We start from the raw sequence: 110452 nt of genomic DNA, 5'->3' as shown, positions 1-110452 counted from the left end.
TAGATGTTTGTGTGTCCAGCATGGGGTCTGGGCTTCATGTGGTGGTTGTTCTTGCTGCTGCTGCTGCACAATAAATACACATTACAGTTGCATAATATGATTATAGGTCATCAGCTACTGTACAAATAAATTAAGGATGGGAAAAGTACTTTGCAAGTTTCGCTCCTTCGCTGTGGACAACATAAGAGGAAAAAAGGTGAACAAGCATGAGAGTAGCTAGAGAGAAAAGTCTGGAGGATGTCCTATTCAAGTCAGTATAAACATGTGGATTAGCTTATATGAGATAAAACAGACATTAAGATTCAAATTTAGAAAAGCAATTACAAGTGGAAGAGCAGGTACTTAACTACTAAACTCTTTTAAAATCTTCAAGTGAGATGAGAGTTAAATTTCTTTGCAGCTCATTCTTTCTGTAGGAAGCATGGTGTCAACTATTGCAGACAAATATGGGCGAAGTAGTGTTGGTGAATACATTTTGACCAATTCAAATGCAAGAGTGTAAGGGCATGGGTGGGTTTAGTCACACAGACCAACACAATGAGTGCCAAAATGTTAAGACAATAACAGGAAAGTGGCTGAATATAAATTTAGACAACTCTCAGGTTGGGTTATTCAGCACCAAGCACACTATCCTGTGATGAAAACTGCATAGAGAAAATGCTCAGAAGCACACACTCACAAACACAACTACAAGCAATGTGTCATCTATACATGAGAGGTGAGAATCTCTTTGTCTTCATGTTGTTGAACTGTTGAAAAGGGCAGGATGTAAGAAGTAAGATCATTTTAGCCAGTGTTAACGTATGCAGCTGAATTCTAGTGCACCCGTTGTATCTGTGAGGTATTTATGTGCTTTATTACCACAATCTCATCATTTTGAGTTAGTATCTGCAGGTTGATCAACCTTCCACTACTGTAACACATCTGGAAACAAGAAGAACAGAAGTGTTTTCCTTGTACCTTGCACTTGTTAAGATTATTACTAAAGCTAACAAGCATCATCTTATCAGGATTACTTTGATAAAGTTTCTCAGACCAGAGGCACAAAATCAGCTTCATGTTTTACATAGTAAATACCTTGAAATTACACTGTTCCTACGCACAATGCTGCAAGTCAGAGATGAACATAGTGGCTTTCAGGACACAATAGGTTACGAGTGTCACCAGTCAGTCCTCTGGCAGTCCCCAGCCTTCTCTTTGGTGAGGCTGCCACCATGTGGTACCCAGTAAGAATTCACTTCAACAAATTCTTCCTCTTTAAGTGGTGTATAAATATAAAACTTTTATTTTCAATATCTAAAAGACAGAATAAAGCATCAAACATTTGTAAATTCAAACAGAAAAGACATCAAAGAATGTAATCTATCTAAAACAGTTATTATTCTGAGATCAAGAAATTCGCCACTCAGGACAGGATTACTACAAACAGTACAACTCCAACTGATGCTTAACCCACTTTAAAAAGCCAGATATTAGAACTTAAACATAAAAAGGCAACCTGGGATCATTTGGCAGAGTACAGAAACAATACGAAGGCTTTCTGCATTTTTATCAGCTCAGAAGAATTCATATAGCCTACTGCCCATAAACTCAAGTAAAAAACACAAACGTTGTGGTGAGCTCCAGCTTATTTCAATGGAATCCAAAAAGATGCTGTACGATTTCATGTAATCCATTAAAGTGTCAGCGCATCTTTTTTGTTCACAATGTGTATCCAGTGCAGCATCATCTTTTAGGCATCAGGTCCAGGTACTGTGTTGCTGGCAGTGGGACCAGCTGGTAGAGAGGCACCCCGCAGAAACACCTTCCCTCCATCATCACTGCTGTTCATGAAGTGGGACACCAAGCCATACAGAAGAGGTCTGGAAAGTAAAATGTTAAAAAAAACAAACAGACTTGTGATTAACGCTTTTTTGTTTTTTTTGTATGTTTGTTTTTTCCCCAGAAGAGACTGGGAGAAAAACTGGGTTGACTGATAAAGTCCTTTAGCCAGAATAAATCTGACATTATGTTAACATTGGTACATGCTCTGTCTAGATAACTCAGCGGTAATTATTTTAATTATGTGTTTTTCTGTTTTGTCTGATAGTATACAAAGATAACTGATCGGGAAAAAAATAAGACCCCCCAGAGAAATGCAGGCTTATTGAAAATCTCTAGTTATTTCAAAATGAAACTATAATGGTGACTCATAGAGCTTGTGAAATTACTTTGCCCGAAACTATTACACCACCAGAGAGTTCAGTAGATTTTTGAACACTGAGTTGGATAATAGACTGTACTGCTGTTTCACAAATCCTGGCTTACACACTTACACAGACTTGGAGCTTGTATCCTCTGTGACTCTCAGCTCGTTCGCCAGGAACTGTCTGTCCAAGGGAACTTCTGGTTGGCCTGACTCTAGGAAAACAAACAGTGCTGAGTTTAGAAGTAGTGCCCTTTGCTCTACACTAGTGATTGCTTCATCAAAAACAAAACCTGGAATCTGAAATCAAAATAAATCATTATCATGAGTAATATTGCTGCTTTCAAATCCAATACAACTTTATTGTCAGTTTACACTGAAATTCATTTTGCATCCTTGGGCAGTTCCATACAGATTAAACATACAGTTACACATATGACACTTTTCATAGACATACAAAACACATCAAGCAGTCATGACAATCATACATATCACGTGTTCTGCCCATTGCATTTAAATTGAGGGACTCTAAATTGCCTATTAAAGGGCAGAAGTTGGTATTCTCCATTTGAAACATGGGAGATAATGTTGAGGCTACGAAGAAAGTAAATGATCTGCTGAATCTTACATATAAATTCTACATGAGGAGTCCATGAGAGGGTGGCATCTATCATAACACTCAAGTATTTGTATGAAGAGAGTTGTTTAATTTCTACATTGTGGATTGTCACTGGAGGCAGCTGACAATCAGGAGGAAAGCCAAAAATAATGTCCTTTGTCTTTTTAGTATCAACAATAAGAGCTTTTTGTCACACCGTTCAAATAACCAATCAACGTTACACTAGTACAGTATAATGTAGTGGAAAAAAGGCCTTGCTTTTACTTATTGAGCATAAAATAATCAACCCAATAGGCTTAACGATCTCAAATCAAAACCATTTAAGACACAGTTAGAGTTGTACATCTGCTGTATAACGTGGTGTGGTAATGTCACCCATAGACTTTTATCTTTTCACCCACCTGCTGTCAGTACTGACGCAGTGTACCTGTACTTGTTGAACTCCAGGTACTCCCGGATGAGCTCGTTGATGAGCAGGTTTTCGTGGGACAGCGGCGGACGAGGTTCACGCTGGTCATCCAGGGCGCTGAACACCTCTGCCCGGATACGAGCCTTCAGCTGGCCCAGCACACCGCGGGACTCCAGCGTTTCCCTCACGGCTAAAACAACATAATATTTAAATGGATTCAAGAGTCCCAAAAACAATGAAAGGTTTTTATTACATCGCTGTTTTAAATCAAGAGTCAGGTATTATGTCTGGGAGCTTGCTGTGTTTTATAGGCCAGTAAATTCTCTAACATTTCCCGAATAATCTGCTGATTGAATGTTCCCCTACTTATTGACACAAATATAATTTTCTTCAAATATAGCTCAATAGCGAATCCAAACAATTAGGAAGCATTCCTAAAATTGTAATATTTATATTTAGTGTTCTTTATTATACTTACAATCTTTGGCCAAAAGTACAGAAGTCCGGAACGGTAAATTATTTAGTCATCATGAGAAAATAAAATGTCGTTTCCTATTATTAGTAATAATGTTTATCAGAGATTAGGAGTGTCATGCCAGCATTTACGATGGGAGAAACGAGGCTTTCTGAGGCAGTGAATCAAATGAAGCAATTGTGTTGAAAATGGTTCACTGTTTCGAAGAATCTGATACAGTCAAAATGGCGACACCTGCTGGGCAACTCTGACATTGCTTTTATATGTAAGAATTCAAGACTTGGCCTTGGAATTGGCCTTGCAGTAATTATCCAATAGGAGGCTCTTACCTATTTGTTTAGTTAAATACAGGTGGCAACTTTTTTTTGGCCAGGCAGCGTATATGTAATATTAGACTCACCGCTGTCATCTGTTTGATGCTTTCTGACAAATTTTAATCAATAAAGGTCATTTACCAAAAATTGTCTCAGTGCGTAGATGTTCAAATATATATGAAGATAAATAGTAATTTGTTAATAAGGCTTATAGTAACCTCTCTCTACTATTACAAACTCTTTTAGGGTTGAATCCTCTGACGGTCATGACAGTTATCTCGAGGGCTGAAATCAGGTGTGATCAAATGAACCAGACACTCATTTTTGAGCTCTCCATAATTATCCCATGATCTCGAGAAAACTATCTCGGCCTTTTGTTTTCCCGAGATAACGAGATATATTAACCCGTTATCACCATGGATGTATACATCACAAAGAAACACCAAGGCAAGTTGAAATGGATGTATACATCCATGGTGATAACGGGTTAATATACATGGATGTATACATCCATGGTGATAACGGGTTAATATATCTCACGAGAAAACGCGCTTAACGGCCGTTCTCGGCTTCCGTACAAAAGTGCCCTAGCTAACTTTAGCTAACTGCCGTTAGCAGCGTGAAACACATAAAAACCTATAATTATGTGGCTTACGGATCACATTAATATATGCCGAATTGAAGAGTGGATTTTAACAAAACAGAAAAACTTAATTTCTTTAAGACTCAAACCTCCTGACAACTAGGACCACTCAGCTGGCTTAATTGTCAGTTTTTTGAATGGAGGTTCATACAGGCAAGAGTATCGCATTATTGAAGTTAACCTGACGTTAGTTAGGCTGTGTTATTAGCAAGCAGACAAAGGTGTTCAGCGCAAAGGCCAATCTTTACTCGTATAGTATTTAATTTGAGAATGAAAAAGCAACAAAATCACGAATGAAACGTAGCGCTTACCACACTTCAGCTCAGTAATGGTCGCCATTGCAACAAGTGTAAACAAACGTTCATCGTGCATATAGCCAATGGGAATGACTGCACGTCTGCTGCCATCTAGTGGCTGAGTTTTTGAGAGCCCAAACATCCCCACAGTGCTGCTACTTTCCCCCCTACAGACCTTATTCCATATATCTTTCTCAGTTTAATATTTTAACTTCACCATTCAACGGTTTGGCATCCCTTAAAATGTGTATCAACGCTGTTCACTCTTAATTGTGCTTGATTATAAAGAAGATAATTCAGCATCAAAATATGGCCATCCATGCATCTAATTACCCTTTGAACTGAACTGTTAAAATCTTATTAAATCTATTTTTATACAGTCTGTGGTTAAAATCCAGTAATGCACTGCGTCACACATTGAGTATTTATTTGGCATAGCCATTGACACTGAGACTTACCCTGAAATTCTCAAGAATTGCTCTGACAGACTAAGACTTAATATTGATCTCTGATGTTAATACTTAGGGCTAAACCATTACTACAATGTCATTTCAACTTGCCTTGGTGTTTCTTTGTGATAAATCTATATCATAATTTACATTTGTTTTTTAAGAGCTGCCCAGAAACGTTTTTTAATTAATTTTTTCCTGATACACACTCCCTTTAACATATATGAATTCAAGCATAACCATAATGTAGATTCAAATACATTTTATTGTCCAGCATGATGTATGGAACAAGACAGTACATCAACAGTAAATGGTCAGTGAAAAATGAACAAGCTTGTTATAAAAAGTATAAATATAATACAATCCTCAGAATTTTAAGGACACTTAATACATTTTGTCATATGACATAAATAAACTATAGGGTTTCTCTTTGAATATATTGTCTAAACCAGTAAGACAAAAACAGTAAATGCCTCTTCTCTTTGAAAAGTTCAGTTCTTTGGGTTCTTTGAATCAAGACTAAAGTGTCAATTTGGTAGTCAAAGTAAAAAGAACAATACTGACTTCTTTCTTTTTTCTCTGCACATATATGCATGGCCTGAGTTGTGTGGTGGAGGCAGAGAGACAATCACACACAGAGATTTATCACCACTGTTTTGAAGAGGCATTCTCTTCATTCATGGTGGTTTTCACTACCGGCTTCAGGTTAAATCTGACCAGAAAGGTCTCTATTGACTTTTTATGTGTTTACTTTGACAGAAATAAACAACAGCCACAACATAGTTGGACGGATGCTAATGTCTTGGCTCACTTAATGTTTTCCTCTTTTCCCCTGACATATAAAAACTCTAAATTTGCAGCTTCAAGCTCAGATTTTGAAGGCTATGAAAACCTCACTTCCCCTATGTTTTCCAGGGTGAACCTTCTGAAGGTTAGTGTGTCAGAGTATTTCCTGTCCCAGTTCCTGGGACAAGAAGACAAAATAGATTTCAATCAATTTACATTTACAAAAGTGCCTCTTTTTTGTTACACAAGGCTAAAAAAAGTGAGTAAACATCATCATTTAAGCCTGAGACAACATCAAAAAAATATGTCATGTGCTTTATAACACTTACAAAAACTACAAAAATAATATAATTCCCATTCAAAAAGAGAATGAAAATCCTTAAGATTTGTGGTGTTTTATTCCAGCCTTTGGCTTAACTCTTCCCTGGAATAAACAGACTCCACTATTCTATATACAATATTTATAGCTTGCAGACTCTCAACAATCCATTGTAGCTTTCTGTTGAATGTTCATTATCTGAGGTTAACAATGTCTTTTCCTGATTTAGGACAGTATGTCCGTGTGTGTTATAAACCTACAAATAGGGACTGGGTCAGCACCTTCTCTTGAGATTCATCGACAATGCCCTTGTGGGGAGGCGTTTTGAGCTGCCACAAAGCTTGGAATGGCTGATTCAACATGTGTTGGAGATCCACACAACTACAGTGCCACATGTGTACACCAGGTAAACAGCTCCATGGTACGAGGCCCTGCCTAGACCAGCCCAGCTTCCCGGCACATTCGGTAGAACTGTCCCCGCTGTGCAATGAGGTTGGCTGGAGAGTCCATCTCAGTGATGTGGCCTCTGTCCATAACAATGACTCTGTAAAGCAGAAAGAGGAGGACGAACACAGGTTTTAGATTCAACATTTCTCTGGTGTAACATGTATGTGAAGGATAATGCTGGACATGTGATTAGCATGTGGTTAGATGTAATTAGTGGATTGTAGGGCTGCAATTAAGAATTGATTTTTTAAAAGGAAGATAATCCATTTTTTATGAATTGTTTTGTTTATAAAATGTCAAAAATATGTCCAGACAGATAAAACAGATACAAGCAGCAAATCCTCCCATTTGAGAAGCCGCAACAATTAAATATTTCATATTTTTACTTGACTTCAATAAACAATTCATTATCTAAACTGTCATTGATTACATTGCTGCCAGTTGAGCTAAATACTTTATTGACTGCGTAGTGTAGTAAGTAGTATCGTACTTAGTGTAGTCCATGATAGTGTTAAGGCGGTGAGCGATGGTCAGGACAGTGCAGTCTTCAAACTGTGTGCGGATTGTTGACTGGATGAGTGTGTCTGTCTCCAGGTCCACAGCAGCTGTTGCCTCATCCAAAACCAGGATCTTGGTTTTCCTCAGCAAGGCTCTGGCAAGGCACACTAGCTGGCGCTGACCCAGACTAAACAGACAAGGAGGAGTTGGAGAAGGAAGGATAGAATCATATCTTAGTTATGGACAGTATGTGTGCTGCAACTCTGTGCAGATATCTGTAATACTCTTGTGACTGACTGGGCTGGACAGGTGGTGGTTTATGTTCATTTCAATGTGTAATATCAGTGTACTCATCTGTACCTGAGGTTTTCTCCTCCCTCTGAGCATTCATGGTTGAGTTTGTCAGGCAGATTAGAGACAAAGTTCTTGAGATGAGCGAGCTCCAATGAACTCCAAATTTCTTCATCGGTGTAGGTATCAAAGGGGTCAAGGTTCATTCGGAGGGAGCCAGAGAACAGAACAGGGTCCTGGGAAAGTGGACAACAGATGTTATTCATCATAAAATTGACCACATTGGCAACAGGACAATTCAGTATGACTTGTATATTGGCCACGGGTTGCAACTACTGCAAACAGTTTATGTGAGAAAAGCCAGGGCTCAGTCTTTGTTAGTACTACTGTCGTACCTGAGGAATGATAGTAATTCGTGATCGGAGGTCATGGAGTCCAATGTCTGCGATGTTGACTCCATCTATAAAGATCTTTCCCTTTGCTGCCTCTAAGATCCTGAAGATCCCCAGGGCAAGTGAGGACTTCCCAGCTCCAGTCCTACCCACAATACCGACCTAGGAAAGGTTTGTTTTAAAGTCAGAATTTATGTGACAGAGTTCTGTGAAAGCCACAGTGAACAGAGCAATTTAAGAAATCCAGGGTTAAGACTGGTGAACATGTTTTATAACACAAGAAGACTCACCCTTTCTCTTTCGTGAATGTTCAAAGTAATGCCCTTCAGTGCCAACTCAAGGCCTTTACGGTACTGCAGCCCATAGTCGTGGAACTCTATAGTTCCTGTCTGGGGCCAGGCCTGAGGCAAGGAGCTGCCCTCTATACTCCAACTAGCCTGTATGAGACGACAACAAAGAGTGAGTATAGAACATAAAAGCCCTCTGGTTGTATGGTGTTGGATTGGTGTCTTGAGCAGCATAAAGTCTAACATGTAGTTGGAACACTGACCTCTTTAGCAGTTTCCGCATACTCATTTACTCTTTCCACAGACACAATATTGTTTTCCACATCGGTCCAGGCTCTCACAATCCAGCTTAGGATTCCAGTAACCTGCAAAATCCAGTGCAATGAGGTTTATTTTTTTCTCTTTTGCTCATAATACATTTACTTATTGTGGAAAAATACATTAATATTTCACATTGATCACCTCATGCTTCATGCAACTGGAGCGAATTCCCACAACGGTGTGTAATTTATAAAAAATGACTGTCTTTGTTGCTACATAGTTGGGTATTGGGACTCCTCCAGTACTACTGTATGACTGTGTGTGTGTGTTTGCGGGCACAACCTCTTACCTGGAGGGAGTGTGAAACAGCCAAACCAACTATGCCTGGGCTCAGGGTGTTTTTTCCCATCACAGAGAGAATGGCAGCTGCTAATACCACACCATTACCAATGAACTCCAGATTGACTGCCAGCCACCTGTGGATGTAACATTGATTTAGCTGTGGGCAGGCAAGTTCCAAAATGTTCAACACTTTCACAGTTGTCCTCACTATTAAAGCCTGAAGTCATTTTGCTTAACCAAGTAAGCAATCATTGGTAATTGTTGCTTCTATGAACCATCGCCTTTCTTCATGAATTGTCAACTGAGCAAATAAATGAGTAAATTAAGTTAAAGCCTTTTATAATCATCACATATGATCTCACCGGGTGGCCACAAATCGGGGGAAGTACGATGTCTGATTGAAGTCTACCCTGTCATTGGCTTGCACAATGAACCTGGACTGCTCTCCAAAGGCCCGAATGACGCTGGCACCCTGCACCGTCTCATTGAAGTGGGTATATATGGGTGAGCGGCTCACAGCCTCCAGCCTCCGCAGCTGACAGGATGTGGCAACGTAGAAGCTCTGTAGACCACAGTGGAAAAGTAAAACACCGGCTTTAATGAGTGAAACCAAAGAGGGAGCGCTCAGGGTTTTCCCATAATTCATAGTGAATGTGTGTAACATCTATGTCAGCAGGTAGGGAACAAAACACAGAAGTGAATGGCTAAATCAGCATGGTTGGTTTTGGAGCCGGGAGCTTTCCAATAACACTCTGTAATGGAACCCGGCTGTTGCTAAGCCACCTTTAACATAACGCTGTGTGAAAGAAAAAATGAAAGGTCATTGTCATCAGTGGTGAGTTTAAATGTTGAGTAGAAAATGTACCTGGACAAAGGCATAGAGGAAGGCAAGAGGCAGGATGATCACGGCTGCAAAGGGCGTCGCCATCAGCACAATGATGCAGACCTCCATGAGTTTAAAGACGTAGCTCAGCATCATCTTCAAGCCATCGGGCACCATGCAGTCAATGGCATCAATCTCTTTGGCAAAGCGGTTGAGTAGGTTGCCACTGGGTGTGCACTCGAAGAAAGACATGGGAGAGCGTAGCACGTTGATCAGCAGGTCCATGTGCAGGTGGCGAGAGGCTATGATGCCACAGATGGAGATAGCAACAGTCGTACCAAAGATAGCGACACCTGAAGAGAGATGGGAAAGATGTTTGATTAAACCAGAGCCAAGGATGATTCTATACTCTTCCATTTTCCCATATTGTAGAAAACAACTGCAGAAAAAAATTTCGTAGAGATACCTAAATCCATTTTCCATTCTTTTTTAATTCTATGATGGTAACTAACCTTGCGCAAAGCCCAGTGCCCCAAAGACAGTCAGTTTCAGGTCTGTATCAATCTGGGTGCCGTTAACAACTGGGTCGTCAGCCCACATGCTGAGCCAGTAGTTGTAGGCCAGTGAGGCGCCCTGCTGAAAGGCGTACAGGAAGACGATGGGAACGATGATGGCCAAGCCAATGGTCTTAAAGTACTTTTTGTACATCTCCAACCTCACCTGTTGTTGAAAACATGAAAAATATCATTCAGTTCGCGAAACTTACAAGATAACTGGATTTATCTTTTCAGTTGTGTTTATTAGAAGCGGACTGTCACTGGAGCCTCACTTAAAATCTTTAGAATCAATCTTACCCTTCCAGTGCGGGCCTTGTCAACCTCCATCAGCTTGCCCAAGTCCTCGGGGACCTGTTCCTGGTCTGTTTCAGACACAGGCTCCATATTCTGCAGGTTAGTATTAGTGGTGTCACCCCTGGAGGATATGGAGAGGCCAGATGTCAGTTTAATTAGAAAGATACTTGGGATGCCAAATATCTTAATGACGTTTTTGCTGTTCACAGGGTTGTTTACATACCCAATGAGCTGCTCCTGTGACAAGTCTCTGGAGAACGGCATGAAATCGACCATGCTGAGACGAGCATTGGACTTCCTGGAACCAGCTACAAGACGGAGATTTCTTTTTTTATTATTATAAGTTATAAATGCTTGTTTGTTTTTTAAGTGATGTTTATGACATATAATGTACAATAGAAATAATTAAACTAACTGACAAAAACTGAAATAAACAGAACTGTGTGTTTTGGATTTACAGCTGAAATGACTCCTCACCTCTCTGTATGGCACTCTCTTTTCGCTCTGTGTTGGCAAAGGTGTGGATGAAGTCAGCAAAGGCGCCATGGCGACTTAGGAGTTCCTGGTAGGAGCCACTCTCTGTGATTTCTCCATCTACCAGGACAAGGATGAGGTCAGCTTGCGGCAGGAAGCTCATGCCATGGGTCACCAGGACGCGGGTCTGTATAGCAAGTGACATGAGTCAGAAAAACAGGATGTATGCACAATCCAACACTAAATTGAGCCTTTTCTAAAAACAAAGTTGTCAGCAAAGTGTTGGTTTCTATATTATGATAACAATAATGCGGGTCATGTTCTTGGAAAGGGTTTAGGTATTGTGAAACTGTGTTTTGAGTCTTTGCAGCTGAATTGAACAGGCTGAATTACAGGTTTTGTTACGTGTATTACCTTGTCTCTGAGCACTCCTTTTGGTCCAATAACTTTGTCAAAGATGTGTTGACCAACATGTGCATCAACAGCAGACAGTGGATCATCCAGCAGGTATACATCAGCCTTCCTGTAGACAGCCCTGGCCAGGCTCACCCTCTGCTTCTGTCCACCTGAGAGATTCAGTCCCTACATGGACAAAGTTATTAGAAAACTTTGAGACATAACTCATAACAGGATTTAGAGACAAGACAACATCTCACATAATTTATTTTAAAAGTACAACAACTTTTATACCTTCTCTCCAATTTCTGTAGAATCTCCAGCAGGTAGGATGTCGAGGTCGGGCAGCAGGGCGCAAGCCTCCAGCACACGTTGGTACCATGTCTTTAGCTTCTCGCGGCCAAAAATTATGTTGTCCTGAACTGTGGCGTTCTGGATCCAGGCCTGCTGGGGCACATACGCCACAGAGCCCTGTGAAGACAGATGTCAAAAGAGAAACTGTCAGTATTTATTAAATTAAGCTATGAATAGACGTTGCACATGGAACGCAAGCTCAGTACCTTCACAGTGACTTGGCCGCTTCTCTTCTCTGTTTCCCCAAGCATGGCTGACAACAATGAGGACTTTCCACTGCCCACATGTCCAACCACAGCAACGAGGGAACCCCGTGGCACATGGATGCTGATCCTGTGAACAAAGACATGAATTGTCCAGTAAGTCTCTCTTGATTTTATTGGGGATTGAGTGTTTTTCTATTCTTTTTTTAGTCATACCTTTTGAGACATGGAGGGCCCTCTGCAGACCAGCTGAAAGTGCCATTTTCTATCACCACATCCTCCCCGTCTAAGTAAGAAAAGAAAGTAAGGTTAGATGAACAAAAGCTGCAATGAAAACTGAAGACAGGACACGTTCTTTCAACCTGAGAGACAAACAAAACTTTCAAAACAAAATTCCCCCTTGAAGTTACTCGTCAGAGTGTGGCCTGGGCACAATTACAAGTGAATTTGCTTAATCATACAAATTACAGAGCTGTTGCTTTCTCACAAACTGTCTTAGGAAGTGTTGACAGATTACAGACGGAAGAGTGCAGTACTTTTTGTTTAATTTCTCTATGAATCATATGTCTGAATTCATGCTGTGATTTATGTTCAACCACTAAATGGGAACAAACTATAATTACCCTGACTACCATCCAGCCCGGGACCCAGGAAGTGACAGTGCACATGATCCATACAAGGCTGTGGTACTCCACAGATATAAACAACAAAATCTTGTGGGCTGCTTATATTGATTATGACAGCCTATGATTTCACGCAGTATGGGAACCAAGTTCTGGAAATTGTTGAAGTTAAACAGCTTGGTAAAATAGTTTATTCATTCAATGCAATAGTTTATACATGGGTGGAGCTCTTACCAGAACTAAGTGGAGCCTTTGACACATTGTCCACTTTCAACTCCTCTGAGCACAGGTACTTTCCCAGACGTTTCAGTGAAACCACAGCCTGAAACAGAGTCAGTGGTTAATTCTCTGACCTTTGTCCATCACATGGGAACATAAGAATATTCCTCATCGGGCACCATAGGTAGAGAAAACAAATCAAATTTAAACTAAAATGCCACCTACCTGCATGGTTGTGCTTATTGCGAATGGAAGCTGACTAAGTGGGGTCTTCAGAATGTTGATCAGCGCCATTGAGACAAAAACTTTCTGTGCATCCAGGACGTTCCTGTCATCGAGCATTACGTAGACTCCAAACATGGAAAAGGCAATCTAGGTGGAGACATAAAATGTTACCTCTGCAGGCAGAAACTTGTGTGATGGATTAGCTGGTGTTATCCTATATTTCTCTTATTGTCAACAAATCCCACGAAAAAGATCAAAAGCAACAATGGCTTAGTCTGTCTCTCATTACTGTCTATCTTTCCTACGTAATCTTTAAAAACGGGCCAGAACAGTATGGTTTCATTTTTTTAAATGGCTGAGTAATTTCCTAAAACAGCTGAGCACTGTAGTTTTTAGCAAATGTTACTCAAACAGGAGTAAATAGTTAATTTGTTGGGGACTATTTTTAGCTGCGGAGTAATATACATTTGGTGCTTGAGTTGAGAATCTATGGCCGCAAAATGGTGTATGTGGGTTTGATCCAAAATAAACTTCAGTGCCCATATTCATGGTAATGAAGGGGAATGTCAGCCAGTGTAATGGTTCAGCTCACTGATGTGTTTTGATAGTTTTGGACAACACAGACATTACTTTTCAGTATGATCAGTGTATTGTTGATTTTGGTCTTTTCATGGGATTTGTTGACAACAAGAGAAATAAGGAATATTACCAGCATGTTCAATTCAATGCTCTTACCAGGAATGAAGAGGAGTTAAAGGATGCAATGGAGATGGAATAAAGTATCTGAGACTTCTTCAGGGCCTTGAGCTCCTTTTCTCTGTATCCCAAAACCTGCTCCAGGAAGGCCTTCTCCCAGGCATAGAACTTCAAGATCTTTATTCCATTCAGGATCTCATTCATCAGTCTGATGCGGCCATCCATGAACTTCATCTGGATCTCCTGTTGACCAGACAAAGAGGTTTTTATGTTTTATTATCTGAAGAACAAGCTATCTTGAGCTGAAACTGGGGCACAGTGGAAAGACAATTACCAGACCAAAGCAAATACATGCATTTGTGAACATGGCTTTGTCTGCTCTCATTACAGCTGTAGTAGTTTTCCTGAACATAATAGAACTTGTTTAATTCAATAAGAGTTTATTGCTCGTTACATTTTAGTGATTTTTATGACAAGGAAACAACAAAGGACCAGGAATGCGGTCACTGCATTCAAGACCGAGTTCGATTAAATTGGCATCCAAATTTAAAGAACCGTTTGTTGTTTCTCCAAAGAAATGAAAAATTATGTCTTCCTACTGCCCACCCTTTCCTGTCATTGTTTTTCAAACACATTATATGGGGCAGACATCAAAAGGACAAGAGAGAATGTACCATTCAGGCCAAACACCCACACGGCTCTTCAGCCACTATCTAAACCAGCTGTGGCATCCCTGACCCAACATGCCAGATGTCAGGGCTATGGAGTAAAAGTGTGAAGAATTCCTTTAACAGCTTTTACCTGCAGCTTGCTTCTTTTCTTTGCTATGAATCCGTTCAGTGGAAAAATGAGAATGACCGTGGCAATTCCTGCCAAAGCAGATGGTCCAAGATGCTAAAAATTAAAAAAAGAAGAGAAAAAAAAAGATAAAGTGGTGTCAAGGGCTTTTCAGTTAAAATGCAGCTGTGCATGAATGGGAGGCATTGTGAAAACACTACATTTCGACATACCTGCCAGAGGAAGAAGAGACAAAGGACAATTTCAATAGGAGCCAGCCATACAGCGTTGAAGTACACCACAAAGTCCATGAGCTTCTGAGTGTCTGCTGAAACCAGATTCACAATCTCGCCCACAGTACAAGTCCTCCTGGCAGCACTGTTTATCACTAAAGACTGAATTGACAACAAAAGAGACAAAGACATTTTAGCCTTCAGTGCACTGTGTGTGTACAATATAATTTTAAACCCTCATAAAGATTTCAGATGATCGTTCATCTTAGGTAAAAGCTGTTAATCATACACTGTGTACTGTTTTCCAGTCTGGAAAGAGGGAAAGCTTTTGTTTTTGCCATTTAGGACATAATTTATTGTGTCTAGAGGTTAGCGGCTACATGTCCGCGGATACAAATTTACCCACCTTCCTGTAAACCAAGCCCATAACAGCTGTCTTCACCCTCATTCCCACTGTGAAGCAAGTGTACATGTACTGATGGTTGAAGAGGGACTGGAGACAGGAGAGGAGGAACATAAGAGTGGCGTAGAAATAGCCTTTCCACAATGGAGCGTCCTCATCTCTCATGAAACCCAAAAGAAGACTGTGGATGGAGAAAAGAAGAAGATTGAGACATAATCAGGATCTTTGGTTGTTTGCAAGTGTTCAGTTTTATATGTAATATATCAAAACCTTTTTTCTATGTATGATTTTTCCTGGAAAGTAGTGAAACACACAATTCAAAGCAGACACAGCTAGGTTTTTACTCTGTCAACACGTTTTTTTACTCTGTTTTTTCATTCAATCTTTTTTATTTTACTTTCATTGTGTGCCTTAAACCAATGGCATGGCCTTGAGCGCTGCTGTGGCTGCTGGCCGACTGGTCCACACAAAGTAGCTCGGGTTGCACAACAGTGCTCAGCTTGTGGCCAGGCTGCCCTCACACTTGGCCAGTGGCTTCCTTATTGTGGTCCGCCAGCATTTCTGCCATTTAGAGCCTCCTCTCCCTCTCTGCGTGTTGCCTTGCAGCGCCTCACTGTCCCCCATACTGGAGCACCGAGGACTGTGGTCTCGTCTACTTTTCTTGCTCACAGCTCTATGACCGTAATTAACACTTGCACTGATTCTGTGTTGTGCATCAACAACAACATTCCAGTCTGGCGGGTGGAATGGTGTGGCGGTTGGCGGTTCGCCATGACCTGCTTTCACTGCTGCCAGCTTCTGTTGTTGTTTGGTTGTCGATGTCACAAATCATTAAAGATAGATAGATGACATGTTTCTTTGAATGATCATACCAAGAAAATAAAATCTCTTTCACTTAAATCTCCAAATTGAATTTGACAGTTCATCTCCAAAAAACACAATAAAACCTATTTTTATTCTAGCCTGGATTGCTGTCCATCCAGGTGATTTCGGTGTGACTTGAGGTTTGGAAATACTGGCTGCAGCTTTCCTTAATACAGTGCATCCAATGCCATTTGGTTTGTGGGACTCAGAACACTGAAAAAGTTATATTTGACAAACTCAACAACAACATCTCTTTCCAAATATAATGACACGGTTACTTGTGATAATCCGCAGACCTCCTTATGAACACTTTTATTGAGAACTTCTTGTTATCAAAGCACAACTGTCTGATTTCTATCTTCATACAGAGTGAGCAAACTAGTCACAACAACATCTGTAGATTATCTTCGAAACAAAAATGTTAATGTTGGGGCTTTGGGCACCACAAACCAAATATCCCTGAGCTCCATGGTACTGGGTTGAGATACACGTAATAATTCCCAACAGTGGCAAATCACACCGCAGCTATTTATTGCCAGATGGCCCTGATGGTAAGAGCAAATTTAGGTTGTGGTGCTTTGTCCCTTTAAGTCTTACCTCAGCACCTGGGGGATGGCGAACATGAAGGCATCATGGAATATGATACACAGGGTACCAGTCAGGAAGTATGGACCGAACTTGCGTGCCAGTGTCCTGAGCAGGAAGAACCCAGAGCTCTGCTCCTTCTGCAGCTTCCTGAGGAGCTGAGCTTGGTCTGGCAGTCTGCTCCCCAGCGCCACACCCGACGCCAAGGCCTTCTCCTGCCTGCCAGAGGGAGAGAAGCGCATATGGTTACAGACAAGACATCTGTGTCAGAGATGCTCCAACATGACGCTGGCGCCTTTCAAGTCGTTAATGTAAAACAGACTATAAAAACAAATGTTGTTATTCGTGCCATCACTGATTGACTCAAGAATTCGCCAGGGGCCATAAAAAGCATTATTCCCTGACATAGTTATTAGACTTAATGACAAATCTTCAAAGCAAAGAATCATGTTAACAAGCCTTGAAAATGACACAGGGCTCTTGTCTTGACATTATGGTACTGGATGTCCTTAAGGGACTCTTTTGGACCTATTTTTGGCCCTGAATGCCTCTGGTGATGAGACATCCAGAATTTCAATTAACCGCAATCATAGCTAAGTAAAGCTCTGCTTGAAACATTAAATCAAACAGCACCATGCTGTCATTTGACCATAGTGCAATAAAATGGAATTGATTTCTTGGCTGTTAGCTATGACAATAGTAAAAACAGTACAGTGGATGACAGGCCTGTGTTAAAATAGCAGACCATATGAGCCAGAGGAAACATCAAACAACGACATGTGCACGTGCTGCACATGTCGTTGTTTCCCTGTGAAAATTGGTCCACTGCAGTGCATTCAAGCTAGCTACTGGCTAATACACATAGAAAGAATGAATGAATATAATGTCCTTTTTGGTTCTAGATGGAGCTTTCTAAAGTCTGAAAAAATAACCTTGATGATGTCATCAGGGTTATGATGTCATCAGGGTTATCAGTTATCAGTTTGGGCTTGACTACAAATACAGAACATTTGTGTTATAAACTGGGGGCAAGGAGTTGTTCATCAGGCAAGAGGAGCCAATGAAATTATGCTATTGGTTGCATTATGGGAAATGTAGTGTTTTTGGAATTTGACGCATGCTGGACACTAAAAGTCACAATGTCTCGGCCTCTGTTTCTTCGATTCTGATCATTCTTTAGGTAGTATGTCTCTTGTGAGTCCCTCAATATTATGGAAGCACCACACTAAATCACTGGGGTTCCCCTTTAAATTACCAGACATCAATCATCAGGAAGTCTCACTTTTGAATTTTGGCACATTCAGCTGTCCAGTCCTCTTGCAGCTCAGAGATGATCTTGTGTGACGTGTCTTCCTCTCTCAGGGTCCACAGGTCCTCTGCTGCCAGTGGAGTGCGGTATCCTTTCACAACAAGCCTTAGGAGAGAGCACGGAGATGATTCACACTGATGATCATCGATAAAACACACATCATTATTGTAAACAAGTACAAGCTGTTCCTGTAGTGAGTCAACTGAAGGCTAAATATGAGGGGGTTTTTAAACAACCATCTTACCCAGTGAACCACCAGAAGAGGATCTTTGACAGGAAAGAGGCATCTTTTACGGGACAGGGATTCTGCAACAGATTAAAAACCAGACTCACTGTTGTTTTCCCAGTAAATCTCTCACCACTTAAAGGCTTTCGAAGCATACATAGCCTCACTTAGACGGTTGATTGGTGGTTGAATGGCGCACTTGTGAGGAGTGTATTTAACGCAAATGTGTGTAAACAGCATGATACAGTCAGGTGGTCCATTATAGTGAGCAGAGAACTCCCACAGGACAGAATAAATAGAGTTCAGTGTTAGCGCATGGTTAGATGACGTTTTGAGTTCTAGTACTGACTGAGCGGAAATATCTCATCACAAACTCTCCACCAGTGGATACAAACACGCAGACACACAAAAAAGTTTGTTCTCTCACGCATCCACCCTGCCACCCCCTCACCAGGGTGTTTGCTCTCTTCATTACCCGCACTCTTGCTCCTTATCCTCCCCTCGCTTCCTCTCTTCCTGTGAGTAACTCTAACCAGAGCGTGGGGCAGAGAGGCGGAGGAGGTGGGGGAAGAAGAGGACACACCAGGGAGCAACCAATGGGTGTGTCCACCACACCAGACTGTGGCTTATGTATCCTCAGCCTCCTTGCCACCGGCCAAGAATTCGTAAGGGACTTTTCCAGCTATTTTGATTGTTTATCACCAAGGAAATATGACATCACATGGCGGTTTGATTGATTAGAAGCTCATTTTCATTCACCTGTCAGCTGCTCTGTATCCGCTTGCTATTTTGAGCTTGAAAATGTTTTGTCAGCCTCATGATTGATGAGACAGTGAGATGTGGATTTGTATTAAGTAATAGCTTTGCTGTTGTGTGGTCACAGACACTAAGCAGTGGTTATTATGTTATCCAACACTGAAGTGAGTGACTCGTGTTCACGGTATGCAGGGAAAACAACAGCAAGCACACACAGGCTCATTCACACTCTCCTCATAGGAAGCCAAAGCGGTAAAGTGAGAGTGGGAGAGGAAGGAGGGAGGAGGTGAATCACATCATTTCCTCCAAAAGGGAGAGTGCCCTTACAACAAAAGTTGAAAACCACAAGATAACTGGTCAGGCATTTTCTTTCCTGGGTATTGGATTGGAGTGGACGTTTTGACGGAAGTGGGATACATTCTCCTTTGCTTACCTTTTCCAAGACGGGTTTTCCCTCTGGAGGTTGGTCAGCAAAACAGCACAGGAAGAGCTGAGCCAGTTGGATGGTGAAGTAAGAGAAGAAGGCGAGGTATCGAACAATATCAGAGGTGATGCCCTGTGGAAAAAGAAAACACAGACTAAAGAGACTGCTAAAAGGCTAAAAAAGTGACAGAGTTGTTTGAGTTTATTCGATTTAATCTATTCCAGACAAGTTTTGCAAGTCAGTCTTTTATTTTAAACCGGTGACAAAATTAATTGGCTTTGTGGTCAAGCGCGTGTCACAGAAAAATAACATTGTTCTTACATCACGACATAAGGTTTTTCAATAGGATCAAAACGTCTTTTAGTTGCTTCATTTCTTTCAGCATTGCTTAACAAATCACTCAACATCCTGTGGTATACAGTGCCATTCATCTGCACTGTGGCTTTGTGTGCAGTTTCACAACAGTCACAGCACTCAAATCATTATGTTATGTTTCCCATGCTTACACATTGTATAGCAGAGGATATGGTTTATACACTAAGATCACAGACACAATAAAGTGTATTTTGGACCTTTAAGCCACATTGGGGTGAAAACCCAAAGTCTTTAATGGTGTACTTTATATAAATGAAACGATAGTTAAAAACTGCCTCTCAGTCACGCTAAGAGCCCGTATCTGTAAATAGGGAGATTGTGGTTTTACAAACCAGCACGCTTACTTTCAATCAAGGGAGCAGCTGCGATATTAACCACTCAGAGTCGACTTTTGTGAAATGTGGGACTTGCATGTTATTCTTGACATACAGAAATTGTGGGTTTTGGCAGAGGTATTGTTTACTACTGGGTCAACACCACTGCCATAGCCAGTCCGTTGTGCAGCAGTACGGGTATGCTTGAAAGTCAGAGCCATGGTAAACAGTAAAACAATTTTCTCTGAAAAGTGCGGTGTTGTGCCCAGAAAGGCGATATGAAGGGGCCAAATGGATCCGGCCACACAGTGAAAAACAGGGTCAGGATGGTCGGAGAGTGGGTGAGAAAAATGTAGGTCAAGCAACTAAGAATGGCCAAGGGTCCACAAACATGAACTCTGTCAACTCAAGCCTTCAACACTGTGATGCGAATTAGACACTTTCTTTATAAATATTTAGAAAATGTTTCAGTACGATATGTAAATGTGAGCTGTCACACTAGTCACAGGAAAACTATTGAGCTGCGCTGTGTAACTTTTGTTCTTTTACCTGGTTTGTCTATTATAAGGGGTCACTGAATTTGTTAATGCTTCCAAAGAAGAAAACTTTTATATTAGTAAAACATTATACAACACATACTGTAATATGAACACATAAGCAAAAACACCTGTCAAATATACTGAAAATCATTAAAATTTGAAGTTCAAAAAAATTATTCTGGTTGGGACATATGGGGAAAGGATGAGATGGGGAATGGAAAGTTTTAGAGTTAGAGAAAGAGAGCTTGAACAATACCAGCCTAGAAATCATAAATTGATATAATGTATGTATGGATGTAATATATGTTTATTGGGAGGAGGTATATTTGTCTTCGGTGTATCCTCATAAATTTTTCTTGTGCATGTGAGTTCCATTTCAGTTTTAAACTGATGATGGGACCCAGGTACATAATCATGAACTGTTTGTATTGCAACTGTATAGATATTAAAGAAATAGTTTGACATTTTGGGAAATACACTTTGCTTTCTTGTCAAGGGTTAGATGTTATGTCTGTACAGTAAATATGAAGCCACCGCTATTAGCACACTAGCTTAGTTAAGCATAAAGACAGAAAACAGAAAAGTTAGCCTGGCTCTGTCCAAAGGTACAGATTTATGTACAGGTGAAGCAAATGAGTGTTAATTTGTGAGCTTTAGAGGTGCTGGTAGGCAGATTTTGATACTTTTGTACAGAGCCAGACTAACTGTTCTCCCTACTGGGCTATAAGATGGACGAGCTCAGCATGCTGATCAAGACCCAGAGGGAATACTGTGAGTGCAGCATTTTGTATTTCTTTTTTTCGTCTTAATTAGAAGAAGAAAGCCTTCAGGTCTGGGGACTGGGGAAAACTGAGGAGTTTACAACACAAATCTTCTACCAGTCTGTTCTGACCAGTGCACTGTACTTCTCTGTAGTCTGCTGGGGGAGCAGCATTGGAGCCGGCCACACCAACAGACTTAAACTGATTAAGAAAGCCGGCTCCATATTTAGCTGTAAACCAGACACATTTGAAGTTGTGCTGGAGAAGAGGACACTGAACAAACTGTTATCCATTATGGATAATCCTGACCACCCTCTCCAACACCTACTGGACAGACAGCGGAGCACTTTCTCTAACAGGTTTGTTCAGCTTCGCTGTCACAAGGACCATTGCAGGAAATCCTTCCTGCCCAAAGCAATAACACTGTACAACACCTCACCTCTGTCTAACAGAGAACTCTCAGCTTTATAGTTTCTGTCTGAACCAAACTCCACTCTGTTTTGCTCCGTCAATAACTGTGATCATAATGAATTTGAACATCTTTACACACTTTGCACACTTGTCTGATGTATATACTATGTTATCTTATCTTTATATTTAATATTTAATATAGTGTATTAGTGTATATTATTTATATTGTGTTTATGTTGTTTATTTGTTGTGTTTTTCTCTCTATAGGTATACATTTCTCTACTCTAGTGTTGATATGTATATTTACTGAGTATTTACTGTCCTGTGCAATGCCTGGACAACAGAAGAATTTCATAATTTGGGATCAATAAAGTACATCTTCTTATCTATCCAGTTTCCAGTCTTTGTGCTAAGCTAAGCTAACTGGTTGCTAGTAGTAGCTTTGTATTTACTGTACAGACATAAGAGTGGTATCGACCCTCTCACCAAACACTCAGCAAGAAAGCAAATGAGTGTATTTCCCAAAATATCAAACTATTCCTTCAACAGGTGTTGCATCAGTAGTTTTTGAGTGACTTCCTTTTTATTATTGGTTTTAGGATGCAGTGAGTAGTGCTTGTTCCATCTCATGAACTTCATAGTTATCTTAATCATCTCCAGAAGTTCAATTAAAACCTGATGTGTTGACTTCCATGACGAGGCATGGTCCGGGCATATGAATTAAGTTCATCAATATGTAGAGAAACAATGTGGGGAAGAAATATATCTGTGGTCACGTGTGCATCCTATGAGCATGTGTGCGGTTGTATGAAATGAAAACATCTGTGTCTAAATTCCAAATGGCCTCGCATTATGTGTGGATGCATAGATTTCCATCTGGCTGTGTTTACAGCAGTGTAGGCCCATAAACACAGCGCTGACGTTCCTCTGGTCTGACCCTGGGCTGCCATGTCTCACCAGCATTTATCCCAGGGCCATCATTATTCTCCCCCAAGCAGTGTGGGAATGTCACGCTGAGGACGATAAAACAGAAATATGGATGTGTGCGTGTTTGTGTGTTTTTATAGAAATGCAAACGCAACGGCCCCACGGCTACATGCGCTTAAATAGAAACTTACCCCATACAACAATGATTGCAGTGTCTGACAGAAGACACAGGAAGAAAAGGAAAACTTATACACACACAGGCTTGACCAGAATTGGCAGTGTCATCCTCCAACACTTGGTTAACTTTAGGTTACCTTGGTTAAAATTTGGAGATGAAATAGAAACTCTTTGCTGACACAGGGTATATCTCAAGCTGTGCTGCTGGAGTCGTGTGTCTAGACTATGGGTAGGACTAGACCTGATTAGATATCCCTGCATGGTGTTTTGACACTGTAGGTTCACTGAGTTCATGCCTGACAAACACATTCATTTTCGCTGTGACTTGATTTTCATGAAGAGGATGGTTGCGCTTTTGGAATCTTGGAAGATATGGCATCATACATTAACATGTAGGATAGGGTAAAAATATTCATATTAAACGGTATGATATTAATATTCCTTATTAATTAGTAGGATAAGCATACCTCATCCATGGCCAGCTGGATCTTCGCTCTGAGAGGCACCAGGGAGCAAACAACAGCCAAGACCCAGAACAGGAAGAGGAATATAGAGGAACGGCAGCCTCTGATTCTTTCCAACTGGATGATGCATAAGGTCAGGATCTAGACAGAAACAGAAGAAAGACTTAATTTAAGAATTCACTTGTGAGTAGCAGAAACCATTCTGTCCCAGAAAGCAGAGAGCCAAAACTCCAATCTCTGGCGCCACAATTATGAACAGCTTGGAGCAACTCCTTTGACAACAAAGACAGAAAGAAAAGAATTTGAAGCATGAACTTCTTTTTGAACTCAAATCTTATTTATATATCAATGAGCTTTACATTATAGTTACAATCAGTTCTAAACCAACCAAAACAAACTGCAAGCCAAGCGTTTTTCTTTTTATGGAAGACTGATGATTTTATATAAGCTGCTGTGGGAAAAACTTCATTCCAAGTAGCCACTTAGTGCTACATCATTTTAATTCAATTGAAGAAAATAAAGCGCTATTTCTCCTGTATTAGCTGCAGATGTCACTGCCAATGTTTTCAACAGAGCATAGAAGATTTAGTCAGATCTAATGCAGCCGATGGTGGTTTCGAGAAAAGAACTTGGGTTTCTGGGATTTCCCTGGCTGCAGACACAGATGGGATCTGGCTGACTTCCTATTCCTATAAAAAGTGACATATGTACAGTATGCTGCAAGCCCTCCTCATATTGCTATTGCTTAATTTCATTTTATACTTTTCTCAAAGAAACCTCTATACTGTGAAGTTTTCTCAAAAATAGGACTGATTCAGTATTTGGACATGGCTGCCTGTTCGTCCTCAGAGGAGTCATGTATCTGCCATTGAACCATTATAAGAAAGATTTTCACATCAACAACCTGATATACTTTATGGGCAGATGTGTGCAGAGGGTGAACATCTTTATCTGCCCTGTTGATATTAACAACATCCAGAATTCTCATACATTTTGTGTGTTGACACAATGATTATTTATTCTTTTCATTTCTTCTTTTTCCCTGAAAACCTGATACTTTTCAAGGGAGTTGTCACGTATCTACGCAGACATCAAGAAGAAGTCTGGGGAACAGCTTGCCAGTCCATCAAGGAATGAATGTAGATAGACACTTTTTCATACCCATGGGGAATTTAGATTCTCCAGTCCACCTGAATTGAATGTCACTGAGTTTATTAGAGCTTTTTCTGCAAACAGCTGTCTGCTGCTGCTGGAAATTAGCTTGATGAAAGCAGAGATACTGAACCAAAACAGTAAATTTGGGGCAAATAAAAAACAATGAGCTGAAAGATGCTAAAAAGCTCTTTGGAGCTGAGGAAAACTGCAGTCGGCAGATAATTGTCTGCGACTTCTTTATTACGAGGGAGTCCTTTCTACTACTATATTTCTATACTGCACATAGATTTTTTCTCAAGGTGAACTCTATGGAAAGCACTGAATACTGTATACTAGTACTATAGGCAAGAACTTTATGTTCCTGACTGCTGGTACTTTGATTGAGGCTGCATCAGCCTCAGTCCGCATCTTAATATAAGTGAAGGAAATGTAAAGCTGACCTCAGGTCAGTATCTGAGGGCAAGGTCCCTCCTATTATAGCCTTCCGCTCTGACCCTGCCATATTGCTGTAAACCATCAGCCCATCTGTTTGTACAAGTCAGTGGGTGGAACTAAGTCATCACTAAGCCCCAAATCAAAACCCTACCTTATAATTACATGGGAAGTGTGCAGTGCCAGGGAAGGAATAGGAGATTTACGTCATGGTATTGCTGATTATAGTCAGTGTCATGTGTGGACTTTTCATCAATAGTGACCACGATTCATTCGTGGGCTGAGTGACTTGAGCAAAAGGGTTCCCATACATTAGCTTGAGTTGAAGGCCAACACAACAAGTTGGTTGGAGCAACAAGAGCACAGTGTTCCAGGCCTGCATTCAGGGAACGGGTGGTGGTGGGTGGCTACAATCAACATCTAGAAAATTATATCCTTTAATATAGATATGTCTGGCAAGTATATTTTAAAGATTGTGACATTCCCTTATATCGTTCAGTAGATGTTTGTTGTCTGCCCTGCTGCTGTGATAGATGATCCTCAAAATAAATAATCTTTTTTGAAATGTATCCCTAGATACAAGAGACGTCTCAGTGTATTTTTACCCAAACACGTGCCAGTATGGTATTTACTCAGGAGTCTGAAAAGACCACAGGTGGGCAAGGCTGTCTGACCTATAGAGAGTGAGACTATGCAGGAGCTGTATAAGGCTGCAGAGAGAGGAAGCTTTGTGAGTAAAGCTATACGGCTCTGCGGGCACACAAGCAAGCCTTCCTATCTGGGCTCTGCACTGTTGTGCTGCATTGTAAATCTTACATCACTCCTGCTCGGGATAAACAGCATTTTATACTTGCTGTGCCACCCATGTCGTGAGCTGCACCCCTCTTCTATTTGCTCCTACTCATCAGTTAAAATCTACAGAAAATGAGTGGGATCAATGTCTTGAGAAACGTTCAAGGCCATTATCCATCAACACAGATCACAGAAAAACATTTCTCTGATTGCACACCAGCCCTTATCTTCTCTAAATAATGTTCTGTAACCCACCCTACCCACCCTGATCCAGGTAGGGTGGCGATTATAGTTTGATTCAAGATGTTTGAAGGGAGAAGAGACAAACAACATTTGTAAAAATTATAGATCTCATCTAGACTGCATAAGTCTGCACTAGTCTTGCGCTGATTTGGATCTAAACACTTGAGTTGTTTAAACTGTTTCTTCAGACTCTGACATACGATCTCCATTCTACTGATTTTGGGTATGGTTTCATTGTTACACTTGTTTATTGAGAGCTGCAGGTTCTTGTTCCAAGTTAAATTGCATGGTCATTTTTTCTCCTTTTTTTCTTCCTTTCTGCAGAGGCCTTACAATTAAATATGTTGCACCTTAAAGAGGACCTATTATGCTCATTTCCAGCATATTTTTATTTTTGGACTCCACAAGAGTAGCTTTTCATAATTCACAGTTCCTTATTTATCTTATACTGGCCCTTTATGCAGCCTGTCAGTTCAGCCTCTGTCTCTAACAGGCATTCTTAGCTCATGTCTCTTTAAGGCCCAGAAAGAGCCACAATGATGATGATGTTTGATGAAGAGCTGCAAACGACCGGCACACCTCCAACAGGTAAACAACTTATTTTACTTTGCTGTGCATTTGCTCGTCTACCCCAAAACAATGGAAAAACTCCATAATGTTAGCGGAGCAGAGTAGTGAACTTGCACGCTGTGTGCGGAGCAGATGAACATATAAAGAAATCTGTCATGAATTGATGTCAGCTCGGGCTGAAAGTAGAAAAAAATGTTGGAAACTGAGCTTTCAGAGCAGTCTGAAGCTGGTGCTTTTTGCTCACAAGGATTACTTCTACATACGTTTACCAGATTATTTGACATGTTGGTCACTTTTCACATGAACATTCAACATTTTAACATTATATATATGATTGAAGATGAGGAAAAGCGTAATAGGTCCCCTTTAAATACAGTTTTGGTCAGAGCAATGGCACTCAAAAAAGGAGTTGGTGTCACACCTTCCAGTTCAATAGCATACCTGTAGACTACAGTATGTACTGTATAGGCTCAGCCTCTCTATGTAATTAAGTTTTTCATCGGCTACATTTCTGTGTCATTACCTTGTATTTGGCGGTTTTGTGTTTTTCATCAACTATAACTTGCAAGCTCTTGACTGGACAAACACTGACCGTCCACTGGATGTTCCTGAGTGAGTCAATGCTCACAGCTTATTACAGCTGGTTGGTGAATGAAATCTGCAAAATATACTTCTGAAAGGCTATTCTGAATATTAGCCAACAGAAAAAATAAGCGTCATATAAGAAAAAACATTTCTTTATGACATTGCAGCACCTAACCATCACATTTTTCATTGCATTTAAACTTTGCTCATACTGACTCCACATCAAATAGTAATTGATGTCAGTACATAAGTGCTCTGCGCACTGATGAGTGATGGTCAAATACAGGCTGTGTTTACAGGCTACTGTGATATTTGCATTGCCTGCAACATGATAAATCTATCCCTGGTTGTGCAGCTTTGCACCTCAGTGTCTGGCCAACATACGGTGCATACACTATATATTCTTTCATGTGTCTGCACATCGACATGTGAGCCAGCAGGACGTAGGCTGAAATATTCCCAAAACCTTCCTGTTGCCTGGAGCAATGCTGGAAGAATGTCAGATGTGTGATTTGGGCTATGAATCAGTGGCATAGCTCAATAGTTAAAGCTTTTTCCATACAAAAACTCTGCACATTTGTGTGGAATAATTCTCTATTTGGATGGAAAGCGCCTAACAAACAAATGAGGGAGAATTAAGTAAGGAAAGGAAAGATCCTCAATATTTACCACAGTCATGCTGCGTATGATGGGGCTGAGTAGGAAGACCATGTGATGCTCAATCTCCTGGCTCCTCTCTAGCAGGATGTAGAAGAACTCCACAAAGCCAAAGGAGGCCAGCAGGAAACCCAGCACCTGAGCAAGACAGGCAGATAACAGGAGACTGCATTCAGATTTGCAAGTATATTTGAGTTCATATTAAGAGATGTACTGCCTTTGTGTCTGCTTTCAGTCAAAGATCAGTCAAACAGTGTGAAGTCTCACCATCTTGGTGGTGCAGAGGCAGGACATTTGAATGCGTCCGCGGTCATGGCAGTAGAGGTGAAGGCAGTAGAAGGGAGCCAGCAACCAGAGATAGACACATGGGACCCACACCAGGATTGTGTTCTGAAAACACTGGGTCAGGTCTGGGTTAGCTGTGTACCACGTACGGTTCCAGTCCTGCAATAGAGAGAAAATAAGAAAGTTCAGGTCAAGAGAATATACCTAAAAGTCAAAAATGTAGATTAAACTGTGAGATTATATTCATCATCTGACAGTCTGTGCACGTGCAGGTCATACGTTTCATCTGTCAAGGCAGTGGAGAGTGAAACCACAGCGAGTCAACAGAATATGTGTGTGTGCCGATGCCTGACAGTGTGACTTGGAAGAAGCCTTCTGTTTCTAAAAAGCTGGGTCAGCCTTTGGATTTTTTTTCTGACCATGTCTCTGGTTTATTTCCTAATTGGAGTAGGACAAAGTAAACTGTCAACACATTAAATTGCAAGGTCAAAAATTATACTAATAATGAACGCCTATAAACAATAAAAGTCAGTTCAGATGAGGTGTGTCGGAGAAATGCAGCCAAATGTTTTGAGATTATGTAATAGCAGCAGAACCAGGATAGGTTGTTTGTGTAAAAAAATAGCTAAATGGCTTGTTGTTGTCTTGCTTCCCTTGTTTATCACCTCACTAGTCTAATGAGGGGCAGGGTGTCTGGCTTCGCTTACGAGACTGCCCTGCGGAGTCACCACACAGGAAGTGGTTTAAAGCTTCTAGCAGTCTAACCCTGCTGGTAGACTCCCAACTGGGATAAGGGAAAGTGGCCACAATTGGTGGCAGCTGCAGAATCATTACGTAATGATTGTACAGCCACAGTCTTGCCAGTGAACTGGAGCAGGTGAGACTCACTCAGACTTTCACAGGTAGATGCTGCAGCACGGAGAGGCATGTCCCAACATGGATAGTGATTAATTCAAGTTTACCATCAATCGCTACAGTTTATCGCCTCCGGAGCCACCAGTGTCTGAATCACGCTCTGACTGTAGGCTACCTGTTCCAGTTTAAATCAAAGCTGGTACGCATCTTTGACTACCTCACCTCAGAGTCACAAAAGTAATATTCTCACATAAATCCTCATAACATAAGTGGTTAGGGTTATGTAATGAAAGCACCTTTCTGCACGTACTGTTTACTAGTGGTCTCTGTGCACACTGATGTACCAGAGTCCATTTAAGTGATAAATCTCTTCAGAGTCAGTGAGTGGGAGGCTGCTTTCACAGACCCTTCTGACTCCTGTGGTCAATGGCAGCCAGATAAACAGAGCGCTTTTATGTATGAAATCCAACTTGTCAAACACACTCTAAGCTTTTTCTTGTGCATTTGCTCAGTATTTATCCCGTGTGTCACCCTTGGCTGAAGTGGTTACAGTAAACTAGTAGATGCCAAAAGCTTGGATCTATTTTTATCTGACAAACACAGTGATGTGAAACCAGAGAATAGAGACTTTTACTGTACTGCAAATCTGCTTAATGTCCTTTTTACATCCTGTTGATTTGATAGACCAATTCAGTGCCCAAAACCCCCTTGTAATGCAATTCATGAGCTAATAATTGGCTGAAATGATCAAATCTTGCACTGGATTGTGAGCCAACACAGATTTTTATGTCAGGTTTTGAAAACTGCATTATCTGAGTATGTGGCATCGATAAACTAAGGTAACTGTAATTTTAGGGTGCGTCGACCACTGTCCTACCAGTTTCATCCAGGCTTTGTTCTGTTTTTCAAATTACAGGATGGGTTTATTTAAAGAGAAATGAAACTAAACACAATGCTAGCTCCTAAATTGGCCCCTTTCAAATTTGTCCATCCTAAAGAGCTTGCAAGCTAGGTGTTTCTGGATCAGACCTCTGCTGCTGAGCTGGATTGTGCATGTTCAGTTTAGCACATAAACCCCCATCGCTACCCCGGGGCTGTGACCAATGCGTTGCCAATGAGGCAATTTCAGAAGTATTTGGAAGGTTGATTACTACAGTTAATAACTGAAGGGTACTTTGCAGCCAGTATGAGACAAAAACATCTGTTAAAACATCCTCCATTCTTTATGATGGATGTTCTCTAGCTAAGAACATTAGGCCTTATATCTTTACTTTGAACTTTCACTGCAAAGAGGGCTGCATGAAGTGACACACACTTTACTTTGTCAACAAAGTTTCATGGCTGTTGTTCTTTTTGAGGGTTTGCAGGAGCAAAAACTGAGAAAGAGCTGTAATGAGAAACAGAGACAGAGAGTGAGAGAGGGGAAGAGTGGGAATAAAGGCTAGTGGGGACTGAGCACATTCAATAATATTGGCATGCCAGCTGGATTGCAGCCATTCTTCTTCTTTCGAGCTAAGATACAGAATGTGGAGGTTTGCTAATATACAAGACGAGAGCCTTTCCAACAACAGCAGCTCACTCAGTGTGACACATCTTAGCATCTTATTGTGCTGAATCACAGAGCAGAGTGACGGTAAATGCAACTCTGACACTCATCAAAAGGTCATTCTCTCACTAAGACTCGCATTAGATTGGATTTCAAAGGCACTCACGTATATACAGGCTGCAAACTGAGAAGGTCAGTGTGTGCTTCAGTGTTTTCCTTCCTGAGCTGCTGAGTGCTAACTTTTTAAGTAGCCACATGGCTCACCTCTTTCTCCTATATGCACAATCACACATGCTTGTTATTTCTCATTCTATTATTTAGTCAAAATCTGGGTCTGATCTTCAAAAAATGTTTTTAATGCTAATGAACCGCATAGTTAATGGCTAGTGTGACTAAAGCTAATGACATTAATTATTTTCTGGATTAAACCGTTTAATAAGTGCAAGTAAGCGAAAGATCAAAATGATCTTATTGTGTTATGCGTCTAAATTTCCATAAACAACAGTGGATGCTCATCATTCAGCCTCAGAAAGACAAAAACATGATTATTTAGTAACTGATAGACATGACTACTGTGTTGGCCTATCAAATGAACATGTATTATGCAACATTAAAAACAGACTCAGTCAGTCTGAGTCTGTTTTTAATCCAACTCTTTATATCTGATCTGGAGATGGTTTTAGATCAAGAAATGAGAGTTCAGGGTCAGTGAACGCATCTCAAACTCACCCACAGAGGGTCCAGGCCACTGAGTCTGCAAAAGGCATCCATCCACTCGCTTGCTCCTTCCTCCCTGATGCTCCACTTGTTGGGGTTGAACTCCTCACACTGGGCAGCACACTCAGGACCAGTGTGTTCTCTGTGTATGTGTGAGTTGGGATAAAGAGTGCAGCGTGTGTCCTTCTCAGACTTTTCCTCTCTAGCTAATGGTAGTATTTCTTGGATTTAGCCTGTTCCTGCTTGTCTGTCTGGGTGGCACACTCTGTGTTTATTAGTGCGCGAGTGTTTGAGTATCTCTGTGTGACTTTTCCTCCCCTTTAATAAAACATCTTCTCTCAATGAAACTCTGTTTCTGTCTGCCTTGCTGTGTGAACGGCTGCTGCCCTGAGATCCTATGTCTTTCTGACTCTCTCTCCGTCTGCCTGCTGTTTATGAGTGTGTCTCCTTGTTGGGTGGGTGGAAATATTTCTCTCTCTCTCTCTCTCTCTTTCTCTCTCTCACTCACACCCCTCTTCTTCTCTCCCACATCTGCTGGATCTCGATCAAAACACCACAGCTACTCCCCTCAATGGGATGACAGTCCCACACCCAGACACACTCCTCCCACTTTCACTCACTGCCCCTTACCTCCTTTTTAGCTCGTTCTTTCCCCCCTGATTTTCCCCACATCCCAAACCACCAGTCGTCTGACCACATGGTGTCTGTTTGTGCAAACTGAGACTAGCAACGCTCAGATAATTGCCATGATTTCAAGATCTTCACTAAACTCAAATCCAAGGTATTAGAAACTCAAGTCACTGTAGTAGTGTGGAAACCCCTTTGAACACTATAACACACTGGATTGAATTATGTTTTTCAGTCCCGACACATTCAGATTTATTTGATTATTTGCTGTTGTAGAACTGTAAAAAGCCTAAATTGTCATTGTGTTGTAGAAACAATGAAATTAGGAGTGCTACTCCTGGTTGGTGTATCAAAAAACACAGTAAAATTGTGTGGAAAATGTAAAGCCACCTCAATGGCGTAAAGCATCACATGTATTGCTAAAAACAACTTGCTGATATGGGAAGAAAAAGAGTTTATTTGGTTGATTAGTCATCTATGTCGGACTGAGAATTGCACTGTAAGTGGAAAATATGAAGTAATCAAGGAAACTTTGTCAGAAAGTGACATACTGAATTAGAGAGGGGGTTAAGTTTTAAACTCTGTGGCCCTTTTGTCAGTGAAGGAACACTAAGGGAAACGAGGGACTTGATTAATGATAGAAACATTAACAAGAAGTTATTAGTGCTGTTTATGTGTTGAAAGCCATGTGTGCAAATATATGAGTATCTCTGACATACCGACACACAAAGACTGACTGGGCTTTAAAAAATAATTATTAAATGAAAAATACCTCTAAATCTTTCTCCAGATATATTAGTCTACCCCCTATATGCACATAAACAAGTGTATTTAAAGCTCTTTGTAGTCTACTGAGAAGCATCATCAAGTGGTGTGATGATGGTCACTCTGGTCAAGACGCAGGGGAAAACTTCAGCACAGCAGCTGCGCAGGAAAATATGACACTGTCTTGACTGGGACTAACATCACCGCTGCCATCATCACCACCGCAAGAGAAGAAACATGGAAAGTTTGGCAGAGAGGCAGACCACCACCAGGTCCTGTGTCTCGCCATGTGCAAATATGAGATTATTATTCTTTTAAAAATGAGTCATCATTTTATGTTTCTCCTCCATGCTGCTGAGTGCTTTTATTCGACACTTCAGATCCTGTTGCAAAATGATGAAAATTATGTAATATGACACATGTGAATTCATTTGAATGTGAAATTAAAAACAAAAAAAAAGTTGAAGCTGTTGTTTTATGGTTCAACTGGAGGTGACATAAACATGAAAAACTGGAGCTATAATTGTGGTTAAAAATATTGGGTAGAAATAAATATTTTTGAAGTGACGTGAGTTAGGTTTGCTTTGTTATGAGGTGTGGTCAGAAGGTCAGAAAGTTTGAAATGACAGTTTGCTGTCCCCAAAGTTTACTTTGCTGGCTTCAACGTTAACCAAATGAGATTCAAGAGTAAATAAAATGGAGATTGAAGAGTGAAAAAATTAGTGTAACTAAGTCTAATGTAGCTGTCAGACAGATCTAAACAAAAGAACATCCATGGTCTAACTGACTGTTGTGTTATGTCTCAGTCCCAGAGGCTGAGTGTTGCTGCTGCTGAGAAATGGTCCGAAACACCTCAGGCAGTGTACCACAACCAGTAGGGTGGGCGGTATGTGTGTGTGTGTGTATATATGGTCTGTCATAGGCTACCTTTGGGGACAAATTTCAGACTTAGGACCAGTTAACTGGGGACAGCTTGTCAAATTGGGGGCAACAGCCATGTGCCCAATTGGGAAAAAGCTGATTTTTGGGTCAGTGGCTAAGGTTAGGGTTAGGGTTAGGGTTAGGGGTTAGGGTAAGTCTCCAGAAAATGAATATAAGTCTATGCAATGTCCCTAGAAGTGACCATGGTCTGATATATGTGTGTGTGTGTGTGTGTGTGTGTGTGTGTGTGTGTGTGTGTGTGTGTGTGTGTGTGTGTATGTGACTGTAACACTGGCTCCAGTGTTTACAGTCCACCAAATAATACTCAGGGTCCAAACACTGAGAGACTTTTGGCATGGGTTCCCTTTCTGTTTAAACTCACGTAACTGACATGCTTGAATCTCTGTGGCCGAGTGTGTTTGTGTTTTCTAATCAACACGAGACGAATGACAACATCTGGTGCTTGGCTGTAGGAGGACATTTTTAGGGGTGTGTGAGAAAACTATTCTCAAAAAAGGGGCCCTGTGCTCTGCGGTGACCAAGTTTACACGTGCTGTCTTGTGTGCGCTCAGAAATCGCTGTGTTGTCTATTTGTAAATGTTGTACATTAATGTTGTCAGTAAATGTGCATATAGATTCTATGGTTTTCTGATTGGAGGAGAGCTAGTTTAATATTTCTCCTGCTGTTTGTAGAATAAAATTCATTGCAGCCTCTGAGCCAAGACTCCTCAGCTGATCGGTCCCAGACAGGAGCTTGAGGTTTTAGTGAAGTGTTGCAATTCATGAAGAAAAAGTAACAAAAACAACACAGATCTGTGCACATGCAATGAAGAGCAAGAGCTGTGCAAACTGCTGGTACAGGCCCAAGACGGGTTAATGTACACAAACATACACACGTCTGGCCTGTAAATACGACCCGAATGAGGTCCATGCCAGCCGATGGCTAGACTGCAGACTGTTTACACCAATAGGGTGAGAGGGAGAAAGCACCCAGCGTGGACCCAATGGGAGGCTGGTACTGGAGCTGGGCTACTTGTGGTCATGGCGTGTAGTAGTAGTAATGTGGACCTGGCAGTTGGTGGATGGAGAGGGTGCTGTGGGGGTGGCAGTTCCCCAGCCAACCCGTGGTCAAGCAGTGGTTAACCAGCCTAGGTCACCTACACTTCCTCTGGCCTCTCTCCCTGGGAGGAAAAACAGTCTAGTCAAAATAATGGTGTCATTTTGGCTTCTTACGTTTGAGTTAGGGGAGACAAATTTAGCAACAGCAAAGCAAAGGGAGGGGCCTACATCAGATTAAAAAACAAGTGAACAAAATATCTCCTCTGTGTTTTTTTTTCTCTCTCTTAACTCTTAAATAAGCAGTCTGAAATGAGTGGCGCAGCTCCAGTGTAGCCTGTAAATTCAGATGTGTCAGCCTACGCAGCAAGCAATTATAACTGGGCTCTGTCTTCCGCTTTTCTCCCTCCCGCTTTTACCCAAAGTGCCATCTTAATCTGTCCTCACTGCCTTGCTCTTTAGTTGAGACAAAGCTTGGACTCTGATCTGCTTCCTGTCTTTCAGCGGGACTGCCGCGCTGTGCTTGACAAGATGAGGAAGATGTGTTATATCAGACCTATTTCCTCTCAGCCTGCAGACTCCAGACCTGTCTCACATACCTCCGTGAGTGATATGAGACTTAAAGTATTTGCCACCCTGCTGCCCTGGCATCCATTTAGGAGCCACTCATTCACAAGAAGTCCAAAATTCACAGCTTGATTACTCACATACTGTTAAAGGAATAGTTGGACATTTGGGAAACACACTTATTCACCGTCTTGCCAGAAGTTACAGGAGAAGACTCATATTTGTCTGATAAATTTATGGCTATAACCAGCAGCCCATTAACAAAGTAGTCAAGTCTATTTCAAGTCAAGTCAAATTTATTTATACAGCACCAAATCACAATAGAAGTTACCTCAGGGCACTTTTCACATAGAGCAAGTCAAGAATGTACTCTTTAATTTACAGAGACCCAACATTCCCACATGAGCAAGCACTTGGCGACAGTGGAAAGGAAAAACTCCCCTTTAACGGGAAGAAGCCTCAAGCGGAACCGAGCTCTAGGTGGGCGGACATCTGCCTTGACCGGTTGGGTTGAGAGAGAAACAGTGAGGGGGAGAGAGGAGAGAGTAACAGAGAAGCACAGCAACAACAATAATAACAATAACAACAACAATAACAATGGATATATGACTAATAATAATTGTAGTAGCAGTGCGTGCCAAGCTGGACCAAGGGGGGCAGCAGGCGGTCCGCAACTGAAGATCACCTGCAAGACGAGAAAGCACAAAACTCCAGGGAAGATGCCAAGTTAGTAACATGCATTAATGGGGCATGAATGCATACAGATGGAGAGGGAGAGGAGGAGAGAGGAGCGCAGTGCATCATGGGAAGTCCCTCCCGGCACTCAAGGCCTATAGTAGCATAAATAGGAGCTGATCTGAGGCAAGCCTGAGCTGGCCCTAACTATAAGCTTTATCAAAAAGCAAAGTTTTAAGCCTACTCTTAAACGTAGAGAGGGTGTCTGCCTCCCTGACTGAAACTGGAAGATGGTTCCACAGGAGAGGAGCCTAATAGCTGAAGGCTCTGCCTCCCATTCTACTTTTGGAGACTCTAGGAACCACAAGTAAGCCTGCATTCTGGGAGCACAGTGCTCTAGTGGGGTAGTAGCATAAGACTGGAAAAAGACTGGAAAAAGGGGGAAACAACTAGCCTGGCTCTGTCTAAGGGTAACAAAATCTGACTACCATCACCTCTGAAACGAATTAACACGATCTTGTTTGTTTAATCTGTATAAAAACTGAAAAGCTTGCATCACCTTTACATGGGGTTAGCCAGACTATTTCTTGGCCGGGAGTCGTAACTTCTTTAATGATTACACAAACAAGGTATAATGTTTAATTCGTGAGCTTGAAAGGTGATGGCAGGCAGATTTTGTTACCTCGGGACAGAGCTAGATAGCCAGCTGTTAACCTCAGTTTTCAGTCTGTTGGCTTTACAGTAGATGGTAGTTGCCAGACAAAAATGAAAGTGGTATTTATCTTCCCATGCAACGCTTAACAGGAAAGCAAATAGTATTTCCCCAAATGTGAAACTATTGCTTTAACACCACATAGAGCGCCATGAATTTAGGATCATCAGAAAAGGCCTTCAAATGCTTCTTCTCTATACAAATGATATTTACTCTGAATTTTTGTTATCATGCATGCACATTACGCAACTCATCAGTTGCGCAACCAATTTAGAATTAGCAAGGTAATTGCTGGGCTGCAGTCTCTTTTTTTAGCGCATCTAATCTCAACCTGACATCTCAAACCTCAGACACACAGTAAAGATGCTCTTTTTCTCCTCAGACAGCAGATGGCTTGCCATCACTTTCCCAACTGCCCTGAAACCAGAAGGTGTCTGAATAAGACTGAGCTGTGATTACCCTTCAGAGGAAAACCACGCGGGATGACAGCCAGCCTGAGGAGGAGAGGTGGAGCACTCTCTCTCATACAAACAGTGTAAATAAATGTCAGTAATATTTTGTATTTATTGCTTTAATGCATACCGTATATAGGTAGGATTGTATAGTTACACATAGTTTTAAATTCCTAATAAAAGAGTTTAAACAAGGTCTCAAAGATGAACGGGTGCACAAACGGTAATTCTGAGTCTAATGGCTGCTTATGACATGACGCAAAGAAACCCATCTCTGGAATTGTGGATGCAGCTCAAAAATAATGTGTTTTCCAGTTTCTCTTGAGCAACATCACAGATTCTCGGACTGACAGACCTGTATCAGCCATGTGTAATGTGTTTCTCTAAGTTTGTAGTTCAAATCTACAGGAATATTCAAGTTTCTACAGGTGTGAAATAAAGATAACTATCAACGTGTTTCGCAATCAGTCAACTGTCAACATTTACTCCTTGAATAAAATCAAAACAGACGATGCACCAAAACAATTCTAAAAGGACACTGTTTTATAAGGAGAGCCTGTGTTTTTAAGGACCAAAATTTAAGCCACATGCACAACTTTGGATAGTTGTGCTTTATGTGTCAGCCAGTGGTGAGTTTTGGTCAGGTCTGACCTGGCTGTGCCTCACATCTGACCCAGCCGCAGTCCAGCCGGGTTTAGACAGCTTTTAAACAAAGTGGAGACGCTGGCTGTGAGCCAAGAGGCCACAGAATGGCTGAACTCTTGCAGCTGCAGGCAAAGAATCAGGCTTATACTGCTCCATTTCAGATGCAATTGAATTTTTGCCCTCTAATTTAAATATAAAATGTATAAAGCACAGATTACGATACAGTCACTAATCCATGCATCCACAGCCAGTAACTTTGATTAGTCTCAAACAGCATCTGCAGAGACTCAGGAGCCTCGGTTTAACCACCTCTTAGTAAACACTGCTCAATTACTTTAACAATACTTAATAGGATATTGTGGCTTCTCTCTAAACTCAAAACAGACCTGCTGTTACCCTAAAATAGCAGCGAGTGGAAATCCACGGGACGGTCCCCCGTCACTATTTGCCCAATAACCTTAGTGACTGGCTCCCCCCTTAATAGAGCACGGAGCCTGACTCCCACTCAATCTGGCCTCTTGTGACGTATAGAGGCACCAGCTCATCACAAGTCACCACACTGAAGTGGTAAGACGAGCATCTACAAAAACAATTCCTCGCCTTCTCACTTGTGGATTGTTGACCGTGCCCCTCTAAAAATATCACCAAGAAAAACTGAGGGGGAGGACAGGATTGTGGTTGTGACATTTATTAGGGAATCATCCACTCCCATGCGCTCTGTAAAAACATTGTCTTTTTCAGACTGGAAAACAAATGGGATGAGTACAATGTGGTAAAACTATGAAGTGATTTTCTCCCACTGGCTTTTGTTGTTTTAATATAATATTTCTGTGTACTAGATTCCGCAGAATTCAGCCACAGTCTTCATTTTGGGCTGTTTCGCTTCTTGTTTTATGTCTTTTGGATTGCTGCCAGTTGTTTGACATTCATTCATTCAGTCATTTGAGTCATGGCTGTTACACAATAATAGTAGCAAAGATACTTAACATGTGTTTGTCAGTCAGCAGCACCTAAGTGACGAAATGACATTGAAATATAATAATTGGCTTTATCTTGATGTTTTCGTGCTTGAACTTAGAGCTCCCTCCTGGAAACCAATAAAGTAGTAAACATAATCCCCAAGGATTCAGAAACATAAACCAATATTTCCATGAATTCATACTATCCATGATCATGTTCCTTCATTTAAATTCAGTCATAAAAGTGCTGGAAAAATGAGAAACATACGCTAGAGTAAGTCATGTTTCTGCCCGTATGGCGGATCCAAAATTCGACAACAGCACGCATCACTCAGCTTCCTATTCCAAGGCCATTTGTACTACAGTATGTACTCATACATTGGCAACCCGCAGTTTGCACTCTATAAATCAGAGACTACAAACATAACTTCCGGAAAACCATATAGGAAAGCAAAGGCAGGGAAGGCAAAGAGAGCCACATCCTGTGGCCAACAGGAAATGCTGTTTAAATGACAGGTTTCATAAATAAAGGGCTGCTTTGGTCGCCATCACACCCTGTAAATGGATTGTTTCCCTAAATTTATCTGCCGCTGTGTTAGAAAGAAAATATGTAAATGTGAAAACTGTGATGACGCTGTGCTGAGCTGCTGTTCGTGCCTTTTAAAGACATGCAGGATGATCCTGTTATTCATAAATAAACACAGTTTCTCCTCACAATGCAACGCCTCTCCCGAATAATTCTCATACTACACACATCTTTATATAAACTAGCTGATCTGCCTGAGCTTGCCAGCGAGGTAGATCTAGTTCCTGCTGACTGGGCTGTACTTTTGACTCATTTTCCCAAGCTTGCTTACATGCTTCCTTTAAACAGTCATGTGTCAGGTGGCCATTCCTATCTGAAATGGTAGTTATTATCTGACTGGTTCATTCAGAAATCACTTTAAGTGTCTTGACAAGGACTGCCTGAACACGCATGAGTTTTCAATTCCCCCACAATAAGTAACATTATCTTTTATCCCTTTAGTGTAAAAACAATATCACTGAAGGAATAGTGCCAGACAGACAAGGGCCATTTAACGTCTACCAGACGAGGGTAAATACACTCTCCAGTATCCATGAAAACAGGCGGTTTAGAGTTTGATTTAACTACTCTGTATGGTGCACAAGATAGATTTCTGAGTGTAAACAATTCAATAGTGGAAGAGAAATCACTTTCCTCTTGTTTTAATCTCGTACAGCCTTCTATAAAAATGGTTAGGTGGCTTTTTAGGAGACATGGTAAATTTAAATCAGAAAATGAATCTCTTTTTTGTGCTATTTTATGAGACATCTTGCCTTTTCCAGAGGGATACCACCAAACCATAAAATTGTTGGCTTTTTTAAACAATGTTGCATAACTTTAATTTCTTTCTCAACCTAGTTTTGTAACAATTTGAGATGAATAACAACGTTGTAGTAAACAACAACTGGGGAATACCATGCAGTTAAAGAATTTTTATCACCATGGACAGCCCAACCAATGTATCTAAATATCAACAAAGGTCATAAATGAAACCAAGATGCCATAATATGAGAGCGATAGTGACTTAACTGGAAAGTCCGTATACAAATAAACATTTGCTCTGCTGAAATGCATATAAAACAACAACCACCACCTCTGAGGGTATTTTCCTGTAGCTGATTTTGCACTTTGACCTTCCAGTAGAGAAACCAAAACTGAAAACCAAGTAACAATGACTAAGAGATCAACCCACATTTTTCCTTCGCTCTCAGTAATGAGTAGCTGCAAATAAAGGAGACTGCGCAAAACACATAAAGGGCAGAGGCATGATATTTAAACACAATAAGCCACTGTTGTTCCTATGTTCGTATGCACTTCCCGTGGGTGCTCCAGTGTCCAGGTGTGAGAATGAATATGTTTTTCTCTCCCAGCCATGAGCCTGAATTAAAACTGCAGAATATAGAAATCTGATGAATGGAACATTTAACTTCACTCATGTACAGGGCTGGTCCACAGCATGTATTAGGTGAGCAACAACTGCTACAGGGTCCTGCCCTTTCCTGATGGCCCTCAACCATCAACAAAAACATTTGTTCATTCTAAATGGTTATGATTTCAAGGCTCATTGGCTCAGTGTGTTTGTGTATTTTACGGTTCTTAATTTTTTTTTGTGCTTATATTGTAAATATATATAGTATGTGGACCTTTTACGCAGGTTTTGGACACTTTTGTCACTCTTGAATGGGCACGGAAATGCTTTTTTTCTCTTTAAATTACATACCAATATCTCGGGGTTCAAAATTCAAAACAACAGTTTCATTGTTGTTTTAAAGATACGTGCTGATGTTGAAAGTGGGAGCACAGTGTGTCTGTTTATCCAGTGGATAATGAATCCTACTTATGTGTCTAATAACCAACACCTGAAGTTTGACCTTATTTTCATCCATAGTTTACCGAATCTACTTTAAAGGGGCATTCCATCGATTTTACACATCAAGTTCAGTTTACTCGTCATTAGGAGTAATACTAAACCTATGAAAACAGTTGAATGATGTCTTCTGTGGCTTTGCAGGGAGTGCTGCAAAACCTGAAAAAATAATTAGATGAAAATACACAGTTTTAACAAAAAGCCAGGGTTACAAAACAGGTGTGTGAGGTTTGAAAGAAGTGGCCATTTACCAGACTGGGAAGATGAAAGATGCACCATGGGAAATGTAAGATACAGCACTTGTGGAGCTTGACCACAAGGGAGGAAATATTTACCCCTGCTCCTTCAAATTTGAATATTCTTTAAGGACTCCTTCTGTCTCTAATCCCCCAACTTTATGGTAGTGTAATGCTGTATTGCTGGTGTACCACTTTAAAGAATCAATTTCCACCCTGGGTCTTTTATTTTCAACAGTTTTGGCCATCATGACAGTTTAATATGTCATTGCTTTCTTCACTGTAGGGCTTTACGTAACTCATCCTGGGCCCAAAAAACCTGAGGTAGGCCCTTCGTATAAAGCTTCTAACAAAATAATCATTTCCTGTGTTTGGGGAGGGGATTGTCAAGAACCAATGTGACGTGTGGAAGCGCAGACGCTGACGCATGCCGCTGTCATATATATTCTACATCTGGGTAAATAACAAATTTTACTTAAAATCATGCGCATCACACACACACACACACACGCACACACACATACACACACACACGCACACATGCACAGACACACACACAAGCTGTGGGTGTCCCACCACACCAGTCAGGGACCAAACGAGACAAGACCTATCATGTCTCCTCTCGGTGAGAGCAGACATTGTTGACTCACTGTAGTCTAGAAGCGCTTAGCCTGCGTCCCACCACAGCTATGCACTGTCTGACCAGAGCCTCGGAGCAAGGGTGTGCAGACTCACACACGTCCATGGATGCATGCAAACATTACACAAACACAGTCAGACACACATACATACACATACAAAGACACATGTATAAGCTGGTCTCGTTCTTTTCTCCAGTTCTGTGGTTTGCTCTTTAATCCACTCATCAGTCACAACACACAAGAGCAAGAAAACATGTACTTTCTTTTGGTCTTTCCTAACTTCATTTGCTCTACTGAATTTCAGACCTAACCGCTGCTTACCTCATATATCCGTTATAATCTGAGAGACTGTTTGCGCTTTGGGGATAGACGGTACACCTGTCAGCTTTTCCTGAAGCCTCTTGTGTTAAAAGCTTCGGTTTTCTCTCCACAAATCCTCCAAAACATGTAGCCCGAGTGTGTCAGACACACTCCAGCATGGAACACTCAGGCTGCATAAAAGGCCCACTGGATCTGACATCATAGTGAACCAAGTGATGTCTTAAACCTGACTCTTCGCATGGATAGTTGGATTGACCTGTCAGAGGGATAATTTTCAGTTGAGCCCCCCCCCCAACCTGTGCACGTACTCTTGTGCTACTCAAGTTCCCCTTACGTACAGCACACCAGCTTTTTTCCATATCACATATCATCACTCTGTATATAGGAATTAGTCAGTCAGTTTTATCCCACCTGCAGCTGCTTCAAAATGCAGCAGCGCGACTCCTCACTGGTACCAAAAAGAGAGACCACATTGCTCCTGTACTGGCCTCTCTTCACTGGTTACCAGTGAAATGCAGAATTGATTTTAAAATTCTTTCATTTGTTTTTAAAGCTCTCCATGGATTGGCACCAGCGTGTCTTTCAGATCTTCTCATTCCCTTTTCTAACGCTAGACCCCTCAGATGTGCCGGACAGCTTGTCATTCCACGCTCCCAGTTAAGATCCAGAGGTGATCGGATGTTTTCCATTGTTGTTTCCTGAACAGTTTGCCACACATTATTAGATCCTCTCCCTCAACTGATATTTTTAAAACCTGTCATCTCTTTTCCTCAGCCTATTAACAGTCATCATGAAGACATGAATGGTCACACTCTGTTTTTATTTAATTTATTTATTTATTCTCTCCATAACTTATTTCTTCTCTGTGCAATGCTATTGTGTTTTTAGGATTTAAATCCCATTTTTATGTATTTTGTTCCACATTTTTATAAATTTTCCCCTTTATGTCTGTGTTTTCATTTGATTGTATTTCCAAGTCTCTGTAAAGCACTTTGGTCAGCTTTTGTTGTTTTTAAATGTGCTCTATAAATAAATTGACTTGACTTGATTTCATTATAAGTTCAGACACCCAGAAATAAACTAGTACCCCTATGCTGGATAGGCTGGCCGCAGGTTTTCTGTGTGTTCATCACAATTGAATTTGGAAATAAGCACCCTGTGAGCACATAATAAACTAAAATAATTAAGCCCTTTAAACTACATTGTGACATAGGGCCTCTTTACAACACATGGCCACAAAAGCTAGATCCGTCTTTGTAAATTTGTGGTGCAAATTCCCTAACAAATGTGCAGTTCATTAAATGACCAAAAACCAAATGACGCACAGTGAATTCAGGGTGTTTGGGACCCTTAGGGTTCTGGATCCTTGGCGGTAGTTACCCACTTTGCCCTGTTGTTAATCCAGCCTTACTCACACCTGTGACAAAAGCGTTCACCCACATGTGCTGATATACAGCCACACATGCGTAGCCATCCACAGTCAGACAGACAGATAAGGAAACACATAACCGACGTCTCACCACAAACACACAAACACACACATACAGACAAAACCGACATGCCCCGCCATTCACAGCCCTGGCCCTGTTTACTCATGACCATCACAGCTTTGCAGCACTCAACCCCATCATTCCACAGATTCCTGTGTCCCAGCACTATTTTATCTGCTTTGCAGCAGTTGTGTGTTTATGTTTTAATGTCTACTCATCAAAGGCGGGGGTCATACAGACATTACTAAATAATGCTGACTAATATAATGACAGTGATTGATGGTGACAGATGATTCAGAGGCTTCAAGCAAATACAGGAACTATTGCTAAAGCTAAGATTTCCTCTTTTTTTTCTCATTTGAAGAAGTGAAATATAATTGGTCTGCTTGCGGTCTTGTTGGGACACTACAATGACACATATTCTACTGAAACTCAAATAATACTCCAAACTAGGACCAACTTGAGATGACAAAGAAAAACTTGCCCCAGACAGCCTTTATCTGTGCAACACTGCCACCTGTAGACCATCAACAATAACTCTTAGCTCCCTCCGTCGTCGTTGACATGTTCTCTGAATACACACCAGACAGACCCCTGAGATCATCAAATAAAGGTCTCCACACAATATCAAGAATAAACTCTAAATCAGCTCATGGTGCCTTCAGGCATTATGGTCCTAATTCTCTACCACATTAACTAATCTGCTACAACAGTGTCTTCTTTTAAAAAACATATCTTTTTTCACAAGCAGTTAGTTTAACAGGTAAAACCTTCATTTTAGAATCAGTAGTATTATAATTGTTATTCCTTTTTATTATTATTATTATTATTATTATTATTATTATTATTATTATTATTATTATTATTATCATTATTGTTATTATTATTATTATTATTAATAATAATAATAATAATAATAATAATAATAATACCTTCTTACCCTACTCTCTTTATTGTAATACCTTCTTACCCTCTAATTTTATATGTTGTCTTATATGTTTTTATATATGTAATGTCTCCTTATTTTATATTTTATCTTATGTGTTTTATATATGTAATGTTAATGTAATATTATATGTTTTTGTCACGTATGACCTTTACCTATTTTTTTTGCTTTTGTTTTTAAGCACATTGAGTTTATGCCTGTTGTATGAAATGTGCTATATAAATAAATTTGACTTTGACTTTGACCTTGATTGCTCCACAAACTTAAAAAAACAAAACAAAACAAAACAAAAATCACCCATTTTCTTTGCTCCATTGCCTTGTTGTCAGGTTTGGTGTGTCTGGAGACTGTCTGGCCAAAAGGTAATTTTCTGTGTTTACTTTATTCGCTTAAATGCTTGGTTTCTTCCCACAGGCCAAAGATATAAGCCAGGTGAACTAAGTGAACTCTAAACTGGCAGCTAAGTGTGGATTTGTTTGTGTTAAGGGTTAGCCCTGCGACAAACCAGTGACCTGTCCAGGGCCCTGTGACAGACCAGAGTCCCTGTCACCCTGCATAAGCAGCTATAGACAGGATGTTTATACAGTATATCCCACTGGGTCCCCTGATTGATACAATCCATATTAAAAGAAAACACTGAAAACACTAAAAACATTTTGAGCAGAACAATGCTAAAAAGTCAAAAATATCCCTACCTTACTTATTGACCTCATAACTTTTAAAATGTCAGTTTAACTATTCTTCTTGCACCCTGCATGTGCCTTCATGCTGAATAGTTAGGACCTGATTCATCACTGACCTGTAACTTCTACTGACTAATATTACACATCTCAGTTTATTTTTAATTTGAGCAAATTTATTTTTTACGCTAAATATCTTTATGGTCATGCCATCTAGGAACAAACCCTGGAGCTGCACAAGCTGTTGAAATGTGAAAAATTATGATTTTATGGGCAATTTCATTCGCAGCTTTAAGCCTTCAACATCTCAAAGAAAACCTCACCCAGCAGAGTAACCATATACACTCAATCTGAAGGAAGCAGAAGCTGTTTATAGTGTTAATTAGGGTACATTGTTTATTATTAGGTTAAATAAAGGGTTGTCAAAGGTTGGCATATCAGAGATACTTTGACATATATAGAAAAAAAGGGACTTACAATTCCAACACACACTTGTTTTGATTAACAAAAACTATAGGTGCCATAATTTCCTTGTTGACTTTTTTTTACTTTATTGAGTAGGCTATAATAAAGAACAAGGTACATTCTACTGACCAAAATGCCAGAGATAATCACAAATAACACATAAGAAACAGAATGGAAAAAAGGGAAAAAATACATAAAATAAATAAAACAGAATAGTTAAATAAAGACGTTTGAAAAATGCACTTATTTACAGTTTTTACAGCCGTTTTTTATTAGTGCAAGATTTAATAGTCTGTAAGTACTACTCACATTATTTAACAAAAACTGAGAAGAGGGGTTTTTTTGTTGGCGAACTTACATTTATGAATATGAAACTTTGCTAAAATAATAATAAGATTGATGACGTACACTTGTCTCTCATTCTCTCTGTTGTAACTTAAAAACCCAAACAGAACTACAATAAAGCAAAATCAGCCATAAATGTAACATTAATAAAATTAGAAACCTTTTGCCAGTCTTTTAGTGTAGTAACCATAGTAACAACGCCAATGACGGGGGATGGCCTGTGTGCGAGACGTAACGCGGTTACGTCACACGTCTGCGTGACATCCACCCCCTGACACCTTCAATGACAGTTTGCACACATTTTTCGGAGTTTCTTTGACAACAAAACGTAGTTAAACCCTAAATCCTCTACCATGCAAAGAGCCGCACATACAGCATTGTATGACTGGTCTCAGACAGTCAGTCCAATGATCCGACAGTGTTTGAAAAGCAGAGGTAAGCAGCGTGTTTGTAGCTTACAAAGGCAGCTACGAGCTAAAATGCTAAATATGCTAAAAACACACCGTGTCCTATTTATTGGAGACTGTTAGCTTACATATAGTTATGTTTTAATTTTATGACTTTATGACTTCTGTGCTCTTCTCTTTTTTCTGTAATGTATTTTTTATTAGTGTTGCATGCTGTAAGTCTTGTCTCAGGGAAAGAGGAGCTTCACTGGACGTTTCATAACTGACTTGTTAGCTAACTGACTCCTTGGGACTGTAACGTTACCTTTAGTCAGACTTTTTGGTATGACGTTAGTCTTTTTTAAACAGAAAATTAGGTACTCAACTTAAACTCCAAATTGTATTTATTTTATTTGTTTTTTTTCTGATAAAAGGCCTGTCATGAAAATGTATCTTATTAATCTTATTTCTTTATTAGCAAAAATCCATATTCAAGCCAGCAAATTTTTAAAACAGAAATACAACCTTACTGTCTTCATTTCTTACTTAAAATCCTACCTGGACACACTGACATACTGCATAAACTCTAAAGCTGTGAAAACTAGAGCCTTATGTAATGAATATGACTTGTAATTGATTCAATTAAATTTTGTTTATGTTTGCTTTTTATTTTTATTTCTATATTGATGTATTATGACCCGTGCACTACCTCAAGCATACATTGCCTTGCTACTGTTGTTGGAATGGTAAACTTGTTGTAAGTCACTCCCTGCTGAGGTTTTTGTCTGTTGCACATAAATATCTTAACAGAAGAACATAAAGCCTCAGCAGTGTGGTTACAGCGCGCACTACAATTTTCTCCGAATGCTTGTGACATTTTGTTCATTTTAGTCTAAACTATCTAAGCTTGAAACTCAAGACAAATGTTTGAGGTTGCAGAAGGGACAAACCTTTAGAACTTGAAGTCCTTGAAATAGTCATATACTCGCTCTTTGTGTCACTGTGTTGTAGCAGGGCCCCTGCAGCTGAGCTCACGTGCTTACAGTGTGGTCCCGCCCCCACGCGACAGTGAGGAGAAGGAGATGTTGGACCGAATCCTGCGTGTGGACCATGCAGGTGAATATGGTGCCAACCGCATCTACGCTGGCCAGATGGCAGTGTTGGGTAGAACTAGGACGGGACCTCTCATCCAGGTATGAACAGAGTGAGACACATGGCTTTAAGTAGGACAACATGCCTGCTTTCTTTCTACACAGTTTAATTATTACTGTTCTTCAAGCTGTGCACGCTGATGGTGTCAACAACAATGACAAATTGTTTGAAAACTGCAGTGTCAAGAAGTTGTGCTACATACAGAGCAATGCTCTGTTTTCCCTTGGAGAGGAATTCCACCACTGTAAATATGATTATTTCTTAAAACTAGGTCACCTATGTAGTAAAAATGTCCAATTATTTTCAAAATTGGTGCCCTATGATAAGAAAAAACTGAGAAAAGGCTGTAGATTTTCCTATCGCTCTAAAGATGGAAAACCTATGACAACCAGAATGCACTGTCTGCGTTCCTCTCCAAAGCTATTGGTGGTGTGTTTACGAAACGCAGGTGGCAAATACTATTCCCAGCAGAGTGGCCAGTTAGCAGGAGACAACGTTAGTAGTGATCAGCATTGTATCTCTTTACTGAGACTTATTTTCATTTACAAAACATTTTTCCTCATTGAGTCTGTGCATATCATACCAGTATGCAAGATTTATAAAAACCAACAGCGTGCTGGAGTTAGTTATGGATCGTTGCAAACTTACCGAACACTGCACACAAGTCAAAATGCTGCCAGAGTGCATCAGTGCCGTTGGACAGTCAAAAAAAGTCTGAGTCTGTATTCTCCATTTCAACTTGGTTTGGGAAACAATCATGGATGAAGGGGTGAAAAGTGCAACCAAATGCTGTTTCTTTTGCACTTTTGCAGCTGGATGAAGAGGGATATTTTAATACAGAGAAGACAGAGGAAAGTTCATCATTCATATATAGGTACTACCCACTTTAGAACCACAGGAATCAACTTGATTCAGTTTAGGGATGCCACAGTGAGGAAATTTTCCCACCGGTGCTACCAGTTACACCGCACATTTGACAAGATGAGATATTTGTCGATGATACTCAGTTTCAAAGAGCACTTACTTTCACCTTCAGGAGATCTTAAGATCTTCCCCTTACTTAAGAGTTAGTGACGATGAGCTTCAGGCTGTTTTAGTTGGTTGCAATCTGCAATCTCACCACTAGATACCACTAAATCCTACACACTGCACCTTTAAATTTATTATGATCCAAAAGGATCTGTAGTTTGTCTGGTTGCTGTATTGTGATTAAAAATAAAAAGTTCTGCATGAGTGTAATTGCCTAATATTTGACACTCTGTATTCATTTTGTTTTCTGTAGCACATGTGGGATCAAGAAAAGAAACACCTTGAGAAATTCAATGAAATTCTAGCAGAGAACAGAGTTCGGCCCACTGCCCTGTTACCCCTCTGGAACATCGCTGGGTTTTTATTAGGTTGGTACAACTTGTTAACATACAGTGGAGTTCATAAAGTTATATAATATTTAGCTTTGAAGAACACAATAAAGATGCATAAAAAGTACAATGGTTTTTGACGCTTTTAAAATGGTGCCTCTGCTCTAATCCTTGGATTCCTTGTAATGTAGCTTAGCTTGGTTTGGCTTATCATTCTTCATTTAATGTATCTAAAGTTAAAGTTGTATATGAAAATGCTAAAATGTCTTTGTCATCATGTTGCATTTGTCCACCCACATATCAGAACTTGTTGTATGAGTTGACAAGTGTATAAACAAGGTTGCTGAGCTTGGCGATATGTAGTCAGGTGTTACTTTATTGAATCTTTATGTTATTTCTCTTGTTTCAAATCTCCTATAGGGGCATCCACTGCGATGCTGGGAAAGGAGGGGGCCATGGCCTGCACTGTGGCAGTAGAGGAGAGCATCTCAGAGCACTACAACAGCCAGATAAGAGCTCTGATGGAGAAGGACCCAGAGAGATACACCGAACTCTTACAAGTGAGTCAACTACTTATTTCTCTGTAGCTCTGTCACCTCCATTGGCAAAGTCCTCTCTGTGGTGACACATCAAATAAATCTTTGGTGTAATTTTGTCACAGACTGGATAGATCCTGAATTAGTTGGCAACCAAATGTTGGAAGGAACAGTAAAAAAATAATATTTCCTGAGGAAGACATAAATAAGATAGATGAGATTGTATGTTTAAAGAGATGACCTGAAGGCTGGCAGTATTCACTGGACCAAATACTAATTGCTGTATTTGCACCACATTAAGCTTTGATTGCTGCAGTGTGTGTGGCCAGACTTCTCAAGATTTTTTGCACAACATTGTTCACTTTCCAGTATACTGTTCAAATGGTCAGCAGTGTTGTGGTAGTGTTTGGTGGTTTCCATTTACTTCCAAAGAGCGTTTTTTTCCCCTCCATTTTACATCCAAAGACAGCTATTGGCTATTTGTCGCAGGTCACAGTTTGTCTTTTCTAGTTTGGACACATTCCAAGCCACAGTAATGTCTTTGGCCTTGTTTACACCTGGCATTAACATGCGTCTCAGATGATCCAATCACAAGTGGACAGCTCCAAGTACAGGTGTGAACACAGCCAAGACGCATTGAGATCAGATCACTCAGACCACATTTGGAGGTGGTCTGGGCTACATGTGGCCACATTCTTTTACCAGTGTAAACGCAATGTGTTCTGGACCACATTGAAGGACCACCTACTCAACTGACGCCCTCTATTTTCCGGCAGACTAGGCACAGGAATTGAATTGCTGCTTCCTGTGTTCAACTTGTTTGATAACAGGATAAAGAAATGCATTATTTTGTTTTTCCATTTTTCATGTGAATTAAAAAAAATGTAATCCACCTCCCATTTTTTCCTGTTTTCTCTGTTCACCTAACCTGTTTTCCTCATCAAATCAACAATCAGAATAACTTGTTTTTCGTTTTTCTGTCTAAAAAGAAATTCAGAAGCTAAACGTTGCTGGATAGTTTCATCTGTCCTGTCAAGTTGATGACTACAGTTTTTAGTTTTGCTGCGCTGCTCGACATAATGGAGCTCAGGATTTATCAGAAGGAAGGCTGCAGGGAAATCACTGCATATACATGTATATATATGTATGTATGTATGTATGTATGTAAATATATATATATGTGTGTGTGTGTGTGTGACCGAATCACTCATGACTCATGTTAATGCCAGGTGTAAACAGGGCCTTTGATTTGTACACATACCAACACATGACTGATTCCCTGTTAAATCATGTATTTTTCATTTTATTCACACTGTCAGAGCTCAAGTCTCAGGTCCTGCCAGCACAGCAGCTTGGAACGCCATTTACAGCTGATCTGTATCAATAAATATGACTTACGGAGATACCATACAATTCAAAAATCTTGTGCTCTTATACACACACATACACACACACACACACACACATTTGGTCATTGTTGGCCTTTTACAATCAGTTCTGTCAGAATAATTTGAGACTTTTGTCTGGTTAAAGTTGATTTACGTAACGAATGATCTTTGTGCATATTTTAATAGGTAATAAAGGAATTCAGAGATGATGAGATGGAACATCATGATACCGGATTGGAGCATGAGGCTGAATCAGTAAGTGTATTTTTTATAACATTCTGTTTTAACAATAAACATATTCATAACAATATCATATTCCATCAAACTTGTAGTGTGTAGATCTATGAGGAGATAATCTCTGATCGAGCAGTAGATTTAAAATATTGATATAGTTCTATATTGATATAGAATCTTGGTTGGATATTTATGTTTGTGTTGTTGTGGTGTCATTCATTCATACTGGGTTTAGTTTATTGCAGTCTGTTATGTATTTTCTTACCCTGCACCTGCACAATCCACACAAATACTTTGGATTTCACAAAAACCTGATCAAAGAACACCTTATGATTTCAAAGTACACTGAAATAAAACCAAAACACATACATATCAATAGTTATATAAAGCAATAGTGTGTTGTCTCTTGCTTTGTTTTTACTGAATATCATGTAAACCACTGTGATCTAAGTTTGTTTATCTTTTCTTTTGTTTTAGCTACCTGGATACTGGCTACTAAAAAATGCTATACAGCTGGGCTGCAAAGCTGCGATATATGTCTCTCAACGTGTCTGACTGTATTTAAAATAATTAAACTTTTCATTTATGTGTTTTGATACCTTGACTTGAATTTGAATTGATGTTCAGATTCTTCTCCACTATAAAGGAAGCACTTTGTTGTACCTTTGTCAGATTGAAAGTGTTATACAAACTTTCACTTTCATACACATACATTTGATTGCTTGTACAGTGTTTAATACATGAACTCTGTTTTAAGAAGGTGGAGGTGACCCCTCCTGATTAAATTGCAGACCTCAACACTGTTTGTCATGTTTGTTGCGCTGCTGGACTGAAAAGTGATATTTGTGAGAAAACCAGTGGAATAACTACTTTTAAATCAAGAAATTCTGATTCCACAAAAAATACACTTACAGTTACCTTCTCGAACATTTTTTTTTTTTTAATACTCTTTTTCTGCATGAAGACTCCTGAGTATGCCTTTACCTACCAGTGCAGCTGTGGACAATGTTTACCTGCACATGAAGATCTTACACTTGCATTCGCTAAAAGATAAATACCTAAAATACATGTAATAAGGACATTGATACTGACATACTCATGCCATCATACCCTTCAGCAAACTCTCCCCTTTCACATGTAATCGTTCATATATCAAGCTGAGCAATGACTTGTCATCCTGGCCTAACTGCTGAGCACCCTCACAGCTGTTCTGGGTACATTAGGTCACTGAAGAAGAAGGATGACAAGAGGCTTGTCCAGGGGCCCCTAATCTATTAGGCCTTTCAGCAGGTTGAGCAAAGTGTTCATTCCCCTCCTACTCAATATCAGTTTGTCCTCACTGTACATTGAGTACTGACCCAAGGCCCCTTTAGCCATGCTTTAGCCTTTTCATGCACCGGGGACATGATGATGCAGTGATTTATGGCTAGTGGCTGATAGGACTTCAGTGAAATCCTTCGATGGAAATTTGTCTCTAGCAGGCAGTAATGCCTGTTAAATGGAAAACTGTACGATATATGTATAATATGGATGGGTGACAAATTAAATGAGAAAACAACATACTGTATATTGTCTTATTAAGGTGTTTGGCCACCACAAAACACCAGAACGGCTTCAATCTCCAAGAACCTGGAACTCAGTCTGGGTCACGGTCTTACATGTTGGTCCAAAGTCTCCCAATAGGTGTTCAGTTGGGATGTGGTGGCTGCGAAGGCCATACCTAATGATTTACATCATTTCATGCTTATCAATCTACAGCTTAACTGGTTAATCAATTAGTGAGTCAACAGAAAATTATTTGTCAACTATTTTGGTAATCAGTAAATGATTAGTACTTTTTCAATCAAAAATGCTGAAACATTCCATAAATATTCTTCCTTATTTGTGAGGACTTGCTGCTTTTCTTCCTCTTTTTCATTTTTAAGACATCAACTTGTGCTTTAGGAATTTGTTATGGACATTTTTCACTATTTTCCGACATTTTAGAAATCGAACAATGAATCAACCAAGTAAGAAAATAATAGTTAGTTGCAGCCCTTTATCAAACCGTTTGTTGGCTTTTCCCCCACTATTTTATTTAGGTTTTTCCTTTAATTTCTCACCCGTCTTGGAGGTGAGCCGTTACCCAGGTGCGGAGGCTATTTTGCCGAGCATGAGGTCAGAGGAGTTATTTTAGCTGGGGTGGGTTTACATATCAGACTTGACCTTAAGGGTTAATGTGCCGTATGGCCTCCATTCCTTAAAAATAGGTTCTTCTACAAGTAAAACAACTCCCTGCTCGCCATGTTTGTTATGATGATGGACATTAAGAGAGTTTTTTTTAAAAGTGCATCTTGTTATGGGTAAATAACCTAAAACCTGAAATAAAACATGATTTGCAGTTTTAGTTCAGTGATCACAAGCACCGTCGTTACTTTTCTTCACACATCTGCACCCTATAAAATGACATTAGTTGTGATCAGTTAATCACAATTAATCAATACAACTCTATAAGGAGTGGCTACCCTATCATTACTGTAAGCAATTTCCCAGCCCATCATTAACCTTTATACTGCTAATAATGTATGTTTTATTATATAAACATACTATAAATAGATTAGCTGTTTATGATGAGACCTGATTATGAGCCAGATGTGCTGCAACAATTATCTCTACGTTATGTAAATTATAAAAACTATCTGTCCTGTACTAAATTAACAAGATGACTATTTGTTTTGATATGACCTGCACAAAAAGTCATAAAAGTCACTTTACTGGTTGTAGGAGGTCACCTACTATACATGAGCAACATGAGACACTGGGCAGCTTTGCAAATCAAAGGTAGATCATCATACATTAACTCTGCCAATGATTAACAGTGCTGACAGGTTTATAGCGAGGTGCACCTGCTTAAATAAGGCAACAAATGTACAGCTCCATTTGTGGCACCATCTTGGGTGACGAAATCACCGGTAAATAAAAACAGGGGTGATGACTCAGTCACAATGTAGGTGTTAATAACTATAAACCATTAACTCTACATCTAAATTAACTGCCATATGTATCTGTATATATAGTACATTTTAAAGTAGTAGGTTACATAACACCTTTATATAATACACTCTGACTACATAATTAAAGGTACACTGTGCAGCCATCTATGTCCGTCAGGAGTTCATGTGAATTGTTTAGGTTCTTTTCTCAGAATCACGTCCAAAGGAATCTGCTGAAACACTGAGTGAGAAATTGGCAACAAGAAATTGAAAAGGGCAATAAAACTCAACTAAACTGGGACTGTTTTGCTATCCGTGAATAATTGTGGTTGTAAATTTTGAGCAGCACGAATAATACAAATCGCTATCAGTCATAAAAGTTTTCGGATACAGATTGTATTGCCTCCTGGCTTGGATTTATGCAGACTGTCAGTCAGCAGGCCTTTCTGGAGTTTATGGTAGCTAATAGGTAGCATAAGGTCCATCTGTAGCACTGAGGAGCCATGAGGGATTAGATATTGTTTCACGATATGTCTGACAACTTTAAACGCTAACATACAGGATTTCATCTCACATTAGTCCCTTTAAAATGATGGAATATACAGAATCGACCTTTAAACAAAGATCTGTTCTGTGATGAGATTTGAAAGCCAGATGTACTTTGAATTTTTATCTGAATTCTCAGAGTTTTTATCAAACTTAGTCCTTAGTACAGATAAAGTAATTATAGTAGGTGATTTAATATTCATGTGGATGTTGACAATGATAGCCTTAGCACTGCATTTATCTCATTATTAGACTCAACTGGCTCTCAGTGTAAATAAACCCACTCACTGTTTTAACCGCATCCTCGACCTCATTCTGACATATGGCATCAAAATTGAAGATTTAATAGTTTTTCCACAAAATCCTATTTTATTAGACCATTACTAAATAACTTTTGAATTCCTATTACTGGACCACAAGCCATTAGACAAAAATGTTTTCACTAGATGTCTGTCTGATAGTGCTGTAGCTAAATTTAAGGAAGCAATTCCATCAGTATTGAATTCAATCACATGTCTCAATACAACAGAGGACTCTTATGCTAATTTCAGTCCCTCCCAAATTGATCATCTTGTTGACAGTGCTGCAGGCTCACTGTGAATGACACTTGACTCCATCGCCCCTGTAAAAAAGAAGATAATATAACAAAAGAGGTTAGCTCCATGGTATAACTCCCAAAACCGCAAATTTAAGCAAACATCATGAAAATTTGAAAGGACATGGCATTCCAGCAAACTGGAAGAATCTTGCTTAGTCTGCCAAGATAGTCTTAAAACATATAGGAAGGCCTTATGTAATGCCAGAGTCGCCGATTACTCACCATTAATAGAGGAGAATAAAAACAGCCCTCGGATCCTTTTCAGCACTTTGACCATGTATTCCTATAACTCTCAATAGTAACAAATTCATGAGCTTCTTTATCGATGAAATTCTAACTATTAGAGACAAACTTCATCACCTCCTGCCCTCAACAGGCACAAATTAATCCCCCATATTATGTTTTTCTTATGAGCCCAGTTGACCGCCTGGGGTAATAAAGGTAACACAGATGCTGACTGTCATTTCACCAATAATTTCAGCGTAGGAATCATGTATGCACTGCCTTGAACCTTTAACAAGGGGTTCCCAGAAGTGAGGGGCCGTTAGCTTGAACTGACTCAGTTGAGCTTTTCATGTACTTGTGGTTATCCAGGTCAACTATTCACATACAGCACACAGGCAACTCTATAAATAGTCAACGGTAAACATTTTTACTGTTCTGTGGTACTGTATGTCTATACATATAAATACCTGTAGAGTGATGTCACTGTGCTACACGGAGCGGCTAAGTTAAGATATCATATGGAATTTTTCCTGCTTTTTTGCTACTAAGTGAATATATGTTAACCTGCTGTGCTGAAAGATATACTATGCACTTCACCTGCATCTGACTACTTACACCCGTGATAAATCTTTTGGGGTGATTGAGGCGTGTGTGGCCTGAAAAGAGCTGTGACCACGTGTGCACATGTCTTCACAGTGTGAAGCAACAACACATGATGCAAAGGGCTGACATCACTTCAGCTGGAATCTCTGATTTACGGCCTGTCACACGCTGCCATCTACTAACCACTTTGGAGAAAGAAAATACACACAAGGTCAGTTTTCAAGGAAGGATCATCAATGTAAAATTATAAAATTTCATCTTATAATGAAACACTGTGTTGCACTATTTTCATCATATCGCCATATGTTGATTTTAATGAATCAACAGGCACACAGAAAACAATAACCACAACCACAGTGGTGGTTAAGGAACCCTGATCATGTTGTAGGTATTTGAAGAGTGCATGTATAATTGATTTCTTTTAACAGTTAACATATGTAAAACATAGATGTACAGCAGACAGACCTTTAGGCTTCATGTGAGGTTACACTGTCATCATGCAGGCCTGTACATATGCTTGTGTATATAAACATATCATTGCCAAATCAATTTGAAAACTAATTTCTGGAGCATCTACACTACTAAAAATGTTTTTAGGGTGTCGATTTTATTTTTCTAATAACCCAAGTTATATTTAATAAAATAATGATCAAACCAAACCGCATTTCCTGCCTTAAACCCCTGATTATGTTGTAGATATTTTATGAGTGTAGCTTCTTTTTAGCATTTAAGTATATATGCAGACCTATGTACTGTACATGGTACTTGCAAGTAAAAAAAAACATAGTCACACTACCAAACTAAACTGATTTCTGGAGCATATGCAGTAAATTTTTAGGTTGTGTATTTAATTTGTATAAAGATCTAAGGTATATTTAATTAAACCATGACATTTAAGGGACATCAGGGTGACATTTACATGTATCTCCCCTTATCAGATGGGGCTTGCGCAGCTGTCTGGTGTTGTATGATTGTTGTATTGTCGATCAGGTGGGGGGACTTATGTGAAGGACCTATTGTCGAGTGCCGGTGTTGAGCATGGCATGACCCCTCCGCTGGTATCCATCACTGCACTGACAGGCCTGGTGGTTCATCCAGCATGACTCCAAGGCCACGTTGCTGCTCCACTCTGTCATGAGCCCCAAAGACACTTAAAGCTGTAAAGCTGTTCACTGAAGCACATTATGCCCCCCCCGCCCCACTCCTCACCCCACTTCAGAACCAGTAGCCCATTTAGGCAAAGGCTGTGGCCTTTGATTGGCCTTTGAATTAAGGCCTGCAGACTACATGTAAAGTGAGGAATGTAGACTCTCTGGTGTGAGGAGAACAATAGGTCACTTAACCCCCATTTTCCAATATATATTTTTAATTTTTTTTTTTTTAATGTAAACTTTATTTAATCAGGTAGTCTCACTGAGATTGAGATCTTTTTTTCAAGAGAGACCTGACAGCAAAAAAACATTCATAATCAGACAGGCACACAACCAGCATACAATAACAACACAAGGCCAGACAGCCTGAATCAACAAATAATAAAAACAGTTACAAGAGTCATAAAAACATTAGATAATAAAATTTTCAAATCTCCAAGGGCAATGAAAGAATCTATTTAGAAGTAGTTATTATTTGGTTTAATGTATTCTCATTTCCAGCAGTACATTTCGAAGCAACAAAGAGCAATGAGGTGCGAACCTGCAAAGGCATAAAAATGCAAGTCCATTAGAACAAGTAAATGTCAGGTTGCACAAATTTTCTCCCACATGCTCTATTTATTTCCAAATGTTGCCTCCACTCTGATGGAGAAGGCCACAAGTATGCATATGCAAGTTACGTGACCTGATGAGAATTACAATTTTACATGTTATTTTTTTATGCAATGCTTGTCGTTCCCTAATTTCATGTGTCCTTTACACATCTTTGATTGTGGTTGTGGCATTCATACTTGGGGCTGAACATATTTTGCCTGGATGAAGGTGCGTCTGGCACGCCAAAAAGGTGGACAGCACGCATAGTTGGTTGCGAGGGGTTCAGCAGAATGAGCTGCAGCTTCTTGCAGCACACTAAACCTTTTCACTTGTCAGCTATCCTTTTCTACGCCTGTTACATCACCCACCTCCACCCCTCCTGAATCCAACACCTTGTATCCTTGCCATCGACCCCCCCTCCATCTATCACACTGATGCATTGGCAGTTTGCAGAAGGTTAACACGCTAGGCCTCTTAACACCTGGTTTTAGGGATAGCTTTGCCCACCCCACCTGCTTGCCTCCTGTAGTGGCTCAGCACTTTACACCGATCCCGCTAAGACCCCGGCTTTCGTCCTCACTGATTGAATGGAGAGCTCTAGCAGTGTTACTCTGGCCAGGTCTCATATCTCTCGCCTGAGGCTCGTTTTCATGTAGCTTGTAAAGATGCCACTCTTATCTCCTATTAATCATGGGCCTCTTTCCCCAGCTATGCCCTCCACTCCTGGTGACAACATAGATTCAGAGTGATGCTGTTGCAGATTGTCAAATTACACGCAACGCGGCAAAGGTAGCTGCAAGGCATGGTTGCAGTGTGGATCACAACCTTGCACACGGTTTTATGTTTCATCCAACATTGTTGTTTCAGTTTGTATTAAAAGAAGAGTTCATTACTGGACCACTCTTTGCTTTGAATCCATTGCTCATGTAGTTGTTACCTGTGAGTCGCAACCTTTCTGCACCGTGCTGCGGACACAATAATCCAGCATATGATTGCTGTCTCTGGCTCGTTGTTCTTTGAAGCTATCAGCCGACAAATATTCTCGCTCGCGGCTGGGCCCTCAGCTCTAGAGGCTGGTGATGACACACATGCTCAGCAGACAAAGTGCCCGGACCACCCGGGCTTTAGGTGTCCTGACCTTGGAGGTTGGCTGTGAAAAATAACAACACAAGGGGAGAAAGAATGCCTCCTATGCTGCACAAGGGGTCAAGCTGCTGCCCCTGTCAGGGTGAAGTTCAACACGTCTCATGAGCCCCTTGCGCATTCTGTGGCAGGTTATACAAAATGTTTGTTTTTAAAAGGTGAAGAGACAAATGTAATGGACTACAGGAGTGTGTCAGGTCTCACTTTTTGTGTTTAGTGGTGTGTTTGTGTGTGTGTGTGTGTGTGTGTGGGCGGGGGGGTTGTAGATGCTTTAAGGGACAATGTTTGACCCGTGACAGATTCTGGGAGTTGAGCCGGTTGGTCTTTGCTTTAATCCATTGATCTGAGTCCTGCTCTGAAAAACGTATCATTCTGTCCAATCTCATATCAAAGAAAAACAAAATAGCAGCAATGCCATCTCTCTGTTCGTGACGTTCTGGCGAAACGGTGATAGATTTACAGCAACTTCTTTCGTTTTTCAGCTATTTGAGGTATCTGTTAAACAGATTGTTGCATTGATTTCTGGGAAGACAGATGGTGGTGTGCATGCTTCAAGACAACTGAAGGAATGAAGAATTGTTCAGCTCGGTAGATCAAATTCCGTATAGTGATGTCTTTAGGGTACAGTTTTATTGCGCGTAGGTGCATACGATCTCACAGACATATTTTTGAGTAGCTTTGTTTTCTTTCTGGCCATAGTTGAAAGTAACTAAAATAGCATGAAATGCTTGACAATGAGACAAAAATACCATTTTTAGTCTGCCAAAGCAATAAGACAAACCTTGATAAATCTGTCTGCCTTGTTTATACTGTAAGTCTTAAAATGGTTTGGTGATTATTGCAGACAACATACTGAATGCTCTTGATGCTCACTCGCCAGAAGAGATAGATAATCCTCAACACACCCAGAATAAAGACAGACATTCTGCTACCGTTTTATAGTAGCACCTTTGACTTAATAATAATGTTTTTACATGTGCCTATAAAAGTGAAGTCATTGTAAAACCCTTCATCTGTCTAATATTTCAGATTTTTGAATGTCGAGTGAGTCTGCTGTTGTCAGTGTGTCTAGGGGGATAAGGACTGAATGTTTATTGCCTTTTTCTAATATATTTATTCTCAGTTTTTGTGCCTCACTCGCACAGACGTCCTGCCACCCTACAGCCCCTTCAGCCCCGGCAGCCCCTGTGCAGCCTCTGCAGCCCTGGCCTTCTAAAAGATCATTATTTGCCATGATTGACACGTCGGGATGGTGTGCATTTCATTGATGAGAATTTTAGAGCCCTGAGGCTCGTGATCCTTCAACGATCGGTGGTACGTCACCCTACAGCCATCCCAGAGGTACAGCCACAGATCAGTTTCAAATACTCTGTCTCTTTCTTCACCAAAGGCAAACTAACCTAACGTGCCACCCAGGAGAGCCTGCAGAGGCCAACCTGGACGGGGACACAGCCACAGGTAAACACCATATCACACACTGCACGAAACCTTTCAATCTGCAGAATGGAAATGTTTTAACTTTACTGTCATCTAATCTATCTGAACTATTGAGTTAATATTGCAGCTCACTGTTCGTGAGTTCTTTTATTGATTGATTTATATTCAGTGATGAACTTAAGAAAAGAATGGGAAACTGCATTTAAGAGCCTGAAGTAGCAGCATGAATTTAGCTTTATTTGCATCAGGTTTAAAGTTAATTAACATTAAGTCCTATATGTGTCCTATATGCATTAATGGAGAGTTGTAATTTTTGTCTCAGGTTTTTTAGATGATTTTTAAATTAGCCATCTAACCATTTAGCCATCTAGAATAAACTGTATAAACAGTATAAACTGCATAAAGATGTATTTGACAATCAAGTATAGATACTTCAAAATCTGGATACAGCTACCTGGTCACGATACAGCTAAATAAAACTGTATTCACTGCAGTCATATGCAGTCCTATTTCCTTATCATTAAACACACACAAATACACACATATATATATTTACACAAACTCACTTATGTGACAGGAATTTTTTTAAATCATTTTTTTAATGTGACCTCAAAAATCAACACTTTCTATGTAATTACCATTTTCAGATGAGGCCTGTTAAGGAAAAACTGAAAAATTAAGGAGAAAAATTGTTTAAGAAAATCAGGGAGAATGATTTTCTTGATGCCACAGCCAACCAGGGTGTCCACCACCTGTGCATTGAGAGTGTCCACTAAATTGTTGACGATGCGGGAACCTTACGGTACCATTCATTCCTGTGTCGGAAAGTGTTTGAGGTGTGTGCTCCAATGACCTCGGGGTCACATACCACGCAAAGGGGCTATGCAGTTATGCCGACCATGTAGATGTTTAAATCAAAACACTGGCAATCAGAGGCGGACGGTGGGAGGGAGAAGAAAAGAGAGGATGGGGGGAAGGAGAGCTTGTTCTTGAGCCACGGTCAGATGGCAAAATGCTTGGTGGTGGGTGTGTGCAAAGACTTGAAATATGTTGAGGAGAAGCGTGTGTTATCTTTTCTCCTCGCCACTGGTCATCCAGTACCTCCCCTCGCTCTGTGTCGTCAGCAGCTTATCTCAGGGCCTGGCAGGAGCTGCGAGAGAAATGGGAGGAAATTTGATCCATATGGTAGCACTATAAAGCTCACCGCTGATTTGCAGGCTTCATCAAAACCTGGTCAAGGCTTCATCACTACTCATGACTGGCATCCTCCTCCTCTCACACCTGGTTGATGTGCTCTGAACTTCTCACTCTCTCCTCAGCAGCACCAGCTATCTGCCTGACCTCTGGGGTGCCTAAGCAACAGTCTTCAGAGCGGATTTTTAAACAGGTAAGATTTCAAGTTTTCAAGATTTTGGACAATTTAAAAGATGAAAAAGATCAGGTTTTAGTAACAATGTTTTTTGTATATATATATATATATATATATACATATACGAAGCCAGATCATGAATGAGTATTAATAAATTAACCTCTTGCCTTGCATGTTGTGCAGATATGAAGGTACTGGGCCAGGTTGCTTTCCTGCTTTTGCTCGGGGGAATCTGGTGTCAGAACAACCGTAATGCTAAAGCTAGCAGCAAGTCCACCAAGAAGGCTGGTGGAAACCAAGGAGGTGATGTTGGTCAGTCTCCCCCTGAGGCTGATCACACTCCTGGAAGCACTGGAGGCACTGGGAACAATCGAGGCACTGGAGGCACAGCCGAATCAGGACGGGAGGGCGCCGCAGGAGCTCGAGCAGCTGGACAGCAGACAGATGACATGAGGCTGCTCTTCCTCAAGAACACCCAAGTCACATGTAATGATGGAACAGCAGCTGGGTGAGATGTTCTTGCACAACCTTTCTTGCACTTCTCTTACTGAAACTCTTAGCAAGAAATTAAATTACTCAATTTTCACCATTTGCTGTCTGTTGGCTTGTGATTTGAGAAGCTACTGGAGTGGGCGTGTCCATACATGGCTGCTTTGTCTTCACTCACTCCTATTTATTTGTGGTTCTATAGGTTTTACCTAAAGGAGTTCAGAGGAAGCCGCCGATGGCTGTTATTTCTGGAAGGTGAGTCTTTAAAAACCCAACTGGTTAATTTGGTCCCCAAAGGTCAGCTTGTTTTGGCGTGACGCCCCCATTGGAATTTTGATGGGGATGTCATCTTGTTCCGTCATCTTCTGTTTTTCTCCTTTTTTGGTTGCTGCCTGTCACTTTGATGGACTTAGCATAGGGTAAATTTATGTGGATTGGGCTTTGGCTTGACCGAGCAGTAGAACCGAATAAATTGCCTGTAGAAAATGTTAAATCCGATCCAACCAGCTTCCTTATGACATACTGTATTCAGAGCAAAAACACATCACACACACTGGAAGTCAATTAATGAATAATGTACTGACAGTTTGCAAATTAAAGGACTCATTCGTCTTTTTTGCCTTCTCTGAGTGTGCATTCTCATTAGTAGACCAGGCCACACAGGTGCATTCCTTTCCCTCTTCATTCCTCACAGGCCTCTATAATGAGCTAACGAGGGTCTCCTGTGCTGTGCCGGATGTGAATGTCTAATATTAGTCTCTATTATTTTTAGGTGGCTGGTGCTGCTACAGCAAAGAGACCTGTGATTCCAGGTACCAAAATATCCCTCGACTAATGAGCTCATCGGGGTGGCCCCAAACAAAAAGAGGTAGGTCAGCTGGCCGTGTTTTAGAATGCATGTCAACATGTTGCCATTGTGTTACTTGTTTTACGTAATGTTCAGTGAGAAGGACATCTGTCTAATCTCTGATTGCTTGATTTGCAGGAACTGGAATTTTGTCTTCTCAAGCAGAGGAAAACCCACACTGGCATAATGCAAACATTGTGTAAGTACCAGTATATCTTCACTGTGTCTTATTGTGGCTACTAGTGGTGTCACCTGTCCTTATTTGTAAAGGTTTGTTAGACCTGGACACATTCAAGTTGAAGATAAAGTTAAACAAACAGTTCTGTAGATAGTATGATTGAAATTTTCTGGCAACTTGGGAGCAGCAATACAAACTGTAAATACAACACTTATGTCGCCTTATAAAGCTGTTGTGGTGAATGTGTTAGCAAAGAGTTGCAAATTCAGACATCCAGCAGACACAGAGAGACAACAGCATTCATTTAGAATCATGTTTCTGACCATCTGATAAATGTACATCTAATATTCCCTCTCCTTGTAACTCTGTTTTGTCCGTCATCAACACTTGGAGGAAATGACTGGCTCTTAAGTTGCTAAATGCTCCACAATGTCCACTAGCTAGTTGTTAACTTTGTCTGCTGTTTGGTGCTGGGCAGGTAGTGAACAATGGGTTTATTGGAACCTTTTGATGTGGGCTGAAAAACAAAACAATGACAAGGAGACAGACATGAAAATAGTCCATCGAGAGGAATTGCAGAATCCAAGAATAATTCTCTTTTAGTTCATCATTTCAAACCATTTCGTATTATACTCAGTCATGATCCATTGTTAATAATTATAACACATCTTACACATTAAAAGTTGAATTAATACACAGGGGTTTGTAGCCTTGCTTGTTCTTGTGTGATCTTTAACTTTGGTGGCTAACATTAGAAACTTTCTCATTTTTTTTTATCCTGACTTAGTGTGTATAGTTTCTTTAGTGATATATTGATGGTTAGTCTAGTTGACATTGTGGGTGTATGTGATGTGCTATTGTGTGTGGCTTTGTATTTTGTATAATGTGTTCTGTGTGTTTTTTTTTTTGCTTTGTACTGTTTGTTATTGTGCTGTTATCTGTTTTAATTGTAAGGGACTGCAGATGAAAATTAGCTTGAAGCTAAATCTGGTACAGTGCATCATTTATGTTAAAAACCGTACACCGTCCCGATAAATAAATAAATACAATTAATATATGACAAGAAGAAGCCAGCTGCAGCCTAAGTAGATTTTAATGAATGAGAGAAGGAATTGTCTTGATAGCATCAAACTGTGTGCATGCACACGCTTTAGACCAACAACTGTGAGTGTCTCCTTTTTTTGCAGATTCATCCCATACTGTTCCAGTGACGTATGGAGTGGCACTGGGCCTGCACCAACCCCTCCTCCAAGACCAAGACAAGGCAGAGAGAGAGAAAGAGACAGAACCGCAAACACAAGTAAGTTTCTTCAGATAGTTTTGAAATCCTTCAGCACATCAATAGCTCACTTGGCCTTCTCCTTCATTCAATGTCTGTTATCTACATACATCTATATATTTGTTATCAGCTGAGTACACCTTCATGGGATCCCTGATCATCCGTGAGGTCATCAAAGACCTCATCCCTAAAGGAATCAAGCAGGCCAAAGTTGTCATGTTGTCTGGAACAAGGTAAGCTCCTTTTACCGCTTGTGCTCTGATGCTGACCACAGCTTCTGGACAAGCGCCTGCACCCTCTGTACACAAATACATATTTGGCTCAGTCCCAGGCCACTTCTGACCATCTCCATGTCTAATATGCCCTATTTTTGGTGCTTCCTCTTGTCAACAATAAAGATCTTTACAGTCAAATGTGAACAATGACATAATATCTATTAAAGGGCCTTGCACTGTAAGGACTAGAACAGAATCCACTGTTAGTCTGAATGTAAAGCTGCTAAATTTGAACTTACCCACTGTTAACTGGCATGTACCATCACTTTGATACCCCTAATTAAAACGTTGCTCTCAAAGCCAAATTATTCAGTGGGTTTCTCGGCTCCCCTGCAGTGCTGGGGGGACAGGTGTTTTGCTGAACATCGAGAGGGTGGCCAGTCAGCTGGAGCAGCTCGGTGCAGAGGCACAGGTCCGCGGTCTAGTGGATTCTGGCTGGTTTCTTGAAAGTAAGCAGCCGAGATCACCAAACTGCCCTGAGACTGTTTCCTGCTCACCTGAAGATGCTATCAAGATAGGACTCAGGTAAAGACTTGCATTCTTATATTGACCTCTATAGTTTTTCTTAAGATTTGATTTCATAGCCTAGATGTAGAACATAAAACAAACTATTCTTTACTATACAGTGCTATTTCAATTTGTGTTATAGTAATTAGTTTACGTGGCCAAGCAGTAGTTTTGTGTGTATTGTTTTCCCAGGCTGTGGAATGGGGTTGTGCCTGATAGGTGTCGACAGCTCTACAGGAGAGGAGAGGAGTGGCAGTGCTTCTTTGGCCACAGACTGTACTCCACCTTGACCTGTGAGTGTCTGTCAACTAAGTTTACCATCATATCGGATTTGACTTGAAGTGCTAAATATGGGACTTAAGGTGTTCAACAGTAATGTGCACTGAAATATGAAAGTCACTTGTTGTTAATTTACTCAGGAGCTTAAAAGTAAATTGATTCTGCAGATATGCAAAGTCCAGTGTTGGTTATTTTATCCTTTAAATTCCGTGGAAGAAGTATATGATCCTCTACAAAAAACCTCTGCAACTCTTGGGCTCATAAAAGACTTCCAAAATTCCCTGGATAAACTACAAAAATTATTCATGGCAAACTAAAAATCAATACCTGGACAGCTTATATGTTGTAGGTCTGTGTAGCTACCTTAAAGACCGTATATATAGGACCGTCTCATTTTTCTTCATACAAAAACATATGCCATCAGAGTTATTTGAAAGATGATATAATCACATAAAAATTCTCCACATGGGCTCTTTAAACCTGCAATAATTTTTTTTTTTTCAAATATTTTTGGGGGCATTTCATGCCATTATTACATAGAGACAGTAGCAAGAGGAACTGAGTGTAGAGAGTTAGGAAATGACATGCAACAAAAGTCTGCTGAATCGAACTGTGGAGATAGCAGTTATGTGGTGTTCGTCTTAAACTGTAGACATATGATTTCTTTCTTTGGCCACTTGGGGCCAGTGCAACAAGCTGTACTATAAACACTATTGACATATGACACCTTATGAAGTTAATGTGATGAATATGTTTGCAGACATGAAGCAACATTAGTATTTATTTGAAACTGTGAGCCCAATATTCACTCTCCTTTTAGCTTTTTTTGGTCTCCATGAACTCCTGCAGGAAATTTCTGGCTCTTTAGCTGCTAAATGCTTCATGGTGTTCACCAGCTGGTCGCTAACTTGCTTGATTACTGGGCAGGTATTTTACACTGAATTTAACAGAGGTTTTTTTTTGTTTGCTAAAAACAGCTGCCTGCTACAACTGTAAATTATGCTAATGAGAGAACCAACACAGTAGGTTGCTGGCAGAGAAACCAAAACAAAACAATGAGCTTAAATGTGTTAGAAAGCTCCGTAGAGCTGAGAGGAACTGCAGAGTTGTGTGTTAATTCTCTGTGGGTTCATCACTACGAGTGACTGCGTTCATATTACACAATACCATCTTAACCATTGTCAATATAAAAACATTGATTTGAGCAGCTTTGATAATGAACTCTTTTCCTTGTCCCTGTAGCCCCTCTGTTTGTCGTGCAGTGGCTGTTTGACGAGGAGCAGCTGAGGGTGGAGAACATTTACATGGGAGGACAAAGTCTGTCCCAGGAGCAGTGGCAGTACATACAGAACCTAGGCAGGGAGCTCAAGAACTCCCTGAGAGATGTCACGTATGTTACCAACAAATATTGACCAGGCCAAATGATGACAAAACATCTAATATGCACCAGGTGATTAAAAAATGAAGATGGACTAAAGCCTAGAAATGACTGTCTTCTGTTGTTTGCGTGTTTTTCAGAGCTGTATTTGCTCCCTCCTGCCTCTCCCATACAGTGATCACCAAAAGGTAAGAATGGATATTTGACTCCTGTGGTGGTGATATACTTTTACGCTTTTCAGCCCTCTTTTTATTCTCGCCTCTCCCAATTGCCATCTCTACCTAGTGAGCTCATGCAGCTGTTTCTGCTCGCTCGTTCATCATGCCACATTCTTTGTGTCACCGAATGCCATTTCACACTTTCGCTAACCCCATGGTACCCCTCGAACATATTCATTCTTTTGCAGCACAGATGGACATTGATGGGTCAGTGCAGTCTAAGCTAGGTTTACAGAGTCAGGCTAAGTTAGGTATGTTTACTGAGGGTTATGTTTCTTGAAGGTCTAAGGTTGTTGTAGGTAATTTTGCAGTTGCAGTTCTGTGATGTAGCACCCTTGCAACAAGATAATGAGCCAAAAGTGGTCAAAGTGAATTACAAACCTTGTGATCAGACATAGAGCTCATGATAGAACTGACTGATTACACTTTCCTGGTCCTATTTACTAATCCCATTATCTCACCTGTTCTTGACTTTCTGCCAACTTTTTCCCTCCACTTTTCTTTCTCTAACTTTGCCTCTCTGTCTATTTACTGCTCGCTCTTCTTTTAGCAACTGGATGAGTTTCCAAGTGAAAGGCACCTCTCTGCCGCGGGCTCTGCACTGCTGGGACAGGAGTCTGGAGGCAACCCGTAACAACAGGACCCCTGCCAAAGGTTGTCCATTCCACCTGGTGGACACCTGCCAGCGGCCCCAGTGTAACCCCACCTGCCCGGCCTTGGTGGACCGGGCCACCCAGCAGGAGCTCACCCTGCTCCAGATGCTGGTAGCCATGGGCCTTGACCTTCAGAAGCTGGGCCTGGATCCCCAGGGAGATGCAGATTCCCTGGCCAGCATGGTCAGCAATGGTGGCTAAGTTTAAAAGTGGAGAGCAGCTTAAGAGCTAGGCATACAAAGGCATACTAGAGGAAAAATAATGTGTTGAAATTTTAATGTAACCATAGAAATAGTAAAGAAATCTGGTTACTACGTCTAGTGCTGCTCAGCATTCCATTATGCTCCATGTGTCTGTTAAATTGATGACTTGGCTGGTGGGTATGTCACTGCGTCTGGGTCTAAATGGTTTGGCTCTCCCTCTACTGGACACCAGAGGAAAGATCTTTAGGTCTAAACCGAAGGTGTTTTAAATCGTACTGGTTGAGGAGCTTTGAGTTTAAGCAGATGGCCAGACATACCTCCTACAGTTCTCTTTTTTAACCTGATCAATCTACATCAAAATTCAACTTCAGAGCATGGTAGTCAAGTCAAACACTTTTAATGAATAGAAGATCCCGCAAAATGTTACTTTGACAGGACAGAAAAAAGTCTAAATTTTCGCTCCATTCACAGTAATTGTTTAAATAAATGTTTATTAATGTTATTTCTACCCAACAGTCATCTGTTACTGTTAATGGGACAGTTTGGCAATTTACCACAGATTTTAGAATTCAGATTATATTTTGATGATATCCCATATTTAATTCTAACATAATAAAACACAATTCAACTACCTGTTCACCCAATCCTGGAAAAAACAAGCCCAAAAACTGCACTCACACTGACTCGATCATTTTTTTGCACACATAGTTCCAAAGACACTGATTGTGATTTAATCTTTTTTGTGAGTTACTTTTTGTCTCTAGCTCCCGATGCTATGCTGACTTATATATTACATAATAAACTGTATATACATATTTTATTTTATGCGCATGTAAGACAAGTGTGTGATTAGTTATTGATATTCTGTGTAGGCCAGCGAGCGATGATCACAGTCCTGCTACTCTCACTTGTTCTCATGTAGAGTGGCAGATCTATTGCAAAAACATGTTTCTCATTTAGCTATTTGACTTATAAAGTCTGCAAACAACGCTGTGGTTATTCACCACTCAGCTGTTAAAATAATCTATATCTAGTGACGTACAAAGACATGATACAGACTATGTATTGCAATTCTTCATTGTTTTCCACTTTTAAGAGGCATGCTTTCTTTCATAATGTCGTGACAGTTTTGCAAAGCTATATGTTACTGTCACTGTATGTTTTCTTTTCATCTAGGTACTGTGATAACTATGTAAACTGATAAAGATTGGACAAAAAGTGTACCTACAGGTAATAAGTATCAGACTGAGTTGTTGCACATGTTGAAATGGGGAATAAAAATATTAATTGGCTCTGACAATGTGGATCCTGTATTCTGTGCTTCATCTGATTCTGTTTGTTCATTCTATTGACATATTTATTATAACATAATCATAATCTATATATGAGAAGGTGCAATGAGAAGACGCATTAGGGATGTCAGATTGAAATACATGTAGTTACTCAACACCAATAACATGGTATAAATAAAGTGACACAATCTAGAAATATTTTGGTCAAATCTCTGTTTGTCTTGAAGAGAAAAGTGAGATTTTCCTTCATTTGTTTAAATGGAAACAACCTACCAAGAGAAAGAAACAAATTTGATTCCTGCTTGATCTTGATATTTAATTTTAGAACTCTAATTTTTAATTTTTAGATTTGATTACATGTTAATCTCAGTGAGTGGTGAGAAATGCACATTCTCTTGAAGGGTATGTAAGTGCCACTGTTTAGCAGAAATTGAAAAAGTAGATTTTGTAAATTAACTCCTTGCATAATCATGCCTGCAAGCAAATCTGGGGCTGAGCAATAATGTTAACTCAGAACAGCAATACCCTAATCTATGATTATATCCAACAAATCATCTTTTAAAATACAATTTGTTCAACTTCATTTGCACCCAAATTACTTTGGTCATATTCTTCCTTTCTTTCACTGAAAATATGTTGTGCATAAACAGACAAATCTTGGCCTCCTTGTTTATTACGCAGAAAACTATACTGATTGATTAAACTTTGATAACAATGATTGTGAAACCCATTATGCCTGTATGGCACACAAAAAAATCCCTCTGGCTTCCAATATGCCTACCAAAAGGTTATTTCCCAACCATACACTGTATGCATCAGTAAGAATAGAGATATGAATGACTGTAATTATTCATCCCCAACACCGGGTGGCGCTGCTTTAAATTTGACACATATTTACAAAGGATCCCGTAACCAATAGCAACACCTGATTGTAAAATTGAGATTTCTCTTATTTGTCCTAATAAAGCCTATTCAGGGAGCTCTTTTTTTATAAACTAAACTGAACTCAATGCTGTAAATGTATTGAAATATATGCAATAAAACCTTTCATATTAATTGAATGTAACCAGGTCATAAGAATTTGAAGCCACAGCGCATATTAATTTACCGAAAAGTTGGTAAATATTAAAACACTTTCTGTGTAGCTTTATTGATGCAGATGGAGTTCAGTTCATATCAAAGATATTAAATATCGGGATTTCGCGGTGGTGTGGGTCATCTCGCTTTATAAAACCTCTTGGGGTTTTTTCCCATATTGCATTGCGAAAGTTTTCTACTTCCTCTTTCCGCCATATTGCAGAACCGGTAAGATGTCTTTTCATACCTTCGCCTTCAATCTCTACAGTATCTAAAGCATCTAAGTATTAATTATAACATTTATAAGATCATCTTGAAGTTAAATGACATAGTAATGATTTGGGATGAGTATGGTCTCGAACAATAACACGAAATAAGCACATTTGGGCTTCAAAAGTCACCCTGAGGTCCCTCTGCTTGGGCCGGGCAGTCGGTGCGTTCGCGGCGCCCTGATAGCCGTTAGCTTTACGACCACTGACTGTAGAAATATATGTCCACTTTAAACAAATAAGATCTGTGAACTGTCTGTTAAGAATGTATTTAACACATTTTATACGCGGTCGACACTCGACGGGTGTTGGTTGTGTCTGTTGGTGTTAACGAGCTGCTTTGCTAACTTGATGCTACCGTGGCTGTAGTCGATGTGTCGTTAGATGGACCATGCTTTGTCTTTATCTCTATTTTATTCAAACCAAAGCGAAATTAACGTTACCTGCTGCGAGTAAAATTGTGTTTGTGAAAGAATTAACTCTTACTCACCGCGGTAATGTTAGAAAAGTTGCTAACTGGTAACAAATAAATGAACGGATCTTGACGTAATGGTGCTAATTGAATTATTCACATTTTCACACCCTTACTTTATGTATTTGCAGATAATAGTTGTGAAACGTGTGTCCCAGTCAGAATGTGCCGCCAGTTTTAAGATTAAGCTTTCAAGTGTTGAGTTGAATGGGGTCATGATTTGGTGATGGGAGTCTCAAAGTGTGGACTGTGATGACATGGGTTTTGGGACAGTAGAAAATGAGAGCTGGAACAGGATGATATGTGGTATTTTAAACTTTATTCTCAACATTTGATGGTTTTATTGTCTTTGTGTGTCTTTGCAGGCATCATGGTGCGCATGAACGTTCTCGCGGATGCTCTTAAATGCATCAACAATGCTGAGAAGCGTGGGAAACGCCAGGTCCTCATCAGGCCCTGCTCCAAGGTCATTGTGCGCTTCCTAACCGTCATGATGAAGCACGGTGAGTGGAAGTTGTGTTTTCCAGATTGAGGGAATGACAAAGATCTGAGATGCTGAAATATAGTTGTAGAGTTTCCTTTGAGCTCATAAAGGGACAAAACAGTCTGTGTGTTGTACTTAAATAACATACCTGCATTGTGTTTTATGCTTCCAGGTTACATTGGTGAGTTTGAGATCATTGACGACCACAGAGCGGGGAAAATTGTCGTCAATCTCACAGGCAGGCTGAACAAGGTAAAGTTCTTCAAACTTGACCCACTTCTCCAGTTACCACTATACCACCTCATGTAAGACGCTTTCAAAAGATGCCTCAGACATGCTGGCTATTTGTTTTGAGTTAGCAGTGGTGACTAACTAGATATATGAATTTCAGACCTTTATCACAGCTGTAGCAATGCTTCCCTCATGGTCTGTAAAAATTGGTTTTCTTCTTCTGAAAAGCTGCCTGATCGGAAATATTAATTTGGCTAAACATTAACTAGAATTTCACTGAATACTTCTGATTTCTTTATAAATGATGCGCCTTTGCATGTTTGCATAATGAGTTGCAGCCTTCCTTATACTGATCTTAATTTCTTTTGAGACTAACACAGATGGTGTATCATACTATATACAACCTGCAGCTTTCTGTTCCTGCTTGTTTCCTTGTGTGTATATCAATGATTTGAGTGTAAACCAGTGTTGTTGTTTTTCTTGCAGTGTGGTGTGATCAGTCCACGTTTTGACCTCCAGCTCAAGGACCTGGAGAAGTGGCAGAACAACCTGCTGCCCTCAAGACAGTTTGGGTGAGAATCACTTACACGACTCTGCAGTACACAGCTTTGAATTGCTCGGTGTCATTCATGTTGATTTCAACCAGAAATCAGACTTTTGCAAGAGTGAAGCTCACTGATATCTAAAGTTCTGATGCTCTTGATCAGGTTGTTACTGCAGTGGCCTGATTTTGTGCTCAGCTTGTCTGCTGTGATACTTGCTTTTAATCGGCCCTGCAGTCTAGTTGCTGTGGAAAATTGTTTTGTAATTGGTGAAGTTGATATTAGGCTGAGCATCCCAATAGACCCTATATCTGTAACAATTTCTTGCAATGTTACTATACTTGAGTGTGTAAGGGGAAAAAATTATTTGCCCCTTTTCCTACAGTTGTCAGTGGTGTCTCCAATAAAGTTATTGCTAATTATTTTGATCAGCAGTTGTCAGACGAAGCCACTGAGTCGTTAGGTGCCAGTAAGAGACTGGAAGTAGGTATGAATGGTGAATCTTATCAGAAGTTGTGCACTAATTAAGACGATATGAGATAAAACCTAAGCAGGGATTTTCCCTTCCCAAATAACTACCTTTCACTGGTGACAAATGACCCTCTGTAGACCTCCCTGCTCTACAGCACCGCGTCTTTCCTTTCACTGTTGGTTGTTCATTTGTCTGCAGAGAATAGTTGTTCATGCAATGTTTATACCTGCTGTAATGCAACAAGGCTGATCTTTGTGTAGTCTCTACCATAGAGCGGCTTGAAAAGTTGGTCTAGTATGTTAATCGTGGAATTGCCATAAGTATGGGCATGATTGCATGTTAATAGTGGGGAGTTCAGATTATGAAGCTTTGGCCCTTTTCATTAACATGCATCTTGAGTGACCACATGTGATCAGATCTCACCTTCTCCACTCTATATGCAAATAAACGTGTACATCATTTCCTTTTGCAAAGACCAAATCCCTTTTTGTTTTTAACTGGCAGGATACAGCAATGCCCTTCCCATGCCTAGTCTGCTAGGTATTAAAAGAAGTTCGCAAAGACCATGGCGCGCCAGCAAAATTAAAACTTATTGCCCAAATGAAAATCAGGCAGCGTGTTTTGTGTGAACTCTATCCACGAGAATCCATTTTGCCTGATGTGGCGGCTTCTTGTTTTGCAATTGAATATGAAGCCATTGGTGCACGAATGAGTGTGTACTTGCGCAGAGGATGTCAGTTGAGTAGGCGGTCCTTCAGTGTGGCCCAGGACACATTGCGTACACACTACTAATAGTATGTGGCCCAGACCACTTCACAATGTGGTCTGAGCGATTGGATCTCAATGTGTCTGGGGTGCGTTGACACCTTACAGCGGTCCACTTGTGATCGGATCACCCAAGATGCATTTTAATGCCAGGTGTGAACAGGATCTTTGATAATCTATCAAAATCTGGGGAGGGGAGGGGGGGGGGGTTGTTTCTCTGCCAGTGTAGCAGCTAAGTTCTCTGCTTGTTGATGCTGCCCAAGAAGAATTGCTGCTTTTGATGATTGCTGGACTCATGAGTAGTAAAGAGTCTGTCGTTTGAAGTCTCTTTTGTTTGATGAGAGGATTTATTAGAGGATGTAGCAGAATCCACAAGGAGGCATGTAGTGCAAATGCCACGAGCTGGAGTCCAGCTCACATCGATGATTGCAGCGTATATATTAGGCTGGTATTATGCTCAGATTTAGAATGAATCTGGGATGTTCTGTTGCATGATGAAAGTAGCAGGTTGTCTTTGGTTTCGATCTGTTTAGAATCAGCATTTAGAAATGTTCACACAGCTTTGTTCAGTGACTCAGTCGTCTTTGTTCTTGGCTCATCCAATTGAGTGATTTGTTTCAGGCTGCAAGTGAGTTATACCGGTTTGAATTTTTGCTTGTGATTTTGTCTGTTTCCACTAAACCAAAATGCTTCTGCATCTGATGTGGACACATTAAATCAACCCTCAGCAGTTGTATTGAGCTCACTAGTACTTACCTCCAGTGTTGCATTTGACGATTAAGCTGAGTCAGTGTGAAATGGAGATCATAAAATAGATTCTTCATAGCATTTATTACTTTGTGGAACTTATTAAAATGTCCATTCATTTTAAATGGAGTAGAGTTTATTTCATCAGATTTAAATGTCAAGGTATTCAGGGTTTTTTTTTTTCAAGTCTACAGTGTAGTGGAGATGTGTTTTGAGGATTTTTTAAAATGTTGTTGCTCTACACTAGCAAGGCTTTTTTTGATCATATCTAATAGATGCTACATGTTGCAATTTTTAACTTTTGGCAAAATATATCATAATCCCATATTTTGTTTTAATTTGGTGTTTCACTTAAAGAAATAGTGACCAATGTTGAATCATGTATCACACTGACTGTGTACTAACTATCTGTCAGACTTGGCAGTGAGGTGGATTCAGTTGGAGCGAATCCTAACGTGTTGACTTGTTTCCACAGATACATTGTGCTGACCACCTCAGCTGGCATCATGGACCATGAAGAGGCCAGACGGAAACACACAGGAGGCAAAATCCTTGGATTCTTTTTCTAAAATGTAAAGAACTGCAAATAAAAAACGACCAGAGGGAAAGCTGGTAGTCTGCTGTTGACTTATTTCATACAAAATGTCTGTGGAGATTATTTTAAAATAGGCTGCAGCTCTCAATTGGTGAATAACAGTCCTTTTTAAAAACACAAAAATCCTTAGAGAATACACTAGGTGCTGGTATTTTTTTTCTTTTGGTTGTCTGATAAGAACATAACATGAGCAATATACTGAAGCAACAGCATTTGATTTTGTACATGGATTAGACAAAATAATGGAAACTAAGTGAGGTAACTTAATCGCAGTCAGTTTGTCAGCTATAAAGATAAAATCAACACTGAACAGTTTTTAAAGCAGTGAGACAACAGAGTTGTGAAGCAGAAGAAGCCCAATATGTGCTCATAGTGCAGGAGCTTGTGACCAAAAACTAAAATCATACTGTAAATGAGCAGAAAAGATATAATGGTATTTGTGATGCTTGTTAAACTTTTAGAAAAAGCATGAATGAAATATCAACTGGTTACTTGTAGTGAATGGATGATAGTTGGAGGAAGTCAATCTGTGTGTGTGTGTGTGTGTGTGTGTGACCTTAAACTGGAAAAGTGATCATACATCGATCAGCTAACCATCCAACCGCTGCTGTTCAAGTAAAAGGGTTCTGAGAAGCATGCGGATGTCTATTGAGACAGGAAACTATTACAAAAACAGTAGTGTGAGTGAAGAGCAATATATGTGACACGACTGGGGCTCAGGCCTCAGAGGAATACACCCATAAACGCTATATATCGTTGACAGTGTAAAGAAGTTGCGCTCTACCTCCAGACAAACTTCAAATAAGCACATTTACGTCGTAGCCGTGCCCCTGGTGGCTTCTTTAGAGCTGCCACATCTTTGCAACTCGGTCACCAGCTTGTAAAAAGCTCTGGCTCTCTGCCCCTGCAATCCTCTCACCAGTGTGACCTTTTCTGGGGTCCTCAGTGTATTTTGCCTCCTCCCCAACCTCTATGGAGTCTGGCCGCTGACCTCGCATTAGACTCTGAAGAAGAGAAGTAACAGCCTGCTAATGCAACAGCTCTGTCCAAGTGCTCCTCATGGGCTAAGAGCGCACTGACTGACTGCCTCCCTCATGGCTTCACAGCACTTAAGCGCTGCCTTGTAAAAGAAAAAAAAAACTTTTAGGCTGCTGCTGTTTTAAAGAGTGAGGATACCAAGTTCAGAGAGCTCAGGCTTTAAGTCTCTGCTAGCAGTGAGTATTTTGACATTAAATCATCTGGAGTGAGACTTCTTGGCAGCAAGAAATAAACCAATTGTTCACTTGTACACTGTTTGATGCCACTTGTAGTTTTTTAAGTAGAGAAGAGGTCGGGCAAAGTCTCCCAAAGAGCAACTTCCAGGCTAAGTTGGTATAAAAGCACTGACCTTGTTATGACTCTGAAACCTGTCAGGAACGTTGAAGCCTTGAACACTTCCTCCCATTTTTGCTGTCTTTGAACTTTCTAATTTTTTTCCTAAAAAAAATAATCTCTGAAAAAGTACTTTGCCAGAAATACTGTCAGAGAGATGCTCCCCCAGGGAGAAAATATGTGAAAATATGCGTTTAAAACTAATTCCTGGTGAGCTTTGGATAGTGGCATTTACAAACCCTTTTAAAGGGGATGAAAGGCAGTGTACTGTTACTTTTCACAGCTCATCAAGATTGGTACATCATCAATTCTTGAAAATTATAGGTATGAAATGAAATGTCATAAGAAATTGACTTCAGAATATCAAATAGGAATTTAAGAAGAAGGTAGACATTTTTTTCCCCACAGAAGATTAAAATCACTCAACAATTGTAAAAGTGCAAATGACTGGAAATCCAGCCCTGAAACATAACCCTGCTTAAAAATAATATAAGCTAATATTGTTTAACATTTATGTTTTAGCTGCCTGTAATGAACACCGTTTCCCATAAACCCCTTGACCAGTGGTTTCCAAACTGAGTGTGGGGGTCGCCTCAGGGGGGTTGCTAGAGGATGAACAGAATTGGACGACAGCTACACAAAGCTGTGTTTACTCAGCTTTTTTATGTGAACTACTGGATCATTTTTCTTTTTTGAACCTCTAAAAATAATTCAAATAGAGTCTGAAAAGGAAGAATCACTCTTTTGTTGAACCGCTCACAACTTCAAGCAAGCGTTGGAGTTGATTAAAATTAGAATATGGATAGTAAACCCTTGGATCTTGTTTCATTTTTTTCAGAAAGACAGATGAAAGAAACGCATTGAGTGAGAGAAGCTACAGTATGTGGAACAGAGACTATAGAGGTGACGTCAGTGAGAAATTGCTCAACTCTTTCTGGGATCTGAAGACCATTAAGGGTCCCTCGGCACACGGCTGCTGAAAGCGAAGAAGCACTTTGAGAATGAGTTTAGCGGTTTGTCATAATAGATGCTTCTCGTCTCTTATTTGGCATCCGACAATTTAAGTAGCTTTGTTCCCCTGATGAATGAATGGTATTCCATGATTTATTAGCTTACATTATGTGTAGATATCACAGTATAACACATTTCAGATGATCAGCAGCAGCACTAACAGCACCTCTGACTGTAACATAGAAAGAAAGAAAAGTCCAGAGGTGCTTTAAAACTGAAGACTTGCTTGAAGGAGGATATCACCTGAAATTAGAAAACACATTTTTGAAAAAGACTCTCGTACCTGCGAACCTCTCGGTGTATTCTGCCAGTGACAGGGTCTGTTTGAAGACAATATGCTGCCACACATCTGGGGATCAGGGTGCACAGCCTGGAAGCCAGCAACATGTTTCTCCAGTCTTCACCATATGTCAGCTGCATCCCTGAGATCTCCCAGAAGGGTTTAAAGCACCGCTGCGGAGGAGAAGAGGAGAAGTGCAGCTCTCAAAACAAATAGAATACATTAATACTGAAACAAAAAGTCTGCTGTTTGGCCTGCTTTGATAGAGAGAGCCGGAGGGAGCCGGAGAGCAACTTGGTCGTGCCTTTGTGGAATGTGTGAGAGTATTGTGCTTCTGAAAACATGACATGCTTATATTATGTAAGTATTGAATATGTTCTGTAGCAAAATACATAAAAAGCTTTAGTAAAACACATAAAAAAAGCTGAAACATTTCCTTGCTGACAGAGCAAAGCAAATTTACCAAGTGAAACACATTTTTCTTCTTATACCCTCCGGCATCTAGCCAACAAGATCATTTTGATTTTCCTGTTTCCTTTCCCTGTTTTTGAGATATCCACCACCAAACCCAACAGAAAGGTGAGTGGAATACATTATAAGCATTAGCCAGTAAAAAAAAACCCAAACAACTATACTATTGAACTATATTTCAATGCAAAGAATGGCTTTAACTACACAGTGGCATTAGTGAATTGCAGCTAAAGCAACCAACTAAATGTCTAAAAGTTGCACAAAAAAAAAAAAAAGTTTCCCAAGTAGCTCCGACTAATCTACAGACATCACACTCAACATTTTTAGGAGCTTTTTCAAGTTCCCATGAGAAAGAGGACATCTTAAAACCTTTGCAAAGAAAATCACTTAAAATTGGCTATATTATAAGCGTAGATAAGGCAATATGTGTTTTGGCCACTTCATGGCAGCGAAAATAAACTGTAAACACAACACTGACACGTTATCACCTCTTCAGTTGATACGGTGAATGTGTCACAGTCGGCTAAATGTGCACATCCAGCAGATTCAAAGCATCGTTAGCATTCATTTGGAGTCGTGTTTCTGGTGAATGTTAGTACAGTGTTCACTCTCCTTTTTAGCTTTGTTTTGGTGGTGACCAACTCCAGAGAAAAATATCCAGGACCTTTAGCTGCTAAATGCTCCATTAATGTATAATATCATATAAAACAGCAGCCTGCTGCCTCTGGAACAGACGCTGATGAGAGCAGTGAGAGTGAAACAAGCTGAGGGCTGGAAAACCAAAACACACAGGTGACTTCATTCACATACAAGTATTCATGTTATAAAAATATAAATTATAACCACTTTAAAATGATTTTTTTTTGGTCTCATGCAGCCAGCCAACAGTGGTTAGGCTATATGCTGCAAATGTACTGCAGACTAAATTAACTGCTGAATTAAGTAAATATTATAATTGGGTTTCAACTGACGATTATTTTCATTGTCATTTATTTTATTGATTAACTGATTAGCTGTTTGGTCCATAAAATGTCAGAAAATAGTCAAAAATGTTTACTGTTTTTCAAAGCCCATCTTCAAAGATCTTGTTTTGTCCAAATTAGTCCAAAACCCAAAGATATTTAGTTTACTGTCATAGAAGACTAAAGAAACCAGAAAATATTCACATTTGAGAAACATTTTTTTTTCTTAAAAGGCTCAAAAAGATTAATTGATTATCATAATAGTTGGCAATTAATTTAATAGTGGGCAACTAATTGATTACATATATTTTCTTCAATGTGTCACCCGTGTGTGTGTTCATAATATGAAGCTGGGAGCTGTGACTGGGAGATGTTTCGCTATGTGCTGAAATAGTGCTGCTGCGTCCACATCGATTTTCATCCTACTTACTAACCCCTGTCATTCTCAGTAGACAAAACCTCAATTACCTTAAATAATTCTGTTTGTGACTTGAGAGTGCTGTGAAATAATTTGGTCTGACTGTGTTCTCTCTCACTGTGATGGAGTTTGTGCAAAGCAATTCAATGCTACAAATTCCTGGCAGGAAGACAACATTTTACTGTTGACACCGAGGTCCTTGTGCAAACATCACATCATCCATTACTGTGCAAAATGGACCGACTGGAGTCTGGAAACTTATTAGCTGCTTGTTATGGCATCAGTTTTCAACAAAGCCCCCATGTCCAGCTATAAAGTAGCCTAGGTAATAGATGGTGTCAGTGAGGTCTAATGCTGCACTATCAGCTCTCATTCGGCTCCCCTCAAGCTGCTGAAGTTCCCCTACTGAACACTTGAGGGCAGTAGAAACACACCTCATCTTCAGTATTCCTCCTCCGGTCCTGGTCCTCATACTGCATTCAGGCCAGGCTGGTTGGCAAGCAGCAAGACTAATTATGATTGATTCAGAGATAACAGAATTAATATTGGAATAGCAGTTAAAGTATGAAACGTGGATTCAGTCAAAAGAGAGAAATTTCTTTTTACTCAGCTCTACATTGTCCTCTGCTGCCATAAATCACTTAGCAGGTCACAGTGAAATGAGGGAGAAAAACAAAGACGATTAGAAAAGTGGACGTGCAAAAGTGGATAGAAGCAATTCATTTTTGGATTGAAAATTTAAACATTAAATATACTTTTAATTTTGATTCAAATATGCTGAGAAACTAAGTTTGGTGGATTTTAAATTGGACTCTTTGACAGGTTCTTTACAAGAGTTGTTTCAAGAAACAATAGTGTGAATAAAATCTCACAGTACACTTAACAAAAAAAAGAAATACAGCTCAGTCAGGTAAAACGGAGATAAAATGAAAGGAATTATTTCAACTTTGATCAGCGCTGTCTCCTGTTGCAATAAATTAGTTTTTAAAATGAGAGTCAGGGAAAGAAAAGTAGAAATTAAAAGCACACAACAATCTTTTCTTCAGTGTAAACAACATGGTAGTGATTCCTTTTTATAGGCAAGGCTGCTTCTGCACCAACCCAAACACATCTTGTTTTTGTAACTACACCGGTGTTGCATGAGATCATATTCTGCATTGCACTTCTACTTCCAGCCATGTGATTTATTCCACCACCCAACACAGCTCCGACAGACGCCGTATCTCCAAAGAGGCGAGGAAATTCTGGAATAAATGGGCGAACAGCTGAGAAGAAGATATGAAAATGTATCTTTTGTAGAGAGAGAGACAGAGAGAGATGAGGACTGTTGTCACCGCCAATGCGAATGAATTCAAGGTGAAATAGAGGGCTGTGCATTGTCATATGGTCATTTCACTGATATACTTATCTCATGTTTTTCACTCTCTGCCCTATCTCTGTCTGTATGCCTTATTTACTAGGGTGAACCAGCTAGGGAGGTAGGAGGAGTGGTGGGTGGGAGGTATGTGTATATGTGTGTGTTTGTGTATTCACGGTGCAGAGGAGTCTGGTGTGCATATGATGAATGAGATAGTTAGGAAGCGGTGAATTTATGGCTGTGAATGCAGCCATCCATTCTGCCCTGCAGTCCCTGGCTGTCCTCAAGGGCATCATGCTCCTCCGGGTCCCATCTTAGGTGGCTCACTGGGGATACCACTACTGCTGCTGATGCTGCTGATGCTGCTGATGCTGCTGCTGCTGCTGCTGTTGAGGCAACACCTGAGTCGTCCAGGTAAACAGCTTGTGTTCATTGCTTACTCATTAGCAAGCAATGAACACAAGCTGTTAATGTAAATATAATAACAGGGAGGCCAAGAGGTGCCAGCGAGAGACTGCCTTTATTAATCAGGCTTCTCATTTGTCCTCTGTAGATCACCTTGAGCATTACAGTGCAGTTTGGCCTCTTATGTGGATGATATACAGTATGCCCAGCAGTAAGTCACAGGGTAAGAAGTGATTACTGTTGTGGGTTAAATAATTAATGATGAGTGAGTGTGTAATGTTACTAAAGGCACAATTATCATGTCACATCACATCAGCATTTGAACAGACCTAATATGGCCTCAAACTAAATGAAACAGGCCTTTTGTCTTTGCCTTTCAAAACAACCCACATTCGTGTTTTCTGATCTGACCATTACAAAAATAATTCTCTTTAGTTAGGTTTAGGCACAATTCAACTTGGTATGGGTTAGGGAAAGACTGTGGTTTGGACTAAAGATTGTTTTTATAAACTGCAGTTTCCCAGGTCAGGGACTGAAAAAGTGCTCAGAAAAAATGAAGATTTGAACAATCTACAGTTCAACATCTGCTGAGGAAGATCATGTGATATGATCAGAAACTATTGAAAAGCTACTAAATGGACTGATATTATTTAAGCAGCACTAATCAAATGACTGTGTGTATTGTAAAAGAGAATTATCACCCGATGCTGTGGTTCCCCTCAGCTCTACAGAGGGTTTTTGCTTCTTTTAACTTTGGTTGCAACTACTCAGATAAACACTGTGCACTGCCTGCCCAGAACCAAACAGCAGAGAGATTAAGTTAACAGCCAACTGGTGAACATTGTGAAGCATTTAGCAATGACAGAGACAAATTTTTTCCTCAGGACTTGGAGAAGACCAGACCAGAGCTAAAAGCAGAGTGAATACCTGACTTTCATTCATCAAGTGGACAAACACACGACTCCTCAACAGCTTTATCAGGTGAAAATGTCATTGTTGTGTTTATAGCTTGTTTCTCTGCCCCAAAGGGGACAAAAATAATAATAATAATTAATAACACTTTAAGGTACAGTCATCATATTACATCACATATGATTACTCTGGATTCAACAAATCCAATTTAAACAACAACATAATGCATATGACTGTTCCCTGATCTGTCACCACTATGGTCAAATTTTGGTTAGCTTTAGGAAAAAATACAACTTGGTCAAGTTTAGGGAAGAATTGTGGTCATATTTAGAAGAAAACAATGTTTAGTGTTGATGGGAGACAGGATGCGAACACTGCTCTCCCCTAAAAAGCTCTGTGTGCCCAACCTTCAACCCCGATACTCTCCTGAGGAGGTTTCATGCTAATTTGCCACAAGAGGTCCTTGTCAGGCAAATGTTAATTAAGTGTGCGTCGTGCATTTGAACAAATGATCAAGGCTTTTTGGAGAGGACAGTCTCATTGGATCAAATTGCATCGCTTTGCATCATATCATATTGTTTCATATGATACCTATAGTACTGTATTGTATTGCATCACTGCGTTTCATCAAATCTTTAAAGACAGAATGAGTAGGATTTTCCTAAAAAAAACAAAAAAACAATGTAAAGATTCATACAAAAAGAATCCCTCTAAATCATTACTTATGACCCACTAGAAGTGTATGCGGTGTCTGTATCTACAGAGACTCTGCCCTCGAAAACTGCAATCTCCATGGTGACTTTAGTAACACTACCCAATCACATTGCACGACAAAATATGACGGTGTCCGTGACATAATTTAATTCTCCAGGTGCGCGATATGAAAGGAAAGTGTGGAGTGACACCTTATTTTGTCATGGTCAGGGGCCATGCACTTCTGGTGTTGTTGGGCTGGCGAGAAGGAGCCAACTTTGAATGTTGTGTTTACAAACTGCAACTGACAAATCCTGCTAATTCTACCTGTAAATAAGGTGTTACAATCTATACTCATCTTAACTATTTTATTCTATTTGCTTTGTTCAAAAGTCTAGATGTCAAGTAATCAGCTTCTCCTTGTATCATATAGACATTTTCTGTGCAGTCACTGCTGCAGGCCCCCATCTGCCTACATCTGACTCAGTTTATTATTCGCAGGTGGTGAATCATCCTCTTTAAGGACGTGTATTCTCTGTATCTCAAAAAATAAAACCTTTTTTTTTCTATTATGCCCTCCGTACATGAGCATTTCGTTTACAAAGATTATGAAAATGCGTTTTGAAATAAAACACAGCCTTCCGAAACCCAAGGTTTTTTACTAAATATGTTAATAGTCTTCAGCATTCCTCTGAGCAATCCGGGGATTCAGGGCCATTACAGAATAAAAACCTTACTGCACATAAAATCTTATCTCAAAAGGCACCAATAGGGAAAGACCTATTTTCCAGCTTGGCATTCCTCCTTAACTTCATTGTCTTATCTTTGCTTTAGAATAATCAGCCATGGGTGCACTTGTTGCTGTTTTGGCATTTACTGTATTTTGCAACAGTTATTGTAGAAATTAGTTGATGCTTTTATCAAGTTACACAGTGAGTTATACAGTGAGCTTTAGTTAGACTGACAGTGGATACACAGAAATTGAACCTTATGTTAACTGTCTCTAACCACTTAGCTGCACAGAGTAGAGCTGCTGAATCTATTTGTGGTAAGATTTCTCAGTTAGGATGCCTGTGTAATTTGGCCTCTCAACACTTTCAAGACTTTGCGAAATGACATCACTTCCAAATTACATCATCCTGCCTTTATGGGCAAAATAAACATATAAATGTCGCAGGCCATTGAAGTCGATGAGCACTTTGACTTTGTGTCTGATGAGAGTGAAGAACACTTGTGGTCTCAGGGCCCAGCTTGACTAGATGTGTGCACGTACATGCATGCCAGCAAGCACGACTGGAAGGATATTAGTGTTCTGGGGTGCATGTCTGTACTTTTATGTGTTTTTATGGAAGTGTGTCAGTGTATATGTATTTGTGTGTGTTTGACAGAGAGAGAGAGAGGTAGCAGCTGTAGGAGTCGGGGGGCCCCAGGGCTCTAGAAGACGTCAGACCCAGCTGGACGCCTCCAGGGGAGGTCAGGATGTGTTGACAGCTTCCTGAGGCAGATGAGAGAACAGAAGTGGCTCTGCCTCTCATCTCCAGTTTATGTGGATGCCTCTGAAGATGGCACAACACAGCACATCAGATTTCTCTGTAATTAACACTTTTCAAGGGTTTGTTGAGGGGTCGGTGTGTCTGATGTGTGGGCACGTGTCATCAATTCATGTAAAAATGGCTGAATTTATTTGTGTGTGTATGCAGAACAGATATGCTTCCTTACACCCTCCATGTTAATGACATTCATAGAACAATGCCCTCTGCATTCATGCTTGCATGTGAAAGTTACAAAATGGACAGCACTGCTATCAAAAATCATTAAAGGGGGCCTTTTATGCTAATTTTCAGCTCTACTTTTTTATTTCTGGACCCCACCAGAGTAGCTTTGCATGATTCACGGTTCAAAAACTCCTCATTCATCTTATACTGGCCCTTAATGCAGCCCTAACAGGTAGTCTTAGCTCCTGTCTCTTTAAGGCCCCCAAAGCCGGTGCTTTTTGCTTACAAGGATTACTTCTACATACAAGGGTAGTTTGGTACAGGTTAACATTGGAGATGATGATGCTGGGAGTTTTCCAGTCACCACTGATCTGCCACAGCCAACATGCCACTCTAAAATCATCACCCTGGTCAAGACCATAAGTTATACCTTATATCAGCTCAGGTCCTACTCACAATCATATGGCACATGAATATACATGCATACATACTTCCGAGTCAGGTTATTATACTATATATTATTCATGTATTCTTGAGTATGAGTCCATGGAGCACCTAGCCCATTAGCATAGTCTATAAAGGACCAGTGTGTAAGATTTAGGGGGATCTATTGGCAGAAATGGAGTATAATATTTATAAGTATGTTTTAATTAGTGTATAATCACCTGAAAATAAGAACCATTGTGTTTTTGGGACCTTAAAATGAGCCCTTTATATCTACATAGGAAGCAGGTCCTCTTCCACGGCCTGCCATGTTGCACCACTATATTTCTACAGTAGCCCAGGACGGACTAAAGAGGAACTTTCGTGTTTTTCGTGACTTTCACAGTCACCGTAGGCTCTCTTACATGCTTGAAAGGGGGGGGAGTATTCAGTTGGTTGCAATCTGCAACCTCACTTCTAGATGCCACTAAAACCTACACACTGGTCCTTTAAGGGTTGAGGCTGCACTCTCCATCAATAATAAGTCCAAGAAGTCCTTCAGCCAGTTATGTTTATTATAGCAGTCCGGTTTACAGATTTTCCAGTTCATAAGTATTGTCCTCTTTACAGTGAGAAAGGCTAGTGTGACAATATGTTGTGTAGTTCGTGTGTGTATATTTTCCACTCTATTTTCCCAATATGCGTACAACATGACATTGAGGAATATGAACATTCATTATCATCTGTAAAACATCAATTACCTCAGTCCAGAATCTTTCTATGATTGGACAGGACCACAGCAAGTGCATGAGTGTGCCAATCCTACCGCAGCCATGCCAGCACAATGCAGAAGCATTTGGGTCCATTTTTTAAAACTTATGTGGTGTAATATAAGCCCTATGTGTGACCTTCATTTGGATAATTTTATATCTCACACAGTTGGAAATAGATGTTGAAGGCTTCAATATTGAGTCCCATTGATCCGCAGTGAGGGGTGAACCAATGTCTTGTTCCCATTGTAATTTGGTGGGCATAGTGCTGTCAGGGAGGGATAGACTTAATAACTTACATATAGCTGAGACAGTTCCTCGCCCAGTAGTAGCATCCCTCAGTTCGCCATCAAGGACACTTCTAGATCCCAGTATGATTCCTTTAGATGTGATTTTTTTAAAGATAGATATCAGCTGTAAGTGTTGAAGGAATGCAGAATCATTCAGACCAAATTGCATTTTCAGCCGATGGAATGGTATAATATCTCTGTCCCTTATAACTTGTCCAGTCTGAGTGATATTTTTGTGTTGCCAAGTGCTCTTTGCCAGTGTTATATTGCCTACAGTTAACAGTAGATTATTTCATATTAGACATGCCATTAATGAATTTGTGTATGCCTTTGCAATTTTACAAGAAATATCAATTAGCTGATTATCTATGTTAGCATTATATTAGGGGATGTATCGTAATGACATTATAGAGATCGATTTGTTGTATTCAAATATGATCAAATATGAATATGATCCAGCCACTCCCACCTACCTACTGCATATTGATTCTTTGTATAGCCATAATAGTGGGAATCTTGCATTGTATGCTAAATAGTAAAGATGAGCATTAGGAACACCCAGACCACCCTTGTTTATGGGCATGGCCAATTTTTTATGGTTGATTCTAGGCTTCTTCAAAAAATATTTTTAAAAAATGATCTTTATCACCTCTGCTCTGCCCTACAGTGATAAAGGTAGGACTGTCCATCTCCATATATCCTCGCTAATTACTTTTAAAATGTTAGGTCCATTTAAGTTGAAGTTAAGTTGAGTCTTATTCCAAGGTACCTCATACCTTGAGGTTTCCAGAGCCAAGGTGGGCTGCAAAGGTGTATTGGTTAAGAGGGATAACTTCACTTTTACTGCGATTGATCTTGTATCCAGAAGTTAACCCAGTGGTTCTATGAGTTTTAACAAGTGTGGTATTGAGTGAGTTGGGTTAGATAATGTTAATAAAATATCATCAGCATATAGAATGGCTTTGAAATCATATCCGTTCAGATTGATACCAGTTTTATTTTGATTGGTTTGAATGACACAAGCCAGCGGTTCTGGTGCTAAAATGAAAATGGCTGGTGAGACAGGCCAGCCCTGCCTTGTGGATCTGAAAAGTTGGAGGGAATGAGATATTATACCATTTGTTTTAACACAAGCAGTTGGTCCATGATATAGTCCTTGATCCACTGCATACCTGTCGGCCCAAAACCAAATTTAGATAGTACATGAAATAAAAAGGCTGCTCTATCCGATCAAAAGCTTTTTCAGCATCCAGTAATATTGCTACCGCTGGATGCTGAAAAGTAGAGTCTCTTTACATCACATGAAGCAGACTCCTCATATTGTTAGAGGCCAGGTGGCCTTGAATGAAGCCCACCTGGTCCAGATGTACTGAAGATGGGATTACCTTCTCCAGGTGCATCGCAAGGATCTTGGCAAGCAATTTATAATCATTATTTAAAAGACTTAATAATCAGAAATTGCTCATTTGAATGTGATCCTTGCCCAGCTTCGGAATTAGAGAAATGATAGCAGATTACATAGTCATTGGCATTGACTGGTCGGAGATAATATTATTGAAAATCATGGTGAGAAGTGGAGCCAATATGTTCTGGAAGCAGGGCACAAAATTAGCACCAGCCACCAGCCAAATGCTGGTAAAATATGCAAGTGGCTGGTAGTTTTGCTTCACTCACCTGCCAAAAAAACTATGGTAATCTATTGAGTGGTAAAATTTGAACATTCATTAGCCATTTGGCAGGTGGGCAAAAAAGTTAATTTCGTACCCTGCCTGGAAGCTTTTATAAAACTCTATGCTGTATCCATCATCACCTGGTGTTTTCCCAGTTGAGAGAACATTAATGGGAGATTTTACTTGTTTCCAGAACATGTCTCTAGTGTCTCCTTTTCATTCATCTTTAGGGTGGGTAGAGGTCATTAAAATGGTATCCATGTCCTCATTATTGGCATGGCATTCAGATTTATATAAATGAGAGTAAAAGAGAGTGCAAAGGCTAGATTAATTTGTTTTTGTTCACATGCCATGGTCCCATTACAACTGTATATCGCTGGAATAGAATGTTTATTTTCCATTTGTTTTAGTCGGAGTGTTAGCATTTTTCCAGCCTTGTCTCCAGATTCGAAATATTTCTCGCATTTTTTATACAGAGCAAATGATGCCTCCTCATGTAAGATTGCTCGCAAGTCCGATCTTATCAGTAAAAGTGAATTCCTGAGTCCAGGGTTTTTTGGGTCAAGCATGTGCTTCTAAAATCTTAAGTTCAGTCATTAGATTTCTTTTTTGTCTAGCATTTTCTTCTTTTTTTGCATTGGAATAGTCTATTATCCCCTCTCTGCATATGGCTTTTAAAGCTTCCCATACTATTTGGACACATAGACCTGAGTTTAGATTAATGGCAATAAATTCAGACATTTCCTCTCTTATTTTAGAGAAATTCTTCATCTTTCAAAAGAGAGTTATTGAATCTCCATTGTTTTGTCTTGTGTATATTGACTAGAGGAGAGAAAATAACTGATGGAGGTGCATGGTCAGATATAATAGTACTATGTGCCTGAAAATCACAAACACATTCTCCATTAGAGCTTTTGATATGAACAGATAGTCTATTCATGAATATGAATTATGAACCTTGGAATAAAGGGTATATTCGTGTGTGTGGGGTTAGATAGGCACCAAATATCAGTCAATGGCAATGTACTTTTTAGTTTGTTAAAAGCTGCAGAAACAGCTCCATCTGATGGAAGGGGGCGGCTTGAACGCTGCGGTTACGGTGGGGTCACTGACCATATATAATTCTCCTCCCATCAGAATGGGATCTCCAGTAAACTTTGATAAAAGTACATTCAGGAATGATAAAAATACAACTTGCCCAGAGTCGGGTGCATAAATGTTAACAAGGATACACGTTTTGATTTTGTAAAAAACCTGAGACTAGGATATATCTCCCATCCTTGTCAGCTATTTGTTCTATTAATTTAAAAGAAATTCTCTTTGCGATCAGGATGCTGACACCCCTAGCTGCTCTGCTGCCTGGGGCTGAGAATACTTGTCCAACCCACTTCTGTTTTAATTTAGGTATTTCAGCCTCTTTAAGGTGTACCTCTTGTAGCATTGCCACACTGCATGCTAATGATTTCAAATGTGAGATGATCTTATAGCATTTGACCTTATTTGGAACCCCATTTATGTTTCAAGATATCGATTTCATTGTGTTAGGACCCATATGTATTCAAACCGAATATATTCATCAGTGTAGGAACCTTGCCTGAGAGCATAACATTAATATTCTGTACTAAGGGGCGGGTTACACATAATAAACAAATAACATGCAAGATGCCACAAGGCAAATACACACAGAACAAAAAAGAGACCAATACCATATCTGTCTCTTATCCATGAGCAAACACGCATGGGTGCAGTTATCTGCAATATTCAGACCTTTTAAAGGGAGATGGGTCATTCAGCTCTGAATGAACTCTTCTGGTCACTCTCTTCTCCAGCTGCAACATTAAAGTGATATTACTATATTAGTAATATTACTAATTATGATCAAAATGTTTTGTTTTGTGTTCACAGGTCAATTGACTACAAAAAATCAGGGCCATACGGATCAGACACAGGTAAGCAGTCGATTCGGGTAGACGTAAAAGTGGCCAAGGGCGGGTAGTCTTGCTCTTTTTTGAGCTCTGTCAATCCATTTGGGGAGGATGTCTTGCTACTCATGCGATAGCCGACCGTATCGAGACTAGCAACATAGCATTGAAGGCCATGGAATCAATTGCGAGTTTGCCTGACACTGGGTTGTCGTCCATGCTGGGTGGGGACCGAGTTGCGGAGGATGCAGTGTCTGCAGAGATAGTGGTGAATCAATGCCAGAGACTCAACGTTACCCTGAGTGGTTACAGGAGAGAGAAACTCAAGAGAAAACTCTCCACAGATTCTGTTGCACAGGAGGGTCTGAACATTAAGAGGCGGCTCCTTCAACGATTAGAGGTGACCAACCACGAGTTTGTGCAGACAGTGGGCCGGTGATCATCTACGATGGACCGTCTGAACTCTAATATCAAGCTGCTAGTGCAGCATATTGTGGGTTCAGGTACTACTCATTATATGACTCCACGCTCACCGCACACCACTCACCAGAACACCTATTCATACATACACATGCCCACAAGAAGGCCCCTCCAATTCAGCTACGCATGGTGAGCACAGCAGTTCACTTGCACTGAACTGAGGATACAGAGACTATACACATCTACAAATGACCAAATATCTCCTCTGGCTGTAGTTCACACTTCAAAGCAGCATTCATGTTTGTGCCTTACTTATTCACACCTTTTGAATCCTTCTGTGTTTTGCTCTTTTATGCATGTTTATAGTTATTTGATACACATGTATACAAAGTTTTTGTCATATTTGTTTTTGTCACACTTTATATTGGACACTTGTTTTCATATCTCTATAAAGTTGTTTTTTATTTGCTATTATATGTCACAGATACCAGGGCTGGTACCAAGACAACAGATAATAATTTTTCCTGAAAACAGGGCAAATATGATGAGGCAGGGAAATGTGACTGTTCTTCATAGAATCCTCCCGTATAATGCTATTCTTAATAAAACATACTCCAAATTCACATTTGATGCTTATAGCTTGCATACACATGTACTCTTTTAGTTGGGCTTTACACCAAAATCACTTTTTCTCTTTAATGTGTTATTACTATACCAAGTTACATACTTGAAGTAGATTTTGCTGATAATACTTACATACATTTCCTTAAGTAAGGTTTTGAATACAGGTTGTTTACTTGCAGTGGAGTATTTTCACAGTGTGGTACTGGTATTTTTACCTAGGTAAAGGATCTGAATACTTCTTCCACCACTGCAAATGGCTGAACACACTAACAGCAGGCTAACCAAGGCTATCATATTTTAGCAAACTTTAAAACATTGATGCATCAAACAAATCCATTATCCTCAAACACACACACACACACACACACACACACACACACACACACACACACACACACACACACACAACTGTTTCCTTTTCTTACAGTCACATAAAACTGATTTGAGCATCTTTCTAGAGAAATAAAATGATGCTCAAATCAGTTTTGTGTGACTAAAAAGTGAATAGAAGTTTTCTAGTATATGGTTATTTTTACTTCCAATTGTACTTTCTATAATAAAAGGTCTTGTTTGATACTTAACCTAACATCTACCTCTATCTTGCTCACATATGCACTGTCACTCAAGGATGAACTTAGTAAAAAAAAAAAAAAAAATTCAAACGCAGTTACAAACATGATTTTATTCACAGTAGCCACAAATAAAGATACTCCAATACAACTAGGCTTCTACTAGGGTTATTATAGCCAAGGTCTTGCTCTATCTCTCTCTCACACACATCAAATTTACTTAAAAAATTAAAAAAAATTAAGAATTTTGGTCAACACACATCTCACTTGTTTCCTCTCTCCTCGTTCTTCACAAACTAGTAGCTCTGCTAGGTGGTTGGAAGTCCCTGTCGTACTGGAGGGTAGCATTTATGTTTCGTTTGTTTATAGTTTCTTTGTGAACTTCACAATAGTTGTGCTGAGCAAAACATAGATAACAAAAGGAGAATCCTCCATGTTTATGTCAATTGTCCTAAAAGCCGCAAACCATGCCTTCAAACATCCTAATGAACACTCGATCACCATATGAGCCTTGCAAAGTGATAGCCCATAACACTGCTCCTGTGGAATAACTCCACCATTTGGGGTATTCTTCCATGAGGTACATCATCAGGGGATAGACTGGATCACCCAGAAGAAGCAAAGGGACAAGGTACATTAAAAGAATGTCTCCCTTTCCTGTAGATGTAGGGTTATTTTACTTTGATGTGTGTGCAGTCAATGTCTCCCAAGCATTGTGGCATACCGTGTGTTTGGTAGAAGTTGACAAGAAGATCCTTCACTTTGGGTTTTGTGCTCAGTGAGGATGGTGATGGCCTTACAGACTTGTCAGATTATGACTGAAAAAACTTGCTGGGATAGTCCAAATGCATCAGCGTCTTCCCTCGTCACTCAGGTAATACAACGTGCATGCTACCTTTGTAAGTACACCCACAGGCGCCCTCATTTTTATTGTTGCTCCTTCCACATACAAACGTAGTTTTTCACTGAGGTTCATCAGGGCTGATCTGGACATTCTAAAGTTTTCTTCAGGTTCCTCAGGAACCACAAGTTCATTGATAAAATGATCCCAGCATGCACTGGTTCTTCCTGGCCTCACCCAAAACCAACACCCCATGTACGGTTGATAACACTGCTGGACACGGGTATTGTCACAAATCAGTAATAGAGGCATGACAAATCAGGGAAGGGCACGTCATGACTGACAAGACCCAATCAGGAAGTAAAGGTGGGTGTCTGCTTCATCGTTTAAAAACGCAACCCCGAAACCCTGCAACTAAAACGGTCTGCAGCATTTTCGAATGTCTCTGTTTTAGATTTTTGAAAGCACCAGAGTAGTGTGGATGCTAGGCATAATCGTAGCAAAAGTTAAAACAAAAACGTATTAGTGTGGATGTGGCCTCATATTGATCATGTGTATTAGTCAGTGTAGTTTGTCTGATACCCCTTCTCCCCAAGACCCTCTAAATTTCACACCCTGCCTGTATGATGATTTCACTTTGAGTAAGCATGTGCATGTCTCTCTCTCATGCTGCTGCAGCATTTCACCCATCTATGAGAGACAAAACAAAAATACAATCCATTAATTGAAAAAAACAAGCAAACATGAAGGTAAAAAGGCAGGTGGGACATCTGCATACATACAGGTGAATTCACATTCTTCTAGTCATTTTCACAATGTTTTAGTAACAAAATAATCCACTACAGACTTTACCATTGTGCTGATAGGTGTATGTTCTACCTGACATAGATTTTGGCACATTTTGGAGAGGATCAGATTCTCATCCTTGGGTTGCAAAACAAGAGAGGAAACATCTGTGTAACTTAAAGCTAGCTTGTTAACAGTTAGCTAATGTTAGCTAGCCAGTATATTTCATCCAATGTTTCATGTCACATGATATGGGTCACATGTTATGACATTCTAATGTTAGCATGACTGGATAGTGGAAATTAAAAGTAGTAACCTACATTATTTGTACAAAATTAACGTAACTCACTCTCTCTCAAAACTCATGAACATGCACTCAGAGTACGGGCTGAGAGGGTCATGGAGCTCACCAAAGCGTACACTGCTCCGTCCTGCAAAACCACGCCCATCTGGGTGAAATACCAAGTTTTTAGGGAGTCCCCCCAGGTTTTATCCCTTGGTTTAATTACCTTCGCCACTGAAGCAGCCGGGTAATGCCAGACATCATTACCTCGCCTCTCTCAGAATCACTCAATCCCTCTCTCACAAAGAGATCTACCCACCATCGGCACCACTGGCCCTCATCATTCGTAGCCTCCAGCTGCAAAGGTCAAAGGCAGCTGTGATCCAGGCAGCCATCCCACGATAGGTGCCTTCCTCTTCGCTTGGCAGGCTCCATATTGATTTGATTAGTTGCTAATTAAAACTTGGCAGGCTGGGCCGGGCACAAAGGAGATCGCTCAATTAGCGGGGTGTCAGAGAATCTAATTGTCTCTCTTTCACCCTCTCACTCTGTCTTTCTCCCTCTGCCTTCCTGCTCTATCACACATCTCCATTCTGTTTAATGAGTATAAAGGATGAGTGAAAAGGGAGGGAGGATAACTCTCTGAGGCAAGCGACTGAGCACGCTCAAGGAGCTAAAAGCATCCAGCCCTGTAATCCTTAAACTAATCTTTGCTTAAAGATGCAGTTTGTAAGTTGTAAAGAATGCGCCGCCTGCCAGTGGACATTTGTTTGGGCATGTTGCCTACAGCACGCCTTGATGCCTGCTACCTTCTCTTCGTCTGGCAAGACATCCGAGTAACACACAAGCTGTTGCAGTTTTAGTGGTGCGCCTCTGGGAGAAGGAGTTATGAGCTCCAAGATCCTCTCTTTGTGTCTGTCAAGACACCAGATTTTCAAAGCACTGTTGACAGGAATAGTGTTCCATTACAAAGGCTGTTTTCACGAAGGAGTTTCATGTGTTGATCCTGCTCATTTTATGATGACATATGAGATATTTTTCTGAACTTACATCTTTTAAACTGCATCTCTGAGGAAACATCTCTTTTAGAATAACAGGCTTCTGCTCCAGGTAGTGATGTTACACTAGGAGCAGACTACTTGACACTGTAGTGACCTTTCAAAGCAAAAGTATAGCGCCAAAAATCACATGACCACCCCAAACTAGGCCGCGTTACGTCACACTCATATCAGAGAGGTGCGGTGCTGGTTTTGAATACGGGGTGTGCCTCTCAATCTGCCATGATATCTAAAAACGGAGCCGTAGACTCTGTTTTAAAACTGATTTTAATAACATAGACTTTATTGAATAAAATAACAATAAAGAAAGCAGTAAGGCCATTTATAATCTGACTAATTGTTTCATCTTGGCCTCATTTAATTCAGCCATACAATTGCAATAACAATAGTTGCCCAGCAGATGTCGCCATTTTGACTGTATCAAATGCTTTGAAACAGTGAACCATTTTCAATGCAGTTTTTTCATATTGATTCAGTGCTTCAGAAAGCATCCCCAGAAGAGTCCCCCATCACTGGCTCCAGGTCCTTTTGGGTTTGAACGTGCTCCTTGCTGAATTCATTCTTTGATCCAAATGACTGACTGTCTGCTCTCTTAGATCCTGGTCTGTCTCTGTCTGCAGCCTACAGAGAGGAGATGACAAGAGAAGGGAGGTAAAATCTATAATAACATTTGTTGCTGCAGTTGCTACAGGTGGACACATTTTAGCACATATAGGCTCCATCAACTTTTTAAATGTTTCCTCTAATTCGTTCATTTTGTAAACCACATACAGTCGAATATAAGATGCAGAGAAGAACACAAGAGGGATGTATAACCGAGACTATTTGTTTATGTTGTTATCAGTTAGCAGCAGGAGTCTTGGCTTTTCTGATTCTTCTTTGCTTCTAGCGGCTCCGCGTCTCCAGAGTCAGCTCCCACATGGACCTCGGCTTTTCAATCAGCTCCCCACCAGCTTAACGGGGAAGTTACCATTGTCAAAACAGATTTAGATACTGTATGTGACTCTAATACATGTTGACATATGCAGGCACACACACGCTCACAGGCGATGACTTCCATAGGAAGAAAAGCTGTTAGAGATTTCCACACGGATAAGGAGAAATTCTGGAGACTATGTTAAAAAAATGAGCCTCAGAGAGCAAAAAGTAGCTGATTTTTAAAATAAATGGTCCACCATATCTGGTTTATGTAACATATGAATTTCATTTTGCTCTCTTTACAAGCCTGTAAGGCTGCAAATGAAGAACACCTCCCAAACTCACACCCACACAAATACATAACAGCTTTCCTAAATGTCCGTATTGTTAAGCTTGGCTGTCATCATCCTCCTGCTCCTGGCAAACTGGACAGGGCCTGCATTCATTAGTCAACTTCATACTCTTATATAATATTTACAAGCAGCAGTTTATGTGACTGCAGAGACCGGGTGCTTCCAGTGATGCTTGGTCGGGGCCCTTACTGCAGGAGAGCTGGCTAACCTCGAACCTGATTGACTGTGGCTTTTATGCTGTTCCTCCATTTACAGTACGGCAGTGCAAGCTAAAATGTCAGCACTTGCCAGCTGCGGGTGCCAATGGCAATCGCTCATAGACTGGCACTGATTAGCTTTGAATAAGCCTGAGTGGCAACCTGGTCTGTGGTGTACATAGTAGGCCATTGTCTGATGGCTGGATGCACACTAGGAGGATATCCCCTTGACATGCATGGATAATGTGAACAGATTAGTCCTATCATTCATACAAAAGGACTCAGATTATGCTACTGCCATGTAGAGCTGAGGGCAATATACCCATACTGTCTTATGAGACTATCTGGCATCCTGGTTAGTGTAATATTGAGATGTAGCATAAATGTAATGTTTTCTTATCTTAAAGGCCCTATAAAATGATTTTTTTCAGTCAGCTTCTTGCTCTGAGCAATGGGCTCCTACATAAATACATTTTTCTGCCAAAGTCTGAACAATTTCATGAGAGAGATTTCGTGTCTTCGTCTGTGGTACTCTCATGGGTTTGAAATGGGTGGGGCTCAGTTGGAAAAGTGACATCACATACTTCCTTGTCTGGGTTTTTGTTTTATTTATTTTTTTATTTTTTTCTTTACAATCTTTAACTATGATTGATGCGTATTTAGTCTTTACTAATCAGTTTTATAAAGAAATATTTACAATTTGAGATCAAGTTTTAAAGGGCTTAGATGACCATAATTAGACCTGTTGCTGCTGTATAAAACCAATAATGTTTCAAAAATGTATTGTGTGCCAATCATGAGCTCTGCTATGAAAAAGATTTGTTGTTAAACCATTGCATCACAAAAGATCAGTTCACCCACATTGGAAATCTAGTTATTCTAGTCAATCTAGTATCTAGTCATTCAAATATCTTGGGTTTTATTTGAAATGTCTGCCCTTCAGGTTTTGGCCTTCACCCCAAAACAGCTGAGATGAATGGAATTCAGTTTCTTTTGCTCACTGCATTGAAAAAACAAATCCACAGCAACATCTGTTCTTAGAAACAATGTCTCCTTTACTCTGGATAATCCCCAGAACATGCCATCGTCAAGTTTCACTGAACTATTTCCTTAGCAGAAAGCGGTTCCAATGAACACTGTCCACAGTGAGATAGATTTCTCTTTTCTTTTCTATTTTAGGCCAGTTGTGTGTAAATGGAATGAATCATAAAAACACAGATCAGAACACAGGCTCTGTAATGTCATTTATCTTAGTTCAAAAATACAATCTCTAAGAAAGTCAGAGTGCGTGACAGGGAACAAAAGGACATGTGAAAGGGACAAGGAGTCTATGGGTGTAATGGAGATAGTATGAGAAACGGCGAGCCACATACAGAAAGAGAAACTGATAACCCACACAGACTGTGTGTGTGCGTGCGCATGTGCGTCAGGTGACAGAGAAGGATGGGGACATGGGCAGGTCCTGGTAATGAAGGACTGATAAGTCCCTATTTCCTGGGCTTGGGTTAATTGTGCCTACAGATAAAGGGTAATAAATTGTCATGGGGTAATGGCAGGAGCCTGGGCTTGGCCCTGTTGCACATTCATCATGACTGGCTGGGCCTGTGAGCCGGGAGAGCAGACAGGATTGAAGGACTGGTACAGCCTGGTGGGGGGGAGAAAGCAGGGAGAGGAAAGCTCAGAGGGCTGGAAGATGATATGTTGGTCTGTCTCACAGGGCTTCTGTAGCTCACTGTGAAATGTTGGAACAAGGACTAAGAGAGTGGGAAGTGCAGACATTTTTAGGGCAGTGGCTCAATTTTTTTTAAAAATGGGCACCTCTCGTCTACCGTATATTGTCCCCATGTTCCTGATGTTGGCACACTATATGAAATTGTATGCCCAAACACACAAATACACACACATACACATGCTTGTGTGCACGGGGATGAAACACTGATTTGATGAGACACGCATAGAATATGAATGCCCATTTCATTCTTATGTTAGAAATGCACCTTTTGTCAAAACTACATCCAACTTCAACAAAACATATGGAGGCAATCATACTCATTAGGTATACTAGACCTGGATGTTGGATATTTCAGTATTCATTCAGCTGTTGGCTGGCTGCTGCTTTGAAACCACTTTTCAAAAGAACTACTTCCCTTTGCTGCCTCCTGCAGCTTTCTCTCCCTCTGTATCTGTCGCCTCTTTGAAGAGGGCATTGTCACTGTAATGTGCGACACTCAATACGAACATGATTGAACATTTACAAAACTGCCAACTTGCTTCCAGGTAGATATCAAATAACATAACTATCCTACACTGGAAAGATTATAAAGGTCCATATTAGAAGGAAATCAGTAGTAAAGTAAGTACTTTCCTAAAGATGTGTGTGTTTGTGTGTCTGTTTTATATTTTCATCAGTAAATTCAATCAAAATCAATAAATAAATCAGTTAAATTAACTAATTAGATTAAATTAAGAATATTAAATCAAATTAAACTAAATTGAATTGAGAAAAATAAACGATACTAAAATAAACAGGAAAATAAAATAAGATTAATAAAATTAAACAAAATCAAATAATGAAATAATATTAAATAAATAGAATAAAATCTTGATAAATTAAATTCAAAATAAGACTAAACCAAGAAAAATAAATTATATTAAATGAATTAAATAAATTAAATAATTCCAATTAAATGGTTCCAGGTGCAACAGAGTGCAGTCAAACACTGTGTTTAAGCCTAGTTACTCTTTAAGTATTCCTAATCTTGTCACTTTTCCAGACACTGCTTGAGACTTCTCTCTAATGTGGAGTCTGAATTCAAATCATTTTACTGGCACAATGAAGTCACACACTGGTTTTGTCCTGCTTTTGCTGTTGCAGAGATGTATTCACAGCATGACAACACGACACATGGTGCGACTGGTACAAAATAGAAAGCAATACACTACAACATGTTTATCTGTAGAGAATCGGTTGTAGCTTACTAGTTACTCTCATCTAGGATGTGATTGGTGTGTGTATTTAGGCAGCGGTATGTTTGCAGCTGCAGGGAAGGATAATAGGTATCTATCAGTTCACAGGATGCCATATAATGATGTCGCTGGAAACCTTGTGCTTCCAGTTTCTGTAATTGTTTTCAGGTTTTCACATGCTGTAGGATTTCTTGTAAGGAATTTATGCGACCAGCTGTGATCATTAAACATTTGCAAGGCTCATTTAATGTCAAAAATGCATTTTCATCCAGCTCGGGCTGATTCTGAGTTGCTGAAAAGTTGATTTTTGGAGACAATGATTAGGAGCTACACTTGTATTACATGTGCTGATAGATGATAAATATATTCAGAGCAAACAGTCACGCGTGCCTTCAGTGAGATGCAGTTCATCACGTAAAGAAACAATTCACAGTGCATGTTTAGTGGGACTCTATGTGCCACCTTGCCAGCATGACAGATCACTTCTTCACACTGAGAGATTGTGGTAGTTGGAAGTTGGTGCAACAGCTGAGGAATGATGCATCTCACACATTATACAGCAGAGCTGCTCCCACGGAGGAAGTTGATGTCCCCACCATGCGATGATGACACTCAGTGTGGCGTGACATATGATGTGTGTACAAACAGTAAGCACAAGGGCTGGGCCGTCGTTCCTTCTGACTGTTTTATGTGGGTCACACGCGGAGCACTGGGGCGCAGCGGGGTAGAAAGGACGTTTTTCATACAACCCATAAAGGAAGGAAAAACAATGCCCTTGAGATGTGACTTCTCCTCTCACAGGAAATCACCACGCAGAGTTATGTGGTACACGTCCGTGACATTGAACCTATGAGACGAGTTGTGCTCTTATGTATTTTCTACCCATGCATTTAGTTACATTTTCCCCTCTTACTGCTCATTGAATCTCATTTCACTAACCAGGAATGTTACGAGAGTCATTTAACAAGGAGGAAAATGGTGTGTAAAGCAAAAGCTTTAGATTTTCCTGTCATATGGTTTGTATTTCTCCCCAGGGAATGAAACAGGGCTAGGAGAAACTGATATGTGATACGCTGTGATCACAACTTCACTTTCATCACTTGGACTGTGACTATCAAAAAATGGTCAGGAAAATGTGGTCATGTAAGGGATTTTGAAAAGAGGTAGTCCCTGAAAAATGGAGAAGAGAAGAGAATCTGAAAATAATCAAAAACAAAAAAGGAAAGAGAAAATAAAAGAAAAGACACATGAGAGAATAGAGACATAAGCAGAAAAAAAGACAAAATAATTTAAGACAAAGGTCTGGTCACACCAGCATTTACAACAAGCATTTTCAGTAAAATCTATTTCATAGGAATCGCCTTGATTAGTGGATTCGCACACCCAAGTTCTTCATGATGAGTTCAAATTAAATGAACTTCACTAACTTTTGAGGGGATAGAGAGCCAGAGAGTCCTCAGTTATATTTAACCCTCCTCTGTTGGAGTAGAAACTGCTCTATAAAAGCAGACTGGTTTGCAGACAGTTGAAACAGGAGTGGATGATAAAAATTGTTTGAATGGACTGTGTGAACTTATTGTCCTAGTTAGTGACCAAGCTAGCTATCTTGCTAACTGACTGATTTTTTGTCTATATTTTACTTATTGTCAAAAAACCCCATTAAAAGATCAAAGGCCACAAAGTCTACTACAGCTATTGCATTAGGTGACATGTTTCTTCATGAACACAGACACTTATTTAAAAAGATCCCACAAACACCTTCCTGTTGCTGTAAATACTCACCAGCGCACACAATCCTTGGCTGAAAATAGTCCCTAATAAATGCACGATTTACTCCTGTTTGTGTACAGTTTGCTAAAAACTACAGCGCCCGGCTGTTTTAGGAAATTATTAAGCCTTTTTTTGAAACTGAAAGTAAATATTTGTGTCCTGTTTTTAAAGATATTTTATTCAAGAGGAATGAATTGGCTTTGGGTGCCACAGCAGAAAGGGGTAAACCATAAAATGCTCACTTTTTCTAAGTAATATGAGTAATATGATGAGAGAAGAGAAAAGAAGAGAAGAGAGGCTGAAACATAAGATGAGAGTCGGTTGTTTTGGACAAAAAAAAAACCCCAGCTTGACTGAAGGGGAAGAGAATTTCACAGTACGGAGGAGATGACAGTAGATATCAAGGGAAGGAGGAGATAAAGTTAAAAAAAGAAAGCGAGAAGATGGAGAACCAATAAATGCTCAAATTCATTCGTTCTCTGCCTCTCTCTACCTGGTTGCGCGCACCTTCTCTCCACTCCACCAGTCAGTGTTCACAGCTATAAATCTTGGAGTGACATTTTGGCCGGCGAGTCTCACGTAAACACGGCCGGTGAAATGTCAGTGCGGAAGGCAGACAAGCCTGACTTAAGAAGAGGGAGAGTAGAGGCAGTAATGTCACCACACTTTAACACACCCGCCATCAGTCTTCATGACATTTAAGAGATCTATCGCTCGATCCTTCTGGCCGCAGCACGCAAAGGAAAAAAGTTTGGAGAGCATGCTGCGAGGACCTGAGTCAGGGGATTTAAATAGTTTGATTTGATCACAAACAACACACATTCCTCTCACTTATGTGTAAATGTTCTTGTCGTACCAGTCAGCAGCTTTCCTAAAGATACGCGCTCTGGATGGTAAACCCATGATGCATTTTTACAACCGTTTTTTTTTTTAACAACACTCTCCCTAATCCAAGCAAGTCATTCGAGAACACATTCCTCACAAGCGCTCATGTTGTTTTGTCTTTCGATCGTCAGCCTCCCAACGGCACTGAGGACACTCTGACCTCTCAGTCCAAAACATCCACATCCTTTTCTCTAATGACTTGTCAGAGAGTACGGGCTGTTTGGAAATCACACGCATCGAAAGCTAAATAATTGATTGCAAATTTAAAAAACGAAATCACTTGAAATTCTACCGCTCTTCTCCGCTGACGTTGTTTCTTTAACCTCCCTCGCTGCTGCTGCTGCTGCTGCTGCTGCTGCATGGGGGTTGTATTGATTTCTAAATGAATAATTGAGAAAGTCGGCTTAACTGCCCTTTTCAAATCTCCCCGGCCTCCTCTCTGACTTACTTCGCCTCCTTTCTTCTTGTCTTTCTTCTCTGATCTTTCCCATATCATGTCATCTCCTCCCCTCCTACCTACTCCTCCTGTAGCCGTTTCTCTCCTCCTCTGTCCTTCCTTTTCCCTACTTTTCCCTTTCTCATCTCATCTCATCTCATCTCATCTCTCTCTCCTCTCCTCTCCTCTCCTCTCCTCTCTTTTCCTCTCCTCTTGTGTGCTGCTGATGTGGATCCTATTCTGTGACGGGTTGTTCAGGAGGGAATGGGTTGCTCGCATGGCTGGCCAGCCGGCCTCTGTGTATCATCTGTCAGCAAGACACGCTGTTGTTTTAGAGTTCTGCTGGGAGCTGTCTCCTTGTCTCTGTCTCTTTCTCAGTTGCTTTACTCCTCCTCTTTCTCTCTCTCTGTCTCTCTCTCTCTCTCTCTCTCTCACACACACACACACTCCTTCCCTGTCTCCCTGCGCTGACTTATTTCCACTGTACATCTTAACTCAAACACACAGCTGATCAGCATTTTAAAATCGACCTCGGGGCTCTTTGCTCTGAGTGAATCAATGGCTGTGTTAGACTGGGGCTGAATAATCCTAATATGTTAATTCAGCAGAGTGGGCTCAGGGAAAATACCTGCTTTGTTTCAGGATAAAAGCTGCTGAAAAACAACATTCTCTGCTCTATCTTCTGCACAGGTGTTTCAGTTTAATAAGCAGCAGCATTTTTATTGATTTTTGTCAGTCTATTATTGTGTTTCAGTGTCGTCTGTAGAAGGCTTTGTCTTCTGCTTCTCCCTCACACCAGGCATCAGGCAGACATGGCCACACTTCACAATAGCATGTATAACTCATTATAAACTCATTATCCATTAATTAATAAGCGTCTTATATGTAGCTCCTGAATGACTGAATCAAGGACTGAATAATTGAGCTAAAATAGTAGATAATGACAGGTTACGTAAGAACAGAATTATTACTGTATGCATTCATGAACAAATCCTCTAACCCAAACACCTGAATCACCTCATTAGGGCGATATTGTTCGACGGTGCCTTATAAAACCTTTGTAAATGACTGTTATACCAATTCATTTGAGCATTTTCCAATCTGTCACCTCTGGTTAGGTTCAGGCAACTGCAACAACTCGGTTAAAGTGAGCCTATGTAACTTTTGCTGAACACTGTAGCTACAATGGCAATTTTGGGATAATAAGGTGAATGCTGAGACATGCTGTAACAGTTGCAAAATTAGAGAGGAGTCATGAAGTCAGCGAACTGACTAAGTATGGCAATAGTCATCTTAAGTTTACCAGCATTAGCTGCCAAAAGATACCGGTCATACCAGACAAATGAGTGTTATTAATTGAGCATGGGTGTGGTTTTTCTTTCTTTCTTAAAAAAAAAATTTAAAAGATCATATTTTCATTTGTAAGAGTAGGAATGTGTTATTTCTTCTTTTAAAATGTACATAGTTTTGCTTTAAGTTCAGGGAAAGATTGTGGTTAATTGACAAAATGAGCTGTTGATAGTCCACTGTTGATTAGTTCCTTAAAACTCTTAAAGATTATACGGTACGTGCTTTGTTAATTGTTCCTGATAAACTCTAAATCAGGCACTAAATGCACAAACCAATTCCAAACCATTACTTCATTACGTTAGTTACCTTTAATGCAACCACTCAAGCAAAGTAGTGTATCATCCTACCAAACTGAAGAAGCTACTGAATTACTGATAGTCCAAGAATGACACCAGCCAGCTTGAATTCTCAAAAAAATTCAAGCTGGCATCATATTCAGCACTAAGCCATGTCTCAAGGGAAGGATAGAGCTTTACATTGTTTTTATTGTATGTCTCTCCATCCTGAAAGAGAGCTTTTCCATTACAAGGTTCTAAGAATAGCGTAGCCACTGGTGCTTAGCTGCCATGTAGTCAGTAAACTAGCCAGTGTCCCTTGTAAATTCAATGCAATTGTCGAAAACTGCAAAATCACTTATGTGTTAATGAAGTGTCACTTTAATATGGAAATCTCTCAAACCCCAACTGTGATGTCTTTTTTTCCCCCAGCCTGGAAATAACCCAAATATAACAGATCATAGTGCAACATAATACATTACACTTTACTTTATATCTGTCACCACTGTCCACAGGCAGACTTATTATAGGAATATGTCAGGCACAAATATAAATGTGTATTTTTCCTTCATCACAGAGGTGCAGTTCAGCAGACTTCTCACCCTGCTGGAAAGAAAGATCATCCCAAGATTAAGGTGGCACAAGCTGGCCTCCCTGGACTATGTGATGATGATCCAGGTAGCATGTGTGATCTCTGCATGTGTGAATGTGTGTGTGTGTGTGCAGGCCAACTTTGAACTTTCTGGGCTTTCATGGGGCACACAGGGCCAACTCTGAGTGAAGGATTGGGGCGGTAGGGGGAATGAAATTACCAGAGATGTGTGTTTGTGCTGGCTTCCCTCACTTGTTTTCATGATTTGGGTTCAGAGTTAGAAATGTATGACTAGCACTAACCCAGCCAGCATGAAAATAAACGTCAGTTGCTTGTATTCCTTCAAAGAAAATAGGATCTTTGTCCAATATTCATAAACCTTCTCCACTGTTTTTTTTTAGATTTCATGTCTGCTTGATGTACAGCAGATATCGGCGGACACTTCCCATTCTTCTTTTCCATACATACATTTATGAATCCCGTGTATGAACTCACATTATTCTCAGCTGGGCTTCCTCGCTTGTGGTCATGTTGTCTGTGAGAATAAGAGCTTGTTTCTTCCTACCTCTCTCTCTACCACTCGCACACACCTTGTACCAGCAGGTGTGTAAGTGGAGACTCGATGCTTTCTTCCCCCAGCCTCTCTGATCAATGTACCATGTGACCTTGGCTCACTCCTCGCTCTTAATGTTCCTGGTGTTGTTATCCGTCCGATTGCTGATGTTTTCGGACAGTTCCTCATGTAACACCGGCACCAACCTGTCACCTCTCCCTGTTGCTCCCACAGCGTCTAGCACCAAGCAATGCTGCATCTCATGCTCGCGCTCTCGTTCTCACTGTCTGTGAGCTGTTATTGAAATATTTAGTACCCACTCCAGCTCACAAGCATGTACTGCCATTCTTCTGCCTGGCTGGAAATATATTGGCTTGGCAGTATAAGTTGGATCTGTGAAGCATGGAGGTGCTTGAAATCGGATTTGACTGTTAAGGATCTTTTTCTCGCATTCGGCTTCTCCACAGAGAAGCAGGAGCATGCTGGCCCTGAAAGATTATGTCATTATTCTGTCCACTGGGAAGAAGATAGGAGAGATAAGTGTCATTACCAGCCAGCTGGTGATCAAAGTCTAACCATTTCCATTTCGTTTTTTAGTGGCTGATGATAGCTGCTTCAAATAGTAGTTTCCCCAACCCGCAGTTTCAGATCGATTCTCATCTCAGCTTGAGTGTTTCACTGGCCTCAGTTTAGATTTTTAAAAGTCACGAGGAAACAACATTTTCAGCATTGCTGAATGTTGCAAGGAGCGATTGTTCAAGAAGGCATAACAATGGGGTTGGACCATAACCAAGACGCAAGGAGAAAAGTCAGTGAAGCTCATCGCATATTCGGTGTAGCTGATGAAAGAATACATGCATACCCTTGAGCTGTCACAAATTCTCCAAACTGAATACATTTCAGCCACTGGGATGCATCAGTGGTGTCCTTGGAAAAAGAGCACAGGTTTTTTGGGGGGGTTCAGTGAAAAATGCAGTGTCACTTTAAACCTGCAATAACTGAGTTTTTGGCCAATTTGGGCAAAAAAAACAACAATAAAAAAAAGCTGTAAACACAATCTTGACATACAGTATGATCACCTTTTAAGTTGATATGGCAGACGTGTTTTTCACACACACACACACACACACACACACACACACACACACACACAAAAGCTGATGCAGGCTGGGAAACCATTAAGTAGAGCTGAGAGTCAGGTGATGAGTTTCTGTGAATTTATCACATTACACTTTATCTTTTTATGTGATGAGAGGAACAAAGAAGGGACTGTTAGTGGGAATGACGTTTACATTTACATTTACAGGAAGTTAATATAAAGGTATTTTGATGAAATACAAGAAAATAAACATTTTTACATGTGTTATCATTGTTAAACAGGCATACTTTCATAGTTGGGTGAATAGCTGGGTTAACTTTATAAGTTAAACTCATTTAAATAGTGTCAGATGTTCTACATTTTGTAGACCATAAAACATTTTTTATTTTAATGTGAACCTGTAATCAATTTTTTTTTAAAAATGTATTATTACCTTGTTTTAAACTTTGAACTTTAAACATATTTTCTCCATAAGTTATAGATGTTGGCTATTTGATGAGGAAATAAACTGAAAGCGCTGTGAGTGTAGTTTTCCACCTTCACTCCATCCACTCTCTGTAAATGAGTTCTATATTCAATAAGTTTCATTTCATTTTCAGAGTGTGTTGGTTATAATATGAGGCAGCATTAAAGGTGCACTATAGAAGAGTTGACCACCTGCACCAAACAAATAGGGGGCAGCATAGCACCAGAAAGCGCAGTACCCCCACCCTTCTACCCTTCCCCTTCTCCCCACATACATCACCCCACCACCACGCTGATAGAATTATCACTTACTGAATATAGCCTAAAGCTTACTGTTTTCAGTGAATCTGTGCTATGGTGTTGTCAAAATATCAAAATTCTATGGAGACATTAGAGTCAGCAGTAAATTACCAAAGAGCAGCACAAATCAGTTCATCAGATCATGCAGCTGAGCTGACCAGCTGTCTCACCCAGCCAGCAGCTGCCCAAATTTCCAAATAAGCATTATTTGGATAAACTGAGCACATATTGGGAATCGAAATGGTTATTTTCAAGCCTGAAAAAATATCAAAACTTAAAAAAGTGACATATTAACAGTCCTACAGTGAAACTTACAACACCTCTCAGTCCACCACTGCTGCTGTGGTGACTTAGCGCTACTTCTTTTTCCTCTCATGTTAGGCTGAGGGCAGACTGGATGCTAGTGACTCACTATCACCTCTTAAGGTACAAAGTGGTATTACGAGACAGGATGGGCCAAGGCTAGCTGGCTAGCATGCTAACTTCAGTAGATATCTCTGCAACACAATACATAGCCATCTTTGATATAACGTCAAAACTATGACTTCTTACCAATCTGTTGATAATCCTAGCATTCTGTAGTTAATCTTTGAATGTTTTACAGTAAAATTCTAGTCGAATTTTACATAGTACACCTTTAATATGCAGCTTTGTGCGCACCGAGGTACAAAGTAGGACACAACCCAAACAGAGTCTATGATTGGTATGCATGCGTGTGCGCTTTGAGATTCTGTCAGTTATTGTCATGCAGTGTAGTGAAGAAAAAGGAATCTGTAATTTGTGTAATGTAAATCTGTAGTTTGGTAAAAAACCAGTAAGGTCAAAACGCAAATTATCAGTTGTTATTAGTAAAAAGAAAAAAAAAAGAGGAGAGAATCTAGGATATTTGTTGGGTTTGGCATAAGGGGTGAAGGACTCTTCAAACATGGAAAAGCTTCAAAAATCGACCATCTGTGTGTTGGCAAGCTGACTGCAATTAATGGCCAGATGGACACTTGATGCTTTCTTGGATTGACACTTGACTTGGCTGTGAGCTTCAAGGTTAGATGGCGGCAAGCTTTTCTGATAAAGTCTTCATTGTTTCCAAACACGAAATGGCTTTTTCAAGTCTGGACATCAAGCAGACCTTAATGTCTGTGCTAGAGGCAAAATAATATTGGAACACTGCAAACTAACTTACCTGTTCGCCTGTTAGTTATTAAATTACAAACACTTGTTGCACCACTTAGCTTTGTTTCCATTGAAACTGTGGGCTACTGTACAGTTGTTTACAATAAATATTACAATAAACATTGTGCTACTTTTTTGCCATGAAAATCCAATTTGTAATTGTTGTAAGCTTGTGATATTTTGCATTCAGCATACCCTGATGATCCTGGTGTGGTTTAAAGATAACTTTCACTGCAAAATAGATTTGCCAGCTGGGATGTGAAATCTTGATGCTCAGTATCTCAGAACTGCAGGCTACACAGAAAGGAGGGAGGGATGAGAGGTGAAATCAATCATCAAGTATCTTACAATTAGATGTAATTTAGTGACTTTAAATATATCATATGCAATATGATTGCATTGGATTGAAGTATATCAAATATTATTAGAGAGAGAAGAGGAGTGATATAGGAAGAGGAGTGCTCATACTATGTTACTACCGTATGTATCAAATTTATAAATCTTTATATATTGCAGTTATGCAGAAAGACAGAGAGAAGGTAAGAGAGACAAAGAGAGATGAGGGCAGGAGAGAAAATCAGAGGTAACAGAAGAATTTACGTGGAAGAGGAGTGAAGAGACATGCAACACATAAGACTTCATCACTGTAGTCCCATGCAGACTGCAGTTTAAACTGGTTTACAAGTTCAACATAACAATATGTATGTATTTCTGTGTTAAACTCAATTTCTATATTGAAAACTGTTTTGATAAGAGGATGCTGTGCGCTCTGAATACAGTATCCCAGTACCTTCACTTTTCCTAAAATATTCAAACACACACTAATAATAATAAAGACCAAACAAAATACTCATAAAAAAATAATTTGGGGAATTTACACAGTCCACTTCAAAGAGTAAGGCTGGTGATCTGCTATATTTTTGCTATTGTCAACAAATCCCATGAATAGACCAAAACTGTCTCTCAATATTCTACACTTTCCCCAGCATGTCTGTGGCTCTAAGCCCATTGAGTCCCACTGAAGACTAATATCTTTAAAATGACTCAAAAATATATAATTTTTTTCTTTCTCTCTTTTTTTTAAATTTTTTTTTAAAAAGGCTAAATAATTTCCTAAAACAACTGGGTACTGTGGTTTTTACATCACTCAAACAGCAATAAACTGTGCAACAACTTTTTTCAGTTGCGGAGTACTACACACTTGGTGTAGTAAGTATTTATGGAATCAGGACATTGACTCAAATAATCTACAGTGTCCATGTTCATCACAATGAAGGAACAGGTCACCCAGTGCAACCGTGTTACTCACTGATGTGTTTTCAATAGCTCATAGTTGGACGATGGCCTCAGGAACAGGGGTGTGAGCTGTATCTGGCTCTAACATTTGACAACATCTGGCAATTTTTATAGGATTTGTTGACAAAAAGAAAAATATACAATATCAGACTTATGCTTTTACCAACTATGAGAGAAACATATTTTTTCTTTGTTATGAATAAAAAAAATCAGAATTTCTTAATTCTAAATACAAATTTTAACACTGAAATCCTTAAGGGTAATAACATTGGGTGTGATACAGATGTAAAATGTACAGATGATTCATCAGTATGGCATTTTTTTATAATGTATTGTGACTTAAATGTATTCAATGGTGATTCTCCTGCTCCCTGTGTGCAGATGGCCGTGTTACAATAGTGAGAGAGATGCCTACTATCACTGTTATTACAGTCTCTCTTCGTTTCAGGGGTGCTAATTAATCAAGCAGCATGTGTGTCAGTGAGCTAGAGTTAAAAGCTGAAAATGATCATCAGTGTGTTTATCTGCCATTAATCCGAGTCATTTCCTTCCAACATCAGCAGGATAGCTTTTAGTGTTTCACATCACACTCCAACAAACACCATGCCGCTCATCCTGCAGTGGGTGAATTCAGCAGCAAAAGGCCACACATTTCTCTTCACATCTGCCTTCACCCACACACGTAAACCTGCACGATATTTTTTCTTTTTTCTTTCTCACTTAGTGACTCTTGCTTACTCAGGAAACACACGCACACACAGCTAACATGACTAATTAGGCTGCTTGTCCCAAGTCTTATGGGACAGTAGATGGGATCTGTTGGCACTGTAGTGTTCCTTTGATCAGGACCTGTCAAACACTCAACAGTGCTGCCTTGTGTGAGGGAGCCTCTGGGGACCAAACACATAAAGAGTGAAAAAAAGAGACTTATTTCTCTATCTAGGTCTCGTTTTTGTTGTCAGATACTATAGTACATAAGTAAAATATCAGCTACATAGACTTACGATATTTCTCAGTACATGTGTAATTGTCCGTAGATGTGTTTATGAGTGCATCATATGATTTGGATCGTCTCGTTTATTTATCATCATTTATTTGAAATGCTTTAATTTTCCCTGTCGCCGCACATTAAAGAACTCTGTTACGAAGTGGGTGTTGGTTAAGAATCTCTGTGAGAGGACAATTGTTGAAACTAATTTGGTGGAAAACATGTGGGAGCAACTAGGTGTACCCGCAGTTAACGAGTCAAGTACTTCAGTTTGACTGAGGAAAATACTTAGAGCATGAAGTGATGGTTAAAGACCAACATAATTTCCAACTGTGACGCATATAGGGATTAGAACATCTTTCAAGTGTTCAGTTTACTAGAAAATCCTTTTGAAAGAGGTTTTTTGTTGTTGTATAATTATTGTCATTACTATTGTTTCTGCACTAATG

General features: G+C 40.1%; 5 protein-coding genes across 6 annotated transcripts; 3 read left to right on the top strand and 2 right to left on the bottom strand.

The window, feature by feature from the left end:
- Window positions 1–1256: 1256 nt before the first annotated feature.
- Window positions 1257–5065, bottom strand: cep20 (centrosomal protein 20). The gene is made up of 4 exons (XM_067584037.1): window positions 4957–5065; window positions 3206–3403; window positions 2316–2400; window positions 1257–1862 (listed from the first exon to the last, which is right to left on the bottom strand). The coding sequence occupies exons 1-4, from the start codon at window positions 5015–5017 to the stop codon at window positions 1733–1735; spliced, it is 474 nt and encodes a 157-aa protein (XP_067440138.1). The 5' UTR covers window positions 5018–5065; the 3' UTR covers window positions 1257–1732.
- A 570-nt stretch (window positions 5066–5635) lies between these two features.
- On the bottom strand, window positions 5636–32475 carry abcc6a (ATP-binding cassette, sub-family C (CFTR/MRP), member 6a). Its single transcript, XM_067583964.1, has 31 exons — window positions 31272–32475; window positions 28124–28300; window positions 27869–27994; window positions 23426–23563; window positions 19464–19586; window positions 18293–18354; window positions 18022–18153; window positions 16752–16958; window positions 15294–15471; window positions 14888–15049; window positions 14679–14771; window positions 13917–14120; window positions 13182–13328; window positions 12972–13059; window positions 12331–12400; window positions 12118–12244; window positions 11852–12028; window positions 11576–11743; window positions 11165–11348; window positions 10911–10995; window positions 10691–10808; window positions 10349–10556; window positions 9879–10189; window positions 9376–9575; window positions 9021–9147; window positions 8674–8775; window positions 8414–8560; window positions 8127–8285; window positions 7801–7967; window positions 7433–7627; window positions 5636–7039 (listed from the first exon to the last, which is right to left on the bottom strand). Exons 1-31 carry the CDS (start codon window positions 31311–31313, stop codon window positions 6931–6933), a joined length of 4533 nt encoding a protein of 1510 aa, XP_067440065.1. The 5' UTR covers window positions 31314–32475; the 3' UTR covers window positions 5636–6930.
- A 13963-nt stretch (window positions 32476–46438) lies between these two features.
- On the top strand, window positions 46439–52046 carry coq7 (coenzyme Q7 homolog, ubiquinone (yeast)). 2 transcript variants are annotated; one of them, XM_067583958.1, is made up of 6 exons: window positions 46439–46629; window positions 47595–47773; window positions 49015–49129; window positions 49511–49650; window positions 51201–51269; window positions 51726–52046. In XM_067583958.1, exons 1-6 carry the CDS (start codon window positions 46548–46550, stop codon window positions 51801–51803), a joined length of 663 nt encoding a protein of 220 aa, XP_067440059.1. In that variant the 5' UTR covers window positions 46439–46547; the 3' UTR covers window positions 51804–52046. The 2 variants fall into 2 exon arrangements, with proteins under 2 accessions (XP_067440059.1, XP_067440058.1); XM_067583957.1 differs by having other exon boundaries at window positions 46440–46629; window positions 47592–47773.
- A 9988-nt stretch (window positions 52047–62034) lies between these two features.
- notum2 (notum pectinacetylesterase 2) lies at window positions 62035–69012 on the top strand. The gene is made up of 11 exons (XM_067583956.1): window positions 62035–62394; window positions 62578–62630; window positions 63148–63243; window positions 63361–63421; window positions 64588–64700; window positions 64810–64912; window positions 65291–65479; window positions 65654–65754; window positions 66983–67130; window positions 67259–67306; window positions 67887–69012. Exons 1-11 carry the CDS (start codon window positions 62072–62074, stop codon window positions 68188–68190), a joined length of 1539 nt encoding a protein of 512 aa, XP_067440057.1. The 5' UTR covers window positions 62035–62071; the 3' UTR covers window positions 68191–69012.
- A 1678-nt stretch (window positions 69013–70690) lies between these two features.
- On the top strand, window positions 70691–75151 carry rps15a (ribosomal protein S15a). Its single transcript, XM_067583954.1, has 5 exons — window positions 70691–70789; window positions 71668–71805; window positions 71959–72038; window positions 72504–72589; window positions 75019–75151. Exons 2-5 carry the CDS (start codon window positions 71673–71675, stop codon window positions 75110–75112), a joined length of 393 nt encoding a protein of 130 aa, XP_067440055.1. The 5' UTR covers window positions 70691–70789; window positions 71668–71672; the 3' UTR covers window positions 75113–75151.
- The last annotated feature ends 35301 nt before the right edge of the window (window positions 75152–110452 follow it).

This window comes from Thunnus thynnus, chromosome 3 (assembly GCF_963924715.1).
Source record: "Thunnus thynnus chromosome 3, fThuThy2.1, whole genome shotgun sequence".
Classification (NCBI taxonomy): domain Eukaryota; kingdom Metazoa; phylum Chordata; class Actinopteri; order Scombriformes; family Scombridae; genus Thunnus; species Thunnus thynnus.
The sequence above is the reverse complement of the archived record's forward strand: the minus strand, read 5'-3'. Positions and strand labels throughout refer to the sequence as shown.

Bases quoted from the DNA above. Each gene is read 5' to 3' on its own strand.
- cep20 (XM_067584037.1), bottom strand. From the start codon at position 5,017: ATGCACGATGAACGTTTGTTTACACTTGTTGCAATGGCGACCATTACT. The intron at 3,404-4,956 runs GTAAGCGCTACG...ATGTTGTTTTAG, and splicing joins CATTACTGAGCTGAAGTGTG to CCGTGAGGGAAACGCTGGAG. The intron at 1,863-2,315 runs GTAAGTGTGTAA...TTTACTTTCCAG, and splicing joins GATACAAGCTCCAAGTCTGT to ACCTCTTCTGTATGGCTTGG.
- abcc6a (XM_067583964.1), bottom strand. From the start codon at position 31,313: ATGGATGCCTTTTGCAGACTCAGTGGCCTGGACCCTCTGTGG. The intron at 28,301-31,271 runs GTGAGTTTGAGA...TCTCTATTGCAG, and splicing joins GTGGCCTGGACCCTCTGTGG to GACTGGAACCGTACGTGGTA. The intron at 10,557-10,690 runs GTAAGATTGATT...TTTCAACAACAG, and splicing joins ACAAGGCCCGCACTGGAAGG to GTGAGGTTGGAGATGTACAA.
- coq7 (XM_067583957.1), top strand. From the start codon at position 46,548: ATGCAAAGAGCCGCACATACAGCATTGTATGACTGGTCTCAGACAGTC. The intron at 49,130-49,510 runs GTTGGTACAACT...AATCTCCTATAG, and splicing joins CATCGCTGGGTTTTTATTAG to GGGCATCCACTGCGATGCTG. The intron at 49,651-51,200 runs GTGAGTCAACTA...ATATTTTAATAG, and splicing joins GATACACCGAACTCTTACAA to GTAATAAAGGAATTCAGAGA.
- notum2 (XM_067583956.1), top strand. From the start codon at position 62,072: ATGAAGGTACTGGGCCAGGTTGCTTTCCTGCTTTTGCTCGGGGGAATC. The intron at 65,755-66,982 runs GTGAGTGTCTGT...TTGTCCCTGTAG, and splicing joins ACTGTACTCCACCTTGACCT to CCCCTCTGTTTGTCGTGCAG. The intron at 67,131-67,258 runs GTATGTTACCAA...CGTGTTTTTCAG, and splicing joins AACTCCCTGAGAGATGTCAC to AGCTGTATTTGCTCCCTCCT.
- rps15a (XM_067583954.1), top strand. From the start codon at position 71,673: ATGGTGCGCATGAACGTTCTCGCGGATGCTCTTAAATGCATCAACAAT. The intron at 72,039-72,503 runs GTAAAGTTCTTC...TTTTTCTTGCAG, and splicing joins TCACAGGCAGGCTGAACAAG to TGTGGTGTGATCAGTCCACG. The intron at 72,590-75,018 runs GTGAGAATCACT...TTGTTTCCACAG, and splicing joins CTGCCCTCAAGACAGTTTGG to ATACATTGTGCTGACCACCT.